Here is a 106,440-nt window from a genome sequence, read left to right on the forward strand (position 1 = left end):
AGTGCTATAGAAAGAGTTAGACATTCGGTATGTACCTAGCTACAAAAGATAAGGTAGCTGATATACTAACAATGGTCTTGTCTATATCCCAGTTCAACATCCTTAAGGTTGAGCTCACTGTGAAGGAGTCCCCATTTTGCTTGAGGTGGCATGTTTGACAGAACGTTCCAGAACAAAATTTGTTTTAGAGTTAATTGAGATTAGCATTAACAGTACCACAGTTAGTTGAGGTTAGCTTTAGAATTAGATAAAAGACAGAATCAGTTAGTCTCCAACCAATTTGAAATCTTCTCCGTGGAAAAGAAAAGAGAGAAAGAAGAAACAGAAGTCAGTTGTATTTCTCTGATGCCATGATTTTATCTCCTATGTTCCTGCTCTGTTTTTCCGTCTCAACATATAATATCCTCTCAAAAACATGCCTAGATTTAAGAGGCATGTTCATGCATTCATTCTACAATATTCCGCAAGGATTAAAATATCTGGATATATCTAATATCCATGGATACCGATACAAAATTCGGGAAGGTATATCCATCAACCAATATTTCTGGATATTTGGCTGATATTTTATCGATTTTTTTATTTTTATTTTTTCGTATTTCAACCGACTGATATTTCACCTATTTTTTTATTAAATAAATAAATTATAATTATTTTATTTTTATATTTGATTTAATTTATTACCAAAAATATAAAAACATATTTTTCTTAATAGTTTTTTTATATAATCTATATATTTATTAAATATAATAAATATAAACATTAAAAAAATTATACATATATTATTATTTATTTGATATCATTGAATACATTTAAATTAAAATGGATCATAATTTTAATATTAAATATATTTTAAAATTAGACATATTATCATAATAATATTGTAAAATAATCTATAATGCAACTTAATAATAAATTTACATTTATAAAATTTATATTTTTTTATCGATGCAAAGGTTATTATTACCCAATATGACAAATTATATATATATTTTAAAAAATAATTTTAAAATATCTATTTTTACTTTTTCTAAAAAAATTTAGAACTTTTTAACTATTTTTAGAATTTTTATTAATTTTCATGTCACCATATTTTGTGTCAAAATATCCACGTACTGATATATTTCTGATATATCTATAAAATCAAAATATCGATATATGTATGATTACCGATATTTTTATCCTTGATTGTGAGTGAAAGCTAAAACAACAAAATGTTGAAGGTTTATGTGGACCATTGGTATACTTCACAGATAATATGTGCTTTATATAATATAAAAAAAATTGTTTTCCTCTTTAAAGTATTGTGTCAAATTTACTTTTCTTACGTATGGAACCTAATTACTCTTCAACCTGTCACTCATCTGATGATCTAGTGGAGTAGTCCTTCCATACACTCACATTTTAAAAGGTCTCGCGATAACTGAGCTATTAACAAGCTCATATGTAGACACATCTCCTTTTCATCAAAAATAGAAGCATCACTATAAACTGGGTTTGGTGTTAATTGAGGAAACCCAATAAATTGAACATCATTCCACTGTTAGAGCAAAATGCCATACCTGAGCGATTCCTCAGAATTAGTTGTGGAAAGCCATTAAGATCAAGCTAATATATGAAATCACCTTTAATTGGGTCATCCATGCTCTTTCATGAGGATAGGAACCAATCCAGACCTGCCACCGTGTTTCTTCCAAATTTCATGCCTTGTAGAAGAGTATTGTAGGGATAATCAAAACTCTGCCAAGGGAAGTTCTTTGGATCACTATCATCTCCAATTTTCATGACAAGATTTTCAAATTCCAAAAGCTCAACATTTGAACCTTCTACATGAATGGATTGCACTTGGGAATGGATAGAGTTCCCTGGTCTATGACCCTTAAAATTCCCGTTGAATTAGCCGGGTGGGAATTATACCAGTCTCCATAGACACTTTCCTGTATCATATCCCTAAGTCTGAATTTGTAGAATTATTTGGGCTAAAAAACCCCAGTTTAACGTTGCCACCAGCTCCAATCTCACGATTATACCAATCTGTATCTTATCCCTCGTCATCTATAAAGAACTGATGTACTGTTGACTTACATAGAGCAAGACAATTTTGGTTGGTTGGCCATGATCAATCAATCATTTTCCCTCATTACAAGGAAAAAGGTATATGGTGACATTTATAATGAGTCACCATAAACATAGGGTGTCACTACAACATAACGTCACCTTCTCCACTGACACCATAGAGGGTACCAATTGGTGACGTATTTGGAAGTGACACCAAAGTAGATAAATGGTGACCCATTCGGAAGTGACACCATATATTTCTAGTGATGATAGGGTGTCACATTAAATACATCATCTTTGAGTTATGGTATCACATCATTGTAAATTATTGTGGAAGATATGATTGGTTTTAATTATTGATTTTTGTAATGCTTATGAATTAATAAGATTAACCTGTTTATATTTTATCCATAAATAACAATCATATTATATTTAACTCATTTTTCTGTAATGTTTATGGAATAACTCATAATACATTAATCATCTAATAATATTTGTATATCAAATGTTTACAAAAGGATAGTACGTCCAACATATCAAACCCATCAAAACTAAAAAAGAAGAGTGAATACATACCAAAACATGATTCAGAAATGTTAAAGATCCCAAGATTCATGTATACCTCCATTTCATAAGCATAAAACCGGCTAACCATAAAATGACATAAAAGTCTCATCTAAAAATCTAAATTTCTCAGTTGCAATTAAAGTAACGCTTATGTCCTATAACGTATGACATAAGAGTTGCATTTAAAAACCCAAAATCTTGTTGCCTTCTTTTTTTTTATATATTCTCCATTTCACCCTCCCAAGAGTGTATACCTGCATTTCAAAATTTAATGAGTTTTAGAGATTTTTATTGAAGAAAATAAACATGGATCAATGTTATCATAAATGAACAAATCTAAGAACTATTTTTTTTTTCAAATAGAAACATTATTCAAAGAATAAGCATTACTATACAATACCTATGGAAAAATTCATGTAGTAGCTAAGGGACTCACCATGCATGGTGATCATGATGCATCAACATGATTCATGATTAGTTGTAGCACAAAAGTAGTCCATTCTCCTCTAATTTCATCGAATTCTACTTGAGAATATGTTTTTTTTTTATCACCAAACTGAAATCAAATAAGAAAATAACATTAAAATGCATAACATTTGGAGGCCTAAAACTATGTACAATTCATTAAATAAGTAATACCTTTGAAGCAATAATTGTAGGATAAAAAATTATCTCTTTAATGAATCTCATAACAAAGTAGCCACATTCGAACCCTCCTTCTTGTCTTGGACACTAATCGATCAATTATAAAATAACATTAGTACTCACATATATAAATGGTGCAAATGCATAAGCTAATGTGTAAAGAAAAATTTTTGGATGTCACCTGCACTAGTTGCTAAGATGGCTCCCTCTTAGATGTTTTCTTTGCAAATATTCGAAGAGCCCTATGTAAATAAGTTCAATGGGTACATTTTTAAAATAGGTAAATGTTATATGTTTTAATATATATAAATAATAATAAAAAATGTGTTTGAGGTGAATGTGTTTTTTTATTTAAAAATAATACTATGAAAAATAATAAGAAGAACTTACATGTTTACGATGTCATTTAAGTCCTCACATGGTTTGTGATGCATAGGGTCAAGATAGTGGACTATCATTTTCCTTGGCTCAAGCACTACCTAAATATAAACCCTTTAAGTCCTCATATCTATTTCTATTAACAAAATATAAAAACTTTCCAAAACTCAACTACTTAAATATAAAAACAAAATCAAATAAAATATCTAGCTAATTGGATTTTAGAAACTAAATAAACTATAAATAAACTAAATATAAAAACTAAATAAAATATCTATGCCCATGAATTAATTGAATAGGATAGAAAGACACAGAGAGAACATGGTTATGGTTATGATTTCCATCTTATCATCTCCCGTCAATACCACACATACCCATTTTAAGGTTGGACACTACTTTTGTTGCTAGACTTGGAAATGGAACTTCAAAATTGAAAACATAAATAAACCCTTATGTAAAAAAAAAATAACATTAAAATATAATTGAGCATTAAAATATTTACTCTCTTTCATCACTTTCATTTGAATATTAATAATCTCTTATTGAGATAGATACTTACAATTTAACAAAATAGAAATTCCTAATAATAAAAAATATAAAAATTTCTATTTCTATTAACAAAATATAAAAACTTTCCAAAACTCAACTACTTAAATATAAAAACAAAATCAAATAAAATATCTAGCTAATTGGATTTTAGAAACTAAATAAACTATAAATAAATTAAATATAAAAACTAAATAAAATATCTATGCCCATGAATTAATTGAAGAGGATAGAAAGACAGAGAGAACATGGCTATGGTTATGATTTCCATCTTATCATCTCCCGTCAATACCACACATGGCTTCTCGGATTGGTCCTTTTGGGGTTGGATACTCTCAACGAAATTCTATATCTCATTCCCACTTAGATACAAACAGAAAAATCATTATTTTTTTTCCTCTCTTGTTTTTTAGAAAGGATGAAGATTATGTGATAATAAATCTCAAAAAATTTTTGTACCTGTCATTCTCACACAAATACATATTAAAAATCATTCATTTTTTCCCGTTTTTCACTTTTTTTAAGGACTTGATCATGTGTTTGGTTTAGATTAAAAAATCAATTAATCTACAGTTTTTTCTTCTATGCTAGAAGATTAAACCTAAATTTTTCTTCCCTACAACTCAAGAAAACACAATTCACAAAAACCATAATACAAAGATGTTCAAACAATTAATATAATGACATTAATAAAAGAAAAAAAAAATGATAGATCCAAGAGATTTTGGGTTACCTGGGAGTCCACAAAGTGAAGAATGTCCGTTGTGAGCGTGTTGACTATGGATGGGTGAGAGAAAAGGTTGAAGAAGATCATGATTTTATATATAGGATTTATATATTGAGATTTTTTGGATTGTGGATGAGATATGGAAACAATGGGATTTTTATATAGTATCCATCATTATTAATTCTAAAAGTGGGCTCATTAAGTTATAATACCTAAAAAAATTTATTTTATATGATGTCACTTCCCAAAAAATGACACTATAAATATAAAATTAATATCATCTAACTCCCTCAATTGAAGATTTTTTATATGATGTGTCACCTTTATTAATTATAAACCCTATGGTGTCATTATTTTAAAAGTGACACCGTAAATAGTTACACCATAAACTATTTTTGTAGTAGTGCCTGCATGTATATTCTAACACTAAGTGGCATATATTCCCTTCAAATAAATAACAAAATCCATCCCAATTTGAAGCTAGAGCTATGTAAATCTCAAATGTCAGCCCCACAAAATAATTAAGCACATTAGTTATTGTTTTTGGTTTCACTGTGATTTATGTGAATTGTTTATATAAATAACCTCTTGTTCTTGATGCTGAAATGTTAAAAGGTCATATTTTTCTTTTTTCTTTTTTTGCTTTACCTTATTCTGACATATTAAAATAGAAATCAAGAGAGAAACCAAAACCCTTTTTAGAAGAAATAAAAGATCAACAAAAGACCAAAAACAGAGTCGAGGTTTCCACTACAACGTGCAACTAATTAGTATTTTTGAAACGAATAGCTTTCATTATACAATCAACTTCTATTATTGAACTTATATACTATGAATAACTATCATCATCCATACAAAAAGCAACAGCAAAGATTAATCACCTGATAACATCTTAGATGAGTCTTTTGTTGGATGTTAAGCAGTGTGGTTGAAAAAAGTTGCCAAAAGTAGTTGAAGTCATAGGTCTAAAGACAACAAAACATCAACATGAAGCATCTTCTATCGAGCTTCCAACAGTGTGATGGTGGATTGAATACCAGAGGGAGAATTTGCTTCCATCATATTCCTATCAATGAAGAAACAAGGCTCTTTGGGTTGAGGTAGTGCACCCTCACTACCCAACATCAGAGCCACAGAATGCATGCTTGGTCGATCATCTGGGAAACGTTGCACACATAGCAGACCCAAATTGATTGAACGTAGCACTTCAGATAGGATGCAAGAGTTGCCCATTGATGCATCAATAAATTCTGAAGACCTATCTTCCATAAAGAGTGTCCACGCCTAGACAATTTAAAGGAGGGTCAGCACTACTTTTATATATTGAAATAAGGAAATATTACCTAACACTTACATGCCCAAGAAGATTAAGGTCGTGATCTGGGTGGTTAAATCCTCTATTTCTCTTCCCACTTACAATCTCTAGAACTAAAACACCAAAGCTAAAAACATCGGATTTTGTGGAATACAATCCTTCACTTGCATACTCTGGAGACATATAACCTCTGTAGGAAACCATTGAAGAAGGGGTTAAATTCACAAGAAATGGAGATAAAGAATTTATACATATCACTAAATATACTTACAATGTTCCAGCCACTCTTGTTGTGTTTGCTTCAGTTTCATTTCCTCCAAAACATCTTGCTATTCCAAAGTCTGAAATTTTGGGGCTCATTTCATTATCTAGTAAAATGTTTTCTGCTTTAAGGTCTCTATGGATTATTCTGAGTCTAGAATCTTGATGAAGATAAAGAAGACCTCGAGCAATCCCATTGATAATGAGGAAGCGCTTAGACCAATCTAGTGCCACGCTTTGCATTTGATCTGTCCATTTTTTTATCATTCAAGTTAACCCATTCTACTACTTGGATTATTGAAAATAAATGAAAAATATTTCAAGAAACAAATGATTTCAAATTCCATGAGAGTTGTTCAAAGCAATGGCATATAAAAACAAAAGTATAATTGAAACTCATTCTCAATAATTAAAAAACATTGTCAAGGATGGAAAATGTATCTTAATGGTAGGGTTCCAAACCCCTAACTTTTTATATAAGAGCCAAAATGTTAGAGTAAATAGAAGTAAGAAATATTTTCTAGATAAATGCATATATGCTTTATCTTGTCCTCGATAATTTTTCTTTAGGATTGGTTAAATTCATGGTAAATAAATAATTTTCCAAGCATGCATAGGAGAAGAGAAAGAAAAGAGAAGTCACTCGACTAGACAAACAAACTATATGGTGGTTTTAGAGAGCCAAACCAAAAATGAAAAAGTCCAAGCTTTTGTTGGGCATGTATTCGTAGATCAACATTCTTTCTCTGCCATGAATGCAGCATCCAAGAAGCTTTACAAGATTTCGGTGTTGAAGTTTTGCAATGGATTCAACTTCATTTTTGAACTCTTTTAATCCTTGTCTAGAAGTGTTTGACATCATCTTCACTGCAATTTCTTGTCCCTCTTGCAATATTCCCTGAAAACATCACATTCTTTTCATTATGAAAGCTTTGCAAATTAAATGAAACTTGTCGATATTCAATATGAGGAGTCCTAAAGAAACTAGAGACACAAAAATGTTGGCACATACACTGCCTTCAAGACTTTAAGGCATATAGTGGCCTTGATACATGTTGTTTCATTTAGATATATACTATGAGGATTGGGGACATCAACTACTTTGCAAGATGCTTAGTTGCGTATTTATAATGTTTTATTAACTTGTAACTTGTCTTCTACGCAAAAGCCAAAGTATAACAACCTTACCTTATAGACAGGTCCAAAACCACCCTCTCCAAGCTTATTGTAACTAGAAAAGTTATTGGTGGCATTCAATAATGTATCCAAGTCAAATAATGGTAACTCTAAATGCGCTTGGCCTTCATTATTTTCATCTCTTGAATTATGATCCATGTATCCTGCAGAATGGTGAATAGAATAAACGATTAAAGAATTGACAAACCTAAAATTTAGCCCATTTCCAAGTCTAGATCATTTCATTATTTCTAAAATCAAGCCGAGTCAATCCATTGCTTCTTTTTTTTTATTATTATTATTACATAATCAGACAATATGTAGAAATACTTTTTACTTATACATATGGTGATACAAGCACTATGATTTGTTACTTACCTTTTCTCTTTAGTTGCTTCTTCCTTTTCTTGAGCACATACAAGGTCAGGACTAGACTTAAAAGAACTATTCCTGTAGTTGATATAGAGATGATAATGACATGCTTTTTCTTCTTCTTGGAGCTGCTTTTTATGCTTGAAGAAGCTTCTTGACACACAGAAGGAAAGAAATTAAGCAGGAAAGCAAGGAAATAAAATAGAAAAACCATAAATTCCTATGAGTAGTAACCGTTGATCCAAAATATATTTGTGGTTTACAACCATGAAAGCAGGAGTTCAGGAACTGCAGTTGCCATAGGGTTTGAGGGCACAAATCAATTGGTGTATTGGTGTGTTATAGCATCTAGCTTACTATAATTGAAATCTAAAAGAAAAATATTCCAACTTTTGAGTAGACCTCTGCTTTACACTCTAGTCTACAGAAAATAAGTATACTATTCCATGAAATAATGTGCTTGGTAGTTGGTCTCAGATTTTTCACATCAGCAATAATTGAGATAGAGGTAAAGCCTTAAGTCGCAAAATCAAGGGATAAAACTAGAGGCACGTATGCAAGGTGAACAACTGATTAAAAACCTTTGAATAAATATACCATGAAATTTGTATCAGATTGATGTTTCTCAGGCAAGAAAAAAGAGAAGTTCATACCTAATTCTGATGCAGCCATCCTTACATAAAACTCTTGCCCATTGTGAGTGAAGTCTCTGATATCAATCAAGTCACCAAACCAGAGCAAGCATCCACTTCCTCCTCCTCTGATGTCCGAATTTGCATAAGCAGTGCAAGAGCAGTTCCTCAAGCACAGGGAAGCACATTCCTTAAGGTTCATGCTTTCATTAAACCAGGAGTTCCGCGTGTCTGGCAGTTTCACACCAGAGTACTTTACAAATCCATCACCCTTCTGACAATCCAGCGGAGTGCTTCGAATGCATCCATTTGACCAGTCTGCCATGTCCCAATTGCTTTGGAACTTTGGCCTAAATCCCTTCATGCACTCACATTTTGGAGATTCATCAATCTTACAGATTCCATATACTCCACATATTGCATAATTGTCACAGTCATCGCTCTGTGCAGTTGCGTAAAGAGTCCATTCATTTTTTTTATCAGTCCATGTGAACCTTCGTGAATAACCATCAGGAGTTAACACACGCCTCACAAAAACAGAGCTGTTAACAAGATAATAAATAGAATATATCTCCTTTTCATTAGAAACATAATCAGACGTAAAAAGTGAGTTGTTTGTTAATTGTGGTATTCCACCAAATCGAACACCATTCCATGGTCCAGCACGAAACTTTACAGCTAAACCATTCCTCAAAAATGGTTGTGGAAATCCACTTAGATCAATCCCATAAGTAAAATTACCTTTAGAAGGGTCATCCGTACTCTTCCAAGATGACAGGTACCGATCCAGGCCTGTTACTCTGTTCCATCCAAACTTCATGCCTGGTAGAAGAGTATCGCATGGATAATCAAAACTCTGCCATAGGAAGTTTTCCGGGTCACTATCATTGCCATTTCTCATAACAAGATTTCCAGATTCCAAAAGCTGAGCGTTTGGATCCTGTGCAGAACGTGATGAACTAGAATTCCAAAGAATTCCATTAGTATCGTTGACCAGAACAAGAATTCCCTGCTCAGTGACCTTTAAAACTCCCGATGAATCAGTTAGTGGACTTTCTCTATTGGCAACCCATACCACTGTCCCAGTAGCCACTTTCTTGTACCATATCCCCAAGTATCGGTTCTTGGAATTACCTGGACTGAAGAAACCCAGTTCAAAGCTCCCACCAGCTGAAGTGATGGTCTCACCATCTGTAATGTTTTGATTTACAATTATGGTGTCTACTGCCACGGAGATTCTTAAGAGGGATAATACATAAGAGAAGATAACTGCAACTGTTGTAAGAGAATCCATAGTCGTTCCTAGATAGAAAATGCCTGAGATTTTAGGTGCTTTCTAAGTCTCCTCGTATTTTCCCTTGCCCCCTAAGATTTGGCATTGTGTTTGACTTGTATGACTTAGAGAAAAGCATCACCTCCCATAGATGGCCAGTGGTCATCTTCTCCTTAATCCAAATTTGATATTTCTATACCACTTAAAATGGGCTAGGTATTAGTTTATCCCATATTAGAACAATGTGTGGCCAATCTCACCTTTTCTTTAGAAGAATTACAAGTTGAAGTAAAGAAGTCCAAGAAGAGAATCAATCTTGTATTTTTGTAAGTGTAAGGTAGTTTAAAAAAATTATTCCTGAACTATCATAATAGAAAAAATATTTCCAAATTTATCATAATTTTTATCAAGTAGGAAAAAGACATTAAATTTGAAGTAAAAATAACCTCATATAGGCAAAAATGTCTCTTAAAGAAATTATTTTTAAAAATTCTTTAAAAAAAAAGCAAGAAAAGAAAATAAAAGAAAAGAAAAAGAAAGAAATAAAGGAGAGTTCTTATTTTTAATATATTTTAATTAATAATATCTTTTAATAATAAAATTATTATAAATATATATATTGTAAAATTAATTGATTTTAAATACTATTTTATATTAAGTTAGATATTGATAAAAAAATATTTAGGTCTTTATTACCAATTTTATCTCTAAATTAATTTAATTAATTGTAATTATAAATAGAAACTAGTTTAATTTTATATTATTTTTTATTTACAATATAAATAATAATTATTTTAATTTTTAAACTTTATTTTCTTGTTCCTTTAAATTTCATATTAAAAAATCTATTATCAATTTTATGCTATTTGAGTTTATAAAAAATAAATTTATTACCGATTTCTTTTTTTAAGTTTATTAAACAAAAAATGAATAATTTTGTTTTGTTTTAATTTTAAAATTAATTTTATTAGATAAACTTTAAAATTAAAAATATTATTCTTTAATTTAAAATTTAACTGTAAAAAAATTGATAAAAATAAATTAATTTTAAATTGATTAATACTCAGAAAATTATTTGTTTCATTTTAAATGGATTAATATTCAAAAATTTATATCTTTTAATGTTGAAATTTTTATTCAAAATTAATTTCTTGAATCATAAATTAATTTATCTTTCTATATTTTATTCCTTTTATGATTAAATTTTAAATTAAAGAATAATATTTCTAATTTTAAAGCGTATCTAATAAAATAAATTTCAGAATTAAAACGAGATAAAATTATTCATTTTGTAAAAATAAATATTTACTAAATTAAAAAAAAAAGAAAAAAAAGAAACTTGTAATAAATATTTTTTTTTTATAAACTCAATTTTCACATAAAATTGATAATATTTTTTTTTCTTATTTTGAAAGTGAAACAAACAAAAAGTAATAGATAATATTTAAAAATTAAAATATTATTATTTATCTTATAAATAAAAAATAATATAAAATTAAATTAGTTTCTATTTATAGTTATAATTAATTAAATTCATTTAAAGATAAAATCGAAGACAAAGACCAAAATACTTTTAAAATCAATATCTAACTTAATATAAAAGAGTGTTTTTTAATATTAAATATTAAACATAATTTATACTTTTATAAATATTATTATTGATAAATAGTATATCCCAATAATTATAATTATTTATATATATATATATATATATATATATATATATATATTAAATTTAACATATAGAATTAATTAATTTTATAATACATGTATTTATAATAATTATATTATCGTATAATTACGACATGTTTTCTAATTTTTAATTAATAATACAATACTACATCACCTAAAAGTTGAGGTGAGGATCAAAATATTTTTTTTAATCATTATAATATAATCAATATAATTTATATTTTTATAAATAATATATCAATAATAATAAACACAAAATCAATTAATTTTACAATACATATATTTATAATAATTTTATTATTAAAATATATTAGTAGTTAAAATATTATTAAAAATAATAAGACATAAAATAAAAATAAAAATTGAAATCGTTTCTTGAAGATATAATTTCTTCCCTTAATTTTTTTTTCTTAAACAATTGTCATTTGATTTTTTTTTTCCTTTAGCTAATAATTTTTTTGCATAAATAAATAAAAAGAAATCATGTTTTAAAGAGGCAATTTTTGTTTCAATATTTTTTAATAGAATTTGTAGAAGTATGAAAAGACGATTTTTACCTAGAATTTTAAAAATAAAAATTGTCTCTTCAAAAGATGATTTTTGTATATATTTTTTAAAAAGAAAATAAAACCTCCAAGAGACAATTTTTACTTCAAATTCAATATCTCTTTCCTAATCCACAAAAACTATAATAAATTTGGAAATATTTGTTTTGTGTAGGATAGTCTATGAATTATTTTTCTAAACTACGGTACCTTTCCTAGCCAAAGTTGATAGGACATGTCACAGCCACTAGTAGGATTGAAAATAAAAATGCATACAGGGAAAATTGAGGAGTAGCTTTCATGACTTGTCTGGATGTGCTAGGAAGACTTTTGAACTGACTAACTGGCCCAAAAGACACGCCTGCTGGCAATTGTTATTTGGATTCTCTAATTTTTTTTTTTCCAACTTTGGAACTATCCTCGCGCGACTTGTTACCAGCTTTGGACTCAAATTTATATGGGCGTATCGACTTGGGAGCTTTCCGTTCTTTCTTGGAATTGAAGTGTTTTGGGGTTCCACAAGACACGGAACATGGAACAAGCTAAAAGTTGCCCTACACTAGCAATCATGGCCCTACAGCTATCCAGTTCTACTGGACCTAAGTTGAACAATGAGAAGTTGTATCACAACACTGTAGGGGCATTATGATATATCACAATTACTCGACTAGAAGTATCCTACATTGTAAATAAATTAAGTCGATTTTTACATTGTCCCACTGATATGTATAGGAAAGCTTGTAAATGAGTTCTGAGATGCTTGCATGGGAGCATTGATCATGGCCTGCACATTCAATCAGCTTCTGGATTCAGTCTCACTAGCTTCTCAGATGCTGATTGGGTCAGATGTGTTGATGATCCAAGGTCTGCTAATGGCTTCTATGTTTTTCTTGGTCCTAACATTGTCTCATGGAGTTCACGTAAGCAAAAGGTTGTTAGAAGGTCCAACACTGAGTCTTGATACAAAGCATTGGCTCACACAGCAGCAGAGGTGACCTGGTTACAAGCCTTACTAAAAGAGCTACAAGTCCCTAGTTCTTCACGTCCCGTAATCTGGTATGATAACATTAGGGTAGCTTGCATTACTGCAAAACTGGTTGCACATGCTCGCACCAAACAAATGGAAGTAGATGTCCATTTTGTACGTGACAAAGTGCTGCAGAAAGAGTTAGACATTCGGTATGTACCTAGCTACAAAAGATCAGGTAGCTGATATACTAACAATGGTCTTGTCTATATCCCAGTTCAACATCCTTAAGGTTGAGCTCACTGTGAAGGAGTCCCCATTTTGCTTGAGGTGGCATGTTTGACAGAACGTTCCAGAACAAAATTTGTTTCAGAGTTAATTGAGATTAGCATTAACAGTACCACAGTTAGTTGAGGTTAGCTTTAGAATCAGATAAAAGACAGAATCAGTTAGTCTCCAACCAATTTGAAATCTTCTCCGTGGAAAAGAAAAGAGAGAAAGAAGAAACAGAGGTCAGTTGTATTTCTCTGATGCCATGATTTTATCTCCTATATTCTGCTCTGTTTTTCCGTCTCAACATATTATCTCCTCTCAAAAACATCCTAACAGCCCAGATTCAAGAGGCATGTTCATGCATTCATTCTACAATATTAAGCAAGGATTAAAATATCTGGATATATCTAATATCCGTGGATATCGATACAAAATTCGGGAAGATATATCCATCAACCAATATTTCTGGATATTTTACAAATATTTTATTGATTTTTTTTTTCTGTATTTCAACCAATATTTTTGAATATTTTACTATATTTCACTGATTTTTTATTATTAAATAAATAAATTATAATTATTTTATTTTTATATTTGATTTAATTTATTACTAAAAATATAAAAACATAATTTTCTTAATAGTTTTTTTTATATAATCTATATATTTTTTAAATATAATAAATATAAACATTAAAAAAATTATACATATATTATTATTTATTTGATATCATTGAATACATTTAAATTAAAATGGATCATAATTTTAATATTAAATATATTTTAAAATTAGACATATTATCATAATAATATTGTAAAATAATTATAATGCAACTCAATAATAAATGTATATTTATAAAATTTATATTTTTTTTATCGATGTAGAGAATATTATTACCAAATATGACAAATTATATATATGTAGATAAATAATTTTAAAATATCTATTTTTACTTCCTATATAATTTTTTAGAATTTTTTAAATATTTTCAAAAATTTTATTATTTTATGTCAAAATATCTATCGATATATTTTTGGTATATCCACAAAATCGAAATACCGATATATCTGTGACTACTGATATTTTTATCCTTGACTGTTAATGAAAGTTAAAACAACAAAATGTTGAAGCTTTATGTGAATCAATGGTACATTTAAGATAATAGGTGTTTTATATAAAAGAAACTGTTTTCCACTTTAAAGTATCGTGTCAAATTTACTTTTCTTATGTAAGGAACCTAATTACTCTACAACCTGTCACTCATCTGATGATCTAGTGGAGTAGTCCTTCCATACACTCACATTTTAAATGGTCTCGTGATAAGCTATTAACAAGCTCATATGTAGACACATCTCCTTTTCATCAAAAACAGAAGCATCACTATAAACTGGGTTTGGTGTTAATTGAGGAAACCCAATAAATTGAACATCATTCCACTGTTAGAGCAAAATGCCATGCCTGAGCAATTCCTCAGAATTAGTTGTGGAAAGCCATTAAGATCAAGCCAATATATGAAATCACCTTTAATTGGGTCATCCATGCTCTTTCATGAGGATAGGAACCAATCCAGACCTGTCACTGTGTTTCTTCCAAATTTCATGCCTTGTAGAAGAGTATTGCAGGGATAATCAAAACTCTGCAAAGGGAAGTTCTCTGGATCACTATCATCTCCAATTTTCATGACAAGATTTTCAAATTCCAAAAGCTCAACATTTGGACCTTCTTCATGAATGGATTGCACTTGGGAATGGATAGAGTTCCCTGGTCCATGACCCCTAAAATTCCCGTTGAATTAGCTGAGTGGGAATTATACGAGTCTCCATAGACACTTTCCTGTATCATATCCCGAAGTCTGAATTTGTGGAATTACCCGGGCTGAAAAACCCTAGTTTAAAGCTGACAACAGCTCCAGTGATTACCTCACTGTCTATAAGGAGTTGATTTACTGTTGACTTACATAGAACAAGACAATTATGGTTGGTTGACCATGATCAATCGATCATTTTTCCTCGATGTATATTCTAGCACTAAGTGGCATATATTCCCTTCAAATAAATAACAAAATCAATCCCAATTTGCAGCTAGAATCTATGTAAATCTCACATGTTAGCCCCGGAAAATAATTAAGCACATCAGTTATTGTTTTAATTAGGTTTCACTGTGATTTCTATGAATTGTTTATATAAATAACCTCTTGTTCTTGATGCAAAAATGTTAATTAAAAGGTCATATTTTTTTTTCTTTTATTACTTTACTTGATTCTAACATATTAAAATAGTAATTTCATTAAATCATTCAAGAGACAAACCAAAACCCTTCTTAGAAGAAATGAAAGATCAGTAGAAGACCAAAAACAGTGACAAGGTTTCCCCTACAATGTGCAACTAATTAGTCCTAGGTTTGGGGTAGCCTGCATTGCTGCAAACCTAGTTGCACACACTCGCATCAAACAAATCGAAGTAGATGTCCATTTTGTATGAGACAAAGTGCTGTAGAAAAAGTTAGACATTTGGTATGTACCTACAAAAGATCAGGTAGCTGGCATACTAACAAAGCCCTTGTCTGAATCTGGTTCATAATCCTTAAGGTTGAGTTCAATGTGAAGGTGTCCTCATTTCCCTTGAGGTGGCGTGTTGGGCAGCATGCTCCAGAACAAATTAGTTTCAGAGTTGGTTAAGGCTAAGCTTTAACAATGTCATGGTTAGTTGAGGTTAGTTTTAAAATTAGATGAAAAACAGAATTAGTTAAGAGTCTCCAACCAATTTGTAATCTTCTCCATATAAAGAAAAAGAGAGAAAGAAGAAACCAAGGTCAGTTGTGTTTCTCTCATGCTGTGATCATATCTCTATGTTCTGCTCTGTTTTGCACTCTCAACGTCTTATCTCCTGTGATCATGCACGCATTATGCTATATATTAAACTGTAATTGAAAGCTAAAACATGTTGAAATTTTATGTGGACCGGTGCTAAACTTCAGGTTATTGGTGCTTTAGATAAAAGAAACTGTTTTCCTTTTGAAGTTTTGTGTCAACTTTACTTTTCTTATGTAAGGAACAGATAAGTTCATACCTAATTCTGATGCAGCCATTCTTAAATAAAGCTCTTGCCCATTTTCAGCTATATCTACCAAATCAAATCACTAAACCAGGCAAAGCATCCACTTCCTCGTTTATATCTGAATTAACATAAGCCATACAACGCCCTTGAGGTTCATACTTGATTAAACCATAAGCTTTGCCTGTCTAGGAGTTTTATACCAGATGACTTTACAACCTGTCATTCATCTAATGAATTAACCGAGTGGGAATTATACCCGTCTCCATAGACACTTTCCTGTACCATATGCCTAAGCCTGAATTTGTGGAGTTATCTGGGAATTATCTGGGCTGAAAAAACCCTAGCTTAAAGCTGCCAACAGCTCCAATGATTGTCTCACATCTATGAAGAGCTGATTTCCTATTGAAGTACATAGGATAAGAAACTTTAGGTTGGTTGTGTAGACCCTCAATTTTGTCCCTTTAGCACATGTCTTTAAATTCGTTTTCAGTGCTCCACAATAGTTTCTTGGTGGCCCATTGCTACTCATACTACTTACCTTTTTTGAGCCACCTTGAAGACTTTGGTTGAGAGATTTATCTGACCCCTTATTATGATCCTTAGCAGTCTTGATTTAGACTAGGCTTCACTTAGATACACTTGGCCCATTAGGCACCACCTTAGGCTCATTTAGGCACCCTAGGCCCACTTAGGCACCCTAGGCCCATTTAGATATACTAGGCCCACTTAGGCACCTTAAGTCCACTTAAACACCCTAGGCCCATTTAGGCACCCTTGGTCCATTTAGTTAGGCCCACCTAGTCTCACCTTAGGCCCATTTAGGCACACTTGGCCCATTAAGACATTTTTAGCGTGACTTGTATGACTTGCACGGTTGCATGGCTTGTGGAGCTCAGTTTTTATTTATTTGTTTATTTTTATTTTTAGTTTTATTTTTATTATTATCAATCACTTGTTTATTTTTATTTGTTATCTTTTTTTTTATATTATTTTTCTTAGCTTTTTAATTAACTTATTTATTTATTATTGTTTTACCGTTTTCTAATTTATTTACTTATTTATTTATTCATTCAATTATTTAATTTCAAAAAATTTCATGCTTTTGCAAAGAAACTTACCATTGGAGTTTAAGGAATGTGGGACTCTTCTTGGAAGGTTTTGGAAGGAGAGTTTGAAATTGGGAGGATTGTTTTTTTGGGAAGATTGGAGAAATAAGGAAAAAAAATGGGGAATCTCTCACAGCCATATAAGGAGTAAGTTGCCGTCATGAGGTAAGTGAGTGGGGAATTTTTTGGCAAGGAGAACACGCATAAGAACTTTTTGGCAAGGAGAACATGCATCAGGATTTTTTTTGAGAGAACACGCAAGAGAGAATTTTCCGAGCAAAGGGGACATGTGATATTCTTTTTTGAAAGAGAGAGGAATAGAGGATTTTCTAGGAGGAGTCATTTTAACGCATCAAAGGCGGATTTTTTCATAACACATGTTAGTTTTTGAAAGAGTTTTCATTTTTTTATTAGATGTCATTTTTTTTTAATTTCCAATTTAATTTAGTATTAATTTATTTGTTAGTATAGCTTGAATGAGTTTGTGTGTTTTAGTTTTGATTCATTATATTAGAAAAAAGAATGATTTGATCCCTATTTAATTTTGATTGATTGCATCAGATTGAAAACATTTGAGTTTTATTTATTTATTTATTCATGTATTTGCTACTCTTTTAATTACTTGTAATTCATTTATTTATTTATTGATAAAATTGATCCCATATTTGAAAGTTCATGTTTTTAGTTTGCTTTGATTTAATGTGGTTCATTTTAATTAGTTTAGATACTTTTATAGTTTTAGTTCATTAATAAAATTGATTCTATATTTAAAAGTTCATGTCTTTAGTTTACTTTTGATTTAGTTTAATTCATCTATTTAGTTCAAATACATTTATAGTTTTAGTTCATTGATAAAATTGATTCTATGTTTGAAAGTTTGCATTTTTAGGTTGCTTTAATTTAATTTGATTCATTATAGTTAGTTTATATTTTTTTATAGTTTAGTTCATTAATAAAATTGATCCCATGTTTGAAAGTTTAAGTTTTTTTTTAGTTTGCTTTGATTTAATAATTTATATCCATTATTTAGGTGTTTTTTTTATAGTTTTAGTTTATTAATAAAATTGATCCCATGTTTGGAAGTTCCTTTTTTTAGTATTCTTTGATTTAATTTAGTTCATTTTAATTAGTTTAGATACTTTTATAGTTTTAGTTTATTAATAAAATTGATTCTATATTTAAAAGTTCATGTCTTTAGTTTACTTTTGATTTAGTTTAATTCATCTATTTAGTTCAAATACATTTATAGTTTTAGTTCATTGATAAAATTGATTCTATATTTGAAAGTTTGCGTTTTTAGGTTGCTTTAATTTAATTTGATTCATTATAGTTAGTTTAGATATTTTTTTATAGTTTAGTTCTTTAATAAAATTGATCCCATGTTTGAAAGTTTCAATTTTTTTTTTTTTTTAGTTTGCTTTGATTTAATAATTTATATTCATTATTTTAGGTGTTTTTATAGTTTTAGTTTATTAATAAAATTGATCCCATGTTTGGAAGTTCATATTTTTAGTATTCTTTGATTTAATTTGGCTCATTTTAATTAGTTTATGTGTTTTTATAGTTTTATTTATTTATTGATGAAATTGATTCTTTATTTAAAAGTTCATGTTTTTAGTGTACTTTGATTTAATTTAATTCATCTATTTAGTTTAGATACTTTTATAATTTTTTGTTCATCAATGAAATTAATTCTATGCTTGAAAGTACATATTTTTAGTTTGCTTTGATTCATTAGTAAAATTAATTCTATGTATGAAAGTTCGTGTTTTTACTTTAATTTAGTCAAACTCATTTTAATTAGTTTAGGTACTTCTATAATTTTAGTTCCTTAGCTGAATTGATCCCATTTTTTTTTAGTTTTTGTTTTAAAATTATTAATGTTAGTTCCTGATCACCCTTATCTTAACTTATATGCTTTTAAAATCCTAGTGGTTAGTTCATGAATTGATACTTTGTTAGTTTGTCTAATTTAGAATGCCTTGCCTGTTGCTTTAGTGATCCTTCATTTAATTTGATTTTCTTTCTGAGGCCTTTGGAAACTCATGAAGATTAGCCTCCATTCTCACCTTCAATTTTCTTGGTTGTAAAATATTCTACTTTGTGATTTTGTTCTTTTTTGTTTTGCTTGGTATTTTGATTCATACACTTTATTGCTTTCAAATTAATTTCTTTTTATTTTTAAAATATAACACTATTCTCAAAATCTCATTTCCTTAAAAATCCATTTCAAAAATTCATTTAGAGTTTCTTAGAATCAAAAGATTTCCTTAACAATCCATTTCAAAAATTCATTTAGAGTTCTTAGAATCAAAATCTCATTTTTTTTAAATAATGTGCAACCATGTTTTGATCGGTTCACATCTTTCAAATAAAATTATAGTTTTGAATAAAACACGAATCAAAGATTGTGGTCCCAAATAAATGGGATAATTCTAGGCTAAATTTGTGTATATCGATTGGGGAATTGGTGAAACCCTTACATAAGAAAATCTTTTCAAAAATTATTTTTGTTGCCACTTTTGTCACTTGTTGAAATTATGTCTATCTATTTTTTAGGAATTATGTACAAAATGTATGTGATAATTGATGATTCTGTATACTTCAATCACTTTTGCTATGCTAATTAGATAACGAGCATGCTAGGATTTCTATATTTTATTATTTATTATCTAACCCCTTACAACTTGAGGAAGCACGTTATAAATTATGCTTGCTATCCAGGTGCGCTCTCTATCACTTACTTTTCGAAATTTTTACGAATATGCATGTTGTTGTGAATTTCATTTATGCTTGATGTGATTCTTAGGTGCTTAGATGTATGCTTGATTCGCTATGATTAAATACATGTTGTGTGCTATACTTCTATACTAACTCTGATGTTTTGTGATAGCGCTTGAGAAGTGGTCCGGGTACGTACCCTAACTCTCCTTTATTGTGATTTAATCTTGTTTAGTATGCAATTTTTTCGAAATCACTTAGCCTACCTAGGTATCTACAATTAACCAATTAATTGTCATATTTCCCTCAACTTAGTCAGTAGAGACCTTTTTAAGGCTTAGAGGGGTGCTACCTTTTAAAGGTATCTTCCCAATAGGTAACCTGATCCCCGAACGTAAACTCGGGTTTTTCAAAGACATGTTTTTAAAAAAAATTGTGGAGTCATTTTTTAGGGTTTTATTTCTTGTTTTATTTTCCCTTTCAAAAATAAAATAAAATAAGTGGCGACTCCGACTTTTCAAAAAATTAATTTTTCACAAATAAAAAACGAGTCTCGCCGATCGAGTGGGAGCGCACATGAAAAATGCGAGTCCACAGGTTGGCCATGATCAATCCATCATTTTCCCCGGATATATATTCTAGCATTAAGTGGCATATGTTCCCTTCAAATATATAACAAAATCAATCCCAATTTGCAGCTAGAATCTACTTGACCTCTTGTTCTTGATGATAAAATGTTAAAAGGTCATATTTTTCTTTTTAATTTTTTATTTGACTCTGACATGTTAAAATAGTAATCTTATTAACTTATTTTAAAGAGAAACCCCCTTTTTAGCAAAAATCAAAGATCAACAAAGGACCAAAAATAGGGTCAAGGTTTCTTTACAAGGTGCAAGTAATTAGTATTTTTGAAAAGAATAGTTTTTATTATATAGTCAACTTCTATCATTGAACTTATATACTATCAACAACTATCATCATACCATACAAAAAGCAGCAGCAAAAACTAATCACCTGATAACATCTTAGATGAGTCTTTTGTTAGAAGCTAAGCAATGTGATTGCGAAAAGTTACCAAAAGTAGTAGAAACTTAAGCTTATATGGTCATAGGTCTAAAGACAACAAAACATCAACATGAAGCATCTTCTACCGAGCTTCCAATTGTGTGATGGTGGGTTGAATACTAGAGGAAGAATTTGCTTCCATCATATTCCTATCAGTAAAGAAACAAGGCTCTTTGGGCCGAGGTAATGTACCCTCACTACCCAACATTAGAACCACAGAATGCATGCTTGGTCGATCATCTGGGAAACGTTGCACGCATAATAGGCCCACATTGATTGAACGTAGCACTTCAGACAAATTATAGGTGTTCATTATTGATGCATCAATAAATTGTGAAAACCCACCTTCTATGTAGAGTGTCCATGCCTAGAGAATTGAAAAGAGGATTAGCACCGCCTTTATTAGTGAAATAAGGAAATAAGAAAATATTACCCAATACTTACATGCCCAAGAAGATTAAGGTCATGGTCTGGGTGGCTAAATCCTCTGTTTCTCTTCCCACTTATAATCTCTAGGACCAAAACACCAAAGCTAAAAACATCGGATTTTGTGGAATACAATCCTTCACTTGCATACTCTGGAGACATATAACCTCTGAAAGAAACCATTTAAGAAAGGATTAAATTCATAAGCAATGGAGATAAGGACTTTATACATATCACTAAATATACTTACAATGTTCCAGCCACTCTTGTTGTGCTTGCTTCAATTTCATTTCCTCCAAAACTTCTTGCTATTCCAAAGTCTGAAATTTTGGGGCTCATTTCAATATCTAATAAAATGTTTTCTGCTTTGACATCTCTATGGATTATCCTAAGTCTGGAATCTTGATGAAGATAAAGAAGGCCTCGAGCAATCCCAATGATAATGAGGAAGCGCTTAGGCCAATCTAGCACCTTGCTTCGCTTTTGATCTGTCCATTTTTTTATCATTCAAGTTAACCCCTTTGACTACATGGCTTATTGAAAATAAATGGAAAATTTTTCAAGAAACAAATGATTTAAAATTCCATGAGATTTGTTTAGAGCAATGACATATAAAAACAAAAGTAACTATAATTGAAGCTCAATCTCAATGATTAAAGAACACGATCAAGGAGGCACAAATAGATAATGGATCTTAATGGTAGGGTTCCAAACCCCTAGCTTTTTAAATAAGAGGTAAAATGTTATAGAAAATAGAAATACGAAAGATTTTTCTAAATAAATGCATCAATGCTTTATCTTGTTCCTAGGGATTTTCCTTTGAGATTTGTCAAATCCATGGTAAATAAAGAATTTCCCTAGCATGTATAGGAGAACAGAGAAAAAGAGAAGCTACTCAAATAGACAAAGAAACTATATAGTGGTTTTAAAGAGTCAAACCAAAAATAAGCAAGTCCAAGCTTTTGTTAGGCATGTATTCATAGATCAACATTCTTTCTCTGCCATGAATGCAGCATCCTAGAAGCTTTACAAGATTTCGGTGCTGAAGTTTTGCAATGGATTCAACTTCATTTTTGAACTCTTTGAATCCTTGTCTAGAAGTTTTTGACATCATCTTCACTGCTATTTCTTGTCTTTCTTGTAATATTCCCTGAAAACATCACATTCTTTTTATTTTGAAAGCTTTGCAAATTAAAATAAACTTGTCAATATTCAATATGAGGAGTCCTAAATAAACTAGAGACACAAAAATGTTGGCACATACACTGGCTTCAAGACTTTAAGGCATATAGTGGCCTTGATACATATTGCTTCATTTTGATACTATGAGGATATGGGACATCAACTTATCTATAATTTTTTGTTAACTTGTAATTTGTCTTCTACCCAAAAGGCAAAGTATAACCTTACCTTATAGACAGGTCCAAAACCACCCTCTCCAAGCTTACTGTCACTAGAAAAGTTATTGGTGGCATTCAATAATGTATCCAAGTCAAATAATGGTAACTCTAGATGTTCTTGACCTTCATTGTTTTCACCTCCTTCTGAATTGTGATCCATGTATCCTGCAAAATGGAGAATAGAAAGAAGGACTAAAGAATTCACCAACTCAGAATTTAGCCCATTTCCAAGCCTAGATCATTTCATTATTTCTAAAATCAAGCCAAATCAATCCAATTCTCTTTTTATTATTATTATTATTATTATTACATAATCAGACAACGTGTAGAAGTACTTTTGACTAATACACATGGTGATACAAGCACTATGATTTGTTACTTACCTTTTCTCTTTAGCTGCTTCTTCCTCTTCTTCAACACATACAAGCTCAGGACTAGACTTAAAAGAACTATTCCTATAATTGATATAGAGATGACAATGACCTGCTTTCTCTTCTTCTTGGAGCTGCTATTTATGCTTGAAGAAGCTTCTTAACACAAAAGAAAAGAAATTATGAAGGAAAGCCAGGAAATAAAATAGAAAAACTATAAATTCCTATGAGTAGTGATCCTTGATCTAAAATATATTTGTAGTTTACAACCAACAAAGTAGGAGTTCAAGGAACTACAGTTGCCATAGGATTTGAGGGCACAAATAAGTTGGTGTATTGGTGTGTTATAGCATCTAGCATACTATAATTGAAATCTAAAAGAAAAATCCAACTTTTGAGTAGACCTCTGCTTTACACGCTAGTCTTTTGAGAAAAATATGTATACTATTCCAAGAAATAATGTGCTCGGTAGTTGGTCTCAGAATTTTCACATCAGCAATAATTGAGACAGAGGTAAAGCTTTAAGTCGCAAAATTGAAGGATAAAACTAGAGGCACGTATGCAAGATGAACAATTGATTAAAAACCGTTGCATAAATATACTATGAAATTTGTATCAGATTTATGTTTCTCAGGTAAGAAAAAGAAAAGTCCATACCTAATTCTGATGCAGCCATCCTTACATAAAACTCTTGCCCATTTTGAGTGAAGTCTCTGATGTCAATCAAGCCACCAAACCAGAGCAAGCATCCACTACCTGCCCCTCTGATATCTGAATTTGCATAAGCAGTGCAAGAGCAGTTGCTCAAGCACAGGGAAGCACATTCCTTAAGGTTCATGCTTTCGTTAAACCAGGAGCTCTGCGTGTCTGGCAGCTTCACACCAGAGTACTTTTCAAATCCATCACCCTTCTGACAATCCAGCCGAGTGCTTCGAATGCATCCATTTGACCAGTCTGCCATGTCCCAATTGCTTTGGATCTTTGGCCTAAATCCCTTCATACACTCACATTTTGGAGATTCATTAATCTTACAGATTCCATTTACTCCACATATTGCATAAGTGTCACAGTCATCCCTCTGTGCTGTTGAGTAAAGAGACCATTCATTTTTTTGATCAGTCCATGTGAACCTTCGTGAATAACCATCAGGAGTTAACACATTCCTCATAACAACAGAGCTGTTAACAAGATGATACATAAAATATATCTCCTTTTCATTAGAAACAAATTCATAACTATAAACTGGGTTAATTGTTAATTGAGGAATTCCACTGAATCGAATACCATTCCATGGTCCAGGGCGAAACGCTACAGCTAAACCATTCTTCAGAAGTAGTTGTGGAAATCCACTTAGATCAATCCCATAAGTAAAATTACCTTTAGAAGGGTCATCTGCACTCCTCCACGATGACAGGTGCCGATCCAGGCCTGTTACTCTGTTCCATCCAAACTTCATGCCTGGTAGAAGAGTATCGCATGGGTAATCAAAACTCTGCCATAGGGAGTTTTCTGGATCACTATCATTGCCATTTCTCATAATAAGATTTCCAGAATCCAAAAGCTGAGCGTTCGGATCCTGTGCAGAACGTGATGAAGTAGAATTCCAAAGAATTCCATTAGTACCATTCACCAGAACAAGAATTCCCGGCTGAGTGACCTTTAAAACTCCGGATGAATCAGTTAATGGACTTTCTCTATTGGCAACCCATACTACAGGCTTTTTAGACGCTTTCTTGTACCATATCCCCAAGTATCGGTTCTTGGAATTACCAGGATTGAAGAAACCCAGTTCAAAGCTCCCACCAGCTGAAGTGATGGTCTCGCCATCTGTAATGGGTTGGTTTACAATTATGGTGTCTAATGCCATGGAGATTCTTAAGAGGGATAATACATAGGAGAAGATAACTGCAACTGTTGTGAGAGAATCCATATTTGTTCCTAGATAGAAAATGCCAAAGATTTTAGGTGCTTTCCAAGTCTCCTGATATTTTCCCTTGCCCCGTTATATTTGGCATAATGTTTGTCTTGTATGACTTCAAGAAGATCGTCACGTCCACATAGATGCCTAGCAGTAACATCCATCATTGGACTAATTATCCAGTGGTCATCATCTCCTACATCCAAATTTGTTTTTTCTATACCCTTGAAATGGACTAGATATAAATCAAATATCCCAGATTACAACAATGTATGGACGATCTCACCCGTTCTTTAGAAGAATTACAAGTTGAAGTAAAGAAGACCGAGAAGAGAATGACTGTTGGGTTTTTCATAAGTGTAGGGTAGTTTAAAAGAATAATTCATAAACTACCATAGACGAAAAAATATTTCCAAATTGTTGTAGTTTTTACCAATTAGGAAAAAGAAATTAGATTAGAAGTAAAAATAGCCTCTTATAGGCAAAAAAAAAAAAGTCTCTTGAAGAGATAATTTTTAAAAATTATTTAAAAAACAAAATTTATAGGCTAAAATCATCTCTTGAATAAATGATTTTTTTTTTTTTTTTTTGTAAAAAAGTTCTAGACAAAAATCATTTCTTGAAGAGATGATTTTTAAAGATTCTTTTAAAAAACAATTCAAACAAAAAATCTAAAATTATCTCTTAAAGAGATGATTTCTTAAGAAAAAAAAAAATAAGGGAAGAAATAATCCCTTTAACAAAAAAACAAAAAGAAAGAAATAAAGGGAGTTCTTGTTTTTAATAATATTTTAATTAATAATATATTTTAATAATAAAATTATTATAAATATATGTATTATAAAATTAATTGATTTTAAATACTATTTTATATTGAGTTAGATATCGATAAAAAAAAAATATTTTGGTCTTTATCACCAATTTTATCTCTGTATTATTTTAATTAATTGTAACTATAAATAGAAACTAGTTTAATTTTATATTATTTTTTATTTATAATATAAATAATAATTATTTTAACTTTAAAACTTTATTTTCTTGTCCCTTTAAATTTTGTATTAAAAAAAACCTATTATCAATTTTATTTTATTTGAGTTTATAAAAAACAAATTTATTATCGATTTCTTTTTTTAGCTTATTAAATACAAAATGAATAATTTTGTTTTTTTTTTTTTTGAATTTTTAAAATTAATTTTATTAAATAAACTTTAAAATTAAAAATATTATTCTTTAATTTAAGATTTAACCGTAAAAAATAGAGAAAAATAAATTGATTAATACTCAAAAAATTATTTGTTTCATTTTAAATTAATTAATCTTCAAAAACTTATATCTTTTAATGTTGAAAGTTTTATTCAAAATTAATTTATTGAATAATAAATTAATTTACTTTTCTATATTTTTTTCCTTTTACGATTAAATTTTAAACTAAAGAATAATATTTCTAATTTTAAACCTTATGTAATAAAATTAATTTCAAAATTAAAACGAGATAAAATTATTCATTTTGTAAAACAAAATATTTACTTAACTAAAAAAAGAAATTTATAATAAATTTATTTTTTTATAAACACAATTTTCACATAAAATTGATACTATTTTTTTTTCTTATTTTGAAAGTGAAATAAAAAATAATATAAAATTAAATTAGTTTATATTTATAGTTATAATTAATTAAATTCATTTAAAGATAAAATCGGAGACAAAGACCAAAATACTTTTAAAATCAATATCTAACTTAATATAAAATAGTTTTTCTAATATTAAATATTAAACATAATTTATACTTTTATAAATATTATTATTGATAAATAGTATATCCCAATAATGATAATTATTTATATATATATATATATATATATATTAAATTTAACATATAGAATTAATTAATTTTATAATACATATATTTATAATAATTATATTATTGTATAATTACGGCATGTTTTCTAATTTTAAATTAGTAATACAATACTACATCACATAAAAGTTGAGATGAGGACCAAAATATTTTTTTTAATAAAAATAATATAATCAATATAATTTATACTTTTATAATTTTTTGAAATTGTTTCTTGAATAGATAATTTCTTCCCTTAAATTTTTTTTTTCTTAAAAAATTGTCTCTTGATTTTTTTTTTCCTTTAGCTAATTATTTTTTTGCATAAATAAATAAAAAGAAATCATCTTTTAAATTCACAATTTTTGCTTGAATATTTTTTAAAAGAATTTTTAGAAGTATGAAGAGATGATTTTTTTAAGAAATTGTCTTAGAGTTTTTTTTTTTTTTTTTTCCTTTAGCTAATAATTTATTTTACATAATTAAATAAAAAGAAATCATATGAACAGACAAATTTTGTTTGAATATTTTTTAAAAGAATTTTTAGAAATTTGAAGAGACCATTTTTACCTAGAATTCTAAAAAAGAAATCATCTCTTCAAAATACAATTTTAGCCTATAATTTTTTTTTTTAAAAGATATTTTAGAAATTTCCTCTTCTTCAAGATGATATTTGTATATATATTTTTTAAAAGGAAATAAATCATCTTTTCAAGTGACCATTTTTATTTCAAATTCAACCTCTCTTTCCTAATTAACAAAAACTACAATAAATTTGGAAATATTTTTTTGACTAGGATAGTGTATGGATTATTTTTTTAAACTACGGTATACTTACCAAAAATCCCTTTCCTAGCCAAAGTTTATAGGACATGTTAGTAGGATTGAAAATAAAAATGCATACAAAGAAAAATGAGGAGTAGCTTTCATGACTTGTCTGGATGTGCTAGGAAGACTTTTGAACTAACTGGCCCAAAAGACACGCATGATGGCTATTGCTATTAAGATTTTCTAATATTTTTTCCAACTTTGGAACCATTCTCACGCGACTTGTTACCAGCTTTGGACTCAAATTTATATGGGCGTGTAGACTCGTGCCACCTTAGATATTTGAATCAAGCTTTGAGCAAAGTCATCACAGTCGGCCAGAACTGCAAGAAAATTGGTTGTGCTCTTGAGTATGAAAATCAATAAGGGGTATAAAAATAAAAAAGGGACCACTTTGTTCACACACAAGTCCCAAGGCTTCTTGAGCTTCAATGACTTCTTGTAATCCCTTACGGGATATGGATATAAGGGAAGAATACTCTCAATCAAAAAATAGCTCATACATTGCGATGAGGGAAGAATGATCTCAATCAATTAACAACTCACACACTGATCATAATTAGAGCATCACAGCCCCGTTTCACTAAAGGACTTGGGAGCTTTGCATTCTTTCTTGGAATTGAAGTGCTTTGGGGTTCCACAAGACACGGAACATGCATGGAACAAGCTAAAAGTTGCCCTACACTAGCAATTATGGGCCTACAGCTATCCAGATCTACTGGACCTAAGTTGAACAATGACAAGTTGTATCACAACACTGTAGGGGCATTATGATATATCACAATTACTCGACTAGAAGTATCTTACATTGTAAATAAACTAAGTCGATTTTTACATTGTCCCACTGATATGTATAGGAAAGCTTGTAAATGAGTTCTGAGATGCTTGCATGGGAGTATTGATCATGGCCTGCACATTCAATCAGCTTCTGGATTCAGTCTCACTAGCTTCTCATATGCTGATTGGATCAGATGTGTTGATGATCCAAGGTCTGCTAATGGCTTCTATGTTTTTCTTGGTCCTAACATTATCTCATGGAGTTCACGTAAGCAAAAGGCTGTTAGAAGGTCCAACACTGAGTCTTGATACAAAGCATTGGCTCACATAGCAGCAGAGGTGACCTGGTTACAAGCCTTACTAAAAGAGCTACAAGTCCCCTATGATTGTTCGTTCCCCTATGGTTGTTCGTTCACTTGAAGTTAACAAAGACCCATTTCGTCCTAAAGAAGAAAATAAAGAATTGCTTGGTCCAGAAGTATTATATCTCAATGCAATCGGTGCACTAATGTATCTTGCAAATTGTACTAGACTAGATATAGCATTCTTTGTCAACTTACTAGCAAGATACAATTCTGCCCCAACTAAAAGGCATTAGAATGGGATTAAACATATATTGTGACACCTTCGTGGAACAAGTGACATGGGTTTATATTGTTCAAAAGAATCAAAATCACAATTGATTGGGTATGTAGATGCAGGATATCTTTCAGATCCTCATAAAGCTCGATCTCAAACAGGATATGTCTTTAGTTATGGTGGAACGACAATATCTTGGAGATCAGTCAAGAAAACAATGCTAGCCACATCTTCAAATCATTCAAAAATTCTTGCAATTCATGAAGCAAGTCGTGAATGTGTATGGCTAAGGTCAATAATCCAACATATACAAGAAACATGTGGACTACCTTCCATCAGAGGCAATGCAACCATGTTACATGAAGATAATGCTACTTGTATTGCACAAATTAAAGGAGAATTCATAAAAGGTGACAGAACTAAGCATATCTCCCCTAAATTCTTCTATACTCACGAGTTTCAAAAGAAGGGTGAGCTTGATGTTCAACAAATTCGATCATGCAATAATCTAGCAGATCTATTTATAAAGGCATTACCTTCGACCACATTGAAAAAGTTAAGGTATGACATTGGAATGCAAAGATTGAAAGATCTACCATTTGAAATGTTAAAAAAATCATAATCATGTTTACATGAGGGGGAGAATGCTAATATGGATATATTGCACTCTTTTTTCCTTTGTCCACATTTTGTCCCACTAGGTTTTACTAACAAGGTTTTTAATGAGGTAGTTACCATATTCTTATGATCATCTAAGGGAGAGTGTTAGAAAATATGAGAATTTATCGGATTATGGGAACTTGTGAATGATCATATTGATGTATATCTCTTTATGACTCCCTATAAAAATGAGATACCTCTAATGAAAATATATTTTATTCTCTTCTTACATTCTAATTTCTCTTTCTTGTTTTCTTCTCATTTCACTTTATAATTTTACAATATTTTCTAATTTTTAATTCTATTTTTAAATACTAATACAATGCGAGGTCACTTAAAAGTCGAGATGAGGACCAAAATAATTTTTTAATCAACATAATATGATTAATATAATTTATACTTTTATAAATATTATAAATGATATATCAATAATAATAAACATAAAATCAATTAATTTTAAAATACATATATTTAAAATATATTATTAGTTAAGATATTATTAAAAATAATGAAACATGGAAAATAAATTAATTTTTTTAAAACGTCACTTGAAGAGAAAATTTCTTCCTTTAATTTTTCTTTCTTTTTTTTTTTTTTTGTAAGAAATTGTCTTTTGAGTTTTTTTTTTTTTCCTTTAGCTAATAATTTATTTTACATAATTAAATAAAAAGAAATCATATGAAGAGACAAATTTTGTTTGAATATTTTTTAAAAGAATTTTTAGAAATATAAAGAGACCATTTTTACCTAGAATTTTAAAAAAGAAATCATCTCTTCAAAATACAATTTTAGCCTATAATTTTTTTTAAAAAAAAGATATTTTAGAAATTTCCTCTTCTTCAAGATGATCTTTGTATATATATTTTTTTAAAGGAAATAAATCATCTTTTCAAGTGACCATTTTTACTTCAAATTCAATCTCTCTTTCCTAATTAACAAAAACTACAATAAATTTGGAAATATTTTTTTGACTAGGATAGTGTATGAATTATTTTTTTAAACTACGGTATACTTACCAAAAATCCCTTTGCTAGCCAAAGTTTATAGGACATGTCACAGCCACTAGTAGGATTGAAAATAAAAATGCATACAGAGAAAAATGAGGAGTAGCTTTCATGACTTGTCTGGATGTGCTACGAAGACTTTTGAACTAACTGGCCCAAAAGACACGCATGATGGCTATTAATTGTTATTAAGATTCTCTTTTTTTTTTTTCCAACTTTGGAACCATTCTCACGCGACTTGTTACCAGCTTTGGACTCAAATTTATATGGGCGTGTAGACTCGTGCCACCTTAGACATTTGAATCAAGCTTTGAGCAAAGTCATCACAGTCGGCCAGAACTGCAAGAAAATTGGTTGTGCTCTCGGGGTATGAAAATCAATAAGGGGTATAAAAATCAAAAAGGGACCACTTTGTTCACTCACAAGTCCCGAGGCTTCTTGAGCTTCAATGACTTCTTGTAATCCCTTACGGGATATGGATATAAGGAAAGAATAATCTCATATAAGGGAAGAATACTCTCAATCAACAAATAGCTCATACATTGCGATGAGGGAAGAATGATCTCAATCAATTAACAACTCACACTGATCATAATTAGATCATCACAGCCCCTTTTCACTAAAGGACTTGGGAGCTTTGCATTCTTTCTTGGAATTGAAGTGCTTTGGGGTTCCACAAGACACGGAACATGCATGGAACAAGCTAAAAGTTGCCCTACACTAGCAATTATGGGCCTACAGCTATCCAGATCTACTGGACCTAAGTTGAACAATGAGAAGTTGTATCACAACACTGTAGGGGCATTATGATACATCACAATTACTCGACTAGAAGTATCTTACATTGTAAATAACTTAAGTCGATTTTTACATTGTCCCACTGATATGTATAGGAAAGCTTGTAAATGAGTTCTGAGATGCTTGCATTTGAGTATTGATCATGGCCTGCACATTCAATCAGCTTCTGGATTCAGTCTCACTAGCATCTCAGATGCTGATTGGGTCAGATGTGTTGATGATCCAAGGTCTGCTAATGGCGTCTATGTTTTTCTTGGTCCTAACATTGTCTCATGGAGTTCACGTAAGCAAAAGGTTGTTAAAAGGTCCAACACTGAGTCTGATAGAATAAATGTGGACCGACAATATATTAAACATTGTCCAGGATTAAGCTATCTTTTAACATGCAATTTCTGATTTAATCTTGAGTATGGGCCACCTAATGTGTAGAGCCCAATGCCATCACGGGCTTTAGATGATGGGCCTAAGGCCCGTGAGGCCCAATAACCAATGGGTATGGTCCCTAAGGCAGGAGGGTATAAAAGGGCTTTGGTTTGTGTCTTTTGGATAATCACATCTTTTGAAAAGAACTGAACCGCTCTCTCTCTCCCGCTCCCATTGCCTGAGAGAATACAGTGAAAGAGGTGGTGCCCTCCGTTGCTCTTAGAAGATCCATACCGTCTTCATCAAAAGCGTCAAAATGGATTCAGGTTGGATCTCTATCCAAAGATAAAAGATCAAAGGAATGTTTTATGAATGCTTGATATACATATATCCTGTTTTGTGTTTTGGGTGATAATGGATTTAGAAATCTAACAATTGGTATCAGAGCCTCCCATTTTTCACCAAAAAAACTTTTGTTAAATCAGAAACAAAAAAAAAAAAAAAAAATTTGGGCAATTACAGGCACCTTTCAGGCGCGCTTCAGGTGCTGTCTTCAGGCGCCATATCAGGCGTCGTTCAGACACCATTGGAGCGCAGTTTCGGTTGCGCCACTGCAGCGCCGTTGAGGCGCAATTCAGGCACGGTTTAGGCGCCAATGGAGGCACCGTTCAGGGAGCGCTTGAGGCGCCACTCCGGCGCCGTTAAAGCGCCGTTTGCAACACCGTTTAAGGCGCCACTCCAGCGCAGTTTGTAGCACTGTTTAGACCACAATGGAGGCACCATTAGCGGTGCCGTTCAGGCCTCATTGGAGGTGTTGGAGAGCGCCACTCAAGGCGCCGTCTCCGGCACCGTTTTGGTGCCTCTGGTGTGCGCGGCCTGTGCGCGACTTATGCGCGTGGCCTGGGGCGCGGTTCAGGCAGTGTTGTTGAGGCACGGTCTGCGCGTTTCAGGCACACTGTGGTGGGCGTTTCAGGCGCACTGGTGGTGCGCGTTTCAGGCGCACTGGTGGTGCGCGTTTCAGGCGCGTTGGTAATGTGCTTCAGGCGGCGCACTTCAGGCGGCGTGCTTCAGGCGTGGCCTGTGCGCGCTGCAGGCGCAGCCTCCGACGTCGTTCCGGGGTCGTGCTCTGAGGCGCCACTTCCGGCATCGTCTCCAGCGCCATTTAGGGCGCACTGCTATTGGAGGCCAACGCCATGAATGGCGTTTTTGTAAAAAAAAAAAAAAAAAAAAGGGCACCAGTGGGTCTCGAACCCACAACCACAAGGTTTTCAATCTTGTGCTTGACCAACTAGGCTATGGGACTTTTTATGTTTTTGAATTTTGTACTATTATATAACTATAGTTTTGATGAATTTTTGTATTCTTTTTCTAGAATTTATTATTTCTTGTTGCGTTTATGTTTAACGCTTCAAATTGAATAGATTATCTATATATTTGTTGCCAAAGTGACTTATATTACACAATTTTATTCATTTTGAAGTATGAAACATGGTATTATTGTATAAAATAATTGGTCCAAAGGAAGATTATTTTTTATATGATAATAAATAAAGAAATCATAAATATATGACATATAATGTTTATCTTGCATTCGATATGTTAGTCCAAAGACAAACATATTGTTTTTCGGTTTTATTGTCAATATTTATGAATTAATTTTGTATAAGGATATCAATTACAAGTTAATATTTTTGTCCAAAGACTGAATATTAATGTTTGTGCTAGGTATCTTGCATGATGTATATTTATTCATGTATGTATGATGCTTATGTGACTAATTGTGAGCTTTATTATTATGAATTCAGCATCTTCTATATCTGCAAATGTTAATAACATTCCTGTGCTTAATGGCACAAACTTCAAGAAATGGAAAGAGCACGTTATAATTGTGCTCGGGTGCATGGATTTAGACTTTGCATTAAGGGAGGATCGCCCTTCAGATCTTACTAGTACCAGCACTGCTGAGCAAAGATCTACTATGGAAAAATGGGAGCGATCCAATCGCATGAGTCTATTGATTATGAAGCACTCAATTCCAGAAGCAATAAGGGGTGCAATACCTGAGGAAACCCAAGCCAAGGCATTCTTGGACCAAATAGCAAACCGATTCGCTGCAAACGAAAAGGTTGAGACAAGCACTATTCTTAGTAAGCTTGTCTCTATGCGGTATAAAGGGAAAGAGAATATCAGGGAGTACATTATGGAAATGTCTAATCTTGTAACGAGACTCAAGGCACTAAAGTTAGAGTTGTCGGAAGACATACTCGTGCACTTGGTCTTGATCTCTCTACCTACACAATTCAGTCCATTCAAAATCAGTTACAATACACAAAAGGAAAAATGGACTTTGTATGAGCTTATTGCTCAATGTGTGCAAGAGGAAGAGAGATTGAAGCAAGAAAAGATAGAAAGTGCTCACTTGGCTTCCACATCTCAGGGATTTGGTACCAACAAGAAAAGAAAGAGGGACAATAAAGGAAAACAAATTGCAGTTTCTGGGACATCAAAGCAAAAGGAGCAAAAGAAACAAGATAAGGAGATCACTTGTTTCTTTTGCAAGAAGGCTGGTCATATGAAGAAGACATGTACCAAATACGCTGCTTGGCGTGAAAAGAAAGGTACACTTCTCAACTTTGTTTGTTCAGAAATTAATTTAGCTGTAGTGCCTACTGACACTTGGTGGATAGATACGGGTGCAACTACTCACATAAGTGTCACTATGCAGGGTTGCCTAAGGAGCCGAATGCCAACTGATGGTGAAAGATACATCTATGTGGGAAATGGCAACAAGGCTGCAGTCAAGGCTATTGGTCTTTTCAGATTACAGTTAGACTCTTGATTACTACCCAAAAAGTGCTATTTTACACCTTTAATGCATTATGTTTTAAGCACTTTTGTGTAGTAGTTCTCCATCTTTAGTCCAATTGGCATGTTAAGGACCTAGAAATGTCTTATAATCATATTTGTGGCTAGTTTTAGTGTTTTGACATCTTTTTGGATCATTAAGACAAGCCAATCAAAGGAGAAAAGCAAAGAGAAGCAAGGAGGAAAACAGAGGACAACAGCTGCAGTCTTCGTTGGCACTTTTGGAGCACTTCCCGAAGTCCATTTTCTACATGCTATATACCATTTCAAATCTCAGGAAGTTAAGAATCCAACGCTTCAAACCGTGTATGATTTGGAGCTGAAACGAGGAAGATATGGCTTTCGGAAGACAACTGCTCCAGGTGTGCGAAAATTTCGCACACCCCCTTAGCTGTGCGAATGGTGTGCGAAATTCGCACACCCCTTGCGTGGTGCAAATTTTGCTCTGTTTTTGCCGACTCCACTTTAGATATTTTCCTATGTATTTTTTGATGTAATTTCCTTTCTTATCCTTGTAACTAACCAATCACAAGCTTTTGCTTTTGTAAAGACTATATAAGGGGTGGAAATTACCTCTTGGATATGGAATACGTATTACGTTTTTACACTTAGAATTTTTACAGAGCTCTCTCGTTCTCTTTGCTCTTTACTATTTTCTTTTTCTTGGAAGCCAAACAACCTCTAAGGATGTTTGCCCGGAGGATGAGAGGCTAAACTTTCGGTTTCTTGGAGTGATGGAAGCTAGGTGAAAAGTCCAGATGCAAGGTGGAAAACGCTCGTGCATTAAATTCAGGTAGTTGGAATTCATAATGGCTTTTAAATCCAAAGTTTTGCTTTAAATCCCTTAGAATCACTTTGAATGACCAATACATGGTAAGCTTCAGGTCTTTATGGATGCTTATTGCTAGATCCATATTAGTCCATTAGTTATCATGTACGAGTCATTGGAAAGCGGTTCAAGGTGAAGACCTATAGTGTCTAAAGCCATTAATGGACTTTGACTACCATTTATATTGATTATTATGGATTAAATCTTCATTGTTAAACCTATACCGGTTCGGGAAATAACTATAGGTTAAATCCCCAATGCGAGGAGAAAAATCCGGAATTTTCCACTTTGCATTCTAAACTTGATCCTAGCAATCCTGAGCTCCGGGAGACTTTCTTTCTTCCATTTTTAATTAGTTTATGTTAGTTTAGTTTCAAACACTTTCAAAACAAATTTTATTTTCTTTTAAACTTTAAGTTTTTGATTAAGGAAATCATTAAATACAATTTCTAATTTTGAGTATATCACTGGTAGAATGAAAACCCATCCCAGAGTTCGACCCTAGAGCCACTATACTATAGTAGCTTTGCTACATTAGTATGAGGTCATAGGTTTTATAAATGTTTTTGATTAAATGACCCATTTGGAGTTACATGCGAATCAAAATGGCGCCGTTGCCGGGGACTGGTGCCACAATACAGTGATGCAACCTTTTAGAGGCTACTTGTGATTTCCATCACAAGTTTGGTGAATTCCTTTTTCACTAACTTCATTTCCTTTCATTTTATTTTTGTTAGGTTTATTTTCATTTTCTTTCTAACCTTAACTTTTTTTTTTCTAGGTTTCTTTTGTTTTTGTTGTTTCTGTTTTATTTCAGGTAAGTAATAACTTGTGCATGCCCTATTGGATTCGGGACCAAGAGGGAAGATTAGTAAGGATTGAGAATCCTCAAGACACAGAGTTGGATATTTGTGTTAACATCATAGACCCTCCATCAGAGGATCAGAATTCTCAACAAGGTCAAGGGGGTAATCCCAATGCATATTTATCCATGAGGGATAGAATGCACCCACCAAGGATGAGTGCACCCTCATGTATCATACCTCCTCTTGAGCAGCTGGTTATAAGGCCCCATATTGTGCCCCTTCTACCAATTTTCCATGGAATGGAGAGTGAGAATCCATATGCCCACATCAAGGAGTTTGAGGAGGTTTGCAATACCTTTAGAGAGGGAGGAGCTTCAATAGACTTGATGAGACTCAAGCTATTCCCTTTTACTTTGAAGGACAAGGCAAAAATATGGCTTAATTCTTTAAGGCCAAGGAGCATAAGGAATTGGGTTGATCTTCAGGCCGAATTTTTGAAGAAATTTTTCCCCACCCATAGGACCAATGGGTTGAAGAGACAAATCTCAAATTTTTCTGCTAAAGAAAATGAGAAGTTCCATGAATGTTGGGAAAGGTATATGGAGGCCATCAATGCTTGTCCTCATCATGGCTTTGATACATGGCTCTTGGTGAGCTATTTTTATGATGGAATGTCTTCCTCCATGAAGCAAATTCTTGAAACCATGTGTGGGGGAGATTTTATGAGCAAGAATCCGGAAGAAGCCATGGACTTTTTAAGTTATGTGTCTGAAGTGTCAAGAGGATGGGATGAGCCCAACTCAAGAGAGAAAAGGAAGTTTCCCTCTCAACCAACCCAAAATCCAAAAGGTGGAATGTATGTATTAAGTGAAGACATGGACATGAAAGCTAAAGTGGCAACAATAGCAAGGAGATTGGAAGAACTTGAGTTGAAAAAGATGCATGAAGTCCAAGCCATTTCCGAGACCCAAGCCCATGCCATGCCATGCACCATTTGCCAATCATGTGATCATGTGGTAGATGAGTGCCCAACCATGCCAGCTGTGAGAGAGATGTTAGGTGATCAAGCCAATGTTGTGGGGCAATTTAGGCCTAACAACAATGCACCTTATGGAAACACCTATAATTCAAGCTGGAGAAACCATCCAAATTTTTCTTGGAAACCAAGACCACCTCCATACCAACCACAAGGCCAAACCCAAGCACCTCAACAAACCTCTGCAGTGGAGCAAGCCATTGTGAACCTAAGTAAAGTCATGGGTGACTTTGTGGGTGAACAAAAGGCAATCAACTCCCAATTGCATCAAAAGATTGAAAATGTTGAGAGTTCTCAAATTAAGAGAATGGAGGGGATGCAAAATGATCTATCTCAGAAGATAGATAATATTCAATACTCCATCTCTAGGCTTACCAACCTCAACACTATGAATGAGAAGGGAAAGTTTCCCTCTCAACCAAGCCAAAATCCCAAGGGTGTTCATGAAGTTGAAACCCAAGAGGGGGAGTCTTCAAAGTTGAGGGAGGTTAAAGCTGTGATCACTTTAAGGAGTGGAAAAGAGGTTGATCAACCCCTGCCTAAGGTGAAGCAAGATGAAGAACTCATGTCAAAGAAAACCTTGGTCAAAGAGAGCAATAACCAAGAAGAGAAGAGTGGGAAGAAAAGTGCATCCAAATCAAGCATTGAAGAAGAGCCAAGGATAGTGATTAAAGAGGATATGATGAAGAAACATATGCCTCCCCCTTTTCCTCAAGCTTTACATGGAAAGAAGGAAATCAAGAATTCATCAGAAATTCTTGAAGTCTTGAGACAAGTGAAGGTGAATATACCCTTACTTGATATGATCAAGCAAGTCCCCACATATGCAAAGTTTCTAAAGGACTTGTGCACGGTCAAGAGAGGGTTACATGTGACAAAGAATGCATTCCTCACTGAGCAAGTAAGTGCTATCATTTAGAGTAAGTCTCCAGTTAAGTACAAAGATCCGGGATGCCCCACCATTTCAGTCAACATTGGAGGGACACATGTGGAGAAAGCTTTACTAGACTTGGGGGCAAGTGTGAATTTGCTCCCATACTCTGTGTACAAGCAACTGGGACTTGGAGGATTGAAGCCCACAGCCATCACTCTCTCCCTAGCTGACAGGTCAGTCAAAATCCCAAGAGGGGTGATAGAGGATGTTCTAGTTCAAGTGGACAAATTCTACTATCCTGTGGATTTTGTTGTGCTTGATACTGATCCCATTGTGAAGGAAGCAAACTATGTACCAATCATCCTTGGGAGACCTTTCTTAGCTACCTCCAATGCCATTATCAATTGTAGAAATGGGGTGATGCAGCTCACATTTGGGAATATGACCTTGGAATTAAACATATTCCACCTATGCAAGAGGCATCTTCACCCAGAAGAAGAGGAAGGATTGGAGGAGGTGTGCTTGATCAACACCTTGGTTGAAGAGCATTGTGACAAGAATTTACAAGAGAGCTTGAGTGAAAACCTTGAAATGTTTGAAGAAGGGTTACCTGAACCCTCTGATGTTCTAGCCATCATGTCTCCTTGGAGGAGACGGGAAGAGATCTTACCACTGTTCAACCAGGAAGACTCACAAGAAGCAACTGTGGAGGACCCTCCAAAACTTGTTTTGAAGCCACTTCCTGTTGATTTGAAATATGCATATTTGGAGGAAAATGAGAAATGTCCAGTGGTGATTTCTTCAACTCTTACTATTGATCAAGAGGATAATCTTTTGGGAGTCCTCAGGAAATGCAAGAAAGCCATTGGATGGCAAATTTCTGATCTGAAAGGGATTAGCCATTTGGTGTGCACCCACCATATCTATATGGAGGATGATGCAAAACCAGTGAGGCAGCCCCAGAGGAGGTTGAATCCTTACATGCAAGAGGTGGTGAGGGGTGAAGTTCTGAAGCTACTCCAAGCTGGGATCATATATCCCATTTCAGACAGTTTGTGGGTGAGCCCCACCCAAGTAGTCCCAAAGAAATCTGGAATCACTGTGGTCCAGAATGAGAAAGGGGAGGAAGTCTCTACACGTCCTACCTCAGGATGGAGAGTGTGTATAGACTATAGGAGGTCGAATTCAGTGACTAGGAAGGACCATTTTCCTTTGCCTTTCATGGACCAAGTCCTTGAGAGAGTCTCAGGACATCCTTTCTACTGTTTTCTGGATGGGTACTCGGGGTACTTCCAAATAAAGATTGATTTGGAAGATCAAGAAAAGACAACCTTTACTTGCCCCTTTGGTACTTTTGCGTATAGGAGAATGCCCTTTGGGTTATGTAATGCTCCTGCAACTTTCCAAAGATGTATGCTAAGCATCTTCAGTGATATGGTGGAACGCATCATGGAAGTCTTCATGGATGACATCACTGTTTATGGAAGTTCTTATGAGGAGTGTTTGTTGCATTTAGAAGCTGTTCTCCAAAGATGTATTGAGAAAGACCTAGTGCTAAATTGGGAGAAGTGTCATTTTATGGTACAACAGGGAATTGTCTTAGAACATATCATCTCCAAGAAGGGCATTGAGGTAGATAAGGCAAAGGTGGAGCTAATTGTTAAGTTGCCACCTCCCACAAATGTTAAAGGAATTAGGCAATTCTTAGGACATGCCGGGTTCTATAGGAGGTTCATTAAGGATTTCTCAAAAATCTCAAAGCCTCTTTGTGAACTCTTGGTAAAAGATGCCAAGTTTGTGTGGGATGAGAAGTGTCAGAAGAGTTTTGAGGAACTGACGCAATTCCTCACAACAGCACCAATAGTGAGAGCCCCAAATTGGAAATTACCTTTTGAGGTAATGTGTGATGCAAGTGACCTTACTATGGGGGCTGTCTTAGGGCAAAGAGAAGATGGAAAGCCCTATGTGATTTATTATGCGAGCAAAACTTTGAACGAGGCTCAAAGGAACTACACAACTACTGAGAAGGAGTTGTTGGCAGTAGTTTTTGCCTTGGATAAGTTTCGTGCTTATTTGGTAGGGTCCTCTATAGTGGTGTTCACTGACCATTCCGCCTTGAAGTACTTGCTAACCAAGCAAGATGCCAAGGCAAGATTGATAAGATGGATCCTTTTGCTCCAAGAATTTAATCTCCAAATCAAGGATAAAAAGGGAGTAGAAAATGTGGTAGCTGACCACTTGTCAAGACTTGTGATATCACATGACTCACATGGTCTGCCTATCAATGATGACTTCCCTGAGGAGTCTCTCATGTCAATAGAGGTAGCTCCATGGTATTCTCACATTGCAAATTTCTTGGTTACTGGAGAAGTACCAAGTGAGTGGAGTGCCCAAGACAAGAGGCATTTCTTTGCTAAGATCCATGCCTATTATTGGGAGGAGCCCTTTCTCTTCAAATATTGTGCGGATCAAATCATAAGGAAATGTGTTCCTGAACAAGAGCAATTAGGAATTCTTTCCCATTGCCATGATAATGCATGTGGAGGTCATTTTGCCTCCTAGAAAACAGCAATCAAAGTGATCCAATCAGGTTTTTGGTGGCCCTCTCTTTTCAAGGATGCCCACTCTATGTGCAAGGGATGTGATCGGTGTCAAAGGCTTGGTAAGCTAACACGCCGAAATATGATGCCCTTGAATCCCATCTTGATAGTGGATGTCTTTGATGTTTGGGGGATAGACTTCATGGGACCATTTCCAATGTCATTTGGACATTCCTACATTTTGGTGGGAGTGGATTATGTCTCTAAGTGGGTAGAAGCAATCCCATGTAGGAGCAATGATCATAAGGTGGTTCTTAAATTCCTCAAGGACAACATCTTTGCAAGATTTGGAGTGCCTAAGGCCATTATCAGTGATGGAGGAACCCACTTTTGCAATAAACCTTTTGAGACTCTTCTAGCCAAATATGGGGTTAAGCACAAGGTAGCTACACCCTATCACCCTCAAACAAGTGGCCAAGTTGAGTTAGCCAACCGGGAGATTAAGAATATATTAATGAAGGTGGTGAATGTGAATAGGAAGGATTGGTCTATTAAGCTCCTAGATTCCTTATGGGCGTATAGGACCGCTTACAAGACCATTCTTGGAATGTCCCCTTATCGCCTTGTTTATGGCAAAGCGTGCCATCTTCCAGTGGAGATTGAATACAAAGCATGGTGGGCAATCAAAAAACTCAACATGGATTTGACAAGAGCCGAGTTGAAAAGATGTTTGGATTTGAATGAATTGGAGGAAATGAGGAATGATGCTTACCTCAATTCAAAAATTGCAAAGGAGAAGTTGAAGAAATGGCATGATCAATTGGTAAATCAAAAGAATTTTGCCAAGGGACAAAGAGTCTTACTTTATGACTCTAAGCTTCATCTTTTTCCGGGAAAATTGAAATCAAGATGGACGGGTCCTTTCATAATTCATGAAGTGCAACCAAATGGAGTAGTGGAACTACTCAACTTCAATAGCACTCGAACTTTCAAAGTTAATGGGCATCGTCTCAAACCCTATATTGAATCTTTTTCCCGAGACAAGGAGGAATTCATCCTCCTTGATCCACTTCCAACATGAAAACACTTGGTTCATGGTTGAACTTAGTCTCTCCAAAGACTAAAAAGTTCATCCTCTTTTTGTTTTCTTTTAAGTTGATTTTAGTTTAATCTAGTGTTTTCTTGTGTTTATGCATGTTTTGATTTCTATTTTTGACTTTAATTTCATTCTAATGTGGTTTGAATTGTGTTTTTTGTGCTAACATGTGGGTAGGAAGGCTTGAAGAATGAAGTCTTGGTGAAAACAAGGGAAAACAAGGGAGAAAAGACAAGGCTCAGCAAAATTCGCACACCATTTACCCTGTGCGAATTCCATTTTTGCACCACTTTTCAAAAATTACATGCTCTCGGTCCCCTGTGCGAATTTCACAAGAATGCGAACCTTGTGCGAACCTTGTGCGAATTCGTTTTTTGCGCCAATTTTCAAAACCATGCTCTCTGTCTTAGAGAATCACAGGTATGCGAAAATTTCGCACACCATTTTCCCCTGTGCGAAATTCATTTTTCTCTTTAAAAGCTTTGTTCTCCACTTCAAAGTCTTAGCTTCTTCTTCAATTCTCTCAAAGCCTCTCTTCCGATCACCCATTTCCATCCACAAAGCTCATTTCCTTCATCATCCATCATCATCAGCACCACTATGGCAGCCATTATCCATAGCTCCACTCCATAGCCGCAGCATCTACTATTCACCACTTCCCATTTTCGGCAATTTCATATCCTTCCACCATCAAAATCCTTTCAAATCTTCACCCAACCCTCTAAATCCATCCACAATTCAATCCAAACCTTGTTCTTACCAAACCAAAGCCTAAACCATAAGCATTCAAGCCATGGTTTCTTCATAAGAAACCCATTGCCGCCGGCCATGGGAGCTCCCAATCTTCAATTTTCCTCTTGAAAAGCTCCCAATTTTCAAGCCTATTCATCATGACAAATCTTTTTCATACCTAAGCCAGCTTTTCCCACCCTCAAAGGCCACAAATTCTCACCATCTCAAACAAGCCCCAATTCTTCAAACGCACGGGTGAATAGTACCCTGTGCGAAAATTTCGCACACCCCCCCTCCCCTGTGCGAAAATCTCGCACGCCACCCCCCCCCCCCCGTGCAAAAATCTCAGCTTCTCCATCCCTACCTTCCCTAATCCCAAGCCTCTGCGCCTCATTTCATCGCTCCATCATGCCGAAGACCCGAGGAGGATCTACCACAGCCCCCCAGAGCAGTCAGAGAGCTGCCCCTGTGCGGGCCCCACTAGCTGCACCCTCACATTTACCTGATTCTGCCCCTCAGAGCAGATACCATACGAGGAAAGCATCTGCCACGTCTGTGGCCCCACCACAAGTTCCGCCTCGGAGTCCTCCTACAAAGAGAGCCAAGACTTCAGAGCCAGGAGATTCCTCCAGAGCACCTCGGGATTCACAGTCTCAGCCTTCTTCCGCCAGGCGCCGTAGACCCAACTTGCCCATTGAGGGCAATTCAGATTGCCGATCGAGAGACTTTCATGTCGAGGCATATTTCGATCACTCTCTTATGCGACAGCAGCCTGAGTTGCGGGATTCATACCGCCTACTTGAGAGGTACCATCTTATACCCTTTATGACTCTGCCCTAGTTCTTTTATCCTCGAGTAGCTTTAGACTTTTACCAGTCTATGACTACTCGTGGCGTCCCGGTACCTGCCTCGATCCTTTTTACCATTGATAGACGCCAGAGTATTTTGGGGGCTAGACAGATTGCCGATGCCTTCCATATCCCTTTTGCACCAGTAGATCCCGCTACATTTAGACGCTGGGTCCCATTTTCTGAGTGGGACATGGTTCGTATCCTATCTCGAGGGACATCTTCCCAGAGGACCATTTTGAGGAGAGAGCTTCCCCCACAGATGCTCCTAGTTGATGTGGTGCTTCGCGCCAATCTTTTTCCTCTTCAACATAAAGTACAGAGACGAGGGGCTATTATGGAGGCATTATTCCGTATCTCTGAGGGCTACTATTTTGGCCCCCATCATTTGATTATGGCCGCTCTCCTCCATTTTGAGGAGAAGGTGCATACGCGGCATCTTGCGAGGGCAGACTCCATTCCTTTACTTTTCCCTCGGCTGCTATGCCATGTTTTGGCGCATATGGGTTTTCCTACAGACCCTCGTTTAGAGCCCCGCCGCCATTGTCGAGAGAGCTTCTCTCTTGACCAATGGACTCAGATATGGCTCCATCGCCAGTCCCCAGAACTTCCCGAGCCAAGGGAAGTCCCTCCTGCTCCGTCCACTACAGACCCTCCACAGCCAGTACCGGAGGTAGCATCATCTGATGCCCCACCTGTTGTTCCTCCTACATCAGAGCCGCCCATTACTATCCCTGGTCCAGAGTATCGTGCCTTGCTCACTTCTTTCCAGACTTTGACCACTACTCAGACGGCCATTATGGAGCGCATGGACCACTTCCAGACTCAGTAGGACCAGCAGACTCTCATTCTCCGTGAGATTCAGCAGCACCTCGATCTTGTGCCACCAGCTCCACCTGTAGCGGTGCCTTCCACAGTTGCAGTGGAGGACCCCTCCTATCCACCAGAGGAGCCTACTACTTGATCATACGATCACTCCTCTCCTTTTTTGTATCTATATGCTACGTTTTGGGATGTCTTATATATTTTGGACCACTTTTATACTGGGATTGGATGTATTCCATGTTTATTTTGTATATTGTACTTTCTCAGTTTATATAGACATCTTCTCTTTTAGTGTATTTTAGCTATTCCATTTTATTTCCTCTTTTCATCACTCTTATGATTTTCCTTTTCTTATGCAACATGTGGTTTCTCCTGTTCATTCAGAGTCCCTTACTATCAGGAGGTATCACTTCCTCCCTTATTTTATCGCTTGCTTTTGGAACATTGAGGACAATGTTCATCTTAGTTGGGGGGAGAGTTGAGGAAGTAATTTGTTGAATTTGTTAAGTTATTTTGCTAACAAATTCTTTGCAAACTCTCTTTGTTTTCTCAAAGATAAATTCTCAAAAGTAAATGGGAGAAATTAAATTCTTATCTTATTGCCATAGTCTCAGAGTTTGTATTATGCTTATTAAAGTTGATAAATTGTTGAAGCTTCTTTTGTTTTCAAGCTTAAGTCTTCCACTCTAATCTTTTCACACACTGAACACATTAGATTCCAGTTATAAGATGGAAAACTTTCTCACCCCCCTAAACTTTGGAAATTATCGACTTGGTGCCATTGACCTCATTCTATTAGTGTTGGGACACCTTATTAAAGGCCAATGTGTCTTATGAAAATAATTTTTGCTTCACTTGCTTTGAAACCCGAGCAAGGTCCGAGGGGTATATGGTGAAAATCTTTAAAGCCTGGTGCCCTAAGCCTTTATTGGTTGGGAGTTCACCGACCTCACTGCTCGTTACATGGGTGGATGGGTGGAGTGACACTTAAAAAAAAAAAAAAAAAAAAAAAAAAAAAAAAAAAAAAAAAGGAAGGAAGGGTGCGTTCTTAGCCTTTTATATATGAGTTAGTGTTGCTAAAGTTGGAGAAAAACCTTAGTTGGGGGAAGAATATAGTTTGACATACTATAACTGGAAACTAAGCGCCTTAACACTTAGATTTTTGTGGAATATTAAGCATTGATCCTTTGGAAGTGGAAATTATTTTGATACTCAAATTTGCATAATGGCCGCTCTTTGAATGTTGTGATAAGTAAGTTATTTGATGACTCGTGTTGATGATTGAGTTTTATATCCTTGACTTGCCACGAGAGTGTTTGATCCAATCATGCCACTTGGTTATTTTTTGGAGTGATCAGCATGATTTTGTAAATTATTATATTATCTATTTTTCTTTCTTTTTCTCTCCTTCATTGCTCAGGGACTAGCAATGTGTCAGTTGGGGGGAGTGATTACTACCCAAAAAGTGCTATTTTACACCTTTAATGCATTATGTTTTAAGCACTTTTGTGTAGTAGTTCTCCATCTTTAGTCCAATTGGCATGTTAAGGACCTAGCAATGTCTTATAATCATATTTGTGGCTAGTTTTAGTGTTTTGACATCTTTTTGGATCATTAAGACAAGCCAATCAAAGGAGAAAAGCAAAGAGAAGCAAGGAGGAAAACAGAGGACAGCAGCTGCAGTCTTCGTTGGCACTTTTGGAGCACTTCCCGAAGTCCATTTTCTACATACTATATACCATTTCAAAGCTCAGGAAGTCAAGAATCCAACGCTTCAAACCGTGTATGATTTGGAGCTGAAACGAGGAAGATATGGCTTTCGGAAGACAACTGCTCCAGGTGTGCGAAAATTTCGCACACCCCCTTAGCTGTGCGAATGGTGTGCGAAATTCGCACACCTTCTTCAGGTGTGCGAAATTTTCGCACACCCCTTGCGTGGTGCAAATTTTGCTCTGTTTTTGCCGACTCCACTTTAGATATTTTCCTATGTATTTTTTGATGTAATTTCCTTTCTTATCCTTGTAACTAACCAATCACAAGCTTTTGCTTTTGTAAAGACTATATAAGGGGTGGAAATTACCTCTTGGATATGGAATACGTATTACGTTTTTACACTTAGAATTTTTACAGAGCTCTCTCGTTCTCTTTGCTCTTTACTATTTTCTTTTTCTTGGAAGCCAAACAACCTCTAAGGATGTTTGCCTGGAGGATGAGAGGCTAAACTTTCGGTTTCTTGGAGTGATGGAAGCTAGGTGAAAAGTCCAGATGCAAGGTGGAAAACGCTCGTGCATTAAATTCAGGTAGTTGGAATTCATAAATGGCTTTTAAATCCAAAGTTTTGCTTTAAATCCCTTAGAATCACTTTGAATGACCAATACATGGTAAGCTTCAGGTCTTTATGGATGCTTATTGCTAGATCCATATTAGTCCATTAGTTATCATGTACGAGTCATTGGAAAGCGGTTCAAGGTGAAGACCTATAGTGTCTAAAGCCATTAATGGACTTTGACTACCATTTATATTGATTATTATGGATTAAATCTTCATTGTTAAACCTATACCGGTTCGGGAAATAACTATAGGTTAAATCCCCAATGCGATGAGAAAAATCCGGAATTTTCCACTTTGCATTCTAAACTTGATCCTAGCAATCCTGAGCTCCAGGAGACTTTCTTTCTTCCATTTTTAATTAGTTTATGTTAGTTTAGTTTCAAACACTTTCAAAACAAATTTTATTTTCTTTTAAACTTTAAGTTTTTGATTAAGGAAATCATTAAATACAATTTCTAATTTTGAGTATATCACTGGTAGAATGAAAACCCATCCCAGAGTTCGACCCTAGAGCCACTATACTATAGTAGCTTTGCTACATTAGTATGAGGTCATAGGTTTTATAAATGTTTTTTATTAAATGACCCATTTGGAGTTACATGCGAATCAACTCTGGATGTACATTGGATTTGGAAGAGACTTTTGTAGTACCATCGTTTAGACAGAATTTAATTTCTGTTTCATGTTTGGACAAATTTGGATATTGTTGTTCATTTGGAAATGGAATGGTTAGTCTTTATCTAAATTCAAATATTATTGGTACAGGTAGTCTAACAGACAAACTATATAAATTGAACATAAAGGCCACTAATGGAAATGAAACCTTGCATTCAAGTAATTATGGCATTAAGCGAAAATTAATGAATGAGAATTCATCAATGTTATGGCACAAGCGTTTGGGTCATATTTCAAATCAACGAATACAAAGACTTGTGTCAGATGGAATTCTCGATCCACTTGATTTCTCAGACTTTCAAGTCTGTATAGAATGCATTAAAGGAAAACAAACAAATATAAAGAAAAAGAATGCCAATAGGTGCAGTGACGTCTTGGAATTGATACATACAGACATTTGTGGTCCATTTCCTATCCCTTCATGGAATGGACAACAATATTTTATCACTTTCATTGACGATTACTCACGTTATGGCTATCTTTATTTGATTAATGAAAAGTCTCAGTCATTGGATGTGTTCAAGATTTTCAAAGCTGAAGTTGAGAACCAACTAAGCAAGAAAATAAAAGCCGTTAGATCTGACCGTGGAGGTGAATATTATGGTAGATATGACGGATCCGGAGAACAACGTCCAGGGCCATTCGCCAAATATTTAATGGAGTGTGGTATCGTTCCTCAATACACCATGCCAGGGACTCCGAGCCAAAATGGTGTAGCAGAGAGGCGAAACCGTACTCTTAAGGATATGGTAAGAAGTATGATTAGTCATTCCACCTTACCAGAATCACTTTTGGGTGAAGCCATAAAAACTGCAGTTTATATTTTGAATAGAGTACCAAGCAAAGCAGTAGCCAAAACCCCATATGAGTTATGGACTAGCAAGAAACCTAGTATTAGGCACTTGCATGTCTGGGGTTGTCCAGCTGAAGCTAGGCCTTACAAGCCAAATGAAAAGAAATTGGACTCCAGAACAGTGAGCTGCTACTTTGTAGGGTATTCTGAAAGGTCAAGAGGTTTCAAATTTTATGATCCCTCAACTAAATCCTTCTTTGAAACGGGCAATGCTAAGTTCATTGAGGATGTTGAGTTAAGTGGGAGAGAGCCATTAAGAAAGGTGGTCTTTGAAGAGGAATTTGTTAATATTCCTATTATTACGACTGGACATGGTCATATTATGTTTAATGACACTATTCAGAATGTATAGTCGATAACAGGGATTCAAGACACACCTGAGATTCCTCCTGCTCAAGTTATGGAACCGATTCAAGTTCATCAAAAGGTAACTCAACAACCTCAAGAACCTCAAGTACAAGTGCCAGTAAGGAGATCCACTAGAGAAAGGAGAAGTACAATTTCAGATGATTATGTTGTATATCTCCAAGAACATGAGTTTGACATGGGTCTGGAAGACGATCCAATTTCAGTAAGTCAAGTCAAACAAAGTTCTAATTCTGAAAAGTGGATAGAAGACATGAAGGATGAGATGAAATTAATGAAAGACAATGGTGTTTGGGACCTAGTAGAGTTGCCTAAAGGTGTAAAACCGATTGGTTGTAAATGGATTTTTAAAACCAAGCGGGATTCAAAAGGCAATATTGTTAGGTATAAGGCACGCCTAGTTGCAAAAGGTTTCACTCAAAAGGAAGGCATTGATTATAAGGAGACATTTTCACCAGTTTCATCAAAGGACTCCTTTAGAATCATCATGGCACTTGTAGCTCATTATGATTTAGAGCTACATCAAATGGACGTTAAAACTGCGTTTCTTAATGGCAACATTGATGAGACAATATACATGGTGCAACCGGAGAACTTTGAGTCTAATGATTCAAAGCAACTTGTATGCAGATTAAAAAGGTCCATATATGGTTTAAAGCAAGCATCCCGACAATGGTACCGAAAGTTTGATCAGGTGATTACTTCATTTGGTTTTAAAGAGAACACTGTTGATCAATGCATATACCTTAAGTTCAGTGGGAGCAAATTCATTATCTTGGTGTTATATGTTGATGATATTCTACTTGCAAGCAGTGATGTGGGACTTTTGCATGAAACCAAGCGGTTTCTGTCTAGTAAATTTGACATGAAGGATCTTGGTAATGCATCTTTTGTGCTGGGTATACAGATCCATAGGGATCATTCAAGAGGTATACTTGGGTTATCACAAAAGGCCTACATCGATAAGGTGTTGAGTAGATTTGGCATGAGCAATTGTGCGCCAGGAGACACGCCTGTAGCAAAAGGCGATAAGTTTAGTTTGCACCAATGTCCGAAAAATGAACTTGAGAAGAAAGATATGGAGAGATTTCCCTATGCCTCGGCAGTAGGAAGTCTCATGTATGCACAAGTTTGTACGCGTCCGGATATTGCGTACATTGTTGGAATGTTAGGCAGATATTTAAGTAACCCAGGTATGGATCATTGGAAAAAGGCAAAACGGGTTATGCGGTATTTACAAAGAACTAAAGATTACATGCTCACATACCGTAGATCAAGTCACTTAGAGATCGTGGGATATTCGGATTCCGATTTCACGGGATGTCTTGATAGTAGGAGATCCACTTCAGGCTACATCTTCATGTTAGCTGGAGGAGCAGTTTCATGGAAAAGTGTTAAACAAACACTTATTGCTTCTTCCACCATGGAGGCAGAATTCATAGCCTGTTACGAAGCATCAAACCATGGGATATGGCTGCGGAATTTTGTCACTCAGTTACGAATAGTTGATGGGATTGAGAAACCATTGAGAATCAACTGTGATAATAAGGCCGCAGAATTATATTCTAAGAACAACCGAAGTTCGTCAAAGTCCAAACACATTGACATCAAGTTCTTGGTTGTGAAAGAGAGAGTTCAGAGTCTTCAAGTATCGATTGAACACATAAGCACAAACTCCATGATTGCTGATTCGCTCACTAAGGGTTTGCCACCCAAAGTATATCATGAGCACGTCACACATATGGGTGTTGTACACATTGATGATGTGTCAGAATAGTGGGAGTTTGTATTTAGATTTTGTGTTTATTCTCTTGATGTGATATTATGTTGTGTTATCTGTACAGACCTTGATTTTAAAGACTATTGTATTTGAACACTCTGAATTGAAATGATGACTTTTAGAAGCAGTTTAGCATCAAGTGTTGAAAGTGTTATTTGACTATCTTTTAGTCATAAAATAGGACCAATTGGAAATAGACATATTAAAGATCATATTCTATGTAATTTCCATGCTACACATCCATACTTGATCCATGTTGCTAATTTTGTTAATGTTGTGATTGATGATAGGTCAAGTTATAATTATGATTAACGAAAGCCGCTTTAATCCTATGTTAGCATAATTAGTAGACCGGATTGTTTAAGGATATTTTGAATAAGATAGCAAAGATGAGCTCAATAAAGTATTATCATGAACATTGTTTGTAATATATATGTGGTCCAAGTGGGAGATTGATAGAATAAATGTGGACCGACAATATATTAAACATTGTCCAGGATTAAGCTATCTTTTAACATGCAATTTCTGATTTAATCTTGAGTATGGGCCACCTAATGTGTAGAGCCCAATGCCATCACGGGCTTTAGATGATGGGCCTAAGGCCCGTGAGGCCCAATAACCAATGGGTATGGTCCCTAAGGCAGGAGGGTATAAAAGGGCTTTGGTTTGTGTCTTTTGGATAATCACATCTTTTGAAAAGAACTGAACCGTCTCTCTCTCCCGCTCCCATTGCCTGAGAGAATACAGTGAAAGAGGTGGTGCCCTCCGTTGCTCTTAGAAGATCCATACCGTCTTCATCAAAAGCGTCAAAATGGATTCAGGTTGGTTCCTATCTAAAGATTAATTGTTGAATATATTCTATATGTGTGTTTTGGTGTTAATGGAGAAGACATGAAATTTTGTTAACAGAGTCTTGATACAAAGCATTGGCTCACACAGCAGCAGAGATGACCTGGTTACAAGCCTTACTAAAAGAGCTACAAGTCCCTAGTTCTTCACGTCCCCTAATCCGGTGTGATAACATTAGGGTAGCTTGCATTACTTCAAAACTGGCTGCTCATGCTCGCACCAAACAAATGGAAGTAGATGTCCATTTTGTACGTGACAAAGTGTTGCAGAAAGAGTTAGACATTCAGTATGTACCTAGCTACAAAAGATCAGGTAGTTGATATACTAACAATGGTCTTGTCTATATCCCAGTTCAACATCCTTAAGGTTGAGCTCACTATGAAGGAGTCCCCATTTTGCTTGAGGTGGCATGTTTGATAGAACGTTCCAGAACAAAATTTGTTTCAGAGTTAATTGAGATTAGCATTAACAGTACCACAGTTAGTTGAGGTTAGCTTTAGAATTAGATAAAAGACAGAATCAGTTAGTCTCCAACCAATTTGTAATCTTCTCTGTGGAAAAGAAAAGAGAGAAAGAAGAAACAGAGGTCAGTTGTATTTCTCTGATGCCATGATTTTATCTCCCATGTTCTGCTCTGTTTTTCCGTCTCAACATATCATCTCCTCTCAAAAACATCCCAACAGGCCCAGATTCAAGAGGCATGTTCATGCATTCATTCTCCAATATTAAACAATGATTAAAATATCTGGATATATCTAATATCCATGGATACCAATACAAAATTCGGGAAGATATATCCATCAACCAATATTTTTGGATATTTTACCGATATTTTACAGATTTTTTTATTTTTTTTCGTAGATATTTCTAAATATTTTACTGATATTTTACTGATTTTTTATTATTAAATAAATCAATTATAATTATTTTATTTTTATATTTGATTTAATTTATTACCAAAAATATAAAAACATAATTTTCTTAATAGTTTTTTTATATAATCTATACATTTATTAAATATAATAAATATAAACATTAAAAAAATTATACATATAGTATTATTTATTTGATACCATTGAATACATTTAAATTAAATGGATCATAATTTTAATATTAAATATATTTTAAAATTATACATATTATCATAATAATATTGTAAAATAATCTATAATGCAACTTAATAATAAATGTACATTTATAAATTTTATATTTTTTATCCATGTAGAGGATATTATTACCAAATATGACAAATTATATATATATATATATATATATATATATATATATATATATATATATATATATTTAAAACAATGTTTTCAAAACCGGACCGGTGATCGAACCGGAAAAGGTACCGGTTCACGGTTCACCGGTCGGATCGGCGGTCGAACTGCTATTGAACCGGTGACGTCATAAATATATAATTTATATATTATTAAAATTAAAAATAATTATAAAAATTTTAAAATATATATGAATAAATTAAACATCAATAATATTATTTTATATCTTTGATATTATCAAATTAAATCATATTAATATTTTAAATTTTATTAAATGAAATATGTATAATATTTAAATGTGAATATATAAAAAAATGAAAATTTAAACTAATTTCATAATTTTTAAAAATATTATATTATTTTTATTTAATATTATAAAAAAATTTAAAATCTAATATATATTGTTTTGTTTGGCATATGAGATAATAAAACACATGTAGCCGAGTGGTGTCTTAGGTGGACTATAGTTAAGGATTGGTCCAAGGTTCAAATCCTCTTGTGGAGTTTTGTTATGTTTTTTTTTCATTGATTAAAGCAATCCCACATTGGAAAATGAGAGAAACAAGGGGTCAAATGACTCCTATAAAAGCCATCCTCAGCAAAGGCTTGGCATGGTCTTGTGGGCTCAAAAAAAAGCCCACAATAATTGGAGTGGGCATGTGGGTTGTGTCATAAGACAGGCCCAACATGGAATCCTTCCTTTCATGCAATGAGAGGGTAATAGTTTTATTTTGTAATTTTTTTTTTCAAAAAATTAAAATTATTTGAATCGGTCGGTTCCTTTGGAACCAGCCGGTTCGTCCGGTTCACCGGTTGAACCGCCAGTTTGAGCGGTTCAACCCCGGTTCGATCTCAATCCGGTCCAAATGACCATACCTGAGCGATACCTCATAATTAGTTGTGGAAAGCCATTAAGATCAAGCCAATATATGAAATCACCTTTAATTGGGTCATCCATGCTCTTTCATGAGAATAGGAACCAATCCAGACCTGCCACTGTGTTTCTTCCAAATTTCATGCCTTGTAGAAGTGTATTGCAGGGATAACCAAAACTCTGCCAAGGGAAGTTCTCTGGATCACTATCATCTCCAATTTTCATGACAAGATTTTCAAATTCCAAAAGCTCAACATTTGGACCTTCTACATGAATGGATTGCACTTGGGAATGGATAGAGTTCCCTGGTCCATGACCCTTAAAATTCCCGTTGAATTAGCTGAGTGGGAATTATACCAGTCTCCATAGACACTTTCCTGTATCATATCCCTAAGTCTGAATTTGTAGAATTATCTGGGCTAAAAAACCCCAGTTTAACGTTGCCACCAGCTCCAATCTCACGATTATACCAGTATGTATCATATCCCTCGTCATCTATAAAGAGTTGATGTACTGTTGACTTACATAGAGCAAGACAATTTGGTTGGTTGGCCATGATCAATTAATCATTTTCTAACACTAAGTGGCATATATTCCCTTCAAATAAATAACAAAATCCATCCCAATTTGAAGCTAGAGCTATGTAAATCTCACATGTCAACCCCACAAAATAATTAAGCACATTAGTTATTGTTTTTTGTTTCACTGTGATTTTTGTGAATTGTTTATATAAATAACCTCTTGTTCTTGATGCTGAAATGTTAAAAGGTCATATTTTTCTTCTTTATTTTTTTGCTTTACCTGATTCTGACATATTAAAATAGAAATCAAGAGAGAAACCAAAACCCTTTTTAGAAGAAATAAAAGATCAGCAAAAGACCAAAAAGAGAGTCAAGGTTTCCCCTACAACGTGCAACTAATTAGTATTTTTGGAAAGAATAGCTTTCATTATACAATCAACTTCTATTATTGAACTTATATATTATGAATAACTATCATCATCCATACAAAAAGCAGCAGCAAAGATTAATCACCTGATAACATCTTAGATGAGTCTTTTGTTAGATGCTAAGCAGTGTGGTTGAGAAAAGTTGCCAAAAGTAGTTGAAGTCATAGGTCTAAAGACAACAAAACATCAACATGAAGCATCTTCTATCGAGCGTCCAATAGTGTGATGGTGGATTGAGTACCAGAGGAAGAATTTGCTTCCATCATATTCCTATCAATGAAGAAACAAGGCTCATTGGGTCGAGGTAGTGTACCCTCACTACCTAACATTAGAGCCACAGAATGCATGCTTGGTCAATCATCTGGGAAATGTTGCACACATAGCAAACCCAAATTGATTAAACGTAGCACTTCAGATAGGATGCATGAGTTCCCCATTGATGCATCAATAAATTCTAAAGACCTATCTTCCATAAAGAGTGTCCACGCCTAGACAATTTAAAGGATGATCAACAATACTTATATATATTGAAATAAAGAAATATTACCTAATACTTACATGCCCAAGAAGACTAAGGTCGTGGTTTGGGTGGTTAAATCCTCTATTTCTCTTCCCACTTACAATCTCTAGAACCAAAACACCAAAGCTAAAAACATCAGATTTTGTGGAATACAATCCTTCACTTGCATATTTTGGAGACATATAACCTCTATAGGAAACCGTTGAAGAAGGGGTTAAATTCACAAGAAATGGAGATAAAGAATTTTTACATATCACTAAATATACTTACTATGTTCCAACCACCCTTTTTGTATTTGCTTCAATTTCATTTCTTCCAAAACTTCTAGCCATACCAAAATCTGAAATTTTTGGAGTCATCTCCTCATCTTGCAAAATATGGCTTGCTTTAAGACAATGAACATCAACATGAATGTCTTCTATCGACCATCTAACATTGTAATGGTGACCCCATTGCCTGAAGATGGCCCCTGATTGCCTGAGGAGGACTTTGCTTCCCTTCCAGTGAAAAAACCAGGCTCTTTAGGCTGAGGAAGTGCACCGTCGCTACTCAACATCAGAACCACCGAATACATGCTTGGTCTATCATCTAGACTACACTGTACGCATAAGAGTCCCACATTGATCGAACGTAACACTTGTGATAGATCATGCATGTCCCCAACTGATGTATCAATCAGCTCCATAGACCTGCCTTCCATGTACAATGTCCATGCCTAGAAAATTCAAAATTATGTCAGCAGTAGATTTATCATAGTGAAATGAGGTCAATACTACTCGATACTTACATGCCCAAGAAGGTTAAAGGAGTGGTCTGGGTGAGAAAATCCTCTGTTTCTCTTCCCACTCACAATCTCTAGCACCAAAACACCAAAGCTAAAAACATCCGACTTTGTTGAGTATAGTCCATCAATTGCATATTCTGGAGACATATAACCACTATAGGGAACCATTGAACAAAAAAAACAGGAATTTACAACCAATATAAAGAAGAATACTAAACAAAATTACTAAATATACTTACTATGTTCCAACCACTCTTTTTGTATTTGCTTCAGTTTCGTTTCCTCTAAAACTTCTAGCCATACCAAAATCTGAAATTTTTGGAGTCATCTCCTCATCTAGCAAAATATTGTCTGCTTTTAGATCTCTATGGATTATCCTGAGTCTGGAATCTTGATGAAGATAAAGAAGGCCTCGAGCAATCCCATTGATAATGAGGAAGCGCTTAGGCCAATCTAGTACCACGCTTTGCATTTGATCTGTCCATTTTTTATCATTCAAGTTAACCCATTCTACTACTTGGATTATTGAAAATAAATGAAAAATATTTCAAGAAACAAATGATTTCAAGTTCCCTAAGAATTGTTCAAAGTAATGACATATAAAAACGAAAGTATAATTGAAACTCATTCTCAGTGATGAAAAAACACTGTCAAGGATGGAAAATGGATCTTAGTGGTAGGGTTCCAAACCCCTAACTTTTTATATAAGAGCCAAAATGTTAGAGAAAATAGAAGTAAGAAAGATTTTCTAGATTAATGCATCTATGCTTTATCTAGTTCCCAATAATTTTTCTTTCAAATTAGTTAAATGCATTGTAAATAAAGAATTTCCCCAGCATGCATAGGAGAGGAGAAAGAAAAGAGAAGTCACTTGACTAGACAAACAAACTATATAATGGTTTTAGAGAGCCAAACCAAAAATGAACAAGTCCAAGCTTTTGTTGGGCATGTATTCATAAATTAGCATTCTTTCTCTGCCATGAATGCAGCATCCAAGAAGCTTTACAAGATTTCGGTGTTGAAGTTTTGCAATGGATTCAACTTCATTTTTGAACTCTTTTAATCCTTGTCTAGAAGTTTTTGACATCATCTTCACTGCAATTTCTTGTCCCTCTTGCAATATTCCCTGAAAACATCACATTCTTTTCATTATGAAAGCTTTGTAAATTAAATGAAACTTGTTGATATTCAATATGAGGAGTCCTATAGAAACTAGAGACACAAAAATGTTGGCACATACACTGCCTTCAAGACTTTAAGGCATATAGTGGCCTTGATACATGTTGCTTCATTTAGATATATACTATGAGGATTAGGGACATCAACTACTTCGCAAGATGCTTAGTTGTGTATTTATAATGTTTTATTAACTTGTAACTTGTCTTCTACGTAAAAGCCAAAGTATAACCTTACCTTATAGACAGGTCCAAAACCACCCTCTCCAAGCTTATTGTAACTAGAAAAGTTATTGGTGGCATTCAATAATGTATCCAAGTCAAATAATGGTAACTCTAAATGCGCTTGGCCTTCATTATTTTCATCTCTTGAATTATGATCCATGTATCCTGCAAAATGGTGAATAGAATAAACGATTAAAGAATTGACAAACCTAAAATTTAGCCCATTTCCAAGTCTACATCATTTCATTATTTCTAAAATCAAGTCGAGTCAATCCATTGCTTCTTTTTTTTTATTATTATTATTACATAATCAGACAATATGTAGAAGTACTTTTTACTAATACATATGGTGATACAAGCACTATGATTTGTTACTTACCTTTTCTCTTTAGTTGCTTCTTCCTTTTCTTGAGCACATACAAGGTCAGGACTAGACTTAAAAGAACTATTCCTGTAATTGATATAAAGATGATAATGACATGCTTTTTCTTCTTCTTGGAGCTGCTTTTTATGCTTGAAGAAGCTTCTTGACACAAAAGGAAAGAAATTAAGCAGGAAAGTCAGGAAATAAAATAGAAAAACCATAAATTCCTATGAGTAGTAACCGTTGATCCAAAATATATTTGTGGTTTACAACCATGAAAGCAGGAGTTCAGGAACTGCAGTTGCCATAGGGTTGGAGGGCACAAATCAATTGGTGTATTGGTGTGTTATAGCATCTAGCTTACTATAATTGAAATCTAAAAGAAAAATATTCCAAATTTTGAGTAGACCTCAGCTTTACACTCTAATCCACAGAAAATAAGTATACTATTCCATGAAATAATGTGCTTGGTAGTTGGTCTCAAAATTTTCACATCAGCAATAATTGAGACAGCTTTAAGTCGCAAAATCAAGGGATAAAACTAGAGGCAAGTATGCAAAGTGAACAACTGATTAAAAACCTTTGAATAAATATACCATGAAATTTGTATCAGATTGATGTTTCTCAGGCAAGAAAAAGAGAAGTTCATACCTAATTCTGATGCAGCCATTCTTGCCCGTTTTGAGTGAAGTCTCTGATATCAATCAAGTCACCAAACCAGAGCAAGCATCCACTTCCTCCTCCTCTGATGTCCGAATTTGCATAAGCAGTGCAAGAGCAGTTCCTCAAGCACAGGGAAGCACATTCCTTACGGTTCATGCTTTCATTAAACCAGGAGTTCCGCGTGTCTGGCAGTTTCACACCAGAGTACTTTACAAATCCATCACCCTTCTGACAATCCAGCCGAGTGCTTCGAATGCATCCATTTGACCAGTCTGCCATGTCCCAATTGCTTTGGAACTTTGGCCTAAATCCCTTCATGCACTCACATTTTGGAGATTCATCAATCTTACAGATTCCATATACCCCACATATTGCATAATCGTCACAGTCATCCCTCTGTGCAGTTGAATAAGGAGTCCATTCATTTTTTTTGATCAGTATATGTGAACCGCTGAGCTTTACCATCAGGAGTTAACACAAGCCTCATAATAACAGAGCTGTTAACTAGAGAATAAATAAAATATATCTCCTTTTCATTAGAAACAAAATGAAATGTATAAACTGAGTTGTTTGTTAATTGAGGTATTCCACTAAATCGAACACCATCCCATGGTCCAGCACGAAACTCTACAGCTAAACCATTCCTCAATAATAGTTGTGGAAATCCACTTAGATCAATCCCATAAGTAAAATTACCTTTAGAAGGGTCATCAGCACTCTTCCACGATGACAGGTACCGATCCAGGCCTGTTACTCTATTCCTTCCAAGCTTCATGCCCGGAAGAAGAGTATCGCATGGGTAATCAAAACTCTGCCATAGGAAGTTTTCTGGATCACCATCATTACCATTTCTCATAACAAGATTTCCAGATTCCAAAAGCTGAGCGTTTGGATCCTGTGCAGAACGTGATGAACTAGAATTCCAAAGAATTCCATTAGTATCGTTGACCAGAACAAGAGTTCCCTGCTGAGTGACCTTTAAAACTCCTGATGAATCAGTTAGTGGACTTTCTCTATTGGCAACCCATACCACTGTCCGAGGAGCCACTTTCTTGTACCATATCCCCAAGTATCGATTCTTGGAATTACCTGGACTGAAGAAACCCAATTCGAAGGTCCCGCCCGCTGAAGTGATGGTTTCACCAGCTCTAATGTGTTGATTTATAGTTATGGTGTCTACTGCAGTGGAGATTCTTAAGAGGGAGAATACATAGGAGAAGATGAACACAACTGTTGTAAGAGCATCCATAGGTGTTCCTAGATATAAAAAAAAGCCTAAGATTTTAGGTGCTTTCCAAGTCTCCGTATATTTTTCCTCGCCCCCAAAGATATGGCGTCGTATTCGACTCGTATGCGTAGAGAAGAACATCACTTCCACATAGATGCCTATCCGTAGCATGCATCCAGTGGTCATCATTTCTCCTTCATCCAAATTCGATTTTTTCTAGACCATTTAAAATGTAGGTATTATTTTATCCCTTAAATCAAATATCCCAGCACGACCGATCTCACCTTTAGAAGAACTACAAGTAGAAGTGAAGAAGACCAATATCAGAATGACTGTTGGATTTTTTGCAAGTGTAAGATAGTTTAAAAGAATTATTCGGAAACAATAGTAGGAAAGAATATTTTCAAATCTACCCTAATTTTTATCCAAGCATGAAAAATAGAAATTAGATATGAAGTACATATAATCTCCTAATAGACATTTTAAAAAATTCTTTAAAAACAAAATGTATAGGTTAAAATCGTCCATTGAATAAACGATTTTTTTATTATTATTATTATTTTGTTCAAAAATTTCATTTCTTGCGGTGACGGTTTCTAAAAATTCTTTTAAAAAAAAAAAAAAAAAAGTCTAAATTTGTTTCTTGAAAAGATGATTTTTTTTTTTTTTTAAGGAAATTTTAAGGTTTCTTTAAAAAAAAATGAAATAAGGGGAGTTCTTATTTTTAATAACATTTTAATTAATAATATATTTTCATAATAAAATTATTATAAATATATGTATTGTAAAATTAATTAATTTTGTGTTTATTAAATTTGATATATTGTTTATAATTATAATATTTATAAAACTATAAATTATATTTAGTATATGATATTAACAAAAATATTAATTTATATTAAGTTAGATATCAATAAAAAAATATTTTGGTCTTTATCACCAATTTTATCTCTAAATTAATTTAATTAACTATAACAACAAATAAAAACAAGTTTAATTGTATATTATTTTTTATAATATAAATAATAAATATTTTAATTTTAAAACTTTATCTATTACTTTCTTGTTCCTTTAAATTTCGTCTTAAAAACAAAAATCTATTATCAATTTAATTTATTTGAGTTTTTAAAAAATAAATTAATCACCGATTTCCTTTTTTAGTTTATTAAATTTTTTTTTACAACATGAATAATTTTTCTTTGTTTTAATTTTTAAATTAATTTTATTAAATAAACTTTAAAATTAAAAATATTATTTTTTTAATTTAAAATTTAACTATAAGAAATATAGAAAATAAATTAATTTTAAATTGATTGATAATCAAAAAATTATTTGTTTCATTTTAAATTGATTAATATTCAAAAAATTATATCTCTTAATATTGAAATTTTTATTCAAAATTAATTTACTTTTTTATATTTTATTCCTTTTACGATTAAATTTTAAATTAAAGAATAATATTTCTAATTTTAAAACTTATCTAATAAAATTAATCTACAAATTAAAGTGAAATAAAATTATTGATTTTGTAAAAATAAAATAAATAAATTCACTAAACTTAAAAAAAGAAATTGATAATAACTTTTTTTATAAACTCAATTTTTACATAAAATTGATAATAGTTTTTTTTTAAATTGGAAAGTGAAAAGAACAAAACGTAATAGATAATATTTTAAAATTAAAATATTTATTATTTATCTTATAACTAAAAAGTAATATAAAACTAAATTAGTTTCTATTTATAATTATAATTAATTAAATTAATTTAAAGATAAAATTGGAGATAAAGACCGAAATATTTGTTAATATCAAATACTAAACATAATTTATACTTTTATAAATGCTATTATTGATAAATAATATATCCCAATAATTATAATTATTTTTATATATTAAATTTAGCAAGATAAAATTAATTAATATTATAATACATATATTTATAATAATTATATTATTGCATAAATGCTACTTGTTTTCTTATTTTTAATTAATAATACAAAGCTACGTCACTTAAAAATTGAGATGAAGACGAAAATATTTTTTTAATCAATATAAAATGATAAATATAATTTATACTTTTATAAATATTATAACTATAAATAATATATCAATAATAATAAATATAAAATTAATTAATTTTACCATACATATATTTACAATAATTTTATTATTAAAATATATTATTAGTTAAAATGTTTCTAAAAATAATAAAACATGGAAAAAATTAATTTTTTGAAATCGAAAGAGACGATTTCTTCCCTTAATTTTTTATTTTTTTTTAAGAAATCGTCTTTTATTCTTTTCTTTCTTTTAGACAATAATTTTTTAAAGTAAATAAATAAATAGAAATCATCTTTTGAAGAGACGATTTTAACCTATAATTTTTTTAGAGATCATCTCTTCAATAGATAATTTTTACATTTTTTTTTAAAGAAAATAAATTGTATTTTCAAGAGACGATTTTTACTTTCCTATCCAATCTCTCTTTTTTAATCGACAAAAACTACAATAGATTTGAAAATATTTTTTCCACTAAGTTAGTTTATGAATTATTTTTTTAAACTATCGTATGCTTATCAAAAATCCCTTTCCTAGCCAAAGTTTACAGGACAAGTCAGTCACAACTCACAGCCACAGGTAGGATTGAAAATAAAAATGCATGCAAGGAAAAATGAGGAGTAGCTTTCATGACTTGTCGAGATGTGCTATGATAGCTTACCTTTGAACTGACTAACTGGCCCAAAAGACATGCTTGGCTATTGTTATTTAGATTCTCTAATTTGTTTTCCAACTTTGGAACTATCCTCACGCGACCTGGTGCCTAGGCTTGAGCCTACGCGACGCCCAGAGTGGCCTTCCTCAAGCACCTTAAGGCTTGGACCTGAGTTCGAATCCTGGGAAGACCACTCTGGGCGCCGCGTAGGCTCAAGCCTAGGCACCAAGGTCAAATAAACAAATGACGTCCCAACAATAGCTACCTTAGATATTGAAATCAAGCTTTGAGCAGAGTCGTTAGAACTACAAGGATCACAGCTCACACACTGATCATAATCATAGCATCATTATTTTTTTGGAATTGAAGTGTTTTGGGGTTCCACAAGACACGAACATGGAACAAAAGCCAAAAGTTGCTCTACTTTAGCAATTATGGGCCTACAGCTATCCAGTTCTACTGGGCCTATGTTGAACAATGAGAAGTTGTATCAAAACACCGTAGGGGCATTATGATATGTCACAATTACTTGACTAGAAATATCTTACATTGTAAATAAATTAAGGTGGTATTTGTTCTTTTACTTAATTCTAAATACAACCTTAATGTTTAATAGTGTTAAATATTAGGTTATTTGTTTTTGAAGTATTTTATTTCTATTAAGTATTACAAAGTAAATATATAAAGGAAAAGAGAGAAAGAAGAAACAGAGGTGAGTTGTATTTCTCTCATGTCGTGATGTTATCTCCTATGTTCTGCCCTGTTTTGCACTCTCAACATCTTATCTCCTGTGCTAAACATGCCCAGATTCAAGAGGCATGTTCTTCCATGCATTATACAACATATTAACTGTAATCGAAAGATAAAGCAACAAAATGTTGAAGTTTTATGTGGACCAGTGCTACACTTCAGATAATAGGTGCTTTATATAAGAGAAACTGTTTCCCTCCTTGAAGTTTTATGTCAAATTTACTTTTCTTATTAAGGCACCTAATTCTGATGCAGCCATCCTTATATAAAGCTCTTGCCCATTTTCAGCTATATCTACCAAATCAAATCAGTAGACCAGGTCAAACATCCACTTGTTTATATCTGAATCAGCATAAGGAGTATAAGTGCAGATGTTTGAGCCCCACCCAACACCCTTGAGGTTCATACTTGATTAAACCAGGAGTTCTGCCTGTCTGGGAGTTTCATACCGGATTACTTTACAACCTGTCACTTATCTGATGATTAGGTGGAGCAGTCCTTCCATTCACTCACATTTTGAAAGGCCTTGTGACAACTGAGCTATTAGCAAGCTCATGAGTGGATACAACTCACTAAAAACACCATTCCATTGTTAAGAGCACAATATCATAGCTGAGCGATTCCTCAGAATTAGTTGTGGAAAGCCATTCAGATCAAGCCAATATGTGAAATCCCCTATAGAAGGGTCATCTGTGCAATTCTACGATGATAGGAACCCATCCAGACCTGTGACTGTGTTTCTTCCAAATATAATGCCTTGCAGCAGAGTATTGCGTGGATAATCGTAACTCTGCCATGGGAAGTTGTCTGGATAACTGTCATCTCCAATTTTCATGACAATATTTTCAAATTCCAAAAGCTGAGCATTTGGACTTTCTGCATGAATGGATTATAATACGATGCTATTAGCAACACTGGGAATGGGGAATTTTCCTGGTCCATGACCTTTAAAATTCCCGATGAATTGCTGAGTGGGAATTATACCAGTCTCCATAGACACTTTCCTGTATCATATCCCAAAGTCTGAATTTGTAGAATCATCTAGGCTGACAAACCCCAGTATAAAGCTGCCAACAGCTCCAATGCTTACCTCACTATCTATAAAGTGCTTATTTACTGTTGACTTACATAGAACAAGACAATTTTAGTTGGTTGGCCATGATTGATCAATCATTTTCCCTGAATATATATTCTAGCATTAAGTGGCATATATTCCCTTCATATAAATAACAAAATCAATCCCAATTTGCAGCAAGAATCTATGTAAATCTCACATGTCAGCCCCATAAAATAATTAAGCACATTAGTTATTTGTTTTCGGTTTCACTATGATTTCTGTGAATTGTTTATATACATAACCTCTTGTTCTTGATGCTAAAAGGTTAAAAGGTCATATTTTTCTTTTTAGTTTTTTTACTTTTTCGAACATGTTAAAATGGAAATCTCATTAATGATTCCAGAGAGAAACCAAAACCCTTTTTAGAAGAAATGAAATATCAACAAAAGACCAAAAACAGAGTCAAGGTTTCCCCAACATGGTGCAAGTAATTAGTACTTTTGAAAAGAACAACTTTCTTATATGGACAACTTCTATTATGGAACTTATACCATGAATAACTATCATCATCCAGACAAAAAGCAATGACAAAGATTTATCACCTCATAACATCTTAGATGAGTCTTTTGTTAGGAGCTAAGTAGTGTGATTGTGAAAAGTTGCCAAAAGTAGTCGAAAGTTTAGCTTATATGGTCACAGGTCCAAAGACAACAAAACAACAACAAGAAGCATCTTCTATCGAGCTTCCAACACCGTGATGGTGGGTTGAATACTAGACGAAGAATTTGCTTCCATCATATTCTTATCAGTGAAGAAACAAGGCTCTTTGGGCTGAGGTAATGCACCCTCACTACTCAACATCAAAACCACATAATGCATGTTTGGTCGATCCTCTGGGAAACGTTGTACACATAATAGACCCAAATTGATTGAGCGTAGCACTTCAGATAGATTGCAGGTGTTCCCCATTGATGCATCAATAAATTCTGAAGACCTATCTTCTATAAAGAGTGCCCATGCCTAGACAGTTTAAAGGAGGATCAGCACTATTTTTAAATATTGAAATAAGGAAATATTACCTAATACTTACATGCCCAAGAAGATTAAGGTCATGGTCTGGGTTGTTAAATCCTCTATTTCTCTTCCCACTTATAATCTCTAGAACCAAAACACCAAAGCTAAAGACATCGGATTTTGTGGAATACAATCCTTCACTTGCATACTCTGGAGACATATAACCTCTACAAGAAACCGTTGAAAAAAAAGGGTTAAATTTACAAGCAATGGAGATAAAGACTTTATACATATCACTAAATATACTTACAATGTTCCAACCACTCTTGTTGTGTTTGCTTCAGTTTCATTTCCTCCAAAAATTCTTGCTATTCCAAAGTCTGAAATTTTGGGTGTCATTTCATTATCTAGTAAAATGTTTTCTGCTTTGAGATCTCTATGGATTATCCTGAGTCTAGAATCTTGATGAAGGTAAAGCAAGCCTCGAGCAATCCCATTGATAATGAGGAAGCGCCTAGGCCAATCTAGTACTCCACTTCGCATCTGATCTGCCCATTTTTTTATCATTCAAGTTAACTCATTGTACTACATGGATTATTGAAAATAAATGGGAAATATTTCAAGAAACAAATTATTACAAATTCCATGAGAGTTGTTCATAGCAATGACACATAAAAATAAAAAGTGAGTATACTTGAAACTCATTTTCAATGATTAAAGAACACTATCAAGGAGACAGAAATGGATCATAATGGATCTTAATGGTAGGGTTCCAAACCCCTAGCTTTTCAAATAAGAGTCAAAATGTTAGAGAAAATGGAAATACAAAAGATTTTCTAGATAAATGCATCTATGCTTTATCTTGTTCCCAGGAATTTTCTTTGCAATCGGTTAAATGCATTGTAAATAAAGAATTTCCCAAGCATGGATAGGAGATGAGAAAGAAAAGAGAAGTCACTCGACTAGACAAACAAACTATATAGTGGTTTTATAGAGACAAACCAAAAATGAAACGGTCCAAGCTTTTGTTGGGCATGTATTCATAGATCAGCATCCTTTCTCGACCTTGAATGCAACATCCAAGAAGCTTTACAAGATTTCGATGTTGAAGTTTTGCAATGGATTCAACTTCATTTTTGAACTCTTTTAATCCTTGTCTAGAAGTTTTTGACAGCATCTTCACTGCTATTTCTTGTCCTTCTTGCAATATTCCCTGAAAATATCATTCTTTTTTATTTTGAAAGCTTTACAAATTAGATGAAACTTCTCAATATTTAAAATGAGGAGTCCTAAACAAACTAGTGACTCAAAAATATTGACACATATACTGGCTACAAGACATTACAACATATAGCGGCCTTGATACTTGTTGCTTCATGTAGATTCTATGAGGATTGGGAACATTAACTACTTCTCAAGATGCTTAGTTGTATCTCTGTTGTGTGTTATTAAATTGTAAGTTGTCTTCTGCTAAAAAAGTAGAGTATACCCTTACCTTATACACAGGTCCAAAACCACCCTCTCCAAGCTTATTATCTCTAGAAAAGTTATTAGTGGCATTCAATAATATATCCAAGTCAAATAATGGTAACTCTAGATGCTCATGGCCTTCATCTCCTAAATTGTGTTCCATGTATCCTACAAAATGGAAAAAGGAATGAAGAATTAAAAGGATGCATGAATCATATAGACAAAAAAACTTGAACTTAACCCATTTCAAAGCCTACATCATTTCATCATTTATCAAACCAAGCCAGGTCAATCCCTTGCTCCTTTTTTGATTAATACATAATCAAACGTGTGGAAGTACTTTATAGAGATACAAGCACTATGATTTGTTACTTACTTTTTCTCTTTAGCTGCTTCTTCCTCTTCTTCAGCATATACAAGGTCAGGACTAGACTTAAAAGAACTATTCCAGTAATTGATATAGAGATGACAATGACCTGCTTTTGCTTCTTCTTGGAGCTGCTATTTGTGCTTGAAAAAGCATCTTGACACAGATGGAAAGAAATTAAGCAAGAAAGCCAGGCAATAAAATAGAAAAACTATAAATTCCTGTGAGTAGCAACTGCTGATCCTAAATGTATTTGAAGTTTACGACCATGAAAGCAGGAGTTCAAGGAACTGCAGTTGCCATAGGATTTTAAGGCACAAGTCAGTTGTGTTCATGTGTTCTAGCATCTAGCTCACTATAATTGAAATCCAAAAGAAAAAATTTCAAACTTTTGAGTGGACCTCTGCTTTTACACTCTAGTCTTCAGAAAATAAGCATGTTATTCCAGGAAATAATGTGCTTGGTAGTTGGTCTCAGATTTTTCACATCAGCAATAACTGAGACAGAGGTCAAGCTTTAAGTCGCAAAATCAAGGGATGAAACTAGAGGCATGTATGCAAGGTGTGCAACTGATTAAAAACCTTTGAATAAATATACGATGGAATTTGTATCAGATTTATGTTTCTCAGGTAAGAAAAAGAAAAGTTCATACCTAAGTCTGCTGCAGCCATCCTTACATAAAACTCTTGCCCATTTTGAGTAAAGTCTCTGATGTCAATCAATTCACCAAACCAGAGCAAGCATCCGCTTCCTCCTCCTCTGATATCTAAATTTCCATAAGCAGTGCAAGAGCAGTTCCTCAAGCAGAGGGAAGCACATTCCTTAAGGTTCATGCTTTCATTAAACGAGGAGTTCCGCGTGTCTGGCAGTTTCACACCGGATAACTTTACAAATCCGTCCGTCTGACAATCCAGTGGAGTGCTTCGAACGCATCCACTTGACCAGTCTGCCATGTCCCAATTGATTTGGAACTTTGGCCTAAATCCTTTCATACAGTCACATGTTTGAGATTGGGCAGTCTTACAGATTCCATATCCTCCACATAATGCATAATTGTCACAGTGATCCCTCTGTGCAGTTGTGTAAAGAGTCCATTCATTTTTTTTATCAGTCCATGTAGACCTTCGTGAATAACCATCAGGAGTTAACACAAGCCTCATCATAACAGAGCTGTCAACTAGAGAATAAGAAAAATATATCTCCTTTTCATTAGAAACAAAATGAAATTTAGTAACTGAGTTTTCTATTACTTGAGGTAGTCCACTAAATCCAACTCCATTCCATGGTCCAGCACGAAACTCTACATCTAAACCATTCCTCAATAATAGTTGTGGAAATCCACTTAGATCAATCCCATAAGTAAAATTACCTTTAGAAGGGTCATCAGCACTCGTCCATGATGACAGGTACCGATCCAGGCCTGTTACTCTGTTCCATCCAAACTTCATGCCTGGTAGAAGAGTATCGCCTGGATAATCAGAACTCTGCCATAGGAAGTTTTCTGGGTCACTATCATTGCCATTTCTCATAACAAGATTTCCAGATTCCAAAAGCTGAGCGTTTGGATCCTGTGCAGAACGTGATGAATTAGAATTCCAAAGAATTCCATTAGTACCGTTGACCACAACAAGAATTCCCTGCTGAGTGACCTTTAAAACTCCTGATGAATCAGTTAGTGGACTTTCTCTATTGGCAACCCATACCACCGTCCGAGGAGCCACTTTCTTGTACCATATCCCCAAGTATCGATTCTTGGAATTACCTGGACTGAAGAAACCCAATTCAAAGGTCCCACCCGTTGAAGTGATGGTCTCACCATCTCTAATGGGTTGATTTACAGTTATGGTGTCTACTGCAGCAGAGATTCTTAAGAGGGAGAATACATAGAAGAAGATGAATACAGCTGTTGTAAGAGCATCCATTTTTGTTTCTAGATAATAAAAAAATGCCTAAGATTTCAGATGCTTTCCAAATCTCCGTATATTTTCCCTTCCCACCTAAGTTTGACATTGTGTTTGACATGTATGACCTAGAGAAGAACATCACCTCCACATTCATACCTATCAGTAACATCCATCGTTGGACTAATTATCCAATGGCCATCATCTTCTCCAACATCCAAATTTGTTTTTTCTATACCTCTTAAAATGGACTGGGTATTAGTTTATCCCTTTAAATCAAATGTCCCGTATTACAGCAATGAATGACCAATCTCACTTTTTCTTTAAAGCTATATTTGGTTGCTAAAAAGTACTAAAAAAAATAAATAAATATTAAAAAAAATAATTTTCTCATATTTAATTTTTTTTATAGAAAAAATAAAAATAAATTAAATATAATTAAAATTAATTAAAAATTTATATATCTTAAAATTATTTCATCTTTATATAATGAAAAAAAAAAATAAGTGAATGAAATTAAAGAAATATATAAAAATAATTTATAGATTTAAAATTTTTTGTTTTTACTTTTTCTTTTCTTATATACTTTTTCTCTATTTTTTTTTTTTTTTTTTTTCAAATTTTCTGACAAATAAACATAAGGTAAAAGAGTTACAAGCTGAAGTAAAAAGACCAAGAATAGAATGAACTGTTGTAGCAACCCGCTTTCCTTTCCAAAGTTTACAGGACAGGTCAGTTAGAACTCACAGCAACAGGTAGGATTGAAAATAAAAAATCATACAGGGTGTACCTTTCATGACTTGTCATGATTGCTAGGAAGACTTTTGGACTGACTAACTGGCCCAAAAGATGCCCGCTGGCTACCGCTACTTGGATTCTCTATTTTTTTTTTCCCAACATTGGAACGTAACTTGTTACCAGCATTGGATCAAATTTATATGGGTGTATAGACTAGTGTACACCTTAGATATTGGACTGAAAATATCTAAGGTAGGATATTTTCATGACTTGTCATGATGAGTAGGAAGACTTTTGGACTGACTAACTGACCCAAAAGATGCCCGCTGGCTACCGTTATTTGGATTCTCTAATTTTTTTTTCCAACATTGGAACTATCCTCACGTAACTTGTTACCAGCATTGGATCAAATTTATATGGGTGTATAGACTTGTGTACACCTTAGATATCGAAATCAAGCTTTGAGCAAAGTCACCACAATAGGTCGGGCCTGCAAGGAAGTTGGCTATGCTCCAGGTATAAAAATCGAAAAGGGTAAGAAAGGCAGTTTGATTCTCTCCATCACCCTCCTCTTAATTAGAGTGTTACAATTCAAGTCCCTATAATTGTATTATTCCCAGAGTTTGCTTAGGAACATGAGCAATGAGGTGTGACCAATGATGAAAATATCGATACTTTAATTCTACGGATATATAGGAGATATATTGAGGGACGATATTTTGAAAAAAAGTATTAATAAACCTAAAATTTATCAAAATTCATAAAAAATATAAGAAAAACCTCATAAAAAATGTAATTAAAAGTATAATAGACTGTGGATCCCGCATTTCGGCTCGATGCATTCCCACTCGATGGAAAAACTCTTTTTTTTCATTTATTTGATGAAAATTTGATTTTTAGAAAAAGACTTGGAGTCGTCACTTATTTTTGTTTTATTTTTTTAAAGGGAAAACAAAATAAGAAAAAAAAACTTTAAGTGTGATTCCTTATTTGAAAAAAAAAGTCTGTGAAAAACCGAGTCTGGATTCGAGGATTAGGTTACTCATTAGGAATGTACGGTAAAGACTGTAACACCCCTCTAGGCCCCCTAAAAATGAGTATCTACTAAATAAGATGAAGCAAGCGTGACAATTGATAACGAAATCAATGGATAACAATAAAATGATCGAATAATAAAACAAATTAAGTATGAGAATGAATAAATAGATGAAGTAGAAGTAGGAGCGTACCTTAGCAGGAAGTAATAATGCGCTATCATGGAAACAAGGTTAGCTCAAATATAAAATTATCACATGTATATCAAAGATCAGGATAAAAATCAAGCAATATTAATTAAGCATGACAATCGATAATCAGAAGAGAAAACTCATATGTAGGGCCTCTACCAAAGCCCAATTTATCTTGCATGAATTGGTCTCACAAATTTCATTATTTTGAAATTATGAAAAATTCATTATTGCTTATGTAAAATCAAGAGAAACAGAAAATTATTTGAAAACCAGAGTTGAATTAAAACTGTTCGAAAGAAAATTGGATTTTCGAAATTTATTTGAAAATTGGAGTCTCGAAAATTATTTGAAAATTGGAGTCTTGGGAATTAAATTTAGGAATTGGAATTTCGAAAATTAAATTTGAAAGAAATTCGAATTTTTAAAATTATTTGAGAATTAGAGTTTTGAAAATTAAATTAAGAAATTGGAACTTTGGAAATTTAATTTGAAATAAATTAGCAAAATTATTTGAGAATTGGAGTTTTGAAAATTAGATTTAAGAATTGGAATTTTAGAGATTAAATTTGAAAGAAATTAGAATTATGAAAATTATTTGAGAATTGGAGTTATAAAAATTGGAATCTTGGAAATTATTGAAGATGGAATTTTTAAAAATAAATAAATAAAATGATGATGATGATGATGATGATGATGATGATAATAATAAATAAATAAATAAATGTGAAAATTGGAATTTTGGAAATTAAATTCGGAAATTGGAAAATTGGAATTTTAGAAATTAAGAATTAAATTTGAAGATCGGAGTTTTGAAGAATTATTTAAAGATGGAATTTTAAAAATAAAATAATAAAATAATAATAATAATAACGAAAATAATAATGATTAAATAAATAAGTGTGGAAATTGGAATTTTGGAATTTGGAAATTAAATTTGGAAATCGAAATTTTGAAGATTCATTTGAAGATAGAATTTTTAAAAATAAATAAATAAATAAACAAAATAATAATAACGAAAATAATGATGATTAAATAAATAAATGTGAAAATTGGGGTTTTGGAAATTGGATATTAAATTCGAAAATTGGAAAATTAGAATTTCATAAATTGAGAATTAAATTTGAAAATCATAATTTTGAAGAATTATTTGATGATGATGATGATGATGATGATCATCATCATCATCATAATAATAATATTAATAATAATAATAATAATAATAATAATAATAATAATAATAATAATAAATGTGAAAATTGGAATTTTGAAAATTAAGTTCGGAAATTGAAAAATTGGAATTTCAAAATTTGAGAATTAAATTTGGAAATCGGAATTTTGAATAATTATTTGATGATGATGATGATGATCATAATAATAATAATAATAATAATAATAATAAATAAATAAATAAATGTGAAAATTGGAATTTTGGAAATTGGAAATTAAATTCGGAAATTGAAAAATTGGAATTTCATAAATTGATAATTAAATTTAGGAACCAGAATTTTGAAGAATTATTTGATGATAATAATATTAATAATAATAGTAATAGTAATAGTAATGATAATAATAAATAAATGTGAAAATTGGAATTTTGGAAATTGGAAATTAAGTTAAAAATTTGGAAAATTGGAATTTCAAAAATTGAGAATTAAATTTGGAAATCGGAATTTTGAAGAATTATTTAAAAATGGAATTTTTTTAAAAATAAATAAATAAATAAATAATACTAAAAATAATAATAATGATTAAATAAATAAATATGAAAATTGGAATTATGGAAATTAATTTTGAAAGAAATTGCAATTTTGGAAATTAATTGAGAATTGGAGTTTTGAAAATTAAATTTAAGAATTATAATTTTCGAAGATTAAAGTTTTGAAAATTAAACTTAAAAATTGAGGTTTTGAAAAATTAAATTTAAAAAATGAAATTTTGGGAATTTATTTGAAAATGGAGTCCTTAAAAAAAATTGAATTTGGAAATTGTAATTTTTGAAAATTTAATTTGAAGATTGAAGTGATTGAAAATCCAGAATTTTTGAAAGTTAATTTAAAAAAAAAATGGTGAAACGTGAGTATAAAGGCTTAAAAAAGGTGTATGGGCATATGTGCCCTATGGATGGCCCACCAAAAGTCCTCCATTGACTTTACAACCATAAAATGATTCCCAAGCAAGAAAAACCATTAATGGCTCTGAGAGCCTTCATTTCATACATGTTGCCCCCATTTTCAACATACTCATGAGGAATATCAATAACAAAAGGTCCAGATGTGCACAAACTAGCTTATCTATTGCAGTGCAGAGCCTTGAACTAGAGCGCATGAAAACATCGCTTTGATCAGATTTTCTGCCACCTCTTCCTCTTCTCCTTCTTCTATTTTTTTTATGAAGGCGAGGTTTGGCTATGAGGTTTGGCGTTCTGAGGTTCGTGTAGCAGCGCTCCAAGCCATCTCTCTCATCCACTCTCACTCACTCTCATTGATAGAAAACTAGGAAGATGATAAAAAGTTGCCACTAAAATCTAGATTACCTACTATCGACTAAAATTTGAATAACTCAGCTTAAATGTCTCCCCTATAAATGGAAATGAAAAGAAATAGAAGAAACCCAACAACCATCCTTAATAATCAAAATGAATCTCAAATGTCAACAAGTGATGGAAGAAAATAATGCGAAAATGGAAGAAGATGAAGTATACGGGAACTACACCTGGTGGGATTCGCTTAAGCGCTAATGCTCGATTTCCAGTGCTTCGCTACCTTCTCCTCCACAGCACAAGTTCGTTCCCTCTTCAGCTTTCACTCCAACTCCCCAAAATCCTTCCCAAAAAGCCCCTGAAAAATCCTCATTTTCTTTGTTTTTCTCCCAGCTAAAAGTCCCCCCCTCCCCCTCCCCCCAGTCCTGAACCAAAAATCCCCACCTAGTTCTCTTCCTTTTTCTCTCTCAATCTTTGTTTTTCTCCTACCTCTTTTTCCATTTGGTTTTCTTGCTCTGTTTTCATACTCCACTCTCAAATTTCAGTCTCTCCCCTTCCTCTCTCTCTCTATGAAAAGCTCACTCAACTATATATCTTCTTTTTTTTCTCCAAAACCTCTCCATACCCTCTACAGCTCCTACAGTTTTCCTTTTTCCCGAAATCTCACTCCCCTCCGATCATTTCCTGTAGCTGTCTCTGTAAGTCCCCTCTAGCAGCCCAAAACAGCCCATTCTCAGTCCCATCTGGCCGCCCAAAGCAGGCCACACATAGTCCTCTCTTGCTGCCACAACGCCTCATCCTCGGGGTGGCAAAAAAAAAAAAAAAAACTCCTATCCAAGGGGGTCTACATAGACATTTTAAAGTTATTTTGTTAAAGAATTTGATATGTATATGATTTATTATATTTGATAATAATATTATATGCATCGATAAAAAATATGTATTTTATAAGTGTATATTTATTATTAAATTACAGCAAATATTATTTCATAATAATATTGTGATATTTTATTATAATATATCTAATTTTAAAATATATTGAATATTAAAATTAAGACCCATTTAATTTAATTATATTAAGTGATATAAAGTAAATGATGATATGTATATAATTTTTTAATATTTAATAATCTATTAATAATATTAAAAACACTATGAAGAAAATTATGATAATAATTTTTATATTTTTTTGTAATCAATTAAATAAAATAATTTCCATTTAATCATATATTGGTAAAATATAATTACCAAGTGTAGAACCTCAGGCGCTACCAACTCTCCTAAAAGCAATTGTTGTTAGGAAATGCGCATACCCTAACCTTATAGTGCATTCACCCAAGTGCCTACGGCGAACACAAGGAGAGTTGATGGGCGCGGCCAACCCTCCGATCTGCCAACAATCTCTCCCCCAGCGACACCCCTGGGGTTCAAACCCGTGACCTCGACTCTGATACCAATTGAGAAAACAAATGTTATTCTTAATTAAGAAAAACACCCAAAATGGGGGGAGAGGGGGTGAATTGGGTTTTTAAAATCTTTTCAATCACATTCTCCTAATCGGGTTTTGATGATAACAAATCATGGTTAAGTGACTAATTGGTTTAATGGTTAAGAATCTCAGGCATAAACTCGAAAATTCATCAAATAACTAAATGGATACAAGATCGAGATGCTTGGAAGACTTGTGATCATAGGAAACTAATGTAAGATGAATGCATGAGTGCACTTAGAATTTTCACACGTTTCATGCATCTTAGAAAACTCGGTTTATTCTTTAAAACTTCGATTTCATTAAAACCCGAGTTTTTAACTAATGTACTTTAGGCAAAATATTTTTCTTAATTAAGTATAACCTTTGTTTTCTCATCAAGGAGTAAACTTTCCCTAGGCTACAAAAATCAAAGGCAAGCATTTTTTAGCTTGACTATAGTAGGCGTCATTTAACTAGACTTGGAGCGCCCTTTTTTCTTTTCTTTTTTTTTATTGGAGAACTTTGATTGGAGTAGTTGGAGCTGGTGTCGTTTTTGAGAGGTTTGAATGGAATAGGAAGAGTCAATTTTTTTGGAAAAAACGGTGATAAATTGTCATCTCAATCGATTTTCCAAATAAATCGCTAATTAATCAGCTATCACCGAAATTTCAGCGATTTTTCATTGAAATTTAACAATTTTTTTATATATATTGCCTCTCCAACATATCAACCTCCATTTTGCTTCACCGATCACAAAAACCCGAAATTTCAGAGAAATTTTACCAAAAAAAAAGAACGAAATTTTCATCCCTGGTCATAACTCCTTTTTAGAATTGGTTCTTCCTTCCTCCGTTACGTTTGATAACAACTTCCCTCATATTCTCTTTTCTTGCAAGCAAAACTCCACTCATATATTTGTAAGACATCAATGTAAAAACATAGCATTTTATTCTCTTGAATTTTCATCACTCTTGTGGTATCGAAGCAGTGGGCTCTCATGAGCAATCCATTTTTTTCATGTGTCCTTCAAATAGCCTCATTGAAAACCATGGTTGTAAGCACCTCTTCTGTTGTTGTGGAGAATGTTGGAACTGCCAATCCCAACAAGTTAATCTCCATCAATACCACTGTATAATTGTTGTTGAAACTTTCTCCCAATAATTATCCATTTTTGTGCAATTTCACTCCTTACTGCTATGATGTGATCTACTAGGGTATGTTGAGGGAATGTTTCATTATCCACTGGCAATCTTTGCATCACTTTCCTATGCACACCATTATATCTCTCATCTCTACTGCCACGATATATAATTAAGCATAGATTGAGTTGGCAACCTTGTGTGTCAATTGGTTTAAATTCCGAATTGTGGATCTTAAGGACAAGCTTACCTTTGCAAATAAATGAGACAAAATTGTTACTGAGTACATGCATATAGTGCACAATGGATGGATTGGCTGTTGTCAATGTTTATATTAATAATGATGATCTCCAACTTCATGTTCTTCGTGATCTTAGGAAGGAATGCAAAGATGTTTGCACTATAGTTTGAAATCGTAGATTCTCATGACCTTTGAAGAGTTTCATGATGCATTGATTGAACATGAAAGCTCCCTTAAAGGAAAAGAAGCTCACTCAAACAACTCATCTTTCACTACCAATTACTCTAAAAGATAAAGGCAACCCATCAATCCCTGATCCAAGGGATCCTACAACAAAGTTGGTCAATCTAAAGGCACCATGAACCCAACTTCTGATCATGGGCATACACATCAAAACTGCAATAAGAACCACTTCAAGCCTCAATCTAATATGGTGTGTCAATTATGACAAACCTAGTCACAATGTCAAACACTACTATTGAATTTGAGGGTATTTACTTAAAGCATCATAAGCTAATTATACCACTTAAATTAGCAAGTCATATCCTTATAATTGGTTGACTGACTCCAAGGCATTGCACAACATCACCTTCAATGCCAACAATTTGGGAACTCATTCTAAGTTTAATGGGAATGATGATTGTTAGGAACCCCGGATTGTTCCATTCCTTAACCCCAAATCATATAGGGTGCATGCATTTATCCCTAAGGCTCTTTAGATTTGACAAAATGGAAAAACATGATGTCAAAAACTAATATGATTAAATCTAGAGAATGTTGAAATTATACCTACAATCTAGATGTTCTCAGATCCATTCCAAACCAATGAAGTCCTCAAAACTATTATAGAGATCGTTTATCCAATGTTCTTTCACTCAATCTCTCTTCGCATAAATCCAAGCACGAGAAAAGTGTAGGCTTTTCTTTTCTTCCTTAAAGGAGACTAAGGTTTCTCTCTGGTGGTTCTCTGGTAAACAGAATGACGAAAAAATTTTAAAGCCCTAACCCTTGAGAGGGTATTTATAAGCATCCCTATGGGCTTAAGTGACTTGAACTTAAATTGAGTTTGGGTCACCTAATCCAGCCCACCTAGGTCCTAATTAATGAATTAGTCATATTGAACTTCAATTAATTAATTAGCTCAATCTAAGAAGTCAATTTACAAGATATAGTGAAACCTTGCACGTACTTTTACTAAAATGTTTTTATGTACACTTATGAACAAGAAATCCAAATCCTTTACATAAAATGTCTCCATAAATTAGGAGCTCGAGCGAGGACCACTACGACCCATAAGAAAATACTAGATCCCTCAAAATCCAATCCTGAAGTTGATTCAACACTGTACTAAGGAGAATCAAGTGCACTCTAATATCTTATGAAACTACAACAAGATGAAGTCCGAGTCCATGACTTACTATCAATTGCATGTGGGTTATCCGTCAACTAGTGTCTGTAATCTAAAAAAGTAGTGTTATCAAAACCTATCAAGTTGGTTCTCCAATCTTTGAGTTATAGATCATTCTATTATGTGATCAATTGATATGCTCCAACTTGAATTAGCATATGTTAAATTCCATTTAAAGAATTTTTATGATCATAGTCTTCCTAATCACATGTTCTTTTGATCACTTAAGGGATACCGTCTCAATTCCATGAGATATCATGGTACCTTTATTAAAAATATCTATTGTCACCAACCTCCATCAACAATAATCCAATCCATATGGATATAAAACTACATTAAGGTCTTACTCATAGGTCAAAGTCTCCTATTAATTTTAGTACAGGTTCAATATGCCCTCAATGTTAAGATTCCTTTAGTAGCTTGGTGAATCATGATAGTCAATAGTCTTATGTCATGATTCACTGTAGGTCATGTCTAATGTGTAATCATACACACAAATATACTCACCATGGGAAATCAACCTTGACAATCAAGATATGTCATCCTTTCAATTAGGAGGTAGTGTAATATAGTCTCTACTTAATTGCCCAAATCCATTAATAGATTATATATAAACAACTTATTATCTTGTAAAAAAACTCATGACTTGTATTCTTTATGCAACTCGTGATACATCTAAGTCATGTACAATGCAAATTATATGAGTATATATGCTCAAATAACCAATTAATACATAAAGGACCATTGAATAGCATTCCATCGTCAAACACGCAATTGTACAACTAAAACATTCTTCACAAGTAGTTGTGGCAATCCACTAGTATCAATCTTATAACAAAAATTACCTTTGAAAGGGTCATCAACACTCTTCCATGATGGCAACTACCTATTCAGGCTTGTTACTCTATTTCTTTGAAACTTCATGCCTGGTGGAAAAGTATCGCATGGATATTCAGAACTTTGCCATTGGAAATTTTTTAGGTCCCTCTCATTGCCATTTTTCATAACAAGATTTCTAAATTCCAAAAGTTGACTATTTAGATCCTGTGCAGAATGTGATGAATTAGAATTCCAAAGAATTCTATTAGCATAATTGATAACAACAAGAATTCCCAATTGAGTGACCTTTAAAACTCCTATTGAATGCTTTAGTGGACTTTCTCTATTGGTAACCCATACCACATGCTTCTAGGCTTTCTTGTATAATATCCCCAAGTATCGGTTCTTAGACCTACCTAGATTGAAGAAACCCAGTTCAAAGCTCCCACCAACTATAGTGATGATCTCACCATCTCTAATGAGTTGATTTACAATTATGGTGCCTACTACAATGGAGATTCTTAAGAGGGAGAATACATAGGAAAAGAAAACTACAAACTGTTGTAAGAGCATAGATCCATGGGTGCTTCCCAAGTCTCCTTATCTTTTCTTTTTGCCTCCACATCCCTAAGATTTGGCATTTCCTTCAAACATAACAATCAATCTCGTTTCCTATTGGTAGGCCATAGCTCTAGATATCTATCAATATGAATAGTCAATTCTTTTCTTTGAATGTGTAGTCAATTTTATTAGGTGGTGTGGTCCCTTGAATTGAATATTTGTTACATTCAAATCTTTTCTATGATTGCGTAATCCATACTATTAGGTGGTACAAAAATAACAGTGGGGTCCATCTATCAGTGGATTGAATGTCTAAATTTGATTTTTTATACCTCTTAAAATGGACAAGGGATTAGTTTATACCTTGAAGGCACCTATGGACTTTCCTTATGGCCAATCTCACCTCTTCTGTAGAAGAATTACAAGGTGAAGTAAAGACCAAGAACAGAAAGACTGTTTCAGGGATTCTCTTTCCTTGTCAAGATTTCCAAGAGATAAAAATGCATACAGGGAAAGTTTAAATGCTACAAACAGCTTGTATTATTAAATTTTAATTAATACTTATGAATGGCTTCCATAATACTAACCAACAGGCAAAGATTAATCAGCTGAAACTGGCCCTCGCTTGTCAGGGTACGAATGTGGCCCCAACACATTCCCTTGAGAGAAAAGACCAGGCTCATTAGGCTGAGGACACGGTTAGGATTCGAGAAAATCTAAAATATCACCCACAAAAAGAAAATTTTTTGCAAATCCACCTATCATGTATGTAGCACTATTCACCTTCTTGTTCACAGCTAGAAATGATACGCGAGAAGAAAATGTTGGTTCTCCACCATCTATATAACAATGTCTACAAGTTCATAGATTGTCATCAAATTTGAAAAGTTCTTTTTGTAGGTCTCAACGTTGTGAGGTCTATCCTTATATGTAATCACTTTAGTTTCTAAAAAATTTGTTTTTTTTTTCTTTCTTGTGTAAAGGTTATCAGGTTCAAAGGAAAATCAATAGGGTGAAAGATGGGGCTGCCAAACAAGATCAATTACAAGAAGAAATCCATTTAACAAGGAATCTCATCTTTAGGACATGGTGATTTGATTTCAAACAGCAAACTTCCTGCACTTGTGGTAGATAGCAATAGACTTTGTCAAATATTGGAAAAGGCAATTTTAGAACTTCAAGGTGTTTAGACCCAAGTTGTGGATCTCTTAGCCCCTAAAGTAACTTCAATCTCGTTATCATAGCTATGGTACTCCCGAATCATTAACTGGATTGAGGTAAGCTTATCAATTTTATATTGCTCATGCAACTAGAGGTGTCCATTGGGTCGGGCCACCTATTTTGGCCGTGGCACGGCACGGTAAGGCGGGGCCGGGCCGGTACGGCCCAAAAGGAGCAGGCCGTGCTGGGCCTAAAGGAACAGCCTGCGCGGCCCGCCGTGCCCCGCCTTGTATCCAACCGTCTGAACAAGAAGGCTGACAAGAAGTCTTCAACCGTCTGAACAAGATTTTTCCTTGAAAAGAAAATTTGAGTTCAAAACCCTCGTAATTTTCTACATTCAGAAGTGTATCCAAAGCACACAGATGTGGATTATTGATTAAATTTTCTATTATAAAGACTCTCTTCTGAGAAAAAAAAAAAAATCTCTGGAAGTCGTTTTCAGATACCATGTTCGGTGCTAACCTCTCAACTACCCCCTCCATCTTCAATACTAAAGCTTAACCCCTAAGCCTCTCACTCTCTCTCTATCTGGAATCAAGAATTTCCAGAAAAAAAGGCCCAAAAAGAAAGAAGATGAAAGAAGAGCAGCAGCACCTCCACCACCATCACCACCAGCAGAAAAAGATCATCACCGCCAAGAAACTCACTCAACCCACGGCGTCTGTCCTTCTCCTCTTGCTATCAGCTCAGTTCACTCTCCCACCGCCGGGACTGCATCTATCCCCACCGCCGCCGGCGCCGCCGTAGCAGAATCGGACAGCGGCCACTTTGGTGTCACGAGGAGGTGTGGCGACCCAGTTCCCTCAAAGCTCGTTCGGCAAACGATTCTCGACCGGGTCTTCGGTGGCACTTCGCCGTTCGACTGGTTCCCGCCGCCGCACGTGGCCCACCTCCTCAGGCCGAAGAGAATCAAGGGGTGGGCCTCGAACGGAGCCGTTTTCGAAAACCTAATCCGGCGAGTGAAGCCCCGGACAATAATCGAGGTGGGGACGGTCTTGGGCGCGTCAGCGATTCACATGGCACGACTCGGCCCGACCGGGCCCGACACGATTAGCCCGCGGACTTATGGACCGTGTCGAGCCATCTCTTTTCCTTGCATGGGCCGGCCCGGCCTGGCACACTTTTTAAGTGGGCCGTGCTAGCCCAGCACGTTGACCCGTAACTCTACATGCAACGTGTACTACGTATATCGTATGCTATATTTTCACCTTCACTATGCTAATGAATCTGCCAACAATATAATTTAGAAACAACAAAAAAAAATCTAACAAAGTCATGCTAAGTGATGCATACTAATTATGTTTTGTCCTGTCACAAGGATTAAACTGTAATTTAACCTTATAAGTTTAGATTATTTGCTAGACTCTTAAGAATTTTTCAATCTATTTGTTTTTTTGTGTATTTTAGAAATATATGTTTTTTTCTTTTCCAATATTAAATGTCTTTATATTTTCTTTCTGTTTTGTATTATCAAACTCATGTATTTTGTATTAGGTCCTATTCTTGTATGATGGACCACCAAATAGATTCAAGCCATGAGCATTCATAGCAAAACGTTGGGTATTTCTGCATGCTCATATGAAAGGGAGAGGCAGGCATTTCTGGATGCTAGTGCGGATGAGTTTATTGAGAAACCACTCACTCAAAAGTTGGCCTCTGTTACGAGAGAGATCCAAAATGCTTGAAAGAGAGTTGGACCAATAGAGGACTCTCAATATTTGAAGGCATGTTATAAAAAAAATGGTCATTCACGATAGACTTAGGTGGTGTTTGTTTTTTTTACTTTTTACTAAAAGCAATTTGTTTTTAGAATTTAGGTCATTTGTTTTTCTACTTTTTTGTAACTTATTATAAACTTTTTACTAAATAGAAAAAATCAAAATATGTAATTTTTTTTAATATAAAAACTAACATATTGATTTTTTTTTACTTTTTAATACTTAATATAAATAAAATACTACAAAAACAAACAATCTAATATTTAACACTATTAAGCATTAAAGTTCTATTTAAAATTAAGTAAAAAAACAAACACTGTCTTAGCCTTCATTTAAACTTCCCGAGGATACAAGAAAAATTACGAAAATGCTCATACTTTGATTAAACCAGGCTGCCTGTCCGGGAGTTTCATACCAGATCACTTTACAACCTGTCACTCATCTGATGATCCAGTGGAGTAGTCCTTCCATACACTCATATTTTGAAAGGCTTCATGATGACTGAGCTATTAACAAGTTCATAAGTAGATGCATCTCCATTTCTTCAAAAAAAGAAGCATATGTATAGACTGGGTTTGGTGTTAATTGAGGAAACCCTCTAAATTGAACACCATTTCATTGTCAAGAGCAAAATGTCATAGCTGAGCGATTCCTCAGAATTAGTTGTGGAAAGCCATTAGGATCAACCCAATATGTGAAATCACCTTTAATAGGGTCGACATCCGTGCTCTTCCATATGATAGGGAACCCATCCAGACCTGTCACTATGTTTCTTCCAAATTTCATGCCTTGTAGAAGAGTATTGCATGGACAATCAAAACTCTGCCATGGGAAGTTCTCTGGATCACTATCATTTCCAATTTTAATTACAAGATTTTTAAATTCCAAAAGCTGAGCATTTGGACTTTCTGCAGAATGGATTATGCTATTAGCAACACTTGGGAAATGGAAAGAGTTCCCTGGTCCATGACCTTCAAATTCCCGATAAATTGTCTGAGTGGGAATTGTACCAGTCTCCATAGATACTTTCCTGTGTCATATCCCCAAGTCTGAATTTGTGGAATGAATTTATCTGGGCTGAAAAACCCCAGTTTAAAGTTGCCACCTCCTCCAATGATTATCTCACCATCTATAAAGGGCTGATTTACTGTTGACTTAATAGAACAAGACAATTTTGGTTGGTGGACCATGATCAATCAATCATTTTCCCTGGATACATATTCTAGCATTAGGTGGCATGTATTCCCTTCAAATAAATAACAAAATCAATCCCAATTTATAGCTAGAATCTACTTAAATATCACATGTCAGCCCCACAAATTAATTTAGCACATTAGTTATTGTTTGTGGTCATATTTTTCTTCTTTTTTTTACTTGATTCTAACATGTTATGATGGTAATCTCATTAAATTATTTGAAAGAGAAACTAAAACCCTTTTTTAGAAGCAATGAAATATCACGAAAAGTCCAAAAACAAAGTCAAGATTTCCCTAAAAGGTGCTAGTAATAAGCATTTTTGAAAAGAATAGCTTTTATTATAGGGTCAACTTCTATTATTGAACTTATGTACTATGAATAACTATCATCATCCATACAAAAAGCAGTAAAAAAATATTGATCACCTGATAACATCTTAGATGAATCAAGGTTAGAGGAGAAGTTACCAAAAGTAATTTAAGCATGAAACCTAAGCTTATATGGCCACATGTCTAAAGATAACAAAACTCCAATTGATGAAGCTTCATCTATCGAGATTCCAACAATGTGATGGTAGATTGAGTACCAGAGGAAAAATTTGCTTCTATCATATTTCTATCAGTGAAGAAGCAAGGCTCTTTAGGTTGAGGTAATGCACCCTCACCACCCAACATCAGAACCACAGAATGCATGCTTGGTCGATCATCTGGGAAACGTTGCACGCATAATAGGCCCAAATTGATTGTGCGTATAACTTCAGATAGATTGCAGGTGTTCCCCATTGATGCATCAAGAAATTCTAAAGACCTATCTTCTATATAGAGTGTCCATGCCTAAACAATTGAAAAGAGGATTAGCACTTCTTTTATATATTGAAATAAGGAAATATTACCTAATACTTACATGCCCAAGGAGATTAATGTTGCCGTTTGGGTGGTTAAATCCTCTGTTTCTCTTCCCACTTACAATCTCTAACACTAAAACACCAAAACTAAAAACATCGGATTTTGTGGAATACAATCCTTCACTTGCATACTCTGGAGACATATAACCTCTGCAGAAAACCGTTGAAGAAGGGATTAAATTCACAACTAATGAAGATAAGAGAATATACACATCACTAGATATACTTCTTACACTGTTCTAGCTACTGTTGTTGTGTTTGCTTCAGTTTCATTTCCGTCAAAACTTCTTGCTATTCCAAAGTCTGAAATTTTGGGGTTCATTTCATTATCTAGTAAAATGTTTTCTGCTTTGAGATCTCTATGGATTATCCTAAGTCTGGAATCTTGATGAAGATAGAGAAGGCCTCGAGCAATCCCATTGATGATGAGGAAGCGCTTAGGCCAATCTAGTACCACACTTTGCATTTGACCTGTCCATTTTTTTATCATTCAAGTTAACCTGTTCTACTTGGATTGTTGAATATAAATGGAAAATGTTTCAAGAAATAAATGATTTCAAATTCAATGAGAGTTCTTCAAAGCAATGACATGTAAAAACATAAGCGAGTATGATTGAAAGTCATTCTCAATGATTAAAGAACACTATCAAGGGCACACAAATGGATAATAGATTTTAATGTTAGGGATCAAAACCCCTAGTTTTTTAATACAAGAGCCAAAAGATTAGAAAAAATAGAAGAAAGATTTTCTAAAGAAATGAATCTACTATTTATCTTGTTTCCAACAATTTTTCTTGAGGATTGGTCAAATCCATTGTAAATAAAGAATTTTCCTAGCATATGCATAGGAAAAGAGAGAGAGAGAGAGAGAGAGAGTCAATCAAATAGACAAAGAAACTAAAGAGTGGTTTTAGAGAGCCAAACCAAAAATAAACAAGTCTAAGCTTTTGTTGGGCAAGTATTCGTAGATCAACATCCTTTCTCTGCCATGAATGCAGCATCCAAAAAGCTTTACAAGATTTCGATGTTGAAGTTTTGCAATGGATTCAACTTCATTTTTGAACTCTTCTAATCCTTGTCTAGAAGTTTTTGACATCATCTTCACTGCTATTTCTTGTCCCTCTTGCAATATTCCCTGAAAATATTACATTCTTTTTCTTGTGAAAGCTTTGCATATTAAATTAAACTTGTCAATATTCAAAATGAGGAGTAAATTGTTGTAGGGTATACACTTACCTTGTAGACAAGTCCAAAACCACCCTCTCCAAGCTTATTGTCACTAGAAAAGTTAGTGGTGGCATTCAATAATGTATCCAAGTCAAATAATTGTAGCTCTGGATGCTTCCGGCCTTCATTAGTTTCATCTCCTTCTGAACCGTGTTCCATGTATCCTACAAAATGGAGAATGGAATGAAAGATTAAAGAATGCATAAATCCTCTATACAGAAATCATGAACTTGACCCATCTCCAAGCCTAGATCATTTCATCATTTATCAAATCAAGCCAAGTTAATCCCTTTCTCCTTTTTTTTGAGTAATACATAATCAAACAACATGTGGAAGTACTTCTAACTAATGAACCTAGTGATACAAGCACTATGATTTGTTACTTGCCTCTTCTCTTTAGCTGCCTCTTCCTCTTCTTCAACACATACAGGGTCAGAACCAGGCTTAAAAGAACTATTCCTGTAATTGATATAGAGATGACAATGACCTGATTTTTCTTCTTCTCGGAGCTGCTATTTAGGCTTGAAAAAGTATCTTGACACAAATGGAAAGAAATTAAGCAAGTAAGCCAGGAAATAAAATAGACAAACCATAAATTCCTATGAGTAGTAACTATTGATCCAAAATATATTTGTAATTTACAACCATGAAAGCAGAGTTCAAGGAACTGCGGTTGCCATAGGATTTCAAGGCACAAATCAGTTGGTGTATTGGTGTGTTATAGCATCTAGCTTACTATAATTGAAATCTAAAAGAAAAATATTCTAACTTTTGAGTAGACCTCTGCTTTACACTCTAGTCTTCAGAAAAATAAGTATGCTATTCCATGAAATAATGTTCATGGTAGTTAGTCTCAGATTTTTCACATCAGCAACAAAAAGCTTTGAGTCACAAAATCAAGGGATAAAACTAGAGGCATGTATGCAAGGTGAACAACTGATTAAAAACCTTTGAATAAATATACCATGAAATTTGCATCAGATTTATGTTTCTCAAGTAAGAAAAAGAAAAGTTCATACCTAATTCTGATGCAGCCATCCTTACATAAAACTCTTGCCCATTTTGAGTGAAGTCTCTGATGTCAATCAAGTCACCAAACCAGAGCAAGCATCCACTTCCTCCTCCTCTGATATCTGAATTTGCATAAGCAGTGCAAGAGCAGTTCCTTGAGCAGAGAAAAGCACATTCCTTAAGGTTCATGCTTTCATTAAACCAGGAATTCTGCGTGTCTGGAAGTTTCACACCAGAGTACTTTACAAATCCATCACCCTTCTGACAATCCAGTGGATTGCTTCGAACACATCCCTTTGACCAATCTGCCATGTCCCAATTGCTTTGGAACTTTGGCCTAAATCCTTTCATACACTCACATTTTGGAGATTGGTCAATCTTGCAGATTCCATATGCTCCACATATTGCATAATTGTCACAGTCATCCCTCTGTGCAGTTGAGTAAAGAGTCCAGTCATATTTTTTATCAGTCCATGTGAACCTTCGTGAATAACCATCAGGAGTTAACACAAGCCTCATAATAACAGAGCTGTTAACAAGAGAATAAATAATATATATCTCCTTTTCATTAGAAACAAAAACAAATGTATAAACTGAGTTGTTTGTTAATTGAGGTATTCCACTATATCGAACACCATTCCATGGTCCACCACGAAACTTTACAGCTAAACCATTCCACAAAAATAGTTGTGGAAACCCACTTAGATCAATCCCATAAGTAAAATTACCTTTAGAAGGGTCATCAGCACTCTTCCACGATGACAGGTACCGATCCAGGCCTGTTACTCTATTCCTTCCGAGCTTCATGCCCGGTAGAAGAGTATCGCATGGGTAATCAAAACTCTGCCATAGGAAGTTTTCTGGATCACCATCATTACCATTTCTCATAACAAGATTTCCAGACTCCAAAAGCTGAGCTTTTGGATCCTGTGCAGAACGTGATGAAGTAGTATTCCAAAGAATTCCATTAGTACCGTTGACCACAACAAGAATTCCCTGCTGAGTGACCTTTAAAACTCCTGATGAATCAGTTAATGGATTTTCCCTATTGCCAACCCATACTACCGTCCCAGTAGCCATTTTCTTGTACCATATCCCCAAGTATCGATTCTTGGAATTACCTGGACTGAAGAAACCCAGTTCAAAGCTCCCATCCGCTGAAATGATGGTCTCACCATCTCTAATGGGTTGATTTACAGTTATGGTGTCAACTGCAATGGAAAATCTTAAGAGGGAGAATACATTGGAGAAGACAAATACAACTGTTGTAAGAGCATTCATAGTTGTTCCTAGATAAAGAATGCCTGCGCTTTTAGGTGCTTTCCAAGTCTTCTTATATTTTTCTTTCCCTGTAAGATTTGGCATAGGCTGCTTCATACAGCAAAGTCAATGTAACTTTCCATTGGTCATTCATAGCTCCGGAAATCATTTCCTTCCATTTTTTTTTATTGGTATTCGGTGCTGTCTCTTGAGTTAAATATATGAATGATTTGTTTGACCAAATTTTTAATTTTCTATACCTCTTAAAATGGACTAGAGAGTAGTTTATACAACAATGTATGACCAATCTCACCTCTTCGTTTGAAGCGCATTACAAGTTGAAGTAAAGACCAATAACAGAATGTCCGCTGGAGCAACTCTCTTTCCTTGTCATAGTTTACAGGACAGATCAGTCACAACTCATATGCAGAGAATATTCATGTAGTCCAGTTTCTAATTTGGGCCCGACTGACTGGCCCAAATGACACGCCCGCAGGCTTTTTGGATTCTCTAGTGTCTCGTTCTTTACCAACTTTGGAACGATCCCCACGCGGCTCATTAGACTCACATTTATATGGGTGTATAGACTTGTCTACACCTTTGATATTGAAATCAACCTTTGAGCGAAGTCATCGCAGTCGGCCAGACCTGTGTGGAAGTTGAATATGCTTCTCCGAGCATAAAAATCAAAAAGGGGTATAAAAATTGAGAAGGGGACTACTTTGTTGTCTCACGAGTCCCGAGGCTCCCTGAGCATCGATGACTTGTTGTAGTGATTTGTCCCACTCATATATTACGGAAAAGCTTGTAAATGAGTTTTGAGATACTTGCATGGGAGTATTGATCATGGCCTGCACATTCAATCAGCTTCTGGATTCAGTCTCACTAGCTTCTCAGATGTTGATTGGATCAGTTGTGTGGTCCATCTCTTGGTCCTAAAATTGTCTCATGGAGTTCACGTGAGCAAAAGGTCGCTGCAAGGTCCAACACTGAGTCTTGATACAAAGCATTGGCTCACGCGGCAGCAGAGGTGACCTGGTTACAAGCTTACTAAAAGAGCTACAATTCCCTAGTTCTTCGTGTCCCGTAATCTGGTGTGATAACAATAGGGTAGCTTGCATTACTGCAAAACTAGTTGCACATGCTCGCACCAAACAAATGGAAGCAGATGTCCATTTTGTACGTGACAAAGTGCTGCAGAAAGAATTAGACATTCGGTATGTACCTACAAAAGATCAGGTAGCTGACATACTAACAAAGCCCTTATCCCTGTTCAACATCCTTAAGGTCAAGCTCAACGTGATGGTGTCCCCATTTCACTTGAGGTAGCATGTTGACAGAATGTTTCAGAACAATATAAGTTTCGGAGTTAATTGAGGTTAGCTTTAACAGTTCCACAGTTGGTGGGGGTTAGCTTTCGAATTAGGTAAAAGAAAGAATCGGTTAGAGTCTCCAACCAATTTGTAATCTTCCCTATAGAAAGGAAAAGAGAGAAACAAGAAACAGAGGTCTGTTGTATTTCTCCCATGCCGTGATTTTATCTCCCATGTTCTGCTCTGTTTTTCAGTCTCAACATATTATCTCCTGTGAAAAACATCCTAACAGGCCCAGATTCAAGAGGCATGTTCATGCATTCATTCTGCAACATCTTTAACTCTAACTGAAAGCTAAAACAACAAAATGTTGAAGCTTTATGTGGACCAGAGCTACACTTCAGATAATAGGTGCTTTATATATAAGAAACTCTTTTCCTCTTTGAAGTTTTGTGTCAAATTTACTTTTCTTATGTAAGGAACCTAATTCTGATTCAGCCATCCTTATATATAGCTGTTGTCCATTTTCAGATATATCTACCAAATCAAATCACTGAACCAGGCCAAGCATCCACTTCCTTGTTAATCTCTGAATTTGCATAAGCAGTATAAGAGCAGATGCTTGAGCCCCACCCAACCCCCTTGAGGTGAATTTCATATCAGATTACTCTACAACCTGTCACTCATCTGATGATCTAGTGGAGTAGTCCTTCCACACACTCACATTTTAAAAGGCCTCATGAAAACTGAGCTATTAACAAGCTCATATGTAGGCACATCTCCTTTTCATCAAAAACAGAAGCATGTGTGTAAACTGGGTTTGGTGTTAATTGAGGAAACCCAATAAATTGAGCATCATTCCACTGTTAGAGCAAAATGTCATACCTTAGCGATTCCTCAGAATTAGTTGTGGAAAGCCATTAAGATCAAGCCAATATATGAAATCACCTTTAATTGGGTCATCCGTGCTCTTTCATGAGGATAGGAACCAATCCAGACCTGTCACTGTGTTTCTTCCAAATTTCATGCCTTGTAGAAGAGTATTGCAGGGATAATCAAAACTCTGCCAAGGGAAGTTCTCTGGATCACTATCATCTCCAATTTTCATGACAAGATTTTCAAATTTCAAAAGCTCAACATTTGGACCTTCTTCATTAATGGATTGCACTTGGGAATTGGAAGCTATTTTTCTTATTGGAATGATATTTCATCGTTATCGTTACAAAGGGTTGGCTCGCCTTTTATATAGTAGTGTTCGTTGACTTTCTGAGTCAGTCATGGTGGTGCTTGCAACCTTTTTACTAGATTCCATATCAGGAGGCACAGGTTTTGTCAGTGCGGACATCCCAGTGATCAGGTGGAGGTTCGTGGAGGTGGATGGTACCTAAGGAATGTCTCTTCTCTTAATGTAAGGTTGAAATGGGCTGTGTTCCTCAAGGAGTACTTAGTACATACCTATTTTTGGTTATCACCAGGAATGGATAGAGTTCCCTGGTCCATGACCTTTAAAATTGCCGTTGAATTAGCTGAGAGGGAATTATACCAGTCTCCATAGACACTTTCCTGTATCATATCCCTAAGTCTGAATTTGTGGAATTGCCTGGGCTGAAAAACCCCGGTTTAAAGCTGACAACAGCTCCAGTGATTACCTCACTATCTACAAGGAGTTGATTTACTGTTGACTAACATAGAACAAGACAATTTGGTTGGTTGGCCATGATCAATCGATCATTTTTCCTGGATGTGTATTCTAGCACTAAGTGGCATATATGGCCTTCAAATAAATAAATAAAAATCAATCCCAATTTGCAGCAAGAATCTATGTAAATCTCACATGTCAGCCCCACAAAATAATTAAGCACATTAGTTATTGTTTCTGGTTTCACTGTGATTTATGTGAATTGTTTATATACATAACCTCTTGTTCTTGATGCTAAAATGTTAAAAAGGTCATAAATTTCCTCCTTTTTTTATTACTTTACTTGATTCTGACATATTAAAATAGTAATCTAATTAAATCATTCAAGAGAGAAACAAAAACCCTTCTTAGAAGAAATGAAAGATCAGCCGAAGACCAAAAACAGAGTCAAGGTTTCCCCTACAACGCGTAAGTAATTAGTATTTTTGAAAAGAATAGTTTTCATTATATGGTCAACTTCTATTATTGAACTTATATGCTACGAATAACTATTATCATCCATACAAAAAGCAGCAGCAAAAACCAATCACCTGATAACATCTTAAATGAGTCTTTTGTTGGAAACTAAGTAGTGTGGTTGAGAAAAGTTGCCAAAAGTAGTTGAAGTCACAGGTCTAAAGACAACAAAACCTCAACATGAAGCATCTTCTATCGAGCTTCCAACAGTGTGATGGTAGGTTGAGTACCAGAGGAAGAATTTGCTTCCATCATATTCTTATCAGTGAAGAAACAAGGCTCTTTAGGCTGAGGTAGTGCACCCTCACCACCCAACATCAGAACCACATAATGCATGCTTGGTCGATCCTCTGGGAAACGTTGCACACATAATAGACCCAAATTGATTGAACGCAGCACTTCAGATAGATTGCAAATGTTCCCCATTGATGCATCAATAAATTCGGAAGACCGATCTTCTATAAAGAGTGTCCATGCCTAGATAGTTTAAAGAAGGATCAGCACTACTTTTATATATTGAAATAAGGAAATATTACTTAATACTTACATGCCCAAGAAGATTAAGGTCGTGGTCTGGGTGGTTAAATCCTCTATTTCTCTTCCCACTTACAATCTCTAGTACCAAAACACCAAAGCTAAAAACATCGGATTTTGTAGAATACAATCCTTCACTTGCATACTCTGGAGACATATAACCTCTATAGGAAACCATTGAAGAAGGGGTTAAATTCACAAGCAATGGAGATAAAGACTCTATATATATCACTAAATATACTTACAATGTTCCAGCCACTCTTGTTGTGTTTGCTTCAGTTTCATTTCCTCCAAAACTTCTTGCTATTCCAAAGTCTGAAATTTTGGGGCTCATTTCATTGTCTAGTAAAATGTTTTCTGCTTTGAGATCTCTATGGATTATCCTGAGTCTGGAATCTTGATGAAGATAAAGAAGGCCTCGAGCGATCCCATTGATAATGAGGAAGCGCTTAAGCCAATCTAGTGTCCCGCTTCGCATTTGATCTGTCCAATTTTTACCATTCAAGTTTACCCATTCTACTACTTAGATTATTGAAATAAATGGAAAATATTTCAAGAAACAAATAATTTCAAATTCCATGAGAGTTGTTCATAGCAATGACATATAAAAACAAAAGTGAGTATAATTGAAACTCATTCTCAATTATTAAGGAACACTATCAAGAAGGCAAAAATAGATAATGAATCTTAATGGTAGGGTTCCAAACTCCTAACTTTTTATATAAGAGCCAAAATGTTAGAGAAAATAGAAGTAAGAAAGATTTTCTAGATTAATGCATCTATGCTTTATCTAGTTCCCAATAATTTTTCTTTCAAATTAGTTAAATGCATTGTAAATAAAGAATTTCCTCAGCATGCATAGGAGAGGAGAAAGAAAAGAGAAGTCACTTGACTAGACAAACAAACTATATAATGGTTTTAGAGAGCCAAACCAAAAATGAACAAGTCCAAGCTTTTGTTGGGCATGTATTCATAGATCAACATCCTTTCTCTACCATAGATGCAGCATCCAAGAAGCTTTACAAGATTTCGATGCTGAAGTTTTGTAATGGATTCAACTTCATTTTTGAACTCTTTTATTCCTTGTCTAGAAGTTTTTGACAACATCTTCACTGCTATTTCTTGTCCCCCTTGCAATATTCCCTGAAAATATCACATTCTTTTTATTCTGAAAGCTTTCCATGTTAAAGGAAACTTGTCGATATTTAATATGTGGAGCCCTAAAGAAACTAGAGACACAAAAATGTTGACAAATACACTGGCTTCAAGACTTTAAGGCATATAGTGGCCTTGATACATGTTGCTTCATTTAGATACTATGAGGATTGGGGACATCAACTACTTCTCAAGATGCTTAGCTACGTATCTATAGTGTTTTATTAACTTGTAACTTGTCTTCTGCCAAAAAAGCAAAATATACCCTTACCTTGTAGACAGGTCCAAAACCACCCTCTCCAAGCTTATTGTCACTAGAAAAGTAATTGGTGGCATTCAATAATATATCCAAGTCAAATAATGGTAACTCTAGATGCTCCTGGCCTTCAATTTTTTCACCTCCGTCTGAATTGTGTTCCATGTATCCTGCAAAATGGAGAATGGAATGAAGGATTAAAGAATTCACAAACCTGGAATTTAGCCCATTTCAAAGACTAGATCATTTTATTATTTATAAAATCAAGCTAGGTCAATCCATTACTCCTTTTTATTATTACGTAATCAGAGAACGTGTAGAAGTACTTTTGACTAATACATATGGTGATACAAGCACTATGATTTGTTACATACCTTTTCTCTTTTGCTGCTTCTTCCTCTTCTTGAGCACATACAAGGTCAGGATAAGACTTAAAAGAACTATTCCTATAATTGATATAGTAATTGATATAGAGACGACCATGACCTCCTTTTTCTTCTTCTTGGAGCTGCTATTTAGGCTTGAAGAAGCTTCTTGACACAGATGGAAAGAAATTAAGAAGGAAAACCAGGAAATAAAATAGAAAAACCATAAATTCCAATGAGCAGTAACCATTGATCCAAAATACAAAATATATTTGTAGTTTACAAACATAAAAACAGGAGTTCAAGGAACTACAATTGCCATAGAATTTGAGGGCTGGTATAGCATCTAGCTCACTATAATTGAAATCTAAAAGAAAAATATTCGAACTTTTGAGTGGACCTCTGCTTTCACCCTAGTGTTCAGAAAATACATAAGCTATTCCCTAACATAATGTGCTTGGTAGTTGGTTTCAGATTTTTCACATCAGCAGTGTTTGAGGAAGAGATAAAGCTTTTAAACGAGAGGCATGTATAGAAGGTGAATAAATACACCATGAAATTTGTATCAGATTTATGTTTTTCATGTAAGAAAAAGAAAAGTTCATACCTAATTCTGATGCAGGCATCCTTACATAGAAGTCTTGCCCATTTTGAGTGAAGTCCCTGATGTCAATCAAGTCATCAAACCAGAGCAAGCATCCACTTCCTCCTCCTCTGATATCTGAATTTGCATAAGCAGAGCAAGAGCAGTTCCTCAAGCACATCCATGCACATTCCTTGAGGTTCATGCTTTCATGAACCCAGGAGTTCCGCGTGTCTGGAAGTTTCACACCAGAGTACTTTACAAATCCATCACCCTTCCGACAATCCAGTGGAGTACTTCGAACGCATCCATCTGACCAATCTGCCGTGTCCCATTTGCTTTGGAACTTTGGCCTAAATCCTTTCATACACTCACAGTTGGGAGATTGGTCAATCTTACAGATTCCATATGCACCACATAATGCATAACTGTCACAGTCATCCTTCTGTGCAGTTGAATAAAGAGTCCATTCATTTTTTTCATCTGCCCATGTGAACCTCTGTGCTTTACCTTCAGGAGTTAACACAAGCCTCATAATAATAGAGCTTTTAACAAGATAATAAATAATATATATCTCCTTTCCATTAGCAACATAATCATATGTATAAACAGGGTTTTTGGTTAATTGAGGTAACCCACTCAATCGAATACCATTCCATGGTCCAGCACGAAACTTTACAGCTAAACCATTCCTCAAAACCAGTTGTGGAAGTCCACTAGGATCAATCCCATAAGTAAAATTACCTTTAGAAGGGTCATCAGCACTCTTCCATGATGACAGGTACCAATCCAGGCCTGTTACTGTGTTTCTTCCAAGCTTCATGCCTGGTAGAAGAGTATCGCATGGATAATCAAAACTCTGCCATAGGAAGTTTTCTGGGTCACTGTCATTGCCATTTTTCATAACAAGATTTCCAGATTCCAAAAGCTGAGCATTTGGATTCTGTGCAGAACGAGATGAATTAGAATTCCAAAGAATTCTATTAATACCGTTGACAACAACAAGAATTCCCTGATGAGTGACCCTCAAAACTCCTGATGAATCAGTTAGTGGACTCTCTCTGTTGGCAACCCATACCACAGGCTTCGTAGACGCTTTCTTGTACCATATCCCCAAGTATCGATTCTCAGAATTACCTGGACTGAAGAAACCCAATTCAAAGGTCCCACCCGCTGAAGTGATGGTCTCTCCATCTCTAATGTGTTGATTTACAGTTATGGTGTCTACTGCAGTGGAGATTCTTAAGAGGGAAAATACATTGGAGAAGATGAATACGACTGTTGTAAGAGAATCCATAGTTGTTCCTAGATGAAGAATGCCTGAGATTTTAGGTGCTTTCCAAGTCTCCCTATAGTTTCCTTTCCCCTATGTAAGAATTGGCCTAACCTGCTTCATATGTCAAAGTCAATGTCATTCTTCAATGGTCAGCCGCAACTCCATAAATATATTCATTCCATTTCTTTCTTGGTATTCAGCGGTGTGTGGTTTCATTTGTTTGACTTCGAACATCCATCATTGGACTAACCATCCATTGGTCATCATCTTCTCCTGCATCCAAATTTGATTTTCTATACCTCTTAAAATGGAATAGGGATTAGTTTATTCCTTTTGATCGAATATCCCAGATTACAACAGTGCATGACCAATCTCACCTCTTCTTTAGAAGCGTTACAAGTTGAAGTAAAGACCAAGAACAGATGTATCAACTCTCTTTCCTTGCCAAGTTTACAGGACATGTCAGTTACAACTTACAGCCACTGATAGGATTGAAAAAAAAAAAAAAACACAGGGGATATTCAGGTGGTCCAGTTTCTGATTAAGCGTCAACTAGTGACGAGTAACTTTCACGCCTTGTCAGGGTGTGCTAGGAAGACTTTTGGACTGACTAACCATCCGAAATGACACGCCAGCAGGCTACTGTGATTTGGATTCTCATTACTTTTTTTTCTCTAAATTTGGAATTCTCCCCACGCGACTTGTTACCATTTGACTCAAATTTATATGGGTGTACAGACTTGTTTACACCTTATATATTGGAATCAAGCTTTGAGCAAAGTCACCACAGTCGGCGAGACCTGCATGGAAGTCGGTTATGCTCTCCGGGGACTACTTTGTTTTCTCACAAGTCCCAAGGCTCGTTGAGCTTCAATGACTTCTTGTAATCCCTTAGGGCTATGGATATAAGGAAAGAATCATCCCGGGAAGAATCCTCTCAATCAACAAATAGCTCATACATTGCCAAGAGGGAAGAAGGATCTCAATCACTTAACAACTCGCACACATCATAATTAGAGCATCACAGATCCTTTTCACTAAAGGACTTGGGAGCTTTGTGTTTTGGGATTCCACAGGACTTTATCTAACTCGGTCCAAGTATATAATTGACTTGTAAGTTAAAACGAAGTAACATGGAACAAGCCAAAAGTTGCCCTACACTAGCAGTTATGGACCTATGGCTATCTAGTTCTACTGGACCTAAGTTCAATGAGAAGTTGTATCACAACACTGTAGGGACATTACAATATGTCACAATCACTCGACTAGAAATATCTTACATTGTAAATAAATTAAGTCAATTTTTACATTGTCCCACTGATATGTATAGGAAAGCTTGTAAATGAGTTCTAGATACTTGCATGGGAATATTGATCATGGCCTGCACATTCAATCAGCATCTGGATTCAGTCTCACTAGCTTCTCAGATACTGATTGGGCCAGTTGTGTCAATGATCAAAGGTCCACTAATGGCTTCTATGTTTTTCTTGGTCCTAGCATTGTTCATGGAGTTCACCCAAGCAAAAGGATGTTGCAAGATCCAACACTCTACAAAGCATTGGCTCATGCGGCAACAGAGGTGACCTGGTTACAAGCCTTACTAAAAGACCTACAAGTGCCTAGTTCTACATGTCCTGTAATCTAGTGTGATAGCATTGGGGTAGCTTGCATTGCTGCAAACCTAGTTGCACATGCACGCGCCAAACACATTGAAGTAGATGTCCATTTTGTATGTGACAAAGTGCTGCAGAAAGAGTTAGATATTCAGTATGTACCTACAAAACATCAGGTAGCTGCTATTCTAACAAAGCCCTTGTCTGTATCCCAGCTCATTGTCCTTAAGGTTGAGCTCAATGTGAAGGTGTCCCCATTTCACTTGAGGTGGCGTATTAGGCAGAATGTTCCATAACAAAATTAGTTTCAGAGTTAGTTGAGGCTAACTTTAACAGTTCCATAGTTAGTTGAGGTTAGCTTTAGAATTAGATGAAAAATAGAATCAGTGGGAGTCTCCAACCAATTTGTAATCCTCTCTATATAAAGGAAAAGAGAGAGAGAACAAACAGAGGTGAGTTGTATTTCTCTCATGCCGTGATGTTATCTCCTATGTTCTGCTCTGTTTTGCACTCTCAACATCTTATCTCCTGTGCTAAACATCCTAACAGGCCTAGACTCAAGAGGCATGCTCATGCATGCATTATACAATATATTTAACTGTAATTGAAAGCTAAAACAACATGTTGAAGTTTTATGTGGACCAGTGCTACACTTCAGATAATAGGTATATACTTTATATAAAAGAAACTGTTTCCCTCCTTGAAGTTTTATGTCAAATTTACTTTTCTTATGTAAGGCACCTAATTCTGATGCAGCCATCCTTATATAAAGCTCTTGCCCATTTTCAGCTATATCTACCAAAATCAAATCAGTAGACCAGGTCAAACATCCACTTGTTTATATCTGAATTAGCATAAGGAGTATAAGAGCAGATGTTTGAGCCCCACCCAACACCCTTGAGGTTCATACTTTGATTAAACCAGGAGTTCTGCCTGTCTGGGAGTTTCATACCGGATTACTTTACAACCTGTCACTCATCTGATGATTCAGTGAAGTAGTCTTTCCATTCACTCACATTTTGAAAGGCCTTGTGGAACTTTAAAAATTCAAAGAGAAAAAGAGTGAAAAGAAAAGAAAATCTAAGATTTCTCATTATGAATTCTCTTGAAAATAGATGCAACACCGTTAAAATTTAAATAGATTTAATAAAAGAAAATAAAAACTAACTTACTCTTACTTCTAAAATTTTTTTTTTAAAAAAAAAATCTAATATAATAACTAAATAAATAAGAGATATAATAACTAAATAAATAAATATATAATAACTAAATAAATATATAGTAACCAAATATAATAACTAAATATATTAATAACTTCTAATATTCCCTCACAAACTCATAATGCAACTACAAAAAAATCGAGAGTTTGTCAAAAATCGAAAACACGGAAACGGGCGTGACCTAAACTACTTCACAATCCTATTAAAAAAATCCCTTAGTAACCGATCAAGCTTTGTACTGCTTAATCGAAATCATTGTCATTTTTCATAACAAGATTTCCAAATTCCAAAATTTGAGCTTTTGGATCTTGTGCAAAACATGATGAATTAGTATTCCAAAGAATTGGATAAGTACACTTGATAACAACAAGAATTCCCAAATGAGTGACCTTTAAAACTCCTGATGAATGCTTTAGTGGACTTTCTCTATTGGCAACCCATGCCATAGGCTTATTAGAGGCTTTCTTGTATAATATCCCTAAGTATCGGTTCTTGGAATTACTTGGACTGAAGAAACCTATTTCAAAGCTCCCACTAGCTAAAGTGGTAGTCTTTCACGTCTCTAATGAGTTGATTTACAATTATGGTGTCTACTACCATGGAGATTCTTAAAAGGGAGAATACATAGGAGAAGATAACTACAAATGTTGTAAGAGCATCAATCAATAGGTGTTTTCTAAGTCTCCTCGTCTTTTCTGTTTTTTTTCCCCGTAAGATTTGACAAAGTTTCCCTCAAACATCACGATCAATCTAGTTTCCTATTGGTAGGCCATAGCTCTAGAAACAATTCTTTTCTTTGAATGTGTAGTCTATATTATTAGGCGGTGTGGTCCCTTGAATTGATTATCTGTGTGATTTGTATGACTTAAGAGAACACCAACCTCCATGTACAAAAGTAACAGTGGACATAAATAAGGGGTCCATTTACCAATGGATTGAATGTCTAAAATTTTATTTTCTATACCTCTTAAAATGGACAAGGGATTAGCTTATACCTTGAATGCACCTATTGACTTCCTTCATAACCAATCTCACCTCTTCTGTAGAAGAATTACAAGGTGAAGTAAAGATGCAAGAACAGAGACTGTTGCAGTGATTCTCTTTCCTTGTCAAGATTTCCAGGATAAAAATGACAGATAAAAATGCATACAGGGAAAGTTTAAATGCTACAAACAGCTTGTATTATTAAATTTTAATTAATACTTATCAATGACTTTCATAATACTACCCAACAGGCAAAGACTAACCAGACTGCATAATTAGCTGAAACTGGCCCTTGCATGTCAGGGTAAGAATTTGTCCCCAATATATTGCTTTGAGAGAAAAGACCAGGCTCTTTAGGCTGAGGCTATGCACCCTCACATTGTAATGTGTGGTATTTTTTCACCTTTCTCATTATGCTAATTAATTTGCCAACAATATAATTTATAAACAACAAAAAGAACCAAGAGCAGAGTCAAGATTTTCAGGATATTACTACATACAAAAGACTGGATATTTGAAAAAACAATAAATCCATCCAAATGTGTACTGGGAAATTTTATGACATACAGCTTCTATTATTGAACTTTAATACAGAATATTGACTTTCATTGCATGTACAAGTGGGGCAGGTAAAGACTAACTAGACTGAATAACCTGGCTGGATGAACCTATCATCACTGAACCCACCTCAAGTCCTCAACAATCATTATACAGTCACAGATCTTGAACCAAGACCCAAAAAAAAAATCAACACGAAATGCCTTCTATCGACCCTCTATTAATGTAATGGTGTGTTCATTGCCAGAAAAAATTGCATGCTTGCTTGCTGAAGAACTTCCTTCCAGCATGTTTCTTTCAGTGAAAAAACCAGGCTCTTTAGGCTGATGTAATGCACTCTCACTACTCAACATCAGAACCACAGAAGACATGCTTGGTCGATCATCTGGACTACGTTGTACGCATAATAGTCCCACATTGAGAGCACGTAGCACTTCAGATTGATTACAGGAGTCCCCCATGGATGCATCAATCAGTTCCAAAGGCTTACCTTCCATATAGAGTGTCCATGCCTATACCATTCAAAGCAAGATGATCAGCAGTAGTTTTATTGCAATGAAATAGAGAGATATTACTTGATACTTACATGCCCAAGAAGATTAAGGGCGTGATCCGGGTGGTTAAATCCTCTGTTTCTCTTCCCAGTTACAATCTCTAGCACCAAAACCCCAAAGCTAAAAACATCTGATTTTATTGAGTACACTCCATCGATGGCATATTCTGGAGACATGTAACCACTGCAGGAGACCATTAAATTAAGATATTATGATGTTACAAGCAAGGGAAATAAACTATTGACAACATTTTTCATATGTACTTACTATGTTCCAACGACCCGTTTTGTTCTTGCTTCAGATTCATTTCCTCTAAAACTTCTAGCCATGCCAAAGTCTGAAATTCTTGGGTTCATCTCATTATCAAGTAAAACATTGTCTGCTTTAAGATCCCTATGGATTATTCTGAGCCTGGAGTCTTGATGAAGATAAAGAAGCCCACGAGCAATACCATTGATAATGACAAAGCGTTTAGGCCAATCTAATACCAAGCTTTGCATTCCATCTGTCAAATTTATTTATTTTTGTAATTCATTCAGGATAACCCATTCTGCTAATTAAATTCTTGAAAAGTTGAAAATAATTATAGAAACAAATGAATTTCAAATATTTCAACGGAGTGACCCATGCCCATTTCCAGTGACAAGAAAAAATTGTCAGAGGAGAAAGAAAAGTGCAGTGGTTTTTCATGTTAGGGGTTCAAAATCCCCATGGTTTCAAATGGACTAGAAAAAAATGGAAGCAAGAATTCTCTAGTTGGTACCTTATCTTGGAGCATGTGGTCAAAAATCAATCTCGAATATAAGGAAGGCAGATGTCTTGAGAAATAAAACATAAAGACAAATCACTAAAGCAATCTGAAACTATATTGGGGTTTTAGAGACTAACCAAAAATGAAGAAATCCAAACTTTTGTTGGGCATGTATTCGTAGATCAGCATCTTCTCTTCCCCATGAATGCAGCATCCTAGAAGCTTCACAAGATTTCGGTGCTGAAGTTTGGATATGTGTGTAACTTCATTTTTAAACTCATCAAGTCCTTGTCTAGATTCTTTTGACAGCCTTTTCACAGCTATTTCTTTTCCATCTTGCAACATACCCTGAAACCGTACTTTCAAAATCATATTTGCATGTTCAAACTTTTAAATCCACAGAAAGGAGTTTCAAAAAGTTGTGGCCCTTATATTAGAATTGCACAACAGTGTATCAATGAAAAGACCACATTCTTACCTTATAGACGGGTCCAAAACCACCCTCTCCAAGCTTATTGTCGTTTGAAAAGTTATCAGTGGCATTCAAAATTGTATCCAAGTCAAATAATGGTAACTCTAGATCTTCCTCTCTTTCATTGATTTCTGCTCCTTTACAATTGTGTTCAGTTTTTCATGCAAAGCAGAGAATGGAAAGAATAAAAATTAAGCAATATATAATGGGTCAAAATTTTGGGGGCAAGTCAAGTACAAAGAAAACCTGAACTTGACCCATGATCATGACTAGATCAATTCATCAATTATGTAATCGATCCGGGTCATTCCCCTGCTCCCTCTCTTGGACCACACAGGGGAACTTTTAGTAGCACATGGAATATAGGTTATTACCTTTTCTCCTTAGCCTCTTCTTCCTCAGGACATACAAGGTCAGGACCAGGCTTAGGAGAATGATTCCCACAATTGACACGGTGCTGACAATGACCCACTTCCGCTTCGCCCCTTTGGAACCGCTATTTGTCATTGCAAAAGCATCTTGATTCAAAAGTAAAGCAATGAAGCCAATTAGTTAAGAAGTAAGGGATACAAAGGAGAGACAGACACATGTGCAATATTTGTCATTGAATACTTGTACAGAATTTATAATTCTCAGGTAAGGAACAGATAAACTCATACCTAATTCTGATTTAGCCATCCTTATATAGAAATCTTGCCCGTTTTCAGTGTACTCTCTGATATCAATCAAGTCACCAAACCAGAGCAAGCATCCACTTCCTCCTCCTCTGATATCTGAATTTGTATAAGCAGTGCAAGAGCAGTTCCCCAAGCACAGGGATGCACATTCCTTAAGGTTCATGCTTTCATTAAACCAGGAGTTGCGGGTGTCGGGCAATTTCACACCAGAGTACTTTAAAAACCCGTTACTCTTCTGACAAACCATTGGAGTACTCCGAACACATCCATCTGACCAATCCGCCATGTCCCAATTGCTCTGGAACTTTGGCTCAAACCCTTTCATACACTCACATTTGGGAGAACGGTTGATCTCACAGATGCCATACACACCACACAATGCATAACTGTCGCAGTCATCTGTCTGTGCGGATGAGTAGAGGATCCAATCACTGGTTCGATCAATCCATGTGAATCGCTGAGCGTAGCCTTCAGGACTTAACACCAGCCTCGTAATGACTGAGCTGTTGACAAGCTCAAAAGTATAATACGTCTCCTTGTCATTAAAAATGAAAGCATAGCTATAAACAGAGTTTGGCCTTAATTGAGGAAAACCACTGAACCGTAGACCATTCCATGGTCCAGAGCGGAAGGTCACAGTTGAACCATTCCTCACCAGTAGTTGTGGAGATCCACCAGGATCAAGCCGATATGTGAAATTACCTATAGAGGGGTCATCAGTGGTCTTCCATGATGACAGGTACCGATCCAGCCCCGTCACTCTGTTCCGTCCAAATTTCATGCCTGGTAGAAGAGTATTACATGGATAATCAAAACTCTGCCACAGGAAATTTTCTGAGTCACTATCATTTCCGTTTTTCATGACAAGATTTCCAGAGTCCAGAAGCTGAGCATTTGGATTCTGTGCTGGTCGTGATGAATTAGAAGACCAAATTGTGGTATTAGTACCATTGAGAATGACAAGAGTTCCCCGGTCGGTGACCTTCAAAATTCCGGATGAAGCAGTGAGTGGGATTTGTCTGTTGGCAACCCATACAACTGTCCTAGTAGCCACTTTCTTGTACCATATCCCCACGTATCGGTTCCTGGAACTATCCGGACTGAAGAAACCCAGCTCAAAGCTCCCACCAGCTGAAGTTATGGTCTCACCATCTGTAATTATTTGATTTACAGTCAATGTATCGACTGCAATGGAGACTCTTAAGATGGAGAAGACAAGTACAAGTGTTGCAAAGCCCTCCATCGATACCCCACAAGGAAGAATGACACCCCTTCTGCAGTAACCTATCCCCTATTCTCCTTCTACTCCAAATCTAATGTAGTTTTCAGATGGTTGACCATAATGTCATAATCAATGAGCTGCAAGCAATCAATAATTTTCTTTGAATATATATTCCAAATTGGGTGGGAGTTGGGAGAGTCCCTTGAGTTGAATGACTGTTTAATACGTATGATGCAGAGAAGAAGAAGAAGTGAAAGTATATTTTAATAGGCGGCCAAACCGTAATCTCAGAGGTAATGATTCCAAACTTGATTTTCAATGCTTCTCCAAATTGGCGGGCGTTTATAATAATTTGACAAATGCTACAAAGAGGGCAACCTCAAATGTCATTTAATATGTTTAATTGGTATATTATATGCATAAACCAAGCATCTAACTATTGTATAAGTCAATTTACACGTTTCCCCGTCCAAGGTTCCTTAATTGGTATAAACTAATGTTAGTATCTATCTTAAAGAAAAAAACCGAAAGACGTCGGTGTCAACATAAACTTCAATACAAACTACGTTAGTTCAAAGACACAAACGTAAATAATTTACATAAAAACCTACGAGGTTTTAACGTGATTCAATCAATTATACATATATCCACCGATGTGAGAGAATAATTTTACTATACGATAGAGAGGCAATCTCTCCATTTCATTTCATAACATCTTCTCTTTATGATTTAGAATGTTTTATACAATATCCTTTATAAAAGATAATCAATACTATTTAAGAATTTTAGACACTTTCTAATAAAAGATGAGGTAAAGACCAAGAAAAGAAGATTATTTGCATTCTTCGATATTATTTTTTTTAAGATCTCATAAATTAAAAACACACTTATATGGTTAAGAGAAATTTAATATATATATATATATATATATATAATATTAAAAATAAAATCTCAATTCAATGTGAAGTTGTATAATATTTCTATTACACAATCGGAAGATTCGAAAATGTTATTGAGATATTCCTTATAACTTTTCTCATAAATCATTTTATAAAAAAATTTAATATTAGAATAACGTATCATCTTAAAAAATATTTTATATAATATTTTTTACAAAAAGAAATATGAAGATGGTCCCTTTTAAGATCTCATGGATTAAAAACACACTTATATAATTAAGAGAAATTAGGATAGTATAATATCCTGTTACAATAACCGATAGGTTCGAAAATGTTATAAAAAGACAGCTTCTATTCAATTTCAACTTGAATGCCAATGAGTAGTTTTCACGATCAACAAGACCATGTTTTGGGTTGGGTGTTGCCGGATAAGCTACGCCATTAAAAAAGGCTAGTATCATCGAGATATTATATGTGACCATGTAAGGGTAGCTTGGCAAAGATGCTGTTGAGATGGATTGGACTTGCCTTTCCATTACGGTAAATTTCACTGTCCATAATAATTTCATGGAAAATTCCACGGGAGAAGGACTTCACCTGCCAAGGGCCAATTGTAACATCAACTTTTGAAATGGAGATGCAAAAGTTGGACACTCCTTTGGGCGTGTTAAGTCATGTTGGGACAGCTCATTTTGTTGCATACTTTACTTTTCTTGTTTTTATTTTAATTTCTTCTTATTTTTTTCTTTTTGAAATTTCTTTTTTAATTTCATTTTTTCACATGTTTCAATTTTTTTCAATTTTTATTTTTTTTCAATTCTTCCATTGTTTTGTTTTTATTCCTTTTTTTCAATTTTTAAATTTCTTTTTTTCTTGTTGTAAGTTTTATTTAGTCATTTATTCATATAAGAACCACAAAAGGTGAATGTTATACTACACAATGTTTTTTATCTATCATATTACATTTACAAGATTTAGAATTTAGGATTTAAGGTTTAATATATAAGATTTTGGGTTTAAGGTTTAGAATTATGATTTATATTGTTTTAATTCAAACACTTCTTCTCCAAATGAATAGCTATGATATGTCAATTTTTTTCTAAATCGTTGAGACTGACAATGTTCAATGTATTTAAATATGAGAAAATTGTAGTTCTGTACACATTTTTTAAAAAAATTACAAAATAGAAACCGATTGTTCTATTCTATAGCTAAAATTATACTAATACTATTTACTATTCCTAAAATCATAGTTTGTTTCCCAAAAGATAACACTTGATGTAACCCTTTTGCAAATATAACTAATTCATATTCTAAATTAATCAAGTAATTTAACAATTTTATACAAATAGGGTATACTTGAATTATATATAATAATAAAATTGAACAAAAATTTGAAAAGCTAAAAACAAAACTATAAAATATTACTGAACAACAAATTTTAAAAATAAATAAATTTCATATATTTAATAGAAAATCGTATCTTATTAAAGTTGCATCTTACAAATTCGATCTGAATATAATACAAAAGAAAAATCACATGCATTTTAATACTAGTAAAATTGTGTGATTTAACCAAAGACTAAGTGGGTGTTTTGTAAAATTTAATTCTTATTACTTAATAATTTAAGTTGATTTTAAGTTAACTTATGCTTAAATTGTTAACTTAAAACTTATTACTTAATTCTTACTTTAAATAAAGATTATTTGATTAAATTAACTTAAAACTTATTTTAAATCATCAAATTAATATATTTATCCTCATAAATTATAACTATGATAGATGAAGATGAGTAACAGTAGAAGGCGTGAAGTAACAAAGGAGATCGTGGAGGTAATTATAATAAATAAGGATAAAAAAAAAAGTAAAATACTGATTTAGATTTAAGAATAAGTTAATTGTTTTTACTTATTACTTAAAATTATTTTTTACTTTAAACCGTACTTTTAAATTATTTTACCAAATGTAATTTAATTTACTTAATGACTTAAATTAAGTTATTAAGTCGTTTTAAGTTATTAAATTGATTTACCAAATATTGACTAGATATATATTAATTTTATCACCGTATGTATAATAGAGTCTGATGGGAAATCGTAAATTTAGATTTTATTATTTATTTATGTTTTCAAATATCATCCAAGATTGTAAGTCAAATAAATTAGGCATAAATTATTGGTGCCTTATTTAATAGGTTAAGGAGAGCTTAACAACTCTCTAAAAAGATCAACATATTTAGTACTTTTCAATTGA

At 34.2% G+C, this 106,440-nt stretch overlaps 6 protein-coding genes, 1 long non-coding RNA gene and 1 pseudogene across 16 annotated transcripts in view; 1 reads left to right on the top strand and 7 right to left on the bottom strand.

The window, feature by feature from the left end:
- Positions 1 to 10,095, bottom strand: part of LOC100260545 (G-type lectin S-receptor-like serine/threonine-protein kinase At4g27290) — a 68,629-nt gene extending 58,534 nt beyond the window's left edge. The window contains exons 1-7 of one of the 4 annotated variants that reach the window (XM_010646004.3): positions 8,699 to 10,094; positions 8,052 to 8,198; positions 7,686 to 7,837; positions 7,185 to 7,395; positions 6,508 to 6,745; positions 6,276 to 6,426; positions 5,657 to 6,205 (exon numbers count right to left, since the gene is read on the bottom strand). In XM_010646004.3, coding sequence (XP_010644306.1) covers positions 5,921 to 6,205; positions 6,276 to 6,426; positions 6,508 to 6,745; positions 7,185 to 7,395; positions 7,686 to 7,837; positions 8,052 to 8,198; positions 8,699 to 9,971 — 2,457 coding nt within the window. In that variant the 5' untranslated portion in view covers positions 9,972 to 10,094 and the 3' untranslated portion in view covers positions 5,657 to 5,920. Of the gene's footprint in view, positions 1 to 5,654; positions 6,206 to 6,275; positions 6,427 to 6,507; positions 6,746 to 7,184; positions 7,396 to 7,685; positions 7,838 to 8,051; positions 8,199 to 8,698 lie in introns of those variants that run through there. The other 3 variants (XM_010646005.3, XM_059735338.1, XM_010646006.3) reach the window with 3 other exon arrangements.
- LOC132253411 (uncharacterized) lies at positions 2,544 to 4,284 on the bottom strand. 2 transcript variants are annotated; one of them, XR_009465254.1, is made up of 4 exons: positions 3,661 to 4,284; positions 3,265 to 3,512; positions 3,062 to 3,181; positions 2,544 to 2,879 (listed from the first exon to the last, which is right to left on the bottom strand). It is a non-coding gene; the product is annotated as an uncharacterized LOC132253411 (long non-coding RNA). The 2 variants fall into 2 exon arrangements; XR_009465253.1 differs by lacking the exon at positions 3,661 to 4,284 and having other exon boundaries at positions 3,265 to 3,654.
- An 11,209-nt stretch (positions 10,096 to 21,304) lies between the features above and the next one.
- Positions 21,305 to 25,571, bottom strand: LOC100262263 (G-type lectin S-receptor-like serine/threonine-protein kinase At4g27290). Of its 3 annotated transcripts, none has more exons than XM_010646003.3 (7): positions 24,228 to 25,571; positions 23,583 to 23,726; positions 23,210 to 23,364; positions 22,739 to 22,949; positions 22,050 to 22,287; positions 21,818 to 21,968; positions 21,305 to 21,740 (listed from the first exon to the last, which is right to left on the bottom strand). In XM_010646003.3, exons 1-7 carry the CDS (start codon positions 25,498 to 25,500, stop codon positions 21,456 to 21,458), a joined length of 2,457 nt encoding a protein of 818 aa, XP_010644305.1. In that variant the 5' UTR covers positions 25,501 to 25,571; the 3' UTR covers positions 21,305 to 21,455. The 3 variants fall into 3 exon arrangements, with proteins under 3 accessions (XP_010644305.1, XP_010644304.1, XP_002283476.3); XM_010646002.3 differs by having other exon boundaries at positions 23,583 to 23,729; positions 24,228 to 25,565; XM_002283440.5 differs by lacking the exon at positions 23,583 to 23,726 and having other exon boundaries at positions 24,228 to 25,558.
- Positions 25,572 to 33,966: 8,395 nt separating this feature from the next.
- On the top strand, positions 33,967 to 35,166 carry LOC132253410 (uncharacterized). Its single transcript, XM_059735339.1, has 2 exons — positions 33,967 to 34,952; positions 35,060 to 35,166. Exons 1-2 carry the CDS (start codon positions 34,130 to 34,132, stop codon positions 35,086 to 35,088), a joined length of 852 nt encoding a protein of 283 aa, XP_059591322.1. The 5' UTR covers positions 33,967 to 34,129; the 3' UTR covers positions 35,089 to 35,166.
- Positions 35,167 to 54,672: 19,506 nt separating this feature from the next.
- LOC100247061 (G-type lectin S-receptor-like serine/threonine-protein kinase At4g27290) lies at positions 54,673 to 87,635 on the bottom strand. Of its 4 annotated transcripts, XR_009465252.1 has the most exons (9): positions 86,348 to 87,635; positions 57,829 to 57,975; positions 57,463 to 57,614; positions 56,965 to 57,175; positions 56,289 to 56,526; positions 56,053 to 56,203; positions 55,536 to 55,980; positions 55,304 to 55,371; positions 54,673 to 55,233 (listed from the first exon to the last, which is right to left on the bottom strand). XR_009465252.1 is itself a non-coding variant. In XM_010645998.3 (7 exons), the coding sequence occupies exons 1-7, from the start codon at positions 87,618 to 87,620 to the stop codon at positions 55,684 to 55,686; spliced, it is 2,466 nt and encodes an 821-aa protein (XP_010644300.1). In that variant the 5' UTR covers positions 87,621 to 87,635; the 3' UTR covers positions 55,449 to 55,683. The 4 variants fall into 4 exon arrangements, 3 of the variants coding, with proteins under 3 accessions (XP_010644300.1, XP_059591312.1, XP_010644303.1); XM_010645998.3 differs by lacking the exons at positions 54,673 to 55,233; positions 55,304 to 55,371 and having other exon boundaries at positions 55,449 to 55,980; positions 57,829 to 57,972; XM_059735329.1 differs by lacking the exons at positions 54,673 to 55,233; positions 55,304 to 55,371 and having other exon boundaries at positions 55,449 to 55,980.
- LOC109121817 (G-type lectin S-receptor-like serine/threonine-protein kinase At4g27290) lies at positions 58,465 to 59,851 on the bottom strand (annotated as a pseudogene).
- On the bottom strand, positions 64,849 to 69,239 carry LOC104877534 (G-type lectin S-receptor-like serine/threonine-protein kinase At4g27290). The gene is made up of 7 exons (XM_010645996.3): positions 67,728 to 69,239; positions 67,085 to 67,231; positions 66,734 to 66,876; positions 66,241 to 66,451; positions 65,549 to 65,786; positions 65,315 to 65,465; positions 64,849 to 65,244 (listed from the first exon to the last, which is right to left on the bottom strand). The coding sequence occupies exons 1-7, from the start codon at positions 68,995 to 68,997 to the stop codon at positions 64,960 to 64,962; spliced, it is 2,445 nt and encodes an 814-aa protein (XP_010644298.1). The 5' UTR covers positions 68,998 to 69,239; the 3' UTR covers positions 64,849 to 64,959.
- A 3,398-nt stretch (positions 87,636 to 91,033) lies between the features above and the next one.
- LOC100262430 (uncharacterized) lies at positions 91,034 to 103,350 on the bottom strand. The gene is made up of 14 exons (XM_019217017.2): positions 102,048 to 103,350; positions 101,763 to 101,906; positions 101,395 to 101,525; positions 101,054 to 101,264; positions 100,433 to 100,670; positions 100,198 to 100,348; positions 99,821 to 100,123; positions 93,985 to 95,326; positions 93,387 to 93,545; positions 93,028 to 93,182; positions 92,534 to 92,744; positions 91,847 to 92,084; positions 91,615 to 91,765; positions 91,034 to 91,544 (listed from the first exon to the last, which is right to left on the bottom strand). Exons 1-14 carry the CDS (start codon positions 103,306 to 103,308, stop codon positions 91,260 to 91,262), a joined length of 4,980 nt encoding a protein of 1,659 aa, XP_019072562.1. The 5' UTR covers positions 103,309 to 103,350; the 3' UTR covers positions 91,034 to 91,259.
- Between the last annotated feature and the right edge of the window lie 3,090 nt (positions 103,351 to 106,440).

This window comes from Vitis vinifera, chromosome 19, assembly GCF_030704535.1.
Source record: "Vitis vinifera cultivar Pinot Noir 40024 chromosome 19, ASM3070453v1".
In the NCBI taxonomy this organism is placed as follows: Eukaryota; Viridiplantae; Streptophyta; class Magnoliopsida; order Vitales; family Vitaceae; genus Vitis; species Vitis vinifera.

Excerpts from the sequence above, each read along its gene's own strand:
- LOC100262263 (XM_010646002.3), bottom strand. The coding sequence starts at position 25,500 with ATGGATTCTCTCACAACAGTTGCAGTTATCTTCTCCTATGTATTATCC. Across the intron at positions 22,950-23,209 it reads GTTTTGGACCTGTCTATAAG|GGAATATTACAAGAAAGACA; the intron begins GTAAGGTTATAC and ends TGATGTTTTCAG. Across the intron at positions 22,288-22,738 it reads CTTGGACTTGCTTATTTTTG|ATCAAAAGCGAAGCAAGGTG; the intron begins GTTTGACTCTTT and ends AAAAATGGACAG.
- LOC132253410 (XM_059735339.1), top strand. The coding sequence starts at position 34,130 with ATGAATTCAGCATCTTCTATATCTGCAAATGTTAATAACATTCCTGTG. Across the intron at positions 34,953-35,059 it reads TGCTTGGCGTGAAAAGAAAG|GGTTGCCTAAGGAGCCGAAT; the intron begins GTACACTTCTCA and ends GTCACTATGCAG.
- LOC104877534 (XM_010645996.3), bottom strand. The coding sequence starts at position 68,997 with ATGGATGCTCTTACAACAGCTGTATTCATCTTCTTCTATGTATTCTCC. Across the intron at positions 67,232-67,727 it reads GATGGCTGCAGCAGACTTAG|ATGCTTTTTCAAGCACAAAT; the intron begins GTATGAACTTTT and ends ATCTGTGTCAAG. Across the intron at positions 65,787-66,240 it reads CTTGGACCGTTTCATTTTTG|ATCAGATGCGAAGTGGAGTA; the intron begins GTTTGTCTCTAT and ends AAAAATGGGCAG.
- LOC100247061 (XM_059735329.1), bottom strand. The coding sequence starts at position 87,620 with ATGAATGCTCTTACAACAGTTGTATTTGTCTTCTCCAATGTATTCTCC. Across the intron at positions 57,176-57,462 it reads GTTTTGGACCTGTCTATAAG|GGAATATTGCAAGAGGGACA; the intron begins GTAAGGTTATAC and ends TGATGTTTTCAG. Across the intron at positions 55,981-56,052 it reads CCTTTAACCTTCTTGGGCAT|GCATGGACATTGTACATGGA; the intron begins GTAAGTATCGAG and ends TGAATTTTCTAG.
- LOC100262430 (XM_019217017.2), bottom strand. The coding sequence starts at position 103,308 with ATGGAGGGCTTTGCAACACTTGTACTTGTCTTCTCCATCTTAAGAGTC. Across the intron at positions 101,907-102,047 it reads GATGGCTAAATCAGAATTAG|ATGCTTTTGCAATGACAAAT; the intron begins GTATGAGTTTAT and ends TTTTGAATCAAG. Across the intron at positions 92,085-92,533 it reads CTTGGACTTGTTCATTTTTG|ATCAAATGCGAAGCGGGACA; the intron begins GTTTGGCTCTCT and ends AAAATTGGACAG.